At 42.3% G+C, this 109,404-nt stretch overlaps 2 protein-coding genes across 3 annotated transcripts; both read right to left on the bottom strand.

The window, feature by feature from the left end:
* Nucleotides 1-5,795: 5,795 nt before the first annotated feature.
* LOC121853686 (KAT8 regulatory NSL complex subunit 1-like) lies at nt 5,796-92,973 on the bottom strand. 2 transcript variants are annotated; one of them, XM_042348024.1, is made up of 12 exons: nt 92,706-92,973; nt 86,136-87,593; nt 21,411-21,533; nt 19,442-19,917; nt 19,040-19,246; nt 18,462-18,545; nt 17,782-17,933; nt 12,251-12,427; nt 11,571-11,721; nt 10,620-11,110; nt 8,619-8,762; nt 5,796-8,411 (listed from the first exon to the last, which is right to left on the bottom strand). In XM_042348024.1, the coding sequence occupies exons 2-12, from the start codon at nt 87,347-87,349 to the stop codon at nt 8,265-8,267; spliced, it is 3,366 nt and encodes a 1,121-aa protein (XP_042203958.1). In that variant the 5' UTR covers nt 87,350-87,593; nt 92,706-92,973; the 3' UTR covers nt 5,796-8,264. The 2 variants fall into 2 exon arrangements, with proteins under 2 accessions (XP_042203958.1, XP_042203960.1); XM_042348026.1 differs by lacking the exon at nt 92,706-92,973 and adding an exon at nt 92,197-92,511.
* A 7,304-nt stretch (nt 92,974-100,277) lies between these two features.
* LOC121853660 (long-chain specific acyl-CoA dehydrogenase, mitochondrial-like) lies at nt 100,278-109,395 on the bottom strand. Its single transcript, XM_042347985.1, has 9 exons — nt 109,134-109,395; nt 107,471-107,653; nt 104,841-104,978; nt 104,217-104,381; nt 103,714-103,945; nt 102,747-102,848; nt 102,375-102,488; nt 101,624-101,751; nt 100,278-100,914 (listed from the first exon to the last, which is right to left on the bottom strand). Exons 1-9 carry the CDS (start codon nt 109,232-109,234, stop codon nt 100,728-100,730), a joined length of 1,350 nt encoding a protein of 449 aa, XP_042203919.1. The 5' UTR covers nt 109,235-109,395; the 3' UTR covers nt 100,278-100,727.
* Between the last annotated feature and the right edge of the window lie 9 nt (nt 109,396-109,404).

Here is a 109,404-nt window from a genome sequence, read left to right as displayed (position 1 = left end):
AGGTCAAATATGAGGATAGGAAAGAAAAAAGAAAGTGAGTGGAATAGATGGGAAGACCTGCTACTTTGGCTCTTATTTTCAATGTTAAAAATGGGGAATCAGTACCAGTTTGGCCACCGTGCCATTTCCTTCTGTGCTGTTTTTTTTCATATATCATGTGTTCAATTAGTTCAGCTGGAGATAGCCATATCATCATACCCCTAACAGTGCTCCTGAATGGATTTTAAAGGGGTGATCAATTAAGCAGAAGAAGGTTGAGTGATTAGTTTTATGACAAGGTAAATGGAGGTTGTATCTGTAGTGTTTTTACCTTCATGTCTTCATCCATCATCACCAGTGTCATTGTACATATTGCACCTTGAAGTAAAGGTCAGTTAGCAAATCACATAAACAAAATCAAGATTTTTTTTTTTTCATGCCTGCATTCATTGTTCTACTTAGTACTGGGTGGCCAGACTCACCAGCAATATGATCCTCATGCATTCACTGTTATTCTTATTTTATACTTGTAAATTGCAATGATCATGATGGTAGAGTAGAAACAAAGAGGATTAGAGGAAATTCATAAAAAAGTGGAGCTCGTGGCTACACCGTTAGCACTAATTCCCTTCAGATTATGATAAAGACTTCAACACACTGTATGCATATTAGTATCACTAGGTGTTGTAGTGCTGCCTTCCATGGTCATGATCTGAGTGACATTTTCTGACTTATTGCTTGTAGGTTAGCCAACATATTGTTACTAATTATAAAATGGATTTTTCTTCTGTGTAATGGGTTTTATATACAGGTATGTGCCATAATGTTTGGTACTTGTTATAGTCCCCTTCCCAGAAGTTTTAAAACTCCAGAATTTTCAGAACTTCCCCGAGTTTCTGTTGGCTCACTAATCAACCTTAGAAAATTTTTGCTTTCTTCATTTGTTTGGCTCATACTAAACCCCTGCATTCTAGTATGTGTGTGGAAATACCCCATGTGTGTGTGTGTGTGTGTGTGTGTTGTGAATATTTTTAATGTAATGTGTATTAGTTTTTATTTGTTTTTGGTGTACCATGTCTAAAATCATAACCCCTTACACAGATGTGAATTCTTCACCTGGCAAATTTCATTGTTTGATGTAACTGCTGATGTTAAAGGGCACAGTAGGTATTCTGCAGAAGTACTATGTGCAGTGCAGTACAGTACTGTATATGCAATTTATTGCTCTGTACATATGTTAGGGAACATGTGGCCCACATAAGCCAAAGAGCCTTCTGTTACTGTTATTTTTCATGTACAGTATCCATAATGTTCTTAGTGACCCATATTGTTGCAGTAAACCCTCACTCTTACATGAGGTTTCTTCACTAAAGGGATCGTACTATCACAATTTGTTTCATTAGTTACAGAAATAAGGGTTAGAGTTCAAGAACCACTTAAACTATCCAGTCCCAAAATTATCCCCATGTATACAGTATTACGGCCTGTATATAACATTAGATATACACAGAAGTGTAAAATTTACCTCATAAAAACTTTACTAGTCATTGGATAAATATTATGTTAATGTCTGTCATGATGAGGGGTTGTAAAGGCCCACCACACACTTCTCCCAGTTTCATCTTGTGTACAGTGCTATTACCGTACAGCCAGAACTAGATTCATACTACAATCTACTCCAGATTGTGAATACTGTATATAGATACAGGTTGTTCATTGATATTAACTACTGGTATACTGTTTATTATTTCCCTGCTGAGTTTCACTTTTTATATACAGTACAGTAAATAAAAGTGTATTATTATTTTCAGACAAGACACAAGACCCATTGGCAGCTTTCAACACATTAAACGTTCTCCCCCCGATTAACAACCACTCATTCCCTCTGTTGAGTTTGGATCTTATTATAATAGGTCAACATCTACAAAATATTGCACTGAACATGACTTAGTGTAGATTAGGTTGTAAATAATGATGGGAGATATTGGCATTCCTCACCATGGGACAACTAGATTTTTTTTGGGGGGGGGGGGTGGAAGGGGCTGGGAAACTGTGATGAAGTGGAGAGACCCATGAAGAGAAAAGAACTTGTATTCATTCATTGTATTGATACAAATTATCTAATGGCAAATTACAAAATAATTAGGGTTTACTGCACCAGATTTTGAAATGTATTACTGTACTATGTCTGCTCTGTGAAATATTAATCTTAGCAGATATACAAATGGTCCTTGAAAATATTTACAAATTAATGAATAATGTATCCAATATTCTAGTCAAACATGCATAAGTTTTAAATTTATTTATAGAACAAACTTTACAAATTTTGCTGAGTTAATCATTAAAGAAGGAGGATAAGTCTGCTGCAGGGAGGATTCTTGACCCCAATGCCCAAGTCTCCTGATTCATGTCAACAAGTAAGTATTGTTGTATTGACGGTATGTACCATTTATTTGATCCTCCCAGTGCCTGTTCACATGTTCGTATCACCATTAGGTAGGAGAATATTGTGAAGGATGCTTACTAGATCGAGTGTGTCCCATGAAAACTAAATCCAGCACTACCTTCCAGAGGTCCTCAATCCTACACCAGACAGAAATGTTTGTATCCTCGGTGTTACTGTCATCTGTATTATGTTGTAGTGCTCACTCAGTTCAATATGTAAGAAAGGATATTTTATTAATGAAATTTAAAGTTATGCATTAGAATAATTTCCATTGTCTTTTCCTGCAGTAGATGATGAAATAAAGTTCATTCCCTGTGGCTTTTACAATTCTTATTAACCAGCCAATTCTATGTACTTCTCTTTATTTTTGTCAGTTTATTGGAAATTACAATTATTAGGATTCATTGGTCATCATTCTACCATGATGTGCTGAACTGACCACCAGTGTAAACCAAGCTCTTCCAACCAGAGTCCTGCCACCAAACAAATTGAGGAAAATGGTATGTGTAATTATTTATTTTAGAAATTTTAATAGCTACTATATAGGAACTCCTAAACCTATTAACCCATTGTGTACAGAGTTCCTTCTGTTCTGAATAAAATTGTCTGGTGTTAGCCAAATAAAATATTAAAACGGATATCCACTTAGTGATGGGGTTAAGGAACTGGTGTCTAAAAGTTGTAATTGTGTTAATGAGACCTGTAAAAAAAAATTGTATGTTCAGCAATTAAATATTGGCTTTCCATGTGTTTGGGGTAATGCTGCCTGTGTTACACTGGACCTAATTAGAACCTATCTCGACTAACTAAATACCCCCTACATGTATCAAATTAAAAAAAAAAAAACCAGCTTGGTTTTGTTCAAAATTTAACTTTCGGTTTTGTATTCCTGAACATATGAATTGAAGAAGCTCTGGAGTGGTCTATGAAAATTTGAAGTTCTGTAAATATTAATTTTTGTCCCATATTTTTAACTTGCAAACAAATACCCCAAAGTTAAATAGAAAAAAAAGAGATACTGTACAATAATTATCCTGTACTGTATTTGTAATTTTTTCCTACATAATAACGAAAATACATGCCTACTTATTTCACCAAATTATAGTCTCTACTCAACTTACAACAACCCGGACGTACAACTGTCATTGTCATTATATTATATTAAAATATTTTACATTATTTTCGAGTCTAGACGTTTGGTCGTAATATCTAACGACAACTACGGCTGGCATCGTATCCCTCACAAAAATGGGGGTATAAGCATAAATTAAATATCCAGTGTTGCTTATACAATTTATTTACAATCATATGCATCTTATATTGATTTTACAGTAAATATTCAAAGTTTCGGCCTTCTTCCTGAATGTAGGCTTCAGCCCATTGCAAAACTGACCGTTGTACACGTTCGAAGATTCCGGGGGTGTTGCTAATGCTGGTGGTACTGTCTTGCACTCTGCTCCACAATTCGGGACCTTACTTTTAATGTGACCTCACAAGTAGACGTAAATGGGATTAAAGTCAGGTGATCGAAGTGGCCATGGAATAGGGCCATCCTCCTGCCAGGATACCCAAGATTTAGCAATTCCATTGTTACTCGAGCAACATGCGCTGGGGCATCCTCATCATGCATGTACGTACCACAGTTGTTGACGTATCCTGATGTGTGTAGGTTTCATCTGTCAGTCACTGGGATAGCAGATATTGCACAAGCCAATAAGGTCGCAAATTGTATCCGATGAGCTGTACGTGTCACTGCAGGTGCATTGTCAACACTCATTGATGCTTATGTATGTCTCAGGCATGCACCTCCGAATTATGAAACATTTCCGAAACACTTTGTAGATGTTGTCTTAGCGTTCACTTTTTTCCAATCTCGACTGTTTTCCTGTAAGCACGAGTATAAAATCATCATTGTACTGTACTGTATTTCACTTATGTTCATTATTGGCTAATTCTCATTGTTTACAGCAAAAGTTCTCATTGAAAACGTTTTTTTTTGTAGCACATTAAGGCCTTTTTTTTATAATTGGAGTCTGGGGAATGTGCTTAGATTTACAAAAAATGGGGAATGCCTGTAATTAGTTCTGGTAATGAGCCTTGAATATATTTCATATTTTCAACAACTACCTAATTCAGCCTTGTGCTTCTGACAAAAAGATTGCTGGTTTGGTCCATGGATTTTGAAATTTTAATTTTGCTTAAAATTTTTGTATAGTAGATTTTGAAATTTCAATATTGCTCAAAATCTTTGTATAGGTTCAGTACTTGCCAAAATGATGATTAACAATCTAGGGTTAAAAAGTTGTAAATTTGGTAATTACTTGCCTTAATTAATCTTGGAAAAATTTAAATGGTTTTGCAATGCTAATTACTCACCACCTGTAAGTTTTCGAGGGCAATTTTTTGTGTTCTGGATATAATGTTTTGGGCACAATCTTGATCTCCCGATTTTTTTCAAAATCTCAGTACCTGTACAGTGTATGTACTCCAGTTTGACATCTATAATTACTTGTCCAAATGACGTCTAAAAAAATATTAATTAATTTTGCAACAATAATTACTTGCCAACTATGGTTTTAAAGGTCACCTTTTGCTGTTTGTGTGTTATTCTGGATGTACAGGGTACTTCCAGTAAATAGTTACACTTTAAATTTAACTGAGAAAAAAATTTGGAAGGCCTAAAATCCTGTAAGGGATAAGGCTCACTGTTTTGGCCATAATCTTTTCTCGGTGATTTTGTTAAAAATTTCAATACCCTGTATATGTACTCCTGAACATGCTGACTAGGGATCTGTTGTCCGCAGTTTGATGTTTTTAGTAGTTGTCCAGATGACATCTGAAATATTTTAATTACCTTTCTAATGCTAATTTCTCACCGCCTATGGTTTTTCACGCTAACTTTTTGGCTTTTGTGTGTTATTCTGGATATACATAAGTAATGTAATTAGACACATTAAACCAAGAGATCACTCTGCATGACCAGGTGACGAACTGAGCAGGCCTGGTGGTGTTTCCCTACTTGTAACCAATGGGAGCACGAGTAGTGGTACACATAGGCATCAGTGAAATGGGTGAGGACTTCATGCTTTCAACCACTTCTCAAGTGACACCTTCACATACCAGTACTCTCATCTTGGTAAACCATGAAATGGGTGAGGACTTCATGCTTTCAACCACTTCTCAAGTGACACCTTCACATACCAGTACTCTCATCTTGGTAATTATGGTTAGTCATGAAAAAATATCCTATTTCTTGGGTTGTAGTCTTGTTGACTGTACACGAGTCACTGCCAAGTTATAAAAACACATGCTGGTTGCACTCCACAGGTAATCCTTACGTACAGTATATGGAAATAAGAAAACTCAATAATCAGTTTGTATTTTTTTTTCTTTTCTTTTCATTTAAATGACTTAGGACAGTGCTTTTTCAATCAGGCAACAAGTATTAAATTCAATGGGACATTGAATGATATAAATACCTGTGTTCAATTGGATCCTATACATTATTTACAAAGATGCCATTGTACCCATCCTATCTTAAGGACTTGAATTATAAATAACTGAAAACTGAATATCTGCATTCATAAAATGAGAAAGTGTTCTAATTTAGAAAGCAAATACTGTACAGTTAAGTCCTGCTCAGATGGGTAACGGTGACAAGGTACAAATATGTCAATTGCTATTGATATTATTTTACAATAACTTTATTACAAGGCCCCACAGGAGCAACTTTTTTTTTTTTGAACAGAGCAAACAATATGAATAATACCTTTCATTAGTCCTCTAGACTAAAACAGAACAATTGGTACAGAGATCACCTACATCAAGGAAAATAGAGAGAAGGGAAACACTAATGAAGAAAGTTGAACACTTGTCATTTCCTTTGTGAAAAAGTGAAAATGAAAAAGTACAATGGGCTATTGGGAGAGTCCATGACACAATTACATAAGCGTATATTTAGCTGTGTAACCATTGGAGGTGTGAAGCACAGCATGTTAGAGAGGACCAAAGAAGTTTTACTGGAGGCCACAATTCTTCTCATATAAACAATTGGTCCTCTTTCTGGAGCTCTATTAACTGTTGCAGTACCTAATGAGCAATGGATACAGATCAAGGATACACACTCATTCCTTTTCCGTAAATACTAAATACCAAGATATACTTAAGAATAGGCAGCTAAGCAAATGCTTAGAAGTCCAGATTCTTGTATCTCAACTTTAGTACCAAGTTTTAGCAATGAATCAAGCATAGGGTCCAAGACATCTCAGGCCTATGATATGAATTGACCCAAGGTGCATTGATAAAGATTTCCTTTGGTTTACAAACAGTAGAATGTACTGTTAACATTGGTAGCTAACAAACAAATTCAAGCTAACCCATACAATTACTGTACAAGTAACAGGTTTATATGTCTACTCCTATCCTGCACTTATCATTCCCATAAAGATCTTACTGTTAAATGAACACCAACCAGCCCTGTGGCAAATAATAGGTAATCCTTTGACAATAAACTTGTATGATTAATTAATATATTTAAGTTGAGTTATCTGTATACTGTATATGGTTGAGAGTTATACATGAAATACAGAAAAAAATTATTTTAAGCCACTATGAACATTTTGGCATTATTAACAGAAGATCAAATATAGTGTCTGTATACTTATCTCGTTTCCACTTCTCAATCCCACAACACTCACTTTCTTAATCCATCCCACCACTGTTGCCTGTACACTCAACCTTAGTAAGACCAAGTGACTCAGTTACCACCGAGTGAGGATAAACTTAGCACTTATTCTTTAGCCAAAACTAATTTTAAGGCCTTCACTGCAACTCATATCCTGAAATTGCCCTCCTCATATTTTCTTACACAATCTTTGTAACTTTAAAATATTCTTTTTCAAACACTTACACAATCTTAAACTACCCAATCCCTATCTGCTGTCTTTTTAGACATTCCATTCATACCATCAATTCATCATTCATACATGTTACTCCTGGATAACCTACACTAGCTCATATACCCCACTAACTTAATGCAGTATGCTATTCTCTTCTACTTAGTAATGTAACACTCATCAATAAAATGATCACCTACATGTAACAACAACCTAAGTTTTCATTCCTGTAATCTGATTTATCTAAAAATCTGCAACTTTACCAAAGCATCATTCCTTTCCTTCTTCTGTTCTTCTTCGGTCTCCCTGCCCAGTCACTCGAGAGGGTTGATATGCCACCATAATTAAATAAATTCAAATAATCTGTACCACATACGTAATATAAACATGACTTAGTCATTGTTACCAAGTTAATTAAAAATTTTTTTTTGGTATAAATCCTTGTTACTAAGAAACTAAATAACAAAGGCTTTCATTGAAAACAGAATGATAACTGCCCCTCAACAGTGAGAGGAATTTGTCTTCTCGACTCCTTGAGAACCCTTTAACACCCGTTACATGATTAATCAAACTTTTGATGATGTTTCACATTGCGTGCCCAACTGCATATTCAACAGCCTAATAAAGGCGACAATTAAACCAGTATCACTTAATGAAACTATACCGAAGTAAAAGCTGTTACAAGCTTACCGTAATTTTTTTCTACAGCCATATTGAATATTAAGAGCCCAGTATCACTGTTAAGGTTTTTGGCAAAGGCCTGAAGTTAAAACACTTCTTCACTTTACATCTGGTTTAATAATAAGGATCCAATACAGCATCACTTTCTTGGATGTACAGTGAAGCCCAAGTCCACATCTAAAATTTTGCTCATTATTTTGGAATTTTGTACATCTTAGAAAAATTCAATTCCTTGAGTCAGACTTATCCGAGGTCTGCCACCGTCAGTTACGGTGTATCTGTAACACACACTGGCCTGTAGCATCCTTGAGTCCAGAGATGGTCCACTTGGGAGCTGCTGTATCATCATATCTTCCATCGTCCTCTGGTGCTGAATCTGTTACTTCACTCATAGGGGAACTCCGGCCACTCTGCAACATAAAGAGGCTTTTACTGCAATTCACTAATATGGAGGAAAGGAATTAGAAATATATAAATCAAGATAAGGGAGAAATGATAGATTGGTCCTGAAATCCCATATTATAATCAAGCCTCTTTACCCTAATATTTATGTATCAACAAACTAAAAACTGTGTCCAACGTCAGTTGACACGGTATAAAGGTAAATTATACAGTACCTCTTGAATGTTGTTTGTTTCATGTGCGGAGGAATCTAAGGGTGGGCTTGGGGGGCCAATATCACAGTCATCCATATTCCTCGTCATCATTATATACTCGGTTTCATTTAGGGGGAAGACACGTTGTTCATACGGCACCACACCCTGAAGGTAAACATCAACCTTAGACAAGAACATCCACCTACTGCAGTACTCTCAAAAGTGCACAGTGCACATATCTGTTCAACATGTACTTTTTCTGACATTTAAAACAGGGATGAACAACCAAAACCTACCTTATATATATACAGGGGGTCCCTGGGTTACGAATGAGTTCCGTTCCTGAGGACGTTAAGTCGGAAATGTATGCACTATATCATAGCGTATGTCCTTTTATACATCTCGAATCACATAATTTAAGAGAAAAGAAGAAATTGAATGATGAAATACAGTAAAGGATCATAAAAACTAAAGTTTAACACATTGAAACCTTGGGCTGGCTGATCTTCCACCCATATCACTAACAATCTTTCCATTTCAATTAACAATCAACTTCTTTGTTTTTTATCACAGTTGAGTGCATTGGTGTAGATCCTTTACATGTTCAAGAATTTTCTGTTATTTTTTTCAAAATTGTTCCGATCGTTGACCGACTGAAGCCCAACACTTTACCAATGAGTGAGGGTGTTTCACCTTTTTCAAAACGCTTAATTGCATCAACTTTCACTTCCATTGTAATTGTTTTCCTTTTCTTGGATGCCCTACTATCACTTGCATTAGGGAGCCATGATGAGGGCAGAAAAATTGAGTTAATAAGCAAAAAACAACAATTTGCACTTGATCACACACATTACTCGGGTGAAGGTAAGGTGTACTGACGCTCCCTCAAGGCATGAGGTTGGTTGATGCATTACTCCCCACCCACCACTCTGCCTTGCCGATACGCAATGCAAACTAGTTCATGTATGTTGATACTACAAACCAGTTGTAGCTATGTCAGATTCTTAAAATAATCGACCATATGGGACCTCGTTCGTATCGGCGGTGTTCATACTCCAGGACCCCATATATATACCTGTATGTATTGTAAATTCATTGTTTTGACAGATACCTGTACAGTACTGTAGTCCCTTCATCTCATATTTATAGCCAGTCATTAAGATTATAGGTATCTGTCAAAACAACGAATTTAGAATATAATTAAACAGAGGCAGTCTTAAAACTACAAAATATGTATATCCAATGTGTGTCTGCAGTTGAGTTAAACACATTAATAAAGATACTATAACACATACAGATGCCAAGCTCCACTCACTGTCACAATATGTTCTACTCATCAGATGGAGAATATGAGTAGTAACATGAAATATGAAGTAAAAAAAGAGACAGAGGCACTTCCTTCCTTTGGATGTGTTCTGCCAAGGTATTCCTTTCCAAAATAAGATCTGAAATACCTACCTCAATTGTCTGTCACTTCATGAATTGGTATCATCCTTCAGCAGAACAGCTATATCCTAACACTACTTGACACTGCTGCTGCTGCTTCCATTTCATTCTTTTCTAATGTAGCCATCCCATCCACTCATCTCATTTTCCTTTGCCCTTCAGTTATATTTTGCACAAAACAAGACATCCAAGTTCCTTTCACTCATCATAGAATCAATCGCTCATTTCTCATCACTGTGATAAAACTATTTGCACATTCATACACTTGTCTTATATTCTCCCTCTGTCTTCTATTTGGTAACAATACAGACAGTTGGAGCTACCTGTTCATGTTCCTGGATTGGTAAGTGACTGTACATTAAACACAAAGAAAATATAATACTGACATTATATCTAGAAGATCCCTTTTATGTTGGTCTATAAATCACCCAGAGAAGGCTATTAGCTGCCTTCTGTTTCCACAATTTAAGAAAAGAATACTGTACCTAATTCTGTCAATCATAACCATGGTGACAAAGAGAAGGTCAACATTACAAATGGTATTTTCTTTCAAGATATAATATACATCTAACTTACCTCCAACCTTTCTGCAAAGCCTTCCTCTATATTGAGGAAACCACGGGTTCTACTGCTGCTGCTGCTACTGAAGGTGCGGTTCCGTCGACTTCCAGGTAGAAGAGATGAAAGAGTTGAGACAGAAGCTGATGTAGAAAGAGAGGCGGAAGAGGATATAGAGGTTGACGTTGGTATTTGGGTACATACAGGACTTCCAAGTTGGGGGTTATGGATAAGGAGCTGGTTAGGCAATGTCTGGGATGTAGTAGGTAATATAGATAGTTGTGATGAACTATTTATCATCCCAGTTTGAGAGGACAGAGTGGTAAAGCTGGAACTAGGTATACTTGAGACAGGATAACTGCTGGAAGAATTGGGTATAGTAGCAATGGTTGGGAGAGATGAGGACTGATTGGAGTCTTCTGAAGGAGCTAAAGGTGTGGTGGGTGGTGTGGCCAAAGGTGAGATTGTGTCACTTGCTGGATCAGGAGGCCTGGGAGATAATGGGTGGTCTGAAATGCAAGAACATCACCAATTAACACTCATATAATTGTTAGGTCTTTGATATAACTAAGGTTCAATATAGTACCGGTTCACATCAGAATTCCCAGTGTGATTATTTCCTGTGATGTTTGAGGGAGTTAAGGCCATCCTATCTTCTCTTTATTCACTTTCTTGATTAAAGTTTTATCAAGATATGTATGAAAGTATGACAACCTCAAAAATGATTTCAGATAATACAATGCAAGTGTATATGTGTAAAATCTATTGTTTACTATGCCAAAAATCCCTCTAAAAAATTCATTGCCATGGAGACCTGATCAATGTGTTACAGATTTTCTAACACTTGCTGAAATTCTAATTAATTATCCATCAAGCAATAAACAAGATGACCATTAAAACCAAGGCCATGTTAAATTCTAAATTCTGCCATTAAATTCCTTGGAAGTGGGTAGTAAATTAGGCCCTCACCTGGTGTGTTGGTTCCTGAGGAATCTGTTCGTCGAGAGCGGGAAGACCTAGATGTTACATGCACGTGGAGGTACTGGAGGAACTTTTTACGTTCCAGCTCTTCACTACGATTATGACGCGCAGTTGTTGTTTCTTCACTGATGTCTTCATCCTGTGGAAAAAGAGAATAGGCTTTGTTAAAAAATATAATCCATACTACAGTACTGTACTTTCCTAAAATAAAGACTTAATAAAATATGCAACAACAAAATTAAATGAAGATATAAAATTTCCTCTGAATCATGAGTTTTAAATTATTTCTTTCCCTTTTCATCATAAACCAGACAAATTGACAAGGCATATCAGAAAAGACAATAACATCTCTACCAGACATGGATAATGGATACACTACATACCCATAATGGATGTTGATGTATCCGTATGAATCAGTCCCACAGACAACTTAGTTACTGTGATTATACCCGAAAGACTAATACTAGAAGATGTAAGTTGATAGTGTGGATACAAGAAAGAAAAAGGTACAGTAAAACCTCCACATAAAGGACTTCTCTCTCCATATAATCCATTAGATGGAGTTTTCACATCTAACAGCCTCTATAACATAATTTCATCTCTATATAGTTTGTTTAATGGAGGTTTCCCAGTACTGTATAAAAGTGAACTATAAAAATATAACTGACCTCATCTTCCTGACTAGTACCACATGTTGCACTGTGCACATTGTTGGGAATTAGGGGAACTATTCTCCACTTGGGAGTAGGAATCTCCTTGTACTCCAGCTTCTCTACACGGGTTGAGGCTGCCATGCTGTATGGAATCACTATGTTGTCAATGTCGTAGGAATTTGAACTCATACTCTGTAAAACAAATAAAGCACCATTAATATAAATATCCTCATGACTCTGCAAAACAAATAAATGACAATGTAAAAAAAATCCTGCAGTTTCAAAATTACCTACTGTTCACTTCAGACATCAGATTTCAGTAAAAGATGGCTTCATTATTAAATAGTCAATAGGTGAGACCATGCTAAAATTATTTTCTCAATTCTGGGTATCTAAATGTTCCCAACCACCTAAAACTTGCTCATAAGTCCATTTCTTCATACGAGACTGAATGCATTGGACACTTGCATCCTTGAATAACATGTACTTCTTACACTGCCCACACCTAAGGAATAACATGATCAGCTTCTCAACAATACCACCCAGGAACCAATGGCAGCAGCTCTCCTTAACTTTACTCCCCTTACATAGTTCTCCAGCATCTAAATTACTGTACATCTCTCCTATATATTCACCAATATCACTGGTTGTCTCCTTTTCTCTAGCAGAAGGCTGTGGTACTGGCTATTATGTAGTAACAAAGTGTAAAACAGATTTGGGGTTTTGTTCAGGAGAAGAAATACCATACCAGAACAAATCTTTTACAGATAATAATAAACCATGCTTGTGTGTGTTTATTCTTTCTCACCCAGTCATCCTATATTAATCATGAAAAAAAAAAACCCAGTAATAAACCTATTCATATTTGTATACTGTATGTGTACGTTCATGACTCAACATGCACAACAGCTGGTTTTATTTGTCTAGATTCACACGTCACCCGGTAATCTGCCACAACACACACTCTTAACGCCATCCACTTTGGTGTGCCTGTGTAACTTGAAAATTTTGTCTTCAGTGGTTTAGGGGATGGGTGCCCTGATGAGGAGTGGTGCTGGGCTGTACAAAGGAACAGGATAAACTGAATGGATATCTTGGGACTTTTTTATGGAAGGGGAATGACCGTGTGATTGACTTAGATGGAGTATAACTAACATCACCTTAAGTCATGTGATGTTATATTCATTTGAAAAGGATTTTCTATTAAAAAAATGAATTAACGTAAGACTATAGATAAAAACCTGAGAACACATCTCTTTCAGTAGTTTAAATGAACAAATGAATTGAGAATGGAGTGTGTGTGTGTGTGTTTTCTCTTTATTCCAGCCAATCTGTGCCATATTGACAAGGACGAGCATGTAAGTATATCATTACTGTGGATAAAGGAGGAGGAAGAGACATATCGATTGAAAAATTTTGTGGTTAAAGAGTAATACTGTATGCTGGGTAGACCAAATTCCAGAGAATAAGAGAAATAGGAGATGTAGAAGTAATAAGGGATGGACATAACTAATCAGGTTTTGCTAAAGTGGTCGGGACAAACTGAAAAGAAAGAGTGGCAGGATAATTCAGGGATGGATGTTGTGAGGAAGACCAAAGTGGTGGACATACTAAAAGTAGGGGAAACAGATATCCAAGAGGCAGTGTGTGAATGAGCAGAGAGCATGATGGGAGGTATTTAATAAGGTGCGAATATTAAGCTATGAGTAAGTTGCATAAAGTGATGAGAGGTAAACAAGGATTTAGGGTCTTCTTGTGGAATGGGAGTTCCACAGTAGAAAAAATCTGTTACATTAACAAAAATAAATGATTAATGAGAAGGGAAAACATGTGGTGCTTATTTGCCCAAGGAAATATTATTATACATATTTATATAAAATTACCATTCTCATTCAGCTTTCCTTTTCAGAGTTTTTACTTTCTAAGTGTTGTCATAATTTTGTCCTATATCGAATCATTCCAAAATTCTCCCAACTTCATTATTCTCAATACTGCAGATACAAACTTTTAAGTGCAGCTGCTACATATTACTGATGCTCAGCTAAGGGGTACTGGGCAAGATAAAAGACTTTCCTTATAAATACATATATTCAAGTTATATGTAAAAGATATTTCTCAAACAAAAAAGTGACATACAAAAATAGTCACATTTGCTCTGTCTAGAACATATTAAATTATGGGAAGTGCTGTAAAGATTAGTGATGAGGGAAGGTTCTTTGCCTCAGATGAGGTAAACCGAGAGAGACTGATGGGCAACCAAGATACTGATTCATGTGTCTAGCGTCTGAAACGTGGATAACTTATTGGGATGTGTATAAGTTAAGTGAGGAGCATGGTCGTCACTGTGTACCATATATGACTAATGCTCTTTTGAATATAGTACAGAAGATTATACTAGGGTAACTTGGTAATGATTTGGTTTACTGTGTTGAGCAGAACAAAAAATCCACTATTCTTTTCAGCATATAACATTTCCCATATTTTACTTCTCTGTATATATTACCTTTAATTCTCTTCCCCTTTTCCTGTGGCACATGAGGATGGTGTAAGACAAGTGTAGAAAGTAAGGGAAAGATAGAATGAATGTATATAAAGATTAACTACTATTCTGAAGACCAAAAATTACAAGGCTTTCATAAATAACAACAACTTACATGTAGAAAACAATACTTATGAGGTGTGACGAAAGAGATAGATGGTGCGGTGGTCCCTGAACAATCACAATTCTTATCTTGATGATTCAAACCATCCAAAGACATTGAGATATTGTGCCATAATTTCTTTTAGACTCGACTTCCAACTACTGAGCGGCTTTTTAACCTTTGTAACTCTGAGTCAAGAGCTCAGGGAGGATTTATATCAGTAAACACTCATGACACTTTCCCCCATACTGCCAGAGTATATTGCAAACAATTGTACTTTAGAGATCATTGTCTGTTTACATTTTCAAACTAGAGCTGCTGTCTTGTGTGTAGTGATAAGGTTTCCCTGGACCAGCATCCCTGCATTTTACTGCAAAGCGTTCAACTTGACATCTCCTTCCATTCAGTGAATAGTAGCTGATGCTTCAGCAAGCTCAAGCGAGATAAGTTGCCAATATTACTTATGTTGATTCAACATTATGTAATGAGAATTATGAAAATAAAGACTGCAAACAGGCAAGGGTATGTTACATCTGCTTATGTTATTTAAAAGTAATTTTTGGGATGGTCTGACAAAACTTTATTAGGCCAGTCAGCCTCCCAGTTTCCATTAGAGCTGACTTGACTCATCTACTGTATATCTGCCCCATTTTGGTACCAACCTTTGAAGTTGTTCAGGAGGGCCACTGTATATTAGTGAGTATGTTAATGACATACAGAGGAATTAAAGGTACTGTATTTGATGATGCTTTGAATATTTCATCTTAACAATTACCAACATAGTGAGGGTTGAATAAAGAAAGAAATGGAAAATAATTTTTAACAAAATTTTGGTAAGTTCTGAGATGACTCTTAGTGATGTTAAGTGTTGCTTTGTTCTAATGATGTAAAGTGTATAATAGTGCTACTAAAGATAAAGGGTGGCTCATAATGAGTCACCCTTGAAGCTACTGTACCACATTTCCTAGTTTTCAGCAGCTGCTAGTTCAGCTGAGTACAGGAAAGATGTTCAGACAATCTCTTCATATAGCTGTTATGAAGACTAACTCATGTATAAAAGGGTTTGTGTCATTTCTAGTCATTACAGTTATGTTACTGTCTGTATGTATGTACATACAGCATATATAGTGCAGGGGGTTTTAACTTATCCATTAATAATGAAAAAGTAGACAATGACAGACCATTCTACTGAGAAAGAGGAACTGGAGTGTGGAAAAATTGTTTAACTCAGAGGTTTGAGTGTTTGGCCTTGTTTAGGATACAGTTGCTTTGAGATCAAGATATGTATGAGGTAGAGGATATTACCGAAAATAATTTAAGGCAAATGCTTAGAAAATTTTGAAAATGTCATTCGAAAAATGGGTGATGGTGGAAAATGGTGTAATTGAAAGTTGAGAATATTTTAGGAATTCTAGACATTTACAATACACTTTAATTTTCTCCCTTCTATGTTATTCAATGTACACTGTGGTGCTGCTCTCTAAACTTCAACTTTTTCAAAGAATAATTATTTTCAACTTTAAATTTTCATGTACGAGTTATTTTTAGTTATGTTTAGACTTAGGTCACTGAAGGCCATACCTGACACACTTAATGACTAACTAACCCACATAGAGAACATCTTACTCCTACCCCCTCCAACCCTCTCTTTACCTGAGAATAAGTGTACAATACCACTAACACCTAAATACCTACCAGACCATAAAATTTTACCCTTTTTCACACTGATTCAAGTCAATTTGACATACCATAATTTAAAACATGAAAAAGTTATGATAATCAGCAATTTATAATAATTTTCCACAAATGTGTGGGTCAGCCATGAATACATGATGGCAGTTCTCCAAGCTGCACTCCCACTTGCAACCTCTCTCGTCAGGTTCTAAACTACGAGGTAATTTCTCTCGCTGAAAGATTAATGTTTTCCACATGCAGAAATCATAAAGAAAATCCCACTGTGACTAGCATGAGCCCTAATAACTAAAACTCCCAGCTAAGAGTAAAACTGGACTTCTTTTAATTTACTGTGAAATCTGCCCTTCAAAAGTTTTGTTCAAGCTGCCCAAGACAGAGGCAGAATCCAACTATCATCTAGATAAATACAGCGTATTATGCATAATTTCATTCTCTTTATCATGACTCTCACACACTTTGTCTTCCTTTATTCATCAATTTTATGTAATTTGGCAAGATCTCCCATTTACCATGAAAGAAAACTTCTAGCAAAATATATGCCTCAGATGTATGAGAATTAATCTATTTACATTATATTTCATTCACTTATGCCAGTCCTCAAGTCCTCTTCTCCTATGGTACAAGATGGCCATCATTCATCCTTTCCAAATCCCTTACAAAATGTGTTCTGGTATGGTGTTGTCCTTCTAGAGTAAACCCCAAATACAGTCATGTTTTTCACGCCCGACAGTGTTCATACTTTCCCCCCACACACGCACAAACAGCATGAGAGAGAAACAAACCCGGTACCTATACTCTGCTTCCCCTCCAGTATCAATCAACTAACACATACATTAACAATAAAAATAAATAAAATAAATCAACATAGCCACATCTAACTCCTAAAGTACACATCAATACAACATAAACTGAAAAACATTTACCGTGGGATCTACCTAATGACCTTCCTGAAGAAAGAGTTGGATTCTACAGCATACACTAGGACTACTATTCAGAATATTCTCATCCAGCTACTGTCTGGGTCTTAATATGTCTCACGAGTATTAATAAATAAGCGATCTAATGATTCAGTCATACACAATCATGACCGAAAGGTTATTTTGTGCTTCCATCCAGAGAGACAAGTGTGCAATTATGACTTAAGAAGATAGTGAGTGAAAATCTTATCACTTCCAATAAGGAAAATAACATCAAGAGACCAATCAACACCTGTTTATTTTTCTGGTTGGAGGTCGAGGATTGTCTTTTATGGGCAGAGCGGTCGATGGGCGCTGGACTGGCCGAGGGAGAGGAGTGGAGGCTACTTCCATACACCGAACTCGCATCGTCGTCGTCGTCAACCCGCACTCTTTTCATTGTTACTGCGGAGAAAAAAACATTGACCAATTACAACATGTTCTGAAATATATACAAGTGTCAAAGAAATATATATTGTCCCTCTTCATTCTATCTCAGGAGCTATAGAGGAAACATTCACGAGTGAATCACTAAAGCAGTTTCCCTCATTTGAAAGTTTTGTCTATTTATGTTTTAGTGCAGAGGTGAGACCAGGAAATTAATATGGGGTAGGATGGGAGGAAGCCGGGTCTGACTGATAGATCAACCACAGTGATGAGCAGTGTCTTATGGGGTGCAGGAGCCAGTTTCCACATATACAAAAAAATAGACAACTGAGAATTATATCAAAATATAATCACAGCCTATGACAAGAAATACAAGCCACTACAAACACATTCATTATAAACAAATTAACAATTGACAAATACAAATAATATAAATAGCATTAATAACAATATATGTCATGAATGTCAACAATAGAACTGCAGTTAGTCACTCTAGTAACTGGTAAAGTCATATACGTTCAATATTATACTTTCGGGTCAACTTACAAATAGCCTCCCGAGCCGACATCCTTTTTCTTTTGAATTCTCCGTCTCTTACTAACTCTCCCGTAATTAATGATTTTTTCAATTCTAGAAAACAAAACAAAAATATGAATGAATCTGAAACCAACAATTACTGATACTGGAATTATGGGTCAATTCATCAGAAATATATTGTTCACTAGTGATGTTCCAAGTTGAGTATTGTGTGACCACTGCTACAAAATATACAGTACTACATGTTTCACCCTCTAGCCTTTACCTGAGAACATTGAAAGGTTACAACCCTCTATAGACATACACTCTGGTGACTGAGGGCCTTTTACCCAAAGTTTGACCCCTTAACGGTAAGCCCGGGCCACCCATGGTAGTGTATTCTGTCCGAACTGTTTTGCCTTTATTATAAGAGCTTGAATGGGTGTAGGAAGTGTGACTCAGGATGATGAACAATTAACTAACAGAAACACACCATCACTGTTGAGTATTACTGAACTAGACAACAACTGCTGTGGTGGAAAAAGTCTTAATGATCACAACTGAGACAATACTAAAGTAATATAACTACACTAAAATAAATAACTCACTTAATGTTATTCTTCCTTTTGTTTCTTTCTTATGTTTTTTAAAATCTTTTTTGCGGTCCTTATCTTTTTTCTTTTTCTTATCCGTTTGCGAGGCTTCTCTATTAGTTCGTGTTACTGGGAGAGGCTGGATGGTTTTGGCCGTCAAAATTTGCCGCTGCCAGTCTGTTGTTTTCAACATGGCATCAAATCTCTCAGATAAAGATACATCTGAAAAACAATAAAAATTATGTTCTAGAAAACAGATCAATAAATAAATAAAGGAACAATAGATAAACAGTATAATTTATATTTTTCATACAAACAAGAAAACACTACATTAATTGTAAATGCTTACTAAAATGTAGCCAAAACATCAAGTTACCATTAGAATTGAAATTTGAGCATGAATCATATTGTACTTACCAGCAGGTTGTGAAAGTACTGGGTGAAAAGTGGGATCGACTCGTGCATAACGTTCACTCGCTGGTTGTGTGTGTGGGTCTGGAGGGGCTGCAGGGGGGACCAAGCCTTGTAGACGTGTGCATAGCACACATGTAATAGGCGGAACACACTTGCACTGCACAGCAGGAATACGTCCTCCCCCGCCCCCTCGTCTGACTCCGGCACAGAGACCAGCTCCTGCCCTCACTAGACGTCTTCTTTTGATTGCTCGCAGACCTTGGGTGCGAGCAGACACAAACGATGTATCGGAAACGCTGCCGCCCACGCCGTCCTCGACACGGCTATGATAACCATTTACGGCAGTACGGGCAGTGGGGGCAGCCAGGCACGTAAGGGCAGGGTCGTGGACATCTAAATGAGCGGGATCGCGTAAAGTCATCCCTCTCCAACGACTCCCCTCTTCCAACTGGACTGCGCCTTTTGTGTTGCGCACGTGCCTGGGAGACACACAATGTTAGTAAATCCTAAAACAAGTAAAGAACCACAATAACAACCAAATAACTTATATCAACAAGGTGGTCATGAAGAATCTCAATACGGGGAGAGGCAGATAGTGAGGAGACAAAGGAAAATATTGTACTTTTAACACCACCTTTGTAAACAAATACCAAACTTGATCAAATTTTTACCATAACTATAACATCTACAGAGTTTCACCTGTACACCATCCACCAAATTAACACTCCCCAGCATCTGACAGCCTTAGTCACATAAAAGTCTAAATCCTATTTCTCAAGTCCTCAGTCAACTATTTATACTTCTCCTTGGGCACCACACCCTCAGATACAATCTCTGGAGCCTTATCATCATTGTTGTCAGTCTGTGGGTGTCCTAACTGGTGGTTTAGTACAGTAATAGCCTCTTAAAGACACCACCTGGGACACCATTCATCACCACTTATAGCCTGGGAGTTTGGGCTCATGGGTGACAGACAGGAAAGGGAAAAGAAAGACCTGACCTAACATTTCATCTAATTCTGGTTAATGGTGACCCCCCCAAACCTCATGCTGAAGGTGAAGAACTAAAATGTCTCATGGACCTGTTGACGTTTTTCTCGGAATAAAATACCGTATTCGTCATCTTTTTCGGAGCTTGGAAAAAGACTGGTGAATGTCATAGATAACTTAAGACCAAGTAATTCATAAACAACTCTCAAGTCGTTTATCTAGCCTTGTAGGACACACACACACACACACACACACACACACACACACACGAGTAAAGGAGACATACCAGAGAAAGAAAAACCTCACTAAAAAAAAATATTAATTTCCAATACAAAATTCAAAGGTTAAATTACTACCACATATATCACAGGTAAAGTAATTAGCAGAGCCCACCAACTGATCAAGACTAATTACTTGTTAACTGGAAGGGATTCAACCAAATCCTCATCAAATGGTACTCTAGCACACTTACAGTCCACACAAGCAGGTACTGTACTCATACACACACACAGGTAGGTATTAGACACACACATAAGCAGAGGCACTTAACAAAACTCACACACTTGCAACAATTCAAAATGAGGTGTTAATTCTTCTACAGGCAAAACCATGTCCTTTGCTCCTTTACGAGATGCATCATTGTTTAAAATACATGACCATTCTAAGATACCTCCCTAATGACGAACCAAGAACCACGTCCCCTATACATGACTTACTGGGGGGATGAAAAAAGTGAACATCAAACAAGTGGAAAATGGAAGCCATCTTAAGTGAAATGCACTACTTAAGCACTCACACAATGGGCATAAGTACTGTGCACATTAAGTACTCTCACATTAAGCATATGTATACAGTACATAAAATACTCTCACACATTAGACAAGTATACACATTGCCTACTCACACACAAAAGGCATAAATACCCACTCACATATTAGGCGGAAATACACTAGAATGTTAGGTACAGTAAATTAAGTACTCACGTATATATTTTTTGTTGTTGTAAGATTCTGTACTCAAGGTCTGCCACCTGCGCCTGTAACCACGTCCACCGAGATGCTACCCACGCCCGGGCCCTGCAGTACCGATAAAACGCCCTCTCCCGCCTGCAACACAAACAACACGTTAGTAGGTGTACACTGTAACACACTACAATACAACACTCCTGCTACTTTCTCAGTTATCAATGGCAAGTAAAAATAACATCTCTTAGTAAAAATAACTTTCTCGGTTATCAATGGCAAGTTAAAATAACATCTTAGTAAAAAATAGCAAGTAATAATGATATACAAATTTATTTTAACAAAGAATAATAATTTCAAGGCTTTTATTAACGAGTATGGTACAGTATTACAGGTCTGAACAGGTATGGCCTACACCAAGCTGACGACGCCGAATTCAACTGCTGTTCGTGTCCTAACCTGTACTGTTGCATCATGTTACTACCCCCGGCTGAGCTGTCTGTCTGTGCACAAGGTCAGCCATGGTTCATCCCCTTTTCACTGTTCAAAATATCCTGAGGTATCTTCAACACGTAGGTTTATATTATACTGTAATGGTTTATGTAACAGGTGACTATAATATTACAAGCGAGTAACACTGTATGGAGGCGTCACATAAGATGCATACACAACAAACATTAAGCATGTAACACCACCAAGCACCTTCTTAAACTTGAATATATATTTGAGAATTAATACACTGGCCACGTTTGGTGTTTGTTTTGTACAGCTTAAGCAACTGCATATAAATTGACACCTTCCCTTAACAAAATACTCATATACACACACATTCAAAACAGTCAAAATAATTCTGTAACATAAATCCCAGACCCCGAAGCTAAGCAAACATGAAAACACCGACATTGTTATTCCATGACACACTACCAGTGCTGATGACTAAACACACAAGAGCACAAGCCATACACCATGTTAAAAAAAATCAAGTACTATTTTCATTTGCCTTCCAGTATTTGATCTTGTTCACTTCCCTGTCGACGGCCCGTGATGTATTGGTTGTTATAAATTATTACTGCTGGCTACTTCACCTCACGACCGCCTCCTACACGTGATTGATGGTTGAAGCGAAGTGTGAGTAGGTTGTCAGGGTGGTTGGGTGTATATTTTAAGTGTAAGAGTGTGTGTGTGTGTGTTTGTGTGTGTGTGTGTGTATAAGAGACTGAGACCCACACAACTCAGCATGTGCAATGTTAAATACGGTTATGTAAGGGTGATGGATGGGCACTCACAATGACCCTACCAAGTCCATAACATAACGTATATACCAGTTGGTGATCACTAATCCCTAAAAATAAATAAATAATAAAAAAACACATGGATAACTAAGACATTTTGACACACCCTGTATACTCCAGGTGCGGGGTGGATGTGGCGTTTATTAAGACACACCCTGCACACCACCCCAGGCCTAGGTAAAAGGTGGCTGGGAGAGTTAACTAGTTGTTCACCTGATATAAACCAAACCTAACCCAACTAGGGCTAGACCTTCTCCCTTTCACGACACAGTGACATTTCCACCCTTACTCAACACCTCTCCCCTTCTCTCTCTCCATCAAAGAAAAACGGGAAAGGCTCTATCACTCTCCCATAATAGGAAAGGATAGACTATCTCTCAAAATAGGAAAGTGTGCATCTCTCTCGCTCTCAAAATAGGAAAGACTCTCCCTCTCTCTCAAATAAGAATAGGCGAATCTCTCTCTCTCTCTCTCTCTCAAAAACAGAAAAGGGTGTCTGTCTGTCTCTCTCCTCTACCGTGTGCTCGCAGTATATTACCACGGTAAGTGATAAGCTTAAAAAAATAACCCAGTGAAATTTATACCCGCCCGAGTCTCCCTCCATCCTTCCTTCCCTGGGAGGAGGAAGGGGGAGAGGAGGTAACAGGAGGGATAGGGGAGGAGGATAAGGAAAGAGGAGGAGGGCGAGGAGAGGAAGAAAGGGGAGAAATGAGAGATGAAAGGAGGGAGAGGAGAAAGGAAAGCAGAGAGGTGAAAGAGGAACGGAAATAGAGGAAGGAGGGGGAGAGAAAAGAGGAGAGAGAAAGGTAAACAGGAAGACAAGTAGGTAGGTAGGTAGGTAGGTAGGTAGGTAGGTAGGTTTGGAGGGGTAAAAATAATACCAATATCAAAATTCACGTTGTCGGTTTCAGTGGTTCGTTTTCATCTCAGTTGAGTCACCTCGGCCCCACAACTTCTAGACCACAGTGTGACTCAGGTCTAGTTCCTACCAGGCATGACAAACAACCTTCCCCTCCCCAACACTACCGCCCCCTCCCCTCCTTGCGCCTCACTCACTCTTCCCTTGTCCACAGTGTAATAACTAGTGACTCACACACACACATCTGCCACATACCAGCCAACACACACACCTGCCCCCATACACCACAGTCAACACATACACACACTTGCCAATCAACACACACACACACACACACACACACACACACACACACACACACACAACCTTTCCAGTAGACACCCACATGACCTTCACATAAATGTCAGATAGATATGGATAAGTGACCAGGAAATTCTGTGTCACTGAACACACAGGAGAAGTAATAACAGCGAGAGCATGACTTACACACACGCACTACCTGCTACCTTCCATACATTCTTTCCTCCCCTGAATGCCTACCTTTCCTCCTCCTCTTACCACCCATACATTCTTTCCTCCCCTGAATGCCTACCTTTCCTCCCCCTCTTACCTTCTATACATTCTTTCCTCCACTGTATGCCTACCTTTCCTCCCCCTCTTACCACCCATACATTCTTTCCTCCACTGTATGCCTACTTTTCCTCCCCCTCTTACCTTCTATACATTCTTTCCTCCACTGTATGCCTACCTTTCCGGGTCTAGGACAACTTACCTCACTCTCCTTCTCTCACTTAGCAAGATTCACAAAGATTCTGTACTCTAATTTCGTCTCTTAGCTGATGCTACGTGAAGCCATCAAGTTAAGGTAGGGTCACCCAGTTAGTTGAGTTAGCTACTGTACAAAATCTACAATGCCTTTAACTACAAAACCTACAATACCCAATTCCTTCAAAATCAACAATAACCCATACTACAAACTTTACAATACTACACCTACAAAAAATGCCCTATACATACCAAATCTACATTACTACACCTACAAAACCCTATCTACAAAATCTACGATACCCTATGAAGTACCGTGCGTGAAACAGGTGGCCCACGATAGTACACACACCCCCCCTCGATATCGGCAACACATTTTGTTAACATTAGACTCGTCAATTTCCACTGATAAGATACGTCAACGTGAGAGAGAGATTAGCCAGCAGTGGATAATATTAGTCAGCCCTGGAGAACATTGACCATCACTCAGACTACAGCAGCGGGAAGGATAGGACACGGTCACCCCGAGAAAGTAGAAAGGTTATTAAATTCTAGTGAGGTGGTGAGGGACCGGGGGGGGGGCAGTCCGCATGCAGCAGGGGAGGGCTAACCGACTCCACGTCTCTCATTACAACCCCACACCACGTCTACTCAACGTACTATCACCGTTACCACCACCACCCTACCACCTTATCACTACAGTAACCACGATTCCTCATCCTACCACCTCTACCACCTTAACCTACCACCACCACCCCCTCACCACAGCCACCCTACCACCACTACTACTACCATACTACATAAGCTTACATGTTTCTGGTTCCTGTACACATAGACGTGACTCATAACCTAGATAAGAGAACTTTTTACTATAGACTCATTCTCTCTCTCTCTCCCTTATCTCTCTCGTGGTAAAACATGTTATACATTATACGGCTCCAACATCAGCCTCTACACACACACAGTTCCCTTTATATATGTATGTAAACAAACAAACATTAAGGGGGTCAAGACGAGACGATGGAGAATATTTACTATTTGGTGGTTAGGTTAGGTTTAGGTTGGTTTGGTTTAGGTTAGGTTAAGTTTCTTCCTCGCTTCCTTGGTCAACCTTAAACCCCACGGGAGGTAAAAGTAACTGTCTTCCCGTTCACTCGCCCAGTTATATACATAAGACAGTTAACTGGGTCGGTGGCGGCTAGGTGGACTGGTGAGGTGTAGACTGGTGAGCCCCTACCACAAACACACATGCGTAATTGCGTATACGCTATCATGACGCCATCAATACGCATCACCAGCCGCCCTACGCACAGTCATCACACATCCAGGGATAAATGTTAGTGTGGAAGTTCGTGATATCAGCCAGAGATTTCGGCGTGAGTGTATCAACAACTACCTCGTGTGTGTGTGTGTCTAAGGCAGTATGAACCATCACCCCCTTCCTCCTCACCTGTCCTAGGAATAACACAACAGCACATTTCCCAGCTCCCCCTCCCCAAGGGTTCACTAGCGCCATTAAACTCTATATAAACCCCATTAACAGGGTCAGCTAATGCCCCCCCTCCCCTATTAAGACATGGACCCCTAATTTCAATAGTTAGGTTGGCGTCTACGTATTTGGTTGAATCTCCCTCGCGTATCCGGCCTAGATACCCGGAAATAACACGGTGACATCCTCTCCAGTGAGCCAGCCGCATCCCAGTGCTTATCCCGGTCCGTTATCAAGTGTTCATCCCGGTACGCCCAAGCTGCTTCCCCCCCGGTACACTTCACTCACAGCAGGGGCGTGTGGCTTTGGCTGCAGGGGAGATCACAAACACAGTGGAGGCGAGATAAAAAAAAAAGCAAGGCCACTGACTTCAAGCAACCAACTGTCTACCTGTCTGCCACACCTGTCTGTTACACCTGTCCGCTACATGGATGAGGTCACGTGAGATGGAGATGATGATGATGATGATGATGATGATGATGATGATGATAATAATAATAATCCATAACAAACTTACTAAACTGTTTCATTAGATATTCTCGTTCAATAAATTAAGACTGGTTTATCAGGTACGCTAATTAATTCCACACGGAAGTACCTCCTAGAACGACCAAGAAACTCCAACCCCATCTCCAAGCTGAAAGGTATATTTTTTTCTTAAAGCTGACCGAATAACCTTTGACGGCGGCAAAGGCTTAAAGCCCCTAGCCAATGACCTGTGACCTCTTGACCCCGACCTTTCCCTCCACCCCCACCCTCTACCTTCACCTGGTCCGGGACACGTTAACTAATACAACCTCACCACGACACTTCATCCGTGTTTGATGGTGACGGTGATCAGCTGACGGCCCGACATACACTCACCCAGGGCATCATGTGTTAGTGGGTGATGGTGCCCTCAATCCCTTCCTCATACCCTCATTCAGTCACTCACTCCCTCACTGAACACTGTAACTCACACTCTCTCATACATTTCCTCCCTCACCCACTCACCCCATCCCTCCCTCCCTCCTTCCCTCAGTCTTCACACCATCACTACGCCCTGACTCTCACCATCCTCTTTTATACAACTATTGAAAGTATATTTTCCCTCCCTCTCGTGGCCTCCCCTCCTTCTCCCTCTCACCAAGACAAACATCCCTCTCCCTCCCTACCACTAATACCCAGATGTGTCCACTGACTCCTCCAACGGTAAACACAACTCACCCGAAGGGAAAGAGAAGACTGCCGCTATAATCCGCTCCAGAATTCCCCCCCGTCTCTTACATTTCGACGACAAGTCTTGCTAGTTTTCCTGACCGGGAGTGTAATGATTTGACCCAATTTATTGAACCAGAGCTAAAACACACACACTTAACATCACCCCTCAAAACCAGGATTCAGTATCACAAAGGTTCGTTATGACACATTCTCAGTCAGCCTCAGGCAAATAGAAATATGGGGAAAGCATCTGCCTCACCTAAGGTACGACACAAAGATGGATTCCCAAGGGTTCCTCCCAAGTTATAACTCCACCCCCCCCCCCAGGCGAGACACGAGAGCACATCTGATTAACTTTAGAAAAAAATAAAAAAATAAAAAATCTGAATTATCAAAGCGTCGAAAGCTCGTGATCTGTGAATCCGCATATAAGTGACTGGAAAAGTAGGACTACATCTGACGGACTGTTTTTATAGACTAGTGGGGCTTAAACTGGTGACTCTCACTACTGCCAGTCACGATGAAACTGTTAACTGTCGCTACTCAGGTCTGGCAACGAGACAGAGACCGCAGGATGATGCTGTTGCTGCTACCCGATAACACCCAGTTGAGCATCGCGTGCAGCTGTCGTGTTGTACTGTGCTGCCCCCCTCACCACGTTAATACACTATGACGACAACTGCACTATAACCCCTCAAGTATAAGGTGTAAGTCACTATAGCTGAATGGTGACAGTGAAGGACGTGTCGAGTCAGGGAGGAAGTAGAGGATAGCTCACCATGACGCGGGAGATAGGTACACGCGCTGTTGTCTCCGGGTGTGTAGTCCAGGACCTCGTGGTGATAGTGGTAGACCTCATGGTGGTTGGCGGTGGTGACGGTTACGCTAGTGGTGGTGGTGGTGGTAAAACTCCTCCCCTGGACGGTGTGTGTGTGTGTGGCAGTAGTAGTCAGTCGTCACGCACACTCACCACGCCAACAGAACAAGATGATACACCGTGTCTCAGTCTTCCACCCGGGCTGACAGTCTTGTAACTGCTTATTTGTAATCCTCTTTAATGCAACTCACGCCATCACTACCACCACTACTACCCTGACCACTAATCTTACTAACTCACTTTATACTTCCTCTTCCTCTGAAATTCGCCTACCTACCTGAGACACACACATCACACCAACTCTTAATTAGATCTGTCACAGGTATACAAGAATCGTCAATACAACACGCTAGGTGGAGAGTGAAGACCAGTGCAAACTCGTGGCTTTAGAGGGCAGAACACACACAACACCCCACCGTCATTTCTTCAGGCCTTCACGACAATAAATAAAAGATCCCAGATAGCTGTACATTTGTGACTCCTTGATAAATACATAATAAAAACAAAAGTGACGTAGTGAGATGAAAGTTACACAGGAACAACGTAACGTAATATCATCTACGCAAATTACGGTGTTACGGTATCTTATTCTCGTTCGAAAATATAGTCTCCGGAAGTCTTACACCCACAATTAGGTAGTTTAGTAGTTATGTAAACACCAACAATTTATAATCATATCTGTCTGTCTATCTTTATCTATTTATCAGTGTGTGTGTGTGTGTGTGTGTGTGTAACGAATTATCTATCTGTCTGTCTGTGTGTACAATGAATTTCACACTCTTCTTTACACACCCACGTTTATTTTCTTACTATTTAAACATTTCCATATATTTCAATTCACATTAATCTCTCTCTCTCTCTCTCTCTCACACACACCATTCACAGTCGACCCGCGTTAGTTACATTTTACGGTAATACAGTTCATTACGCGTGACGGCGACAACAACCGCTCAACCCTAGCCTAACCAAACCTTTACCAACTCTATATGATGCAATGGTGTGTCTAGTTGTTATGGTCTGTGTTCAAACTTACGCGACCATTTACACAACAGTTACGGCAATACCCGTCAATACTGACTACGGGTACGGTAAAAATTGGACAGTAACCGTAAAAAAAGAAGTATAGGCTGTATATATATATACACACACACACACACACACACACACACACACACACACACACACACACACACACACACACACACACACACACACACACACACTGCTACGACATCAAGCCCCTCATAACACCATCTGTGAGGGAGTTACTACACCACGTGATGCCCCTCGTAACATCATCTGTGAGGGAGTTACTACACCACGTGATGCCCCTCGTAACACCATCTGTGAGGGAGTTACTACACCACGTGATGCCCCTCATAACACCATCTGTGAGGGAGTTACTACACCACGTGATGCCCCTCATAACACCATCTGTGAGGGAATTACTACACCACGTAACACCATCTGTGAGTTACTACACCACGTGATGCCCCTCATAACACCATGAGGGAACACCACGTGATGCCCCTCATAACACCATCTGTGAGGGAATTACTACACCACGTGATGCCCTTCATAACACCATCTGTGAGGGAGTTACTACACCACGTGATGCCCCTCATAACACCATCTGTGAGGGAGTTACTACACCACGTGTCTGCTGTTCAACACCTCAGCGCACAAGATCTACATGACCTCCACTGTAAACATTAATCAGTATGTTACTTCACCTTTCTCTAATGAAGACTTTTGTTAAACCACCAATGTATGTAATAAGTCATTTACAGTATGTCCAATGTATATTTTCAGGCTGCAAAACTTTTTCAATAAACCGTTAATTATTGTTACACACACTAATCTGTCTCAAGTTATGGCATGGGCGTAAGATGTCCCCATACCAATTCCCTTGTCCCCATTGCAACAGTGCAGAAGGTAATACCACGAGCATTGATCATCTAAACAAAATAATTGAAAATAAGTCGACACGTGTGGCGGGGAGGTGGCACGCGTACTGCTGCTTGGTCACCTCCGGCTATTTTGAGACTGGGTGGAGTATGAGGGTGGAGTGTGAGGGTGGTGGGTGGAGAGTGAGGGTGGTGGGTGGAGTGTGGTGGTGGGTGAGGGGGTGGGTGGAGTGTGAGGGGTGGTGGGTGGAGTGTGAGGGTGGTGGGTGGAGTGTGAGGGCGGTGGAGAGTGTGGTAAGGTGGTGGGTGGAGTGCGAGGTGGGAGTGGAGTGTGAGGGGGTGGTGGGTGGAGTGTGAGGGGGTGGTGGGTGGAGTGTGGAGGGTGGTGGGTGGAGTGTGAGGGTGTACTGTGAGGATGGTGGGTGGAGTATGAGGCAGGTGGGTGGAGTGTGAGGGTGGTGGGTGGAGTGTGCGGGTGGTGGTGGTACATGCACTTGGGTGGAATGTGCACTTTTATTTACCTGACCCACCCGCATTCTTCTTAACTTCACCCAACCCAACCCAACCCAACAGCCATAAAAATGCCCCTGGTTGTATTAATGATAAGCACATAAAACGCGACACATTTTTCACGTGTCAAGATAATGATTTTTTTTCCGCGATTTTATTTCCGTCTGCCGACCTGTCAGACCGCAATCGGAGGGAAGGAGAGGACGGACGAAGGAGGCAGAATGGTGCGTGATGGAGGGAAGGAAGGAGGAAGGAGGAGGAGGGAGGGAGGAGGGAGGGAGGAGGGGGAGGGAGGAGGAGGAAGGGGAAGGAAGGAGAAAAGGAGGAAAAGGAAGGAGAGGAGGAGGATTTAGCACTCACACGCGCGCAGGTATGTAAGACGGGGGTAAGGCCAGAGGAGACAGTATGCACACCACGGCAGGCAGACAGCCACCCCCACTCGCCCTTCTTCACCAGCGATACTCAGACCCCCCCACAAGACCTACCCCCAGAGAGCAGCAACACGCGACTGTACCCCCTCAGAAGGCAGCAATACGCGGCAGTACCCCCTCAGAGGCAGCAATACGCAGCGAGTACCCCTCTCCAGAGGCAGCAGCCGCGACAGTACCCTCCCCAGAGATTAACAACACGTGACAGTACCCCACAGAAAGCAGCAACACGCGACAGTACCCCTCAGGGCAGTAAGAAGCGGCAGTACCTCCCTAAACTATTACCATTACCGCCAATTACGGTCCCAAACTCCCTGAACACGAAGACTCAACCCCTTGAACACCATGTCAACCCGAGGAAAGGGTTAAGGCGTCGTAATCACGTTATTGTACTCAAGGGAACTGACCTCGTACTCAAGGGGGTTAAAGACTATCGTACTCAAAGGGGGGGTGTTAACCTAATACTCTTAAGACAGTTCTAAACAGCCCACTTAAACCACCTACCACCACTTAGACCACATAAAGGGAAACAGCGCAAGCCATGTGACATCAACGGATCAATAACACCGTCCGCCAGGGTGTCTGCTCTGCTCTCTCTCTATCTCTCTCACTATCTCCCTCACTATCTCCCTCACTATCTCCCTATCTCTGTTATATTATTTTTAACCATATCTGTGACGCTGGTTAAAATAAAAATGAGGATAATGACTTGACCCTTTGAGTACGATGATTTAGCCCCTTGAGTACATTGACAGCCCTTGGAGTACTTTTTCTTGTACACGCACCGTCTCTCTCTCTCTCTAACTCTCCCACACACATCCTCTCTCTCTCTCTCTCTCCCTCACACACACAGTCACTGGCTGCCACACCAGTATCAGTTGACGATCAATAACAAGCACAAGGGCCTCAATATCCACCCAGACCGATCAATATCCAGTCGTGTTGCAAACTGCAGTAACAACACTATCCATCAATCCACCTTCTGTCGTGTGTGTGTGTGTGTGTGTGTGTGTGTGTGTGTATTCATGTCCACTTTACCCACTGCCATTACGTATCTACAATGAAATCTCATCACATAACGGACTAACTTTACCTAACCAAATCCAACCAAAACCAACCCAAATCCAACCTAACGAAAACCAAACCAAATCCAACCAAAACCAACCCAAATCCAACCTAACGAAAACCAACCCAAATCCAACCTAACCAAAACCAAACCAAATCCATCCTAACCAAAACCAAACCAAATCAACCTAACCAAACCAAATCAACAAAAACCAACCCAAATCCAACCTAACGAAAACAAACCCAAATCAACTACCAAAACCAACCCCAAATCAACCTAACGAAAACCAACCCCAAATCCAACACCAACCAACCAACCCCAATCAACCTAACGAAAACCAAACCAAATCCAGCAAAACCAACCCAAATCAACCTAACCACATCCAACCAAAACCAACCTAACGAAAACCAACCCAAATCCAACCAAGACCAACCTAACACAAAAGTAGACACACTGCGATGTTACCAACTTGGGATAAAACCTCCCATTCTTATCGACTCTGTAGTGGCATATGACCCCCTAACACCACCGCCGAGATGCAACAAGTTGGTGGGTCATTAAATCTACGAGGAGGAAAAATAAAATAGTACTCGTCGCTAATGGGCGGTTGCGTGTACCGATAGGGACGGAACTGTCGGGGTTAGGTGATAGATGGATGGATGGAGGTTAGGTGGGGTGGTGGGGGGAGGGAGGTAGGTTGGTTGGGAAAGTTAGGTTGGTTGGTAGTGAGTAGGTGAGGAGGTAGGTGGAGGGGTTGGTAGGTAGGTGGGGGTAGGTAGGTGGAGGGTTGGTAGGTGATGGGGGGTAGGTTGGGGGTTGGAGAAGGTGAGGGTTGGGAAGGACTGAAGGGGATTGGGTGAGAGAGAGAGAGAGAGAGAGAGAGAGAGAGAGAGAGAGAGAGAGAGAGAGAGAGAGAGAGAGAGAGAGAGAGCATCACCACCACGTGTTTCCTCCTCAACTCTGTGTGTGTATGTATGTGTGTGCGTGTGAACTGCCGTGTACAACCTCACCAAACAGAACAGCCAAGCCAGCGTGACACATCACCTTTATACTGCTGGTGGCCGTCTCTCACCACCACCACCACCACCACAGTCCAGTCAGTCAGTCTTAAGGCGAATTTTCAATAATGTGTGGGAGGGAGGGAAAGGGGAAGGAGGGGAAGAAAGGGGGAGGAAGGGAGGGAGAGGGTTAGGTTAAGTTAAGATAGGGTGGTTAATCTTCAGGTGATTCCCCAAAACTTTCATAATAAACAAAATGAATAAAGTTGTAATAAAAAAAAATATTTATATAAACTGAGACGAATTGTGTTTCCTAAACCACGATGCGACATGGGGGTATGCCATAGTACTCAAGGGGTTAATGCCATAGTACTCAAGGGTTAATGCCATCGTACTCCAAGGAGGTTAATGCCATCGTACTCAGGGGGTTAATGCCATAGTACTCAAGGGGTTAATGCCATCGTACTCCAAGGGGTTAATGCCATCGTACTCAAGGGGTTAATGCCATCGTACTCCAAGGAGGTTAATGCCATCGTACTCAAGGGGTTAATGCCATAGTACTCAATGGGGTTAATGCCATAGTACTCAAGGGGTTAATCCATCGTACTCCAAGAGGAGGTTAATGCCATCGTACTCCAAAGGGGTTAATGCCATAGTACTCAAGGGGTTAATGCCATCGTACTCAAGGGGTTAATGCCATCGTTCTCAAGGGGTTAATGCCATCGTACTCAAGGGGTTAGATCGTACTCAAGGAGGTTAGATCATCGTACTCAAGGGGTTAATCATCGTACTCAAGGGGTCAAGCCATCGTACTCAAAGGGGTTAATGCCATCGTACTCTCAAGGGGTTAAGCCATCGTACTCAAGGGGTTAGATGATCGTATTCAAGGGGTTAGATCATCGTACTCAAGGAGGTTAGATCATCGTACTCAGGGGTTAGATCATAGTACTCAAGGGGTCAAACCATCGTACTCAAGGGGTTAATGCCATCGTACTCAGGGGTTAATGCCATCACTCAAGGGGTTAATGCCATCGTACTCCAAGGGGTTAGATCATCGTACTCAAGGGGTTAGATCATCGTACTCAAGGGGTCAAAGCCATCGTACTCAGGGGTTAATGCCATCGTACTCGGGTTAAGCCCATCGTACTCAGGGGTTAGATCATCGTATTCAAGGGGTTAGATCATCGTATTCAAGGGGTTAGATCATCGTACTCAGGGGTTAGATCATCGTACTCAAGGGGTTAGATCATAGTACTCAAGGGGGTTAGATCATCGTACTGAGGGTTAGATCATCGTACTCAATGGAGTTAGATCATCGTACTCAAGAGGGTTAGATCGTAGTACTCGAGGGGGTTAGATCATAGTACTCAAGGGGGTTAGATCGTAGTACTCCAAGGGGGTTAGATTATCGTACTCAAGGGGTTAGATCATCGTACTCAAGGGGGTTAGATCATCGTACTCAAGGGGTTAGATCATAGTACTCAAGGGGTTAGAATCGTACTCAAGGAGGTTGAGAATCGTACTCAAGGAGGATGAGAATCGTACTCAAGGGACTGACAGCGTACTCTTACACAAGCCAGTAATAAAATCCTCTTTGTTTACGGGGTGGAACTTGTTCTCTCTCTCTCTCTCTCTCTCTCTCTCTCTCTCTCTCTCTCTCTCTCTCTCTCTCTCTCTCTCTCTCTATTAGGGTTGTTTAATCATCAGGTAATAATCAATAGAAGTAAACCTAACCTAACCAAACCTAACCTAACCAAACAACAACAACAATGGATGTGTCCTAGATGTGCCCCTCACACCTCAAGTCCCCTCCCTCCTCCTCAAGTCCCCCCTACCCTCCCCTTACTTCTTCCCTCACCTGCAGTAAATAATTTCACGTGGAAAGGTTAATAGGCAATTTACCCATTCCCCTGCAGGTGTGTGTGTGTGTGTGTGTGTGTGTGTGTGTGTGTGTGTGTGTGTTTTTCACAATCGATGGCTGGGTAATTCGTATGTAGGACGTTATTGTTTGGGCCACGGTGGTTAGGATCTGACCTAACCTGACCTAACGTAACTCAACCTAACCCTAATCTAACCTTGAACCAAACATCCGGTCACCTGGTAATCCACCTAACCACCTGTCTGTAATTAGAAGCTATAATGAACAGGTTACAGAAACATATATTGTGGGCTATTTTGTATACGAGTAATTAAGGGCACTGTGCCTTTACCCTAATCAAGAGCTTTATTTGGATCACCTGAGGATTAGTGTAGCTCCAATAAGGTTAGGTTAGGATAGGTTAGCTTTAGGTTAGGTTACTTTGGGTTTGATTAGGTTATGTTATCTTACATTATGTTAGCGTTAGGTTAGGTTAAGTTTGTTTTAAGCTAGGTTAGCGTTAGGATGGTTAATCTTATGAAATAAAAAAACGGGGGGGGTTAATCTTCAGGTATTTTTAACACACCAAACTAGGACAACAACAACGGCTCTCAGTAATCACCCACCCAGGACGGAGCCACATTTCTGGATCTAAACGAATGACCTAGCTTCCCTCTCCCGTGACCTAGTTCCTTCTCTCGTAACCTAGTTCCCTCTCCTGTGACCATCTCTCGTGACCTTACCTTGACCGCACCTGTTAATCAATACAACCCCACAACCAAGTAACCGCACTCCTGCTGGCTGCCTGGAACTGTGGAACAAGAGACGTCTAACACACATTCATGATCGTAAGAAGGGAGAAGGAAAAAGGTCAACTCACAACACAACTACACATCTGCACTCTTAAGACTTGTTTACTAAGCTACACACCTGTACCATAAGGCTGGTTTACTAAGCTACACACCTGTACCATAAGGTTTGTTTACTAAGCTACACACCTGTACCATAAGGTTTGTTTACTAAGCTACACACCTGTACCATAAGGTTTGTTTACTAAGCTACACACCTGTACCATAAGGCTTGTTTACTAAGCTACACACCTGTACCATAAGGTTTGTTTACTAAGCTACACACCTGTACCATAAGGCTGGTTTACTAAGCTACACACCTGTACCATAAGGTTTGTTTACTAAGCTACACACCTGTACCATAAGGTTTGTTTACTAAGCTACACACCTGTACCATAAGGCTGGTTTACTAAGCTACACACCTGCACCATAAGAAGCTATATATACCTTTCTTATCGGTACCAACACGGTAGACACAATACCACCTAGCAGGTAAAATCAATCCCACACACAATGACGTCTAACCTGGTGACTCAAGTTAGTAATGCACAGTGAAGGCAAGGCATGCGAGGTGTGTGTGTGTGTGTGTGTGTGTGTATGTGTGTGTGATCCTCTCTGCTTCAACCTGGCTTGCACCTCAAAGGGACCTTTGAACAAAGACCTACTTAACTCAAGTACCGCCTCATCGACCACCAATTTCCTTCCCCCCCCACCCCTCCCTTCTCCCCCACCCACTCTAGCAGGTATACAAGACTAAATAACACTAAACTACTTAATTGCCTCACGTTCGTCTTAACAACACGGTAGAGTAATTAAGTAACATCATCATCACCACCTACTTCACCTCCTGTAGTCACTCCCACAACTTACCTACGGGGAAGAAAAAAATAAAATATTAGTTTATTCCGAGACAAAAAGATAGGAATAAATTCATAAGAGTAACATTCACAAGTAAAAAAAAAAAAATTATATATATATATTAATTTTTTTATTTAAATTTTCGCTGAGCGGGATAAACTACAGTGAACGCCATTCTTAGTGCTAAAGCGAATTCCAAGTAAGTCAGCTACCCACAACACACACAACACCGCTTCAGGCACACCAGGGAGAGAGGGGAGGAGGAGGAGAGGGGAGGAGGAGAGGTCTTGGTCACTGTCATATACCCATAAAATCCCCTTCCCCCAATTCATAAAAATGGCCTTTGTTACCATGGATTAGATACAAGTCCCAATGGGGAGGAGAGGAAAGTTGAGCCCATACAGGAATGGGTGCCGGCATGGTTAGTTGGCACCTCCCCCCCCCACCCCCTCCATCACAAGTTGTCATTATTACATTTATAGAACCTAACCTAACCTACTACAAAAGCATAACTCATAAGCTTACCTGTCTCACCACACACCTTTACATTATTTTGCTTGATTTACACACACACACACACATCGTGCTGAAGTATTACCTAAGCTAATACAACTTCATTAACACCCAGGAGACATTAGACGTTACTGAATAAAATTTTCGAGAGAGGAGGCTGAGTGGTGACTGTTACCCCTGTTAATTTATATTATTATTTACACATGATAAAGACGACGTCATGTGAGAGAGAGAGAGAGAGAGAGAGAGAGAGAGAGATAAACTGGGGAGGGCCAATCTTCAGGTGATCCCTTTAACCTCTCACTAAAACCCCCCCACACCTTCCTCACCCCTAGCCGAGACCTTCACAACCCAACTATCCTCACTACTAATATCTCCATTGCGGCGTTGTTATTTGCAGCCCCTCCCCCCGCATGTGATCCAGTATACACCATTAAATGCCATCAGTACCTCAGAGGGAGTATGGGCTTAATTCTCTCTCAACATAAAAGCGAAAGAGGAACAAAGACAAAAGTGATTAAATATTCCTTACAAAAATTAATAAAAAAAAGACGTCAATACGGGTGATGGTGGTAGGGGGGAGGGGGTGAAGGTTGGGGGGAGGGGAGAGAGAGACGGGGGGGGGGTGTTACGCTACCCTGTACACCTACCCAGCACAACAACAGAAGGTACTGTCCTAGGCTGGTCTGGAGAGGAAAAGGAAGAGAAGGAAAAGGAGACACACACACACACAACTCATGACCTTTACATAATGGTGTGTGACCTTCCCGCGAGAGGCAGAAGCTTCTCCGCCCACCTCAACAACCATCTACCAGGTCCTCACCCACCTGTACCACCTGTCTACAACCATCTACCAGTCCTCACCCACCTGTACCACCTGTCTACAGCCATCTACCAGTCCTCACCCAATCGTCTAAACCATCTACCAGTCCCTCACCCAATTCCGCCCTACAACCATCTACCAGTCCCCACCCACCTGCCCATAACCACATCTACCAGTCCTCACCCACCTGTACCACCTGTCTACAGCCATCTACCAGTCCTCACCCACCTGTACCACCTGTCTACAACCATCTACCAGTCCTCACCCACCTGTACCACCCACACTGTCCTAACTCACATCTACCACCTACCACATACACCCACATCTACCACCTACCATATACACCCACATCTACCACCTACCATATACACCCACATCTACCACCTACACCCACATCTACCACCTACACCCACATGTACCACCTACCACATACACCCACACAAACGGGAAGTCACATCAGCCCCACACAGCACTTCAATTCTTATGTTCACGCCTCACTTCACCGTTCCCTGGCGTCGATTGATCGAGTGAGTGAGTAAACGAGTGAGTGAGCGAGTAAACGAGTGAGTAAGCGAGTGAGTGAGTAAGCGAGTAAACGAGTGAGTAAACGAGTGAGTAAATGAGTGAGTGATTCCAACCTGGTCTATTACAGCTTTGAGTCGACAGATGAACACAAACTAATTATTTTTTCCACATTATCGTCCCTTTTTTTTGGTAATGAATATATTTTTGGTCCACAATTTTACATTTAAAAAATAAATTCCTCTATTAACCATTTGAGGACGATGGTTTTAAACCGTCTCAGAACATAGATTTAACCCTTTGATAATAATTTAACCCTTTGAGTACTATGGTTTTTAACCCTTTGAGGACCATATTTTTTAACCCTTTGAGGACCATGTTTTTTAACCCTTTGAGGACGATGTTTTAACCGTTGAGGATTATGTTTTAACCCTTTGAGAACGACTCGACCCTCCAGGACTCAAAAGGGGGGTTTAAAGAACTCGTTGTATGACCCAAGCAAAACATAAAGACTCAAGAGGCCATAACTCCCCTTTAAACAATAACAAGAGAACACTTAATTACCCAACTCAGCACACTCTTGACGCGAGGCTACACACACCCAACCTCCACCACCACCTCGTGAAATATTTTGTAGTTTTTCGTAGTTCTCGTGTTTTTTTTTTTCGTGGTCATTCCGGTAGGTTTTCGTGGCCTTATTTTGTAGTTACTGAACCGAGACAACCTTTTAATAACAGACAGACGAACACGAGGGTAGTCTAAAAACATTACATATACCCCCTCCCCTTCACCCATACCCAACACAATGTACAGCGGGGCATAATAGAAACATTGTATACCAAGACGTAGATGGTATCGGGGGTATCGGAGTGTGAACAACTGCGCGAGAACAAAAAATAGTCAAGTCTCACTCCTCATGGTATCGACGTGGGCCAGATCGATAACCAGTTCCTCCTTTGTTTAATACCAATGTACGACGTGAGGTGGAGAAACATCTTAGGTGGCCGGAGAGGAGTGGAGGAGGTGAAGGAGAGGAGGAGGTGAAGGAGGTGAGGTGGTGAAGGAGGTGAGGTGGTGGAGGAGGAGGTGGTGGTGGAGGAGGAGGTGAGGTGGTGGTGGTGGAGGAGGTGAGGTGGAGGTGAAAAAGGTGGAGGAAGAAGAGGAGGTAATAGTGGTGGATCCCGCAGACGCCAACACTACCTAACGTCACCTTGACCCACACACACACACACCGAGGAAGACCCAAACACCCCCAGAAAACGAAGGAATAAGAATCAATAATGAAACAGTTTGGAAAAATCATAATTCGTATCATTCAGAACAAAAATTAAAATAGAAAAATAAATATTAAAAATAATTACATATAATCCAAGAAAACAAATACACAATAAGATAATTCAATGATAACAAAATAAAGATTAATCAGATAACAGCAATAATAACAACAACCTCAACTTCGAGTACATTTCTTTGTCATTCTGTCTACAAACTTAAGACGAAGCGAAGGTAGACTATTAATACCTGTGGCTCATTAACGTTAATTAGTTTACAGGTGATGAACGCTGCTTGGCCCTCACCATAAATCAACTCGGGAATAATATGAAGGAAAAAATCTTTTACAACACACACACACACACACACACACACACACACACACACACACACACACACACACACACACCTAAAAACAGCCAAATGTTGATCAATAACACGTCCAGGGGAATTTTCTCTGCAGGTGCACGCAAAAACAAAACATGAAGTACAATATATGTATGTATGTGTGTGTGTGTGTGTGTGTTACCGTTCAGCAACAATAGACACACTCGCCCCAGCATTCGAGTGTAATTACGTTTGATAAAGTGGCATTACGCGGTTGACATTAATTGGCAACGTGTCTAAAGTCAATATTTACACAGTGTATGGTGATTAGACCGATTACATACATACATACATACAGGGCTTTATATAAACAATAACATACATACATACAGACCATACAGAAACAACATTAACACACACCATCACACATACACACACCAGGTACATACACACACCAGGTACATACACACACACCAGGTACATACACACACACCAGGTACAGATACATACACACACCAGGTACACATACATACACACACCAGGTACATACACACACACCAGGTACAGATACATACACACACCAGGTACATACATACACACCAGGTCCACATACACACACACACCAGGTACATACACACACACCAGGTACACATACACACACACACCAGGTACATACACATACATACACACACCAGGTACATACACATACATACACACACCAGGTACATACACACACATACATACATACATACATACATACAACCCCTAGGTACACATACATACACACACCAGGTACACATACAGCAGGTACATACACACACATACACCACCTACCTCTACAGTACACTCTCTCCTACTACATCACTACACAGTTTGAGAGATAAGGTACAACACGAGGACCACTGTGTTGGGGGAGCCTGGCGTTGAGTGCTGGCGTTGGTGTGTCTGGCGTTAGTTAATTCGTCCGAGACACAGCCACCACTTGTGTGAATTGTTTACCCTGACGTCACCACCCGTCACTGTCTGTCTGGTGTATATTTAAGTCATTCCACGCCTGTCTATCTGTCTGTGTCTAATAGGTCAGTGTTTTAACTACTTATAAAATAACACCAAAACTAACATATTCAATTTAAACTAAAATTAATGCTCTAATACAGTACTTATGTTCCACTGTTATATGCACACGGTGATTTTAACTCATATTTACAAAACAAACAAACACTAGCGCGTTCAAAACAAAGTCTTTATGAACGCTACTGCCCCCCCCCTCCCTTACCTTGTTCTAACGGTGCACCCAACGTTATATAAATCACACTCCTCTGAGCTATTAGTGAACGTGCACAGGTTTCCCAAATGAACTGATCCAATTTTGCACACCTTTTTGTGAGAGAGAGAGAGAGAGAGAGAGAGAGAGAGAGAGAGAGAGAGAGAGAGAGAGAGAGAGAGAGTTGTGCTTAACATTACGACTCTCCATGGTGTTGACACTACTAAGGAACGATGACGTCACGAAACCTGACAAAGCTTGAGTTACACCAGCCAGCGTGACAGCAGCTTTCTACGGCTTTCCCTCTCTCCCTGTATGAGGAAGCTTTACTGTACCGTCCACAACAGGAGCAACTTACACCGGTACAGTACTTCACTACCACAGCTTATATTACCTGAAGATTACACACCCCAGCTTATATCACCTGAAGATTACACCCCAGCTTATATCACCTGAAGATTACACCCCAGCTTATATTACCTGAAGGATAGACACCCCAGTTTATATTACCTGAAGGATAGACACCCCAAACGTTACCTTGGGGGCTAAATTAAGTTAGGGTTGTTAATCATCAGGCGAAATACGCTGGGGTCTAAATCTCCCTCCCTCCCCCCCCACCAAAACATTCCTCCCGCCTCAGCTTCACGCAGTCAGCTCTTGGTCCGCCTCGTTTCCCTCTCACAAGACCAAATTTAATACATCCTCTATTCACTCCTACACAGCCACTTAAAACCGATAATCTGAAGAGGAAACGTAAACTCACGCACGATAAAACGCAAACTCACGCACGGTAATAAGAGGCCGGACAGCTGGACGTGTAATGAAACATACGACAAAATCTCTACTCACACTAACCACGACGCTTTAAAACTGTGATTAGTTATTATCTTTCCCATGCCATAAACTACCCGAGTGTGTGTGACCCCTTCCCATCAACCCCTACCCTTCCATACTCTCTTCCTTTCCTCATCTCTCTCACACACACACCAAAGTCTCCTCCCTCGCACTCCATTCCTTTCCCCACACACCCTCCCACTTCTCACCCGACTCTCATAATAATAACAAACATCTAAAACAAAACAAATACAAATTATTCGAATAAAAGTAACAATAGCACAAAAAAGTTGGAGTCAAGTGATACACGAGGTGGCATCAATATACAGGTTTATGATGGATATGCCAACACACACACACACAAAAATAAAACACACATGCAGACAATTACAAACACACACATTGTATCACTTATGTTACTTGTATATAATTTGTAAATCAAGAGACCCATTCCCCAATTATGTAACTGTATATTTTCAGCCTTCTTTCAATAAACCGTTAATTATTATTATTTCTCTCTCTCTCTCTCTCGACTGACTGACTGACACACACACACACACACACACACACACACACACACACCTGCATTTTTTTCCTAAGAGACCTGAAGGTGAATGGCCAAGGTCAGTGGGCTCAGCAATAGGCGGCACCTCGCTCAGGTAAACCAGTTAGTTAAGCTCTACCTGCCTGAGCGGTCATCGTCAAGAGAACACACACACACACACACACACACACACACACACACAGTTGAGTTTGTTGATGTGTGTTCTGTTGGTGCGTGGCTCAGCTGTAGTTACTTAGTGAATTATTGAGTAAATGACAGGTTTAAAGGCCGCTTGGATTAAATGTTAATCCTCTTTGTGTACAGTGGATTAAGTATATAACCACACTGAAGACATTTTTTCACCGCTTGAGTACGATGACTTGAGCCTTGTGTGTAAGTGCGTGTGTACGTACAATGACACATACAAATACATCTAAACACGCACACATATATCTAAACACACACACACATATCTAAACACACACAATCTAAACACACACACAATCTAAACACACACACATATCTAAACACACACAATCTAAACACACACACAATCTAAACACGCACACATATATCTAAACACACACACATATCTAAACACGCACACATATATCTAAACACACACACAATCTAAACACGCACACATATATCTAAATACACACACATATATCTAAACACACACAATCTAACACATATCTAAACACGCACACATATCTAAACACACACATATCTAAACACGCACACATATATCTAAACACACACACACATATCTAAACACACACAATCTAAACACACACACAATCTAAACACACACACATATCTAAACACACACACATATATCTAAACACACACACAATCTAAACACGCACACATATATCTAAACACGCACACAATATATCTAAACACACACACACATGGTATTGACCGCTGTACACTATGCACACAACACCGTCTACTGTACATGAATAACGAGTGTACTGTATGTCTGTCCCAAGGTCCCATCCCTGACCTTCACTAATCACAAGAGTCTTCAGTCACCGATGGTTTAACCCCTTTGAAGGACGATTTAACCCTTTGATGATGATAGTTTAACCCCTTTGATGATGATAGTTTAACCCCTTTGATGGACGATTTAACCCTTTGATGATGATAGTTTAACCCCTTTGATGATGATAGTTTAACCCCTTTGATGGACGATATAACCCTTTCATGATGATAGTTTAACCCCTTTGAAGATGATAGTTTAACCCCTTTGATGGACGATTTAACCCTTTGATGATGATAGTTTAACCCCTTTGATGATGATAGTTTAACCCCTTTGATGGACGATTTAACCCTTTGATGATGATAGTTTAACCCCTTTGAAGGAAGATTTAACCCTTTGATGATGATAGTTTAACCCCTTTGATGGACGATTTAGCCCTTTGATGATGATAGTTTAACCCCTTTGAAGGAAGATTTAACCCTTTGATGATGATAGTTTAACCCCTTTGAAGGAAGATTTAACCCTTTGATGACGATGAATCATTAACCCTTTAAAGACGACGATTTAACCCTTTAGGACTCAAAGGGTTAAAGGGCAACTGAACGAAGGACCTCGAGCCAGGATTCAGCTCGTCCTCAGAGGAAAACAAAAAAGAAACAACCATACAGGAACTTAACGAAAGACTTAACGAAATAACAACGGAGACTTAACGAAAAAAATTAACGAAAATTTTTACGAAAGACTCGACAAATTAACGAAAGACTAATCATATCTTACACAATTCGGCCAACAAGCTAAATAAGATATGCACTTCAAGAGGCTGCCTGGCTGTCACGTTCGGCGTTCAACAGAGTAACAACCCCCCCCCCTGCATCACAACAACAAAAACACTATCTTGAGCCGAGTTAAAGTTAAACCCTCCTCAGTACTTAACACGTGTCAGTTAAACCCTCCACAGTACTTAACACATGTCGGTTAAACCCTCCACAGTACTTAAAACCTGTCAGTTAAATCCTCCACAGTACTTAACACGTGTCAGTTAAATCCTCCACAGTACTTAAAACCTGTCAGTTAAACCCTCCACAGTACTTAAAACCTGTCAGTTAAATCCTCCACAGTACTTAACAGGTGTCAGTTAAATCCTCCACAGTACTTAAAACCTGTCAGTTAAACCCTCCACAGTACTTAAAACCTGTCAGTTAAACCCTCCACAGTACCTAACACGTGTCAGTTAAACCCTCCACAGTACAGCTGACTAATGACCCCCCCCCCAGGTACTGTACCGTATACCTTCAAGTTATCATCAGTAATTAACTCCTCTTGTTCGCCACCTTACCTGTGTATTATTAATTCATTCAACCAGTGATATAACATTGCCTTAGTATACCAATAGTTTAGGTTAGGTTTAGGTCAGTTAGGTTTAGTTGAGGTTAAAGCTAGGTTTAGTTAGGTTAGGTTTAGCTTAGGTTAAAGTTAGATTAGGTTTAGTTTAGGTTAAAGTTAGGTTTGGTTTAGTTAGGTTAAAGTTAGGTTTGGTTTAGCTTAGGTTAAAGTTAGGTTAGGTTTAGCTTAGGTTAAAGTTAGGTTAGGTTTAGCTTAGGTTAAAGTTAGATTAGGTTTAGCTTAGGTTAAAGTTAGATTAGGTTTAGCTTAGGTTCAGTTATCAAACCATCAGGTGGCATGTGGGGAAAAAATCTAATGGAAAAATAAATAAATTAAAGTTCATTCACCCAGACACTCCAATGATGACCTTATCTTTACACTCAGCACAAGTTCACGACAGTAATGTGAAGGCAGTCTCAACACCTAAGAAAGCTTTAACACTCCTCGCTAAAGCTTCAGAATGCAAGAGTCAAAGCTACAGTGCACGAGTCAAAGCTTCAGAGTACACGAGTCGAAGCTTCAGAGTACACGAATCAAAGTTTCAGAGTACAAGAGTCGAAGCTTCAGAGTACACGAGTCGAAGCTTCAGAGTACACGAGTCAAGGCTTCAGAGTACACGAGTCGAAGCTACAGTGCACGAGACAAAGCTTCAGAGTGCACGAGACAAAGCTTCAGAGTGCACGAGTCAAAGCTTCAGAGTGCACGAGCCAAAGCTTCAACACTCGCTAAAGCTTCACAGTGCACGATCCAAAGCTTCAAAATTAAGTATTGAAGCTAGACATGTTTTAACTTAATGTACTGTATATATAGGGTGATATGTTGGTAACTCTGAGGCAGCCAGGTTCACTGTTGGCACTGGGGAGGGTGGGCAGGGAGGGGGAGAGGTGGGCAGAGAGGGGGAAGAGGGTGGGGGGAGGGAGGGAGGTGCTGGTGGTAATACAGGATGAGGGTGCAATGTGGACGTGGTAGTGTGGTGCTGGTGGTAGGTGGTGGTGGTGGTAGGTGGTGTTGGGGTGGTGGTGGTGAGGTGCATGAGTGGTGCTGGTGGTAGGTTGGGGTGGTGGTGAGGGTGCAATGTACGGTAGGTGGTGCTGGTGGTAGGTGGTGGTGGTGGTGAGGGTGCGTGGACGTGGTAGGTGGTGCTGGTGTAGGTGGTGGTGAGGGTGCAATGTGGACGTGGTAGGTGGTGCTGGTGGTAGGTGGTGGTGAAGGTAATGTGGACGTGGTAGGTGGTGCTGGGTGGTGCTGGTAGGTGGTGGTGGTGGTGAGGGTGCAATGTGGACGTGGTAGGTGGTGCTGGTGGTAGGTGGTGGTGGTGGTGGGTGGTGGTGGTGGTGGTGGTGGTGGTGGTAGGTGGTGGTGGTGGTGGAGGTGGTGGAGAGGGTGCAATGGTGGTGGTAATGGTGTTATCTGCACCTCACGCTCAAGTAAACACTCACCAGGGCTCTCTCCTCATATCTCGCCCCCTCACACGTCACCTATCTACACCACCGTCACCGATAATAAATATAATCACCACAAGATAAGAATACAGTAGATTTAAACGCGGCTTAAAAAAATCGATTACCGGCTACCTAACCTAACCTTACCTATCCTAACATTAACCTAAACTAACCAAACCTTAACCTTACCTATCCTAACATTAACCTAAACTAACCAAACCTTAACCTTACCTATCCTAACATTAACCTAAACTAACCAAACCTTAACCTTACCTATCCTAACATTAACCAAACCTAACCTAAACTAACCAAACCTTAACCTTATCTATCCTAACCTTAACCTAAACTAACCAAACCTTAACCTTACCTATCCTAACATTAACCAAACCTTAACCCAAACTAACCAAACCTTAACCTTACCTATCCTAACATTAACCTAAACTAACCAAACCTTAACCTTATCTATCCTAACATTAACCTAACCCCGAAAAATTTGAGACTATCGAAGACCCAAACTTTACCGTTCTTCCCCCACACCAAACCACACCACCAACCAACCAACTACTCACACCAACCACCACTCACACCCTCCACACCAACCACCACTCACACACCCCCCACATTAACCACCATTACACCCCCAGTTCCCATGTACAGAACTAACCACACAAGGTAATGGAAATACCTTGTAGGATTCAATGCTCTATTGTGACTTCTACTCTGTCGATCCTTTTTTCTGCTATACCGCTCACAGGACGAGTATGGGGTGCACAATAAACTAGCATCCGTGTGACAAAATTCAAATTTGACCTCAGCTTTCAGAATCCTACACCTCACTGCCCCTCATCCCCCTCCCTCCTACACCTCACTGCCCCCCTCTCATCCCTCCCTCCTACACCTCACTGCCCCTCATCCCCTCCCTCCTACACCTCACTGCCCCTCATCCCTCCCTCCTACACCTCCAGTCCCCTCATCCCCTCCTACACCTCACTGCCCCTCATCCCTCCCTCCTACACCTCACTGCTCCTCATCCCCTCCCTCCTCCTACACCTCACTGCCTCATCCCTCCCTACCCTCTCACAGCCTCCTCAGTCTTTCTTGGTGAGATGGATATACTGTATATATATATATATATATATATATATATATATATATATATATATATATATATATATATATATATATATATATATATATATATATACATTTTCAGATTTTTTCAATAAAGAATAAAAGTGTAGATGAGAGAGAGAGAGACTTTCCAGAAATAGCCTGGGACACGCCCACACTACCACTGGGTCCGCCTTCACGGTGTACAATTTAATACGTAAAAAAAATTGATTGGATACAAACACACAACGAACTACACTGGTCTAACAGAGAAGACGAGACGAGAAGACAAGTTGAGGTAATAATAATCATAGGGATGAAACTCTCTCTTCTTTAAAAGTGGGTTTCTTAGCAACCGAGGGACACTTTCTCGCTGTAGCTCTCTCCCGTGTGTGTGTGTGTGTGTGTGTGTAGCAGCAGCATTTCACACACCGTCACCGCTCCCACACCTACCAAGATAAACCACACCACCCACACTGACTAAACCATCCTGGGAAGTGTGAAAGTATCTGACCAAACCACACATAATAATGGAAGCCCCTCGCAATCGAGGATGGCCGGCCCAAGGGCCTTCTAGGCGTGAATTTGTTAAGGTGTAGAAGCTGTCGCCAACACAACAACCACACCATAAGTTAACGAGCTGTCAAGAAATAGTCCGAGAAGACTGGACAGCTCGCCAACCGCACTGGCGAACCATTACCCCGGAATACGATTCGCAAATCGATTAACATCCAGGTTCACAATGACTGCTGGGTAGACAGAGGCAAATGGCGTACAGAAGAGTGCCCGTTTCACCCCGCCCGAGGATCGAACTCGGGTCCGCTCGCTTACGAGGCGAGGATGCTGACAATTACACCACAGGTCGCCATCTATCCCCCCACACACACCACTTGTAACACTCTCGTGATAACCTTCAGGCAACGATGTATGAGTGGGGACTGGCAGGAACAGAGGGTAGGGGGAGAGGAGTAGAGGGCGAGGCTTTCAGAAGTACCGATATCTCTCCCTATATAGAGACTGTACCAAGGTGTTGTCAGCTAGGTTCATAGTTTCTCCCGACGAAGGCGACGAAACACACACTAGCGCGCGCGCGACATACATGTACACGCCAAAACGGTATAACTCACTCTTAAGCACGCCAATGTAAATAAATAATATATGACAAACAACAAAGAAAAGCTTCACCAAACAAAAAAAAAAAAAATATATAAAACAGAATGTATACAATTAGTTTGTGTGTCCAGTCAGTAACTAATTATACACTTAATCCAATTTAAAAGTCTCCATTAGCATAAATTTCTGTACTTGATAAAAACATTGTGACGTAATCATAAAATCACCAAGACGACAACGTTATAATGGTGTGTTTGAGGGAGAGTCCATTCAGTACCCCGCGGCAGTCAATGGAGAGAGGCTGTAGGAGCGGGTCACCAGGCCACACACCTTCTGAGAGGACGCACTTCCTGTGATAACATAACTCTCACCCACCAGCGCCGGCGGGGGGGATTTCCTGTGTCTTGTGTACTCTACAACTTCAACCATCAACACCAAACCACCACCTCCAACGCCACCAAACTATCTCCAACACCGTACCATAACAAGCTGTCATTCTCGAGGTGTTCGCGTAAACCCACCGTGAAAGTACTACTAATTACCCTCAGGTAGATAGAACACAGGTGGAGTAAGAAACAAGTCACGTGTTGGGTAGAGAAAATACCTCAGTTACTCCCCCCTCCCCCAGCAGGTAAACAACACTTAAGGTTAATTGAGAAGTGAGAGAAAACAGAAGAGAAAAAAGAGAGAAAAGAGGAGAAAGAAATTACTGCACCCCCTTACTTTTGACTCTTCCCCTTTTGAAATTTGCATAACACAAGTCTAAATACTCTGAGATAATAAAGACCCATAAGACATCCTGGCTCCCCCTTCCCTCCCTAACCTAACCACACACTACTGTACGTCTGGTGATGGGGGAGACTTAACAAGGAATGGAGGAGGAGGAAGATGGAATGGTGAGGGGAGAGGAGGGGAACCAAGTGAGGGGAGGTGAGGGAGGAGGGAGAGGAGGGAACCAAGTGAGGAGGGAACCAAGTCAATGAAGGGTTGAATGAATGCCGTGGCAGCGGATGTGTGCTTACCACAGCCACTAAGAGCCAATACCCCAACACCAAGCAGGCACCGAAGTTGGGGAGGAGGTGGTGCCAGAGAGATGGTGCCACAGAAGAGAGGTGCCAGAGGGGTGCCACAACCTTACACACAGTCAATGGGACGTTCTGTTATAATACAATGACATCGAGTGGAGTAAATAAACAAGTGTTCCTACACCATACACGAGGACATCCATCAATACCCCAGTTGGCTGATCATCCACCCCACCTCACCTCACCTCACCCTAGCCCAGATCAACAGTGCTCCTGTGTTTACTTCCTGGAGGTTACCTGCGTCACGTTACACCTGTTCTCTGTCTGTCTGTCTCTGTTTTTCTACTATCTTTCATTTTTTATCTCCTAAAGGTGTTAGATGCATACCACTTTAATCATCCGAATGTGTGTGTGTGTGTGTGTGTGTGTGTGTGTGTGTGTGTGTGTGTGTGTGTGTGTGTGTCCTGAACCTCCTGGATACAGTATTTGTCCTCTCGTTTTTATACTTCTACCTGTTGGTTCAAGACATAGTTCACGTTGGTTACATAAGCAAACCATATTAGCAGACGGTTCACACTGGTGGGTAGAAAGCGCCCAGACAGACAGACAGACAGACAGACAGACAGACAGACAGACAGACAGACAGACAGACCTATTACGACTGTGTGGGGGAAGAGTGACGGATGTTTCTATAAATAAGCTGACAGGAGACGAATGCCAACCTAACCTAACTTAACCATCTTTAGGAGGTTTGGTTGAGGTGAGATAGGTGGTTGAGGTGAGGTTAGGGTGGTTGAGGTGAGGGTAGGTGTGGTTGAGGTGAGGGTAGGTGTGGTTGAGGTGAGGATAGGTTGGTGAGGAGGGAGGTGGTTGAGGTGAGGGTAGGTGTGGTTGAGGTGAGGTAGGTGTGGTTGAGGTGAGAGTAGGTGTGGTTGAGGTGAGGGTAGGTTTGGTTGAGGTGAGGGTAGGGTGGTGAGGTGAGGGTAGGGGTTGAGGTGAGGGTAGGTGTGGTTGAGGTGAGGGTAGGGGTGGTTGAGGTGAGGGTAGGTGTGGTTGAGGTGAGGGTAGGTGGTTGAGGTGAGGGTAGGTTTGGTTGAGGTGAGGGTAGGTTTGGTTGAGGTGAGGGTAGGTTTGGTTGAGGTGAGGGTAGGTGTGGTTGAGGTGAGGGTAGGTTTGGTTGAGGGAGGGTAGGTGTGGTTGAGGTGAGGGTAGGTGTGGTTGAGGGGTGAGGGTAGGTGTGGCTGGAGGTGGAGGGTAGGTGTGGTTGAGGTGAGGGTAGGTGGTTGAGGTGAGGTAGGTGGTTGAGGAGGGTAGGTGTGGTTGAGGTGAGGGTAGGTGTGGTTGAGGTGAGGGTAGGTGTGGTTGAGGTGAGGGTAGGTGGTTGAGGTGAGGGTGGTGAGGTGAGGGTAGGTGTGGCTGAGGTGAGGGTAGGTGGTTGAGGTGAGGGTAGGTGGTTGAGGTGAGGGTAGGTGTGGTTGAGGTGAGGGTAGGTGTGGTTGAGGTGAGGTAGGTTTGGTTGAGGTGAGGGTAGGTTTGGTTGAGGTGAGGGTAGGTGTGGTTGAGGTGAGGGTAGGTTTGGTTGAGGTGAGGGTAGGTTTGGTTGAGGTGAGGGTAGGTGTTGAGGTGAGGGTAGGTGGTTGAGGTGAGGTAGGTGTGGGAGGTGAGGGTAGGTGTGGTTGAGGTGAGAGAGGTGTGGTTGAGGTGAGGGTAGGTGTGGTTGAGGTGAGGTATAAGTAATGTTTGCTTGGTGAAGTTAAATTTAGTTAGGGTTATGTTCGTTCAGCTGGTCCGCACAAGTCTTTCTAAAACACACACACTCACACACACACACACACACACACACACACACACACACACACACACACACACACACACACACACACACACACACACACTATACAGTGGCTGACGGTCGCTCTCTGGTACCCCCACCGTGTTATTTCTCCTCCTTCACCCCCCTCCTCCTTCACCCTCCCTCCCTCTCCCCTTTCCTCCTCCTTCACCCCTCTCCCCTTCCTCCTCCTTCACCCTCTCCCCTTCCTCCTCCTTCACCCTCTCCCCTTCCTCCTCCTTCACCCTCTCCCCTTCCTCCTCCTTCACCCTCTCCCCTTCCTCCTCCTTCACCCTATCCTCTTCCTCCTCCTTCACTCTCACACAATTCCGCCTAAAAATGACGTCGGTGACACAGTCCGGCAAGATAATGTTGGTAACAGAGGCTTTCGAGGTTTTGCTGTGTGTGTGTGTGTGTGTGTGTGTGTGTGTGTGTGTATGAGAGAGTCAATACACAGCCTCATTAAAGTTCCATTCAGCTCCTAAAACAAGTGATAAAACGAGGAGCATCATTACGCTGCCATTTTATTTCCCTCGTAAAATAAACAACTACAACAACAACAACAACAACTGATTACATCCCACAACCCTCCAGTCTTTCCTTTTGTTTCAGTGATTAATATGTGGTGGTGAGGTGGTTATAGTAGTTGATGTAGTGGGATGGGGTGGTTGTTGTGGTTAAATGGTTGTTATTGTTGTGAGGTGGATGGTGTTGTGGTGAGGTTGTTAGCTTATGAGAGACGGAGGAGGGGGGGGGGGGGCAAACAATATGCAGACTGGGAATACACAAATAATACATTCTTTTAACCCCCCCCCTCCCTCACTAACTACTTAATTGCCCCCTCCCACGTTCATCTTAACAACCCATTAACACAACATCACATACTTCACCTGCTGTAGTCACTCCCACAACTTACCTACGGGAGAAAACGGAGCAAAAATTAGATTAGGTTAAAAAAAAAGTTATACCATATAATATTTTTTTTAATGTTAAGATAAAATGGAAAAAAATATTAACATGTGAAATAATTTAACTTAGCTAGATCAAAGCTTGTCTTCTCTTACGCCTTAAAATTGATGGTAAAATCTTGTAATAGTTAAATATAAAGGACAAGAGACGAATATTAATATCTAGAACGAGTGGGTATTTCTAACTATTTTTATTTTTGGCAACACCCTCCCTATTACCTCACTCCCCTCTATCTGGCAACACTTCTACCTCCTCTATCTGGCAACACTCTCCCTATTACCTCACTCCCCTCTATCTGGCAACACTCTCCCTATTACCTCACTCCCCTCTATCTGGCAACACTTCTACCTCCTCTATCTGGCAACACTCTCCCTATTACCTCACTCCCCTCTATCTGCTTACTTCTACCTCCTCTATCTGCTTAGCCGCACCTATTACCTCCTCCCCTCTATCATAACCTCTCTCATGCCTCCTCCCCTCTATCTGTAACCTCTCCCTATTACCTCACTCCCCTCTATCTGGCAACACTTCTACCTCCTCTATCTGGCAACACTTTCCCTATTACCTCACTCCCCTCTATCTGGCAACACTTTCCCTATTACCTCACTCCCCTCTATCTGGCAACACTTCTACCTCCTCTATCTGGCAACACTCTCCCTATTACCTCACTCCCCTCTATCTGGCAACACTTCTAGCTCTCTATCTGGCAACACTCTCCCTATTACCTCCTCCTCTATCTGCTTAACACTTCTAAGCTCCTATCATGCCTTTTCTCCCTATTACCTCACTCCCCTCTATCTGGCAACACTTCTACCTCCTCTATCTGGCAACACTCTCCCTATTACCTCACTCCCCTCTATCTGGCAACACTTCTACCTCCTCTATCTGGCAACACTCTCCCTATTACCTCACTCCCCTCTATCTGGCAACACTTCTACCTCCTCTATCTGGCAACACTCTCCCTATTACCACCCCTCCCCCCCTTCCCTCTATCTGGCAACACTCCCAACTACACCCATTCCTCCCCTTCTACAGTTCCCCTACCCTATGACCCCCCACACAAAAACACGAGGGAGGATCCAAACAAACACACAGGTAAAATTTACATACAGGTGTGTGTGTGTGTGTGTGTGTGTGTGTGACAACAAAGACAACAGTTCCTAAAAGACACGATCCACTGTTTCTACATTCTGTTTAATTTAGTTTATAATATACTTGGTTAGGATTGGTTAGGTTAGGTTTTATGTCATGGCATTCGTCTCCGACTCTTCCACTGACCAACCACCCTTCCATCATCCCTTCCCCACTACCCCTTCCTTCTTTCCACCTCTCTTCCTACACCCCTACCCCCCTTCCTCTCTCCCACTATGCCTCCCTTCTTTCCCACTATCCCTTCCCCATCTCCCACCACCCCTTCCCCCCTACTATCCCCCTCCCACAACACACAGTGGTCGCTTGTGCTTTTACCCTCATAAAATCAATTCGCCACGCCCGTCCTCCCTCACCTTACTCCAATTTCTAACTCCCTCCATTATCCTCCCTCAATTTCTAACTCCCTCCCTTATCCTCCCTCAATTTCTAACTCCCTCCCTTATCCTCCCTCAATTTCTAACTCCCTCCCTTATCCTCCCTCAATTTCTAACTCCCTCCCTTATCCTCCCTCAATTTCTAACTCCAACACCATATCCCTCTCCCTCATTACGGATCACCTGAGAATAGCCACCCAGTTTATTTCACCCTAAGATTAACCAACCTAACCTAACCTAGCAACCCTAACCCAGCCAACCTAACCTAACCAACCCTAACCTAACCAACCCTAACCTAACCAACCCTAACCTAACCAACCCTAACCTAACCTAACCCAACCCTAACCTAACCAACCCTAACCTAACCAACCCTAACCTAACCAAACCTCCTTCAAATAGTGTTAATCTTTAGGTGAATTAGCCCAAGGTGAGAGATTCTTCAGGTTATCCCTCAATTACACCTGTCCATTGTACTTTTTTTTTATAACGACTTAATTACCATAGTGGCAGGTTACGCGGGGGGGGAGGGGGTTAATAGTCTGACCAAGTCATTAAATACCATTAGCACCTATTATTACGATCTGGGGCCCATTAGAACTGAGGCGGGGGGGTGGGGGTAGTGGAGGTGGGGAGGTCTAGTGAATAGTGTTGCAGGTCCAGTATGGTAGATGAAAATTATATAGATATGTATATGAACTCTCTCTCTCTCTCTCTCTCTCTCTCTCTCTCTCTCTCTCTCTCTCTTCCTTTCTTTTACCTCTACTTTCTCCTGTTACCTCTCCTCACCACACACACCCCACCCAGCAGTTATGACCCTCGCCTCCCCTAGTAACAATAACAATCCATGACGTCACCACCGCCACACAGAAAACGGAACGAACACGTCATAGGTGAACACATAAGAAAGGGGAAAGTTACGTCACAGTATTACAGGGAGAGAGTAGTAGTAGAGTACGACCCAAGACACCGTATAGCTGCTACCTGTACTGTACATGATGGGGGAGATAATGGTGGTGAAGTATACGAGCTCTCGCCAACACACATATCTATATACTCTCCACCACGACACCCTATCCACAATCCGCCCCAACACCATCCTCACCAACAAACACCGTGACACCACCACAACCCTCCTCACTATCACCACAACCATCACAGCCTTACCAACTGACAGCCTACGATAGAGCATACCACGATAGAGCATACCACGATAGAGGCCCCTTCCCTACACACCGACGATACAACAGCCTACCAGCATCATCATCTCGTCTAGACAACACGAGAGAGAAATACCTGGTTTGGATCGAGTCTTGGCACCGTTTCAAAGCCATTCTGGAAGCTACCGTTGTGCACCAGCTTAAAATATATATATATATGTTACTGTAATGTGTGTGTGTGTGGGGTGTGGGGGGGTGTGGGGGGAATATTGTGTGTGTGTGGGGGGTGTGTGTGGGGGGTATTATTATTAGGAATGATGTGTGTGTGTGTGGGGTGTGTGTGTGTGTGTGGGGGTGTGTGTGTGTGTGGGGGGGTGTGTGTGTGTGTGGGGGGGTGTGTGTGGGGGGTGTGTGTGGGGGGTGTGTGTGTGTGTGGGGGTGTGTGTGTGGGGGTGTGTGTGTGGGGGGGGGTGTGTGTGTGGGGGGTGTGTGTGTGGGGGTGTGTGTGTGGGGGGGTGTGTGTGGGGAGGGGGTGTGTGTGTGGGGGTGTGTGTGTGTGGGGGGGGGGTGTGTGTGTGGGGGGTGTGTGTGTGGGGTGTGTGTGTGTGTGGGGGGGGGTGTGTGTGTGTGGGGGGTGTGTGTGTGGGGGGGTGTGTGTGTGGGGGGGGTGTGTGTGTGGGGGGAGGTGTGTGTGTGTGTGGGGGTGTGTGTGTGGGGTGTGTGTGTGTGGGGGTGTGTGTGTGTGGTGTGTGTGTGTGTAATTTCCGAGTCTGCCTAGTGTTTATCCAGTCGTTTCGTCACATATACATATAACAAACTGCACAGAGCAAAGTTTAAGCTGGAGGGTTGAATGGTGCAGTAACTTCCTTGTTTTGTTGTTTGTTTTTTGTTTTGTGTTTGTTTTTATACCACGGATTAACGCCATGGCAGTCCTCATTTGTCTCTCCCCTTCCTAGTTCACCACAGTAAAAAAAAATTACATAAATAAAAAGAAACTTACAACAAAAATCTGTCAAGGTATAAAAGACAGTTGCAATTCACAGCTTATTTTCATTTAATTTAGAACACACACACACACACACACTTGTACTATATATCCACTTAACCAAAATACCCGAGTGTACAGTTACATATGATTCATAACAAAACAATGACAGGTGCGAACAGAGTTATAATTAATACACCTTCAGTCATCCCTCGCCACCAGACACAAACACTTCCTCCGGCTTCCACCTATAGATAATTACTGGTGTATACTGTTGACAAAAACCGTAACCAAGACTGCATTAAATCACCTGGGCGAGAGTATCAAGGGTTCGTGTAAATGAGGTGAGGTTACGTTAGGTTATGCTAGATTAGGTACGGTTAGGTTAGGTTCTTTTAACAGGCTGAATGAGTGATGGAGAAAGGAGCGCGTGTAGTGGAGGACTGACTGGCGGTGCTGGTGTCACAATAAGCGGAGTTGGCCAACTGCTGTGGTACACGCTGGCTGGGGGAGACCTTGGCGAGCTGCCAGCAACACTGTACCATCATCATCACTACCTACACTTCAGTCTATAACCAGTTTATTATTGTTATCTCACACTCTAATGTAATTAACTAGTTATGGAAATTAAGTCAAGACATGGAGATATTACCAGACGGGGGGAGAAACTATGGATTCTAGGAGAGGTTGGTGTGTGTGTGATAGCAGGGGAGCACCGGCAGCAGGAGGGCAGTAGCTTAGTAACCAAGCCTTAGGCCAACTCTCTCTGCCCAAAGCCTCCCTTTCCACTCACTCACAGCTCTTCATAAGACAGTACTGTGTCCTTTTTAACTCATTAATATCACCTGTATCTCTATAAACAAACACCGTCCACCTGCACACGTTATTTTGATGATGATGATGATGATGATGATGATGATGATGATGATGATGACGACGACGACGACGATTATCTCCATTTTCCTTATTATCATCATTCATTACTCTCCTCCCCCACACAATACGGGAATTAAAGACTTGTACCAGCTGTGTGTGACCAAGAGTCATAATTCACGTCATAAACGGGGTGACCTGAAGGTAGGTGATACACGGGGCTAGTCACTCTGTAGTAGATGACGAACATAAGGTCAAAGGTCAATGTAACAAGCGAGGGACACACACACACACACACACACACACACACCATCAATAAATTCACCTGTATGTGACGTGTACCGGCCACCTGAAACTTGTTAAAAATACATCTTCATTTTAGTAGTAAAGTTTTTGTGGTCTTGGCGCATCCGGGTATTGGACATCACGGTATTCTGGACACGAGGGGCTCAGTCTCTCTCTTTAACGACACACACTGTACGTACGAATGACACTCTTAAGCGACACACAGTATATACAATTGACTCCTCTTAATCGACACACAGCATATACAATTGACTCCTCTTAAACGACACACACTGTATACATTCCATCCCTTATACGGTGAAACCTCTATATAACGAACTTCTCTCTCCATTATGATCCGTTAGTTAGTGGAGTTTCACATCTAACGGACCCTCGATATTACGGACTAACCTCACCCTGTAGTCCGTTAAATAAAGGTGTCAGTGTATAGTGACTTGAGTATCTTTAATTAACACTTTTGTATTAACATTTTACTTCCTATATAATGGAACTTGTAGAGAGAGAGAGAGAGAGAGAGAGAGAGAGAGAGAGAGACCATCCCCTCCCTCCATCACCATTATAATTTCAATCATCGGTCTTGTTACACTACCCGTACAGGCCCATAGGTTACATAATTCCTCCTAAACTTCCTCCCTGTGCTGGAGTAGGTACTGTACACTGTTTTACGTCTCCGATACATCAAGAGTATACTGTACTCTCTCGTAACTGCAACTCTTTTATAAGTGTCCAGCTAAAAACAACAACAATAATAACACCTCCCGATGTAAGTAATAATACAAATAAAGATAACCAAAAATAATAACAACCCTATCAGTATATAAATAAATAATAACAATAATAACTAATAATAACAATAACAATGCCAACCCTAACTACAGCACATACGCGTTGAGGTGAACGTGTCAACATATACCCACACCTGGTCTGCTCAACTGCCTACCAATTAACTACCCAGGTATACACGTCACACCTGATACCCCACATCCAACACTACTACACATGTGACCTATTACACGTGTAGACCCACCCAACACATCTGTAATCGGCTCTCTCTCCTCCCTCACATACACACACAAACGTACATCATACATACATACATACATACATACATACACACTTTCGACTTAGGTTCAGGAATCTGGGGTGTCTAAACTTCAGGTAAAATAAGCTAGGGTGTCTATTCTTCAGGTCATCCCTCAAGTCAATCCAATACACAACTAGCTAAACCGTACTTACATAGAGCCAGATGGAATATTTGATTCAGACTAAAGCATCATACACACCTCTTGCTATTATGTCCAGGTAACTCGTGTGACCAGGTAGGTACAAAGGGTTAATTAACTACTGCCCCGCCCAGAGTGTTATGACCAAACGTTTGTCACACCTCCCATCACTAATTAAAACACACACACCTGTCATTTGTATCCAGGTTTAAGTGAGCATAGATGAGGGTCATAGCTGTAGGAATGGGGAAGGGGAGAGGGGAAGGGAGAGGGAAAAAGAGAGTGAAAGGGGAAAAGAAAAGGGAGTGGGGGGGAAGGGAATGATCCATACTTCATCTGCAGTGTTTGTTGTTGACGAGGCACAATTCTACAGACCGTAAATTAGCGCGAGAGTTCAGGTGATCGACACAACAGCGGGTACTGCTGCCTGCCTCTACCTGCGATACACACACACACACACCAAGGAAAACTAATTGACGCCTTGAGAGAGAGAGAGAGAGAGAGAGAGAGAGAGAGAGAGAGAGAGAGAGAGAGAGAGAGAGAGAGAGAGAGAGAGAGAGAGAGAGAGAGAGAGAGAGAGAGAGAGAGAGAGAGTGTGTGTGTGTGTGTGTGTGTGTGTGTGTGTGTGTCCAAGGCCTCCCATTGGATGTGTTGACGCGGGATGACGTCAACTTGGAATGGGAGGGAGGGAGGGAGGGAGTTGACCTTAATATAAACAATCGCTCCATTGATCAAGAGAGGAGAGTGGACCCCGAAGAAGGAAGGTTTGGGGTGGGGGAGACATGAGACATCTACACTACAAGCTAAGTAACTATCTCCTTGTGTTCCTACCTCACCAGAGTACTCAAGTGTGTGTGTTTATAAAAAATATGGGTCAATGAAATGATAAAAATATAAGAGGGTTCCATTGTAGCGGTTCTTCCACGCTGACTGACACGATGTGAGGTGGATATAATGGTGGTGCTTTTGTTGGTTCTTACTTAACTTAACCTATCACAAGCCGCTGCGGTGTGTGTGTGTGTGTGTGTGTGTGTGTGTGTGTGTGTGTGTGCGTGTGTGCGCGCGTGTTTCTGGGTCAACACGCTTTTCAATCTTCAAAACAGAGTCGCTTCCATAAACTGCATACATCTCTTTAACCAGGTCAATGTAGGTCACTTCCAGCAACACTATAACCAGGTCACATCCAGCGAGACTCGTCACACTCCTCTCGTTCCTCCAGCACATAAAACTACAGAAACACGACCCCGATCTAGGATGTGTTGTGACGTAAACGATGTATATATAAATAATAAAGACGCAGGCACCGTGAACCTTCCCCCCCACCAGATCCCAAGGCCGACTGAAGACAAGGGGGGAGAGGACACACATATATCTATAATAATAAACATAAACAAAACAGCATCGTCTATGAGTTTATATATGAAGGTTAAATGGGGATAGGAGGGGGGGGGTAAAAATTTGGTTCAGTTATGATTTAAAGAGACAAGTTACCTGTACTGTAGATTAACACTGGGCCCCTAAGGCTTATTTTTACCAACTGATTAAACACCTTATCCCTACCTGTGGGGTTTAGGTTAGGTTATGAAGGTTAGTTAGATTAGGTAGTTGGTTAGGTTTAAGTTAATATTTTGTTAGAATAAGAAGTTAGGTTAGGTTAAAAAGTTAAGTTAAGAAGTTAGTTATATTACTGTAGGTTAAATGCAGTTACGAGTTAGTTAGGTTCGATCAGCGCGTTTAATCTGGTGAAATTATCTGTGGGGAGGGGGGGGGGCTGGCATTTCCATCCTTGTTAACTGACCACATATCACCTACAATTTCTACACACCTGAAGCCCCAAATCAAGACCTTCCCACTATGACTAACCACTACAGGGAATAGTTTACGTTACCTGATGAAGTAATCACAAAACCTCAACGACTCAAGTGTTTACCTATGCAGTTACCTGGCTGACACCGCCATCTTTAAGAGGTTCTGGCGCGAGTACACCTCATCGAATAATTCCTTGACGCGTCATAAAAACTGGGCTAGAAACTTCGGTGCGGCGAATTATCGAACTGGGCTAGAAACTTCGGTGCGGCGAATTATCGACCACTCATGGGTACAGCAGGGTCGTCTTTCAGAGTGCTTGCGTCTTTATAGTCTAACCGGGTTTGTTTATTATTTGACGAGATGGTGGTATTATGAAGGTCGGTCAATTCACTCGCTTCCCCATTGCTCACTCACTCTCACTTGCTCACGCACTCAGAGTACTCGTTCTCATGAGGGAGGGAGGAGGGGCTGTCATCGTTCTTTTGGGGGGTTGTCATCTTTCTCACGAGGACTGTCATCGTTCTCACGGGGGGCTGTCATCAAGGGGGCTCTCAAAGCAGCTAGTATGCAAGTGGCTGTGACTTCAACGCGCAACCAGTAGCACAGTTATTACGAGCAGGGCAGGTGTGTTGACATCAATCACACACCTGTGCAGGAAAAATACAAAAACAAAAACACACACATACCTGAACCAGAGAAAGGTACACATACATACATACACGAGCCAGAGAAAAGTACACACACCTTGGCCACATTACATAACTGCAAACACAAAGAGTAATCCAAGGCAACAACAACGATAGTCCCAACACAAACAACTTTGCTCCTTCAAACACGACCAAAACATTAAATTACAACCAAGTATAATTGTCATAATTTATCGTCGACCACTTTAATTAATTAACAAATATTTGGTACAATTCCCATCCTCCAACTCTCGTCTAATCAAGTGTGTTTAGTACACACACACACACACACACAGTCGGTCAAGGAGTCAACATGTGTCCACTGTCTGGTTGAGACAATAGGTATTATGTATCGTGGTTCAGAGCTGCCTCGTGCTGCCACTTACAACTGTTCAAATATAATGTTGACAGAATGTGCAGCATCATTTGAAAGTGCTCGTGTATTGTGACGTGGTGTGTGTGTCAGCCTGTAAATACATTTAAATACACACCCACATCAGTCATATGTATCCGGCTCTATCAGGCATATCTGACACCATATAATTATCATCGTGTTGGGAGTCACGGCGAGGATGTCAACACACATTATATAGGTTATGTCAGGGTCGATGTCAAGCTCCGAGTCACACTAAACAATTATCATGTCGGGCACACAATGGTGGGAACTGGGACAACATATGCTAGTGCAACGGCCATCACACTGAAGAATTAACCATAATAATAAATATAAAAATGGTTGCCCCTCGTGTAACGAGGATGGCAACACAAACATCACACCCAAGTTAACGAGCTACATGACCCAGTGTCAAGGAATAGTCCGAGAAGACCGGACAACTCACTAACTGCACTGGCTAACCATTACCCCGGAACACGATTAACACCAGGTTCCCAATTACTGCTGGATAGAAACTTGCCCATAGTTTCACCCTGCCCGGGGATCGAATCCGGGTCCACTCGCTTGCGAGGCGAGCATGCTGACCATTACACCACACATGAAGGGAGTCCTTGAAGTCGTGGCACAGGTAAGCCCCGAGGAGCAAGTTTAAATCTCCTTACAAGGTCTGTAATTACCGCCACCGGTGAGTTGCCCAATACAACTCCACAACACCCACCTGCCCTGCCTGGTGGAGCCAGGGGACACACACACCCCCCAACCCCTCCCCACAAAAACAAACAATATTTACGACATCTTTCCATCAATTCTTTTGTATCTACACATCCAGAGAGTGAGGGTGTATGGAGGGAAGGGAAATGGAGGTAGCCACGGTCGGTATTACCACACCTGGATTTCCGTCAAGGTAACTTTCATAATGATTGAGCTCGACCTTCAGTGAAAGTGTTCTACTATTAAGTGCTGGTCTCAGGTTCACCAGACACACACTGTTAACATTACGCAGGTGCCGGCGGCTCTTATAGGTCGTAAATTAACATGTTGATATATCACACCACGTACAGTAAGTTACTCCTATACCCAGTCCAAGACAAGTGTGCCTAAAGGTTACCATGGCGACTACACGACCAAGGTCGCAGCATTGTGTTGGGTTGGTTTGGTTTGAGTTGTGTTGGGGGTTGTTGTTGTTGTGGTGGGGTTGTGTTGGTTTGAGTTGGGTTGGTTTGAGTTGGGGCTGTGTTGGGGGTTGTTGTTGTGTTAATGTTGTGTTGGTGTTGTGTTGGGTTGGTTTGGTTTGAGTTGGGGTTGTGTTGGGGGTTGTTGTTGTGTTAATGTTGTGTTGGGTTGGTTTGGTTTGAGTTGGGGTTGTGTTGGGGGTTGTTGTTGTGTTAATGTTGTGTTGGGTTGGTTTGGTTTGAGTTGGGGTTGTGTTGGGGGTTGTTGTTGTTGTGTTAGTGTTGTGTTTTGTTGGTGTTGTGTTAGGTTGTGTTGTGTTGTGGTCAGGTTACGGTTATCACGAAAATCTCTATAACCTTGAATGTATCTACACTAAACTTTATGGCCTGTGCACGAAAAGACCAATATACCAGTGGTTACCAAGGCCCCGACAACTACCTGGGAGAGCCTAGAGTTGCAGGGGGTAGAGGAGCCCATTGACCAGGTAACATGTGCAGGAGAACACCCGGAGGCCACGCAGTAAATCAATGGCCAGAGATCCTTTCCAAGAATGCACTGGGAGGTCGGGAGGGAAAGAGGGGGGAGGAGGAGGAGGAGGCGGTGGAGGGAGGGGTGGAAAGAGGGGGGGGAGGCTGATCAATCTAAAACTAATAAACAAAGACTAAATGAATACTGTTCGTTTATAATGTGTGTGTGTGTGTGTTCGTGCAAAAATGTATCCCCCACAGTTGAGGGAGAGGTGAGGTGAGTGGCTGGGGAGGAGGGGGGGGGGTGCAGTGAATCAGCCTGACCACCACACGATATTTTTTTTTACTTGGGACCTCATCTATGTCTTCACCCTCCACTTCTTTCCTCTCCTTCACCCTCCTCTTCTTTCCTCTCCTTCACCCTCCTCTTCTTCCCTCTCCATCCTCCCTCATCCCTCCCTTTAACCTCCTCCATTCCACTATTACATTAACCATCAGTATCCTCCTCCTCCCTCGGCCTGCTCTTCTTCCTCCTCCTCCATCGGCCTGCTCTTCTTCTTCCTCCTCCTCCCTCGGCCTGCTCTTCTTCTTCCTCCTCCTCACTCGTCCTCATCCTCACTCGTCCTCCTCACTCGTCGTCTTCCACACTCTTCCTCCTCCTCCACACTCTTCCTCCTCCTCACTCTTCCTCCTCCTCACTCTTCCTCCTCCTCACTCGTCCTCTTCCACACTCTTCCTCCTCCTCCCTCCTAAGTGATAATGAACCACAGCCCTACTACCAACTTTAATTCAATTATACCGAGTGTTGTGAGAGGTGAGAGAAGCTCGCCTGCAGTGTACCGTCGTCACGTTACACCCAACACGCATGTAAAATAAATTGGGGGGGGTTACTAAAATGTGAGTGTGTGTGATTTGAGAGAGGGAGGGAGGGGCTGAGAGGAAGGAGAGAGGGAAGGAGAGAGAGAGAGAGAGAGAGAGAGAGAGAGAGAGAGAGAGAGATATCAATAAGACTACACACAATCGTCCAAGGACAAGGTTAACCCCCCCCTCCCCCCTCTACTTTCCATCGCTCTTCACCCTCATCACTCATACCTTATATACGCTTTCCAATTAAAACTTAAGCTGCTCTCGTCTTAACTTAGGAACCGTGGGGGGGGGAGGGGCCGGGGGGGGAGCAACCTTACACAGACTAACATACCCGTAACCTAAATTAACGTAGCATAACCACACACATAGACAAATAGATAGATAGATAGACAGACACAATACTCTAAACCCCAACCATATTACTGTCAACACTACTGTACAATATTAGCAATAAAATATGCAAATCCTGGCCAGCATGACATTCACGTTGGTGAGGGCCGGGCCGGGTATAGGCTCCTCTAAACTAACATCAATCTCAAGTGTCACCTTCACCCTTAGCTGGGCCAGGTCGAGTCAGCTGGGCCAGATCGAGTCAGCTGGGCCAGGTCGAGTCAACTGGGCCAGGTCGAGTCAAATGAGCCAGGTCGAGTAAATCTTTTAATAGAATGCTCCCACCGTGTTAGTTAGCTTGACCTTTGACACGTGAAATAAGGGACTTCCGGTAACTCTGACACACTGGTGATAATGTACGGCGGGTATTATGTGGTGGCGAGTGATGCTTCTACTGTTACATACTACTGCTATTACAACTAAGACTTTAAATATACAGTAACTTAGAATAATAATATAGTAACAATAATAATAACACTAACAGTAATAATAACAGTAACAGTAACAATAATAATAATAATAATAATAATAATAATAATAATAATAATAATAATAATAATCATTCAATCTTCAAGAAATAGTTACTAATAAGGCACAATACCATCACTTTGTCACCTGGGACGGAATAACGCGTTACCTGGGTGTTACCTGTTACACTACCTGGGTGTACTGTTATCTAGGACGTGCCAGGTGTTATAAATGAGGGGAACTTGAGGGAGGGGAAAGGGTGAAATCAACAAGAGAGGGAAAAGTTCTGGTGAGTTGGCTACTGGAAGTGGGGGTGGGGGGGGTCTGAAGCTACCGAGGTACAGTGTTTTGGGTGAGGGGAAGGAGGAGGGTGTTGGGGAAGGGGAAGGTATTAGGTGAGTGAGGGAAGGGTGTGTGAGGTGAACCTGGAGGATCATGTGATACTGACGTTAGCAGGGAGCAGGTGAGGGAGAGAGGGAAGGAGTAGGAGAGGGAGGGAGTTGGAGAGAGGAGGGGGGGTAGGTGAGGGAGAGGGGAGGGGGGACGATAATTTGTTCAGAGTAGAGGAACGTCTTGTGTGTGTGTGTGTGTGTGTGTGGTAGGGAGTGAATGAGAGTGGAACCATAGGCCGCAAGAGGGAAGGTCTTACCAACACAACGAAAACAAGCGACGTCAAGATCAAACACACACGCACACACACGCACACACACACACACACACACACACACACACACACAAAACAGCCAACTAATAACAAGAGAATCATTATAACCATTAATTATGAACGATGCATTAAGCGACAACAACAATACAGAGGGGGGAGAATTTAGTGAACAGATGTACAAAGTTATGACCAAAATTCCCTAGACACTCGGGGCAACATCCGGCATCTGTCTGAAGGTCACACCACGAATTGATCTATACAATATATGGCTGGCAAAGGTTGTTTTAACATTATACCAAAACAAATAATCCGAGAAATGAAGGTTATAATAAAATAGTAAATATATAAAAATCAGAGAAATGGAGGCTGCAAAAAATAATAATTAGACAATGAAAATGAGAGTAAATTAATGTTTCAATGACACAATCACCCCCCCCAACCATCCCCTTACCTATAAAATCTCCAGTAAATGATGACAGAGAGAGAGAGCGCGCGCATCAAGTATAAAACACCACTCCACACCGGGACAGAAATAAACCAGGTATCCACAGGTTAATTGCAGAGGCGTATAAGTTAACAACATAATCATCCCAGCTACAATGGCTGCTACATGAAAGAAAATTACCAGGCTATACAGGTAAGGCAAATCGTGTACAGGTAAAACTTCACTCACACGACTAAAGCAGGGAGATTACATTACGAGGAAGGGAGATAGATGTATACAGGTAGACTCACACACAGGTAAGACTCCTCTTTATTTTCACACATACAGGTAAAAGGGAGGGAGGGAGATGAGAGCAGGTGGACTAATATCACTTACACACAGACACGAGTTAAGCAGGGCGATAAAGGGGAGGGAGGGATTGAGGGAGGGAGAGAAGTGTGGGTGGTGTGGAAGGACACGACATAGAGGGCGACCCGGTATTACATCTACAACAAGACTTCAACACAAGGAGAAAATCGATGGTGGCAGCCTCCAACACAGAGCCTCTCCGCTAGCCAGCCAGCCAGGCGACCGCTGGAACAAGCACACGGGGGAGGAGGAGGACGGCTATCACCACACCCTGGGTTACACATACCCCAGGGGCTTAGTGAGGAGTGAACCCTTCCTTCCTACCTACCACGCCATGATACTTTGGGGACTGTGAGGGGACGACGACACCTACCACGTTACACCACAGCACTTATGTCAACACAGCAGGAACCGGCAAGTATGCAAATACCTGAACGAGACAAGCATGCATAACAACCTGTAACGTGTATAACCGACCCGTGGGAGGCCAGATGACCACTGTATTATACCAGTTTGTGTACACCGACTCTTCCACAGCTCGTTAATCAAAATATATCGACGATCTCAACTACACACCAGTATAATTCTTAACGGGAACTCACAACACACAATACCATATGTAAAATAACTACCGTGAGCCTTGACAGATTTCTACAACACACACGGTACCTGATCAACCAAGGCTCTGTTACAAATACAAGGTTGTGTGAGATGGCAGCAATAACAGCCTGGTAGATCACGTCGGCCAGGCTATAACACACCCAAGTTCAAGATACTCCTCCAAGTGCAGCACCAAGTCCTCCTCCGCACCAAGTAAACACCACCAATATACATAGTCCCAAACACAATACTCCTCCTCTTTGATGCTACACAAAATATAACCCAAGCAAAATTAAATAACAATAGAGTAGTTATTAATATTATATAATTACCTTTACAAACACTAACAAAACTCTCCTCCACATAATACTGAAACACACTAGCTATACAGACCCCCCCCCCCTCCTCTCCCCAGGTATAGACATCAAATATAATGACACACCTCTGCCAGAGATTTTAAGACCTAAATGAGGCTTCTGCATGGCCGGCCTGTTCCCACGCCCCTGCTATACTTACACCTGGTTAATCGTGTTATATATTTTGGAGGACAGACCAGACCCTCACAACACCACGTCTGACAACAATAACAGGAACGGTCGGCATCAATAGACAGACACAAATGACTGACACACACACACACACCTGCCGCTGACAACACTACATGAAGCCCCCCCCCCAGCACTACCCTAAGCTCTAAGCCTCGTACACTCAATAGCTGCTGCACGCTGACCTCACAAATCACCACGTCAACCAGTATGGATGATAAGAGAACCCTTGGATATTACCTCTGGATTATCACCTCTGTATATCACCTTCGGATAACACCTTTGGATGATCACCTCTGGATGTCACTGACCTCTACATGTTGCTTTAGATCTTACGGTACAGAAGAGGAGTCAATATATGGAAGTACTACTGGTGGACGGGAGACCTACAGGGGCAAATGTGAAGTGAATCTGATTGACGGGAGGGGGGTGAGTGACGGGAGGGGCGAGTCAGTGACGGGAGGGGGCGAGGAGTGGCGGAGGGGGCGAGTGAGTGACGGAGGGGGGCGAGGAGGACGGAGGGGGGCGAGTGAGTGACGGAGGGGGGGCGAGTGAGTGACGGAGAGGAGGACGGAGGGCGAGTGAGTGACGGGAGGGGGCGAGGAGGACGGGAGGGGGGAGTGAGTGACGGAGGGGGTTTTACCTTACCTCGACGATATAAGGACTGTAAACCACGACAAACGGTAACAACAGCGTAAAACAGTACCATTAGGTCAAAACGGTAAGAGAATGCGTAAAAAAAACCAGTAACAACGGAATGAGTAAAACAGAGAGAGAGAGAGAGAGAGAGAGAGAGAGAGAGAGAGCTACACATTGGCCACGTTACCCATATAACTCACCCATCCCCTGGTGGCTAGAAAGGGAAAACTAATTATTTAACTGTTCCACGTACTCTACAGGTACATTCCTGGGTTCGACCACCACCCCCCACACCACCCCCCCACCACCCACTCCTCCATCCACAACCCCCTTCCCACTCTCACCCCTCCCTCTTTCCCCCCACCTCAACCTCCTCCTCACTCCCCCCCCCTTACCACCACATGGGAGATAACGTACACAGAATGAACGTGTAGCGAGTACCGACACGATGAGAGATTGGAGACTTGTATAACTGATAGGGGGAGGGAGGGGGGAGTGAGTAACGGGAGGGGGGTATTAGAGGGGGGTGGGTGAGTAACGGGAAGGGGAGGGGGGGAGTGGTAGAGGAGGGGATGGAAAGTTACAGATGAGGAGTTAAAGAGGGTGAGTTACACTAGGGGGGGGGGGTGATGAGTAACGAGAAGCAAAGATTGGTGCTGGTGATGATGGTGTAGTGATGATAATGGTGGTGCTAGTGATGATGGTAGTGGTGGCAGCTGGGCTAACCTGCCAATGTAGAGTTTGGGGGTCAGTGAACCTCTTCCCCCAGCGAGGAGGCCATGTCCCGACTCCGGTAAACACACCCACCTCATTGTCCCACTTGTAGAGTCAGTACTAGTAGACCCTTCCTCACCCCCCTCCCCCTTTCCCCCAACCCCTCAATATAACCTCACCCTTCGGACTTGGTGGGGGAGGGGGGGGGGGTTCCTTTGGATGAGGTTGGGGGGGGTGGTCCCTCAGGATTGGTGGGGGTGGGACTAAATTATAATGGTTAGGTTAGGTGGGACGAGACACGGTTAGGTCAGGCTTCAAAGAAAGGCAAAACAACAGAGAAGAGAACAAAAGGGTAGGGGTGAGGGGGTAGGGGAGAGAAGGAGGGGGGAGGTAACATCAGCAGGTGGACACAGTGGTCACCTCCACCACCCAGCAACAACAATACCCCCCACCCTCCCCTCCCACCACAATGACCCACACAACTACAGGGTCATTGTATCATTGTATAGACTGAAAACATTAAATACATAAAAAAATACAAGGATTTAAAGAGAAAATACGCGCTGGGCCTGACACACACACACACACGACATTAATAAACTATGATGGTAACAAGGGTTATTTTCCTATCTCAACGTTAATAATAAATAAACAAGCATAACTAGAGAGACCCGTGCAAGCTCCTATCCACAGCAACCTTCACATAACACTACACTAATCGGGGGAAAATCACCATTATTATCTTTAAATAACTATAATATAACCATACACTATAAACCTCAATGCTAACATAACCTAACCAATATTTAATGAACTAATGTAAACAAATATGATAAAGTTAAATTATAAACAGTATTTGTAAGCATCGTCACACATTCCTACGCCATCATCACTCAGAGGAACACAACTACTGCGTCACACACTGCCTGGTGTTCTGTAGCTCTGGTGTTCAAAGGCTGAAGTTCGCCGCCCTTTGATCCCAGTCACGATATAGATAGTAACCCCTTCTACAGGTAGCACACGATAGACAGTGAACCCTTCTACAGGTATACCAAGGGAGACTGCTAAAGTACACACCACTGTTCTGTCTTCCGAATCACACACACACACACTCCATTGACTTACACCACCATCTTTTTTTTTTTACTGTTTGTTGCATAATTTACCGGATATATAACTCGCCTGTTGAACAATATCCTTCAGTGCCTCCACAGTTCTCCTGGAGTACGGTACTACGCCTACGTGCCCTGTACAATGAGCAGCCGTGGCATACTTTCAGATACTCCCCCGGCAGTCGCTAAGAAAAGGTCACCTCCCAGTAGAAGAAACGTAAAAGGCGTCACAGAAATATGTCCACGCCTCCCTGCCTCTCTGCTTGTTTCCTGAGGCACTGAATTGGAAGGAAGGAAGGAAGGAAGGACAGGACATATTCTACAAATTCCTACACCTACACCACACCTAATAATGTAAATGCACTTTGGTGGCCGAGTCTAATGTAAGTGCCTTAGGAAGTATCACTCGGGGCCATGAATCAATCGTTGGCACCAGTAAGGTTTGTCTCGGTCACTCCTTTATACCGCGACCCTATTTAATTAAATCTATTTCCGCTGCGTCAACAAGATCTATGAAGACGTTCTTACACACTCACAGAGTTAATTATTATTATTTCCTTTACATTTCCATAATAGAAGACAGTTCACACACACACACACACAACAAAGAACTTGAATCTGAGAGTGCCTGAGTCACACGTTAACCCCCCGGCGAGGAACAAGTAGCTACCCACCCGCCTACAGTCACAAAGGATCTGTGTTTGTTTACCTCTTAAGGCGAACACTGGCGCCACACCATGACATCCGACACATTTACGCTTCTCCCTGGTCCTACCTCATGATCACTACTGGGTTGGGTTTGGTTGGGTCGGGTTGGTTTGGTTGGGTTTGGTAGGGGTGGGTTGGGTATGGTTGGGTTGGGTTTGGCTGGGTTGGGTTGGGTTGGGTTTGGCTGGGTTAGGTAGGTTGGTTAGGTTTGGTTGGGTTGGGTTTGGTAGGGGTGGGTTGGGTATGGTTGGGTTGGGTTTGGCTGGGTTGGGTTGGGTTTGGCTGGGTTAGGTTGGGTTGGGTTTGGTTGGGTTTGGTTGGGTTAGGTTAGGTTAGGTTGGGTTTGGTTGGGTTAAGGTTAGGTTACGTCAACACTATTACTGATATCCTCACTCCTGTTAGTGGGTAAAGGAGTAAGTCAACCTCGTAGAAAAAAAAAAAGACAAAAACACTAAACTTAATTACCAGACGAGTGTGTGTGTGGGAAGGTCAACTTTAAGACAACGACTACTGAAATATGAACACTTGGGGTCAAACTGTTCCTATTTCTTCAACTTGCACCGAGGGAGAGTTTCAGTAGCCATCAACACTGAGTCGAGGCAACATCATCATCTTGATAGTTATAGTTTTTAATTTACTGAGCAGCAAACCGAGTATAGAACACGTTTGGTTTTGGTCAGAGTGGTTAGAACCGGGTACCTAATCTAACCTAACATAACCTAACCAAACATTAACCTAACCTAACCTTAACCTAACCTAACCAAACATTAACCTAACCTAACCTAACATTAACCTAACCAAACATTAACCTAACCTAACCAAACATTAACCTAACCTAACCAAACATTAACCTAACCAAACATTAACCTAACCTAACCAAACATTAACCTAACCTAACCATGGCCCAAACGTCAGCACACCTCAGCCAAAAGTTCTCCCACAATGACGAATGATAAAATTTACACAGTCGTAATATAAAGAATGGCCACAAGGCAGTCACCAGCTGCTGTGGTTTGTTTACTTTCACCACCTTATCAACTCCCCCACCACCACTCTCATGTCTAAAAACAAAACAAAAATAACGATAGAGGTTCATGTGATTAGTTGTTCGATTACTCCGTCACAAGTACTCAACTACCACGTCACAAGTACTCGACTAGCCCGTCACAAAAACCCGATTATCCCCCGTCTAGGTGTTCACGTTTCAATATAATCTTCAAGCAGCAAGACCAACCCCTTTGTCCTCACACTTCACAACTACAAAACAGGAAACGACACACACACACCGACACACACACACACACACACGAGACACCGGCCGAATAACCAACCCCCAGCAACCTATTATGGATTATCGCGGCCAAATCCCCCGGCAACATTAAGCATCTCCAGTCTTATCAAACTCACTGATAAAAACCCGGGTGACTCGGAATGAACACAACTCTAGCTCTGTATCCTAGGCCACCCAAAACCCCACGTGTATGTTTATTAATCTCCACTACAGGTAAAAAAAAATATCTTAGGGTCACCAGAGGAATAACCACCCGACCATCATGCCGCAGTTTAATTTACCTGATGATTAAACAAACACCTTAGCACTAACTTGGTGGAGGAGATGAGGTTAGTATACCAGTAGGTTAAAATAGAGGTTAAGGTGGTTAGATTTTAAGGTGAAATAAGATGAGCATTAGATTATGGCAAGGGAGGGAGGGAGGGAGGGAGGGAGGGAAAGAACTGTCTACCCCACTAATCCTCCTCACCTCCCCCTACCTTCCCATGAACTAGGACTAGGAAATGTGGGATGAGTGAAGCCAGATATCCAGAGCCAGTCAGCCAGTTAGTCAGCCAACCACAAGATTCTGCCAGCCGTTGGGACAGTCAGACAAGTGGAACAGTCAGACAAGTGGAACAGTCAGACAAGTGGAACAGTCAGACAAGTGGGAGTCAGACAAGTACCCCAGCACTCAACTGTTCCTATTATCTGCCGTGTCCTCGCCACCCTTGACGTAACCATCACTAACGTACTGTACACACTTACGATTGCCAACGTATCTTTCCTTTGTAAACTGACAAGAGGCACTTAACCCCTTGAGGACGATGACCCCCGGAGTATTATAATTTAACCCCTTAATTATGATTAACTAACCCCTAGAGCATATTGAGATAACCCCTTGAGTACGACGATTCCCCCGTCCCGAGTACGTACTTTACAAATTTACCCCTTGATTACGATAACTTAACCCCCTGAGGACGAGGACTTGATCATTTTAAAGGGGTTTAGCTGCATCATCCTACCAACTCAAGGGGGTTAACAAACCTCCGCCAGAATACCACAGGGAAATAAAACACCCAGAGGGAAAACAAACAAACTAACTCCATTGCTTAACATACACAATTAACTAGAGACCTAAGGTAAATAAAGGTCTTGACAAATAATCAGCTGACATCAAGCCCCGGGGTTAGTCGAGTGGCTGGCGGTCGGCTTCTTGGAAAAGGGGTGTTTTTGGTGTAGAGGAAAAGGAGTGGCTACAGGAAGGGGGAGGGGAGAAGGTAGGTGGACTAAGACAAACACACTGACATTCTACCAAGTACTTTAACTCAATTCTCTTAACTGGTGCTACGTTAATGTCTCTAAAAGTTAAAGTCGAGTCTTAATGTGACCCCCATGTCATTTTAGCTCTTATATCGGCAAGGTACTGTAGATATATGTACAGTAAACACATTCTTGAACGGCCAGAGAAGAATGATTTTTTTTTCTTAACGTAAGAAGTTTTGTGAATGACGGTGCAGGATGGTTCAGTGATGGTTAATGAAACATTCTTAACGTCAGCCAGTCGACACCCGGAGAGTGAAATCTAGGCTGCATAATCTCTCTCTCTCTCTCTCTCTCTCTCGAGAGAGAGAGAGAGAGAGAGAGAGAGAGAGCCGCGCTGCCACACATACTCTCTCAAGCGTTTCCGGAGACTCACCCAACACAGCTGTGAAGTTTGGCAACCCTGTTGTTACGTCATTTGTCTCTGGCAAGCTGAACACACGCACACGCACGCACGCACGCACACACACACACACACACGCTGGATGAGGGAAAATTTAAGAGCTTATACATCTTTTGCTTTTTTTTTCTCCACAAGAAAAACAAGATTATGTTCAGTCACAATTGGGATGATCTTAAATGGTGGCAACAGCTTCCTGGTTGGCGGTGGTAGTGAGTCATGGTGCAGTAGGAGGAGGAGGCGGCACTGTAACTAACCCCCCGAGTCATTACCCCTCCCATCTCCTGTGTCAGTAACTATCCCCAGTCAAGACAGTCCCTTCTCCCCAAACATCACGATTTCTCTCCTTCTCCAAACATCACATTCTCCTTTCTCTCCCCAAACATCCCATTCTCCCTTTCCTCTCCCCCAAACATCCCATTCTCCCTTTCCTCTCCCCCAAACATCACATTCTTCCTTCCCTCTCCCCCAAACATCATTTTGTCTCTCTCCCTTCTCCCCAAACATCACATTCTCCCTTTCCTCTCCCCCAAACAGCATCCCCCATCACTAGAATATCTCAACGTGTACAATACCTTCCTTGGTGAGATATAAAGCCCCAGTTTACACACACACACACACACACACACACACGGCGCTGCTTGTCACTTATCACAAACACCGTTCTGTATCTAATCACCTAGCGACAATTTTTTTCTCTCCCTCTCTCACCATGATACACTAGTTGTTCTTTGTTGATATTCAGTATACGGGAGGCCAAGAGTAATAGCTAATGTTGGATGCTTGGTCCAGGGGATTGTTTGGGGCCAGGGGATTGTTTGGGCCAGGGGATTGTTTGAGCCAGGGGATTGTTTGGGGATGTTTGGGCCAGGGATTGTTTGGTCAGGGATGTTTGGGCCAAGGGGATTGTTTGGGCCAGGGATAGGGGGATTGTTTTATTTGGGCCAGGGGATTGTTTGAGCCAGGGGACATTTGGGCCAGGGAATTGTTTGGTCCAGGGGATTGTTTGGGCTAGGGGACATTTGGGCCAGGGAATTGTTTGGGCCAGGGGATTGTTTGGGCTAGGGGGACATTTAGGTCAGGGGATTGTTTGGGCCAGGGGATTGTTTGGGTCAGGGGAATTGTTTGGGCGAGGAGGAAGGGAGGGAATGGAGGGGAGGGGGAGGAAGGGATTGAAGAAAAGGCGGAGACGGGAGGAAGGAGAGCTACAGAATAAATCAAGCTAGGACAGAGAATAACCAGCCAGCCAAACAAAACTAACTCAAACACTGACCGTCCTACACAATTCCAAAAAAAAAAACACTACAACAGAAACTTCAAGTCTTCACCGGCCGGAATATACATAACACTGTGACCACATGAACCTCTGGTGGATAGGAACGACTAATAAAGTTATAGGAGATAAAGATAACCACTCCACACTATACCACGTTGGGTTTACTTGTGATCTTAAAACAGCGTAGATACGGTAGTGAAGGAACGCCCAGGTGGTTTTATAAATGAGATAGATATACAATACGATTGGATGACCACCAGTAGCATGATAACTTCCCCAGCTCTTAGGTTTTTTTTCCTCTCTCATATTCACGGACACTGATGCAGCTTGATACCCAATGAGGACACACACACACACACACACACACAACTACCCCTACACAGACACCTTACTCAACACCATTAATAGCGCCCCGTCGTTAATATTGACAGTGTGTAGTCTCTCTCGTCCCTCCTGTAACGAATAACGAGCAGCAGAGACAAGGACGGCGATCATCTTGGCTAATGCGCAAATCACACAAACATTTCGGCTACAACCTCAGCATCCGGCGAGAGAGTGGGCTGTGTGTGTGTTGGGGGAGGGGTGGGGAGGGGGTTAACGTACTCATCCGGGACCACGGCAGCTGGGAGAGGAGAGGAGGGGGGGGGAGAGGGAAACTGGTATATCCCCACACAGGACAATAATAATATTTCCCGGAGATGTGTGCTGAGGGAAGGACTCGTGTTGAAGGGGAGATAGCAAGAAGAGCCAAGGGGTAAAACGTCCCCTTGGAGGAGCTGGGAGGAGGGACACAGGGGACATGGGGGGAGAGACTAGGGGTTACAGGATCAAGTAGCTGAGGGGAGGGGAGGGAAGCAACAACACTAAGGTGGACTCAAGGTTTATAAAACTAAACCACTTTAAACCAGATGTAAATAAAAAAATAAATAATAACGAAGTATAGAGCAAATTAACCAAATGAGGCAAGACGGCAACAGAGATACCAACGTAGAGGGCGAGGATCAGGGTTCAGTGTTACATAATGACCACAACCAATGTTTACACTTAGAACCGCCCTACAGCAACATACTATCCCGGTAAATGCTCTATAAAGTGTTACAATTCTTGGCAGGCGTTAACAATGCAATACTCTAATGTTAAGTAAACCATTAGCGCCACCAAATGACCTATCGTTTTACTGCTGGGTGTACAAAGGGGAAGGGGGAGGTGGAAGGGGGAGGTGGAAGGGAGAGAGGTGGAAGGGGAGGTGGAAGGGGGAAGGTGAGGGAGGGGGGAGGGTAGGAAATTGAACCAGTGTCCATTTGCTGGCACGGTGAGTTACTGCCCACTCTAATGGTGTATTTACAGACCCAGGTAACAAGCAGTCAAGCCATTACGGTATTATCGTTTTGGTCATCCAGCGAGGTTAGGTTAGATTGGGTTAAATTAGGTTAGGTTAGTTTAGGTTGGGTTAAATTAGGTTAGGTTGGATTAGGTTAGTTTAGGTTGAAATTACGTTTCTCCGATGGTTTTGTGGTGTTCTGAACGATTCTGAAATAGGCGGATGACCCAAACGATAAGATGTTAAATCGGGGGAAACAAACTAGGGGTGCCTAATCTTCACGTGATCCCGCCAATCCGCTCCCCCCAGCACTACACCGGAGACTTCTTGACTAATTACACCTTGTTACACGTGAACCTGAAGGTGCAGGAGGTAAACGACGGCCCTCACACCTCCCGAACCACAGCCAGATTTATACCTACGATAACGATTGGTAGAGAGTAACACAGTACCTTGCCTGGTGGATATCTGAGGGAGGGGCGGCTGGAGGGAGGGAGGGGCGGCTGGAGGGAGGGAGGGGCGGCTGGAGGGAGGGAGGAGCGGCAGGAGGGGGTTGGTACAAAAACTGACCAGGATGACAGTGACCCTCAGCGACCTGCCCCACCGTCCCTCTCCCAGTTGCTACGGTACTTTTAAATGACCAATAGAAATCCCATTTTGCTTTCTTACACCTAGCCCCCCCTCCCCCAAATGGTCCGGTCCACTCTGGGAAGGGGGAGGATGGGGGGGGGAGGGTTCCTGATGATATCGTGGCAGGAGAAACCACCCCCCCCCAACACAGCGCTACCTTCAACGTGAGTTATAAAGCAACATGCAGCAGGGCGGACGGACGGACGGACGCACACACACACCTCGGCTACATTAATCTTACCTACACACCTTCCCTCCCGTCAAGATATCATGACGTCACTGGCCCTACGTCATAAAGCTGTACCTGGTATATAATTAACAACAGGTAGGTTAAGTGATGACGTGCAAGGAGATGGAGTGTGTGTAGGGAGGAAACGACACAATGAAAAGGGGGGTGAGGATAACGAAGGAGTGAGAAGAAAGTGACAGGTTAATAAAATAAAGGGAGAAGAAAATGGAAAAATCATGAGGTGAGAGAAGGAAGGAAGGAAGAAAGAAAGAAAGAAAGAAAGAAACCCCACAATGAATCCCAGAAACATCACCAGCACCAAACATTAACCTTCATTGTGTCACCAGTACATGTGTTAAAGTTGGTGAAACATGGATCAATCGTAGGTCACCCTGGCCTCTTTGGTGGTGATAATCTGTCTAGAAGAAGAAAAACTTAAGTGATCATAACAAGAAGGGTGGGTGGGGTGGGTGGCAGCTTCAAGTCACACACCGCTGAAATGAAAGATTAAAGGTGATGCAGCGAGCGGCCGGTTATCACATAGCGACACCCCCCAACAAACACACTCACCTTTGGACTCTGACGACTCTCTCCTCCAGCAATACACCCGACACATGATCTTCCCCAACCATCTTCACTACAACTACCATAAAGATCAGCTAAAACAGTGGTTATAAATGGTCTGCCTAACGACACCTTCCCAATAAGTGTCATTGCGGAACTTTGGTGGATAATTTGGTTAATATAACTTAAGAAGAGTTATTTAAGGATTTGTTGATACACATTGGCCATTATTAGAGCACCAGCTGTGTGCATCTGGGTTAAAGCCAATAACTACTTGCTCCTCGGTGAAGAAGCCAAGTGAGGGCCAACAACCAACCAACCAGCTTACCAGCCACCAACTTCTCTAGCGAACAACATTCCTAAAATGAAGTACAGTACGTACAGCCAATACGGAAGTGAATGCGGGGAGTGAGAACAGTTAACACACTTGAGTTATGCGACGAGTTAATACAGCGACGTAGTAACTTGGTCTCTCTTGACGCAATGGTCATACTGGTGATAAGGGAAAGTATAGTACAGGCAGCAAGAGAGGAATATCACTCTGGCCTCAACCATATGTTAGAGAGGCAGGGAGGGCGGGCGGGGACCGGCGAGAGCTTACACATCTTCACTGTACCCCACACTAACCTCACCTCCCTCCCAACTCTGGCTCACCCGCCATTTTCGTCACGTTTATGTGTACAGTAACCCCGCTATCGGTAAGCTGCTGACCACGCCACCACCGTCTACTGCATCCCCTTCAAAATAGGTTAACACTGTACACTACTGCTGCTTGATGTACTCATTTACTTCACGAAAACATATGAAGATTGTGTGTCAACTCCCATGTCCAAGCCCCAGCCAAACTCTAGGAAAAATTTACCGAACATTAACTGGTCGTCTTTCATTATCATAAAGAACACCATAATACTGACGTCTGACATCACCCGAAAATATCCTCACCTTACACTCACATCTTAAAAGTATGAAGTAAAGCTCAAAGTCTTTAGGAAAGTGGAGGACAAATTTATAACGGACGAAGAAATATGAAACGAGACCAAGAGAGAGGAGTAGTTCATCGATTGGCGGGAAACGGCACAGTTGCCACATCTACAGACAGTAATGCGCTGGTGCCACATCACTGACACATTGGCTTTGTTTTATTGTCAATATGAAAAGTTACTCCACACATCCTCTTAGGCACAGCCATGAAAAAGAGGTGAAACTCGTTCCTCACTATAAGAATATCTTTAAACATCAACATGAGCCGTTAGGAGGAAAATAATCGATGAGAGAGAGCGAGAGACCAATACTGTATAATGTTTAACAGGTGTGACCTCTCCAAGCTTCACTTCTACGGGATGTGTTAAAGTTATCCAACACCTTTATAACGGTTACCAGCACATCCCTCAAACCCTGACTCTTGTTGAGAGCTTCCAGTGTTACTTGGCAACGATGCAGTTATTTAAGCAAGCAAACATTCCACAACATGTACAGTATAGGAGCAAACATCGACGGCTGGGTGGACAAAGATGTGTGAAGAGGAATCTGAAGGAAAGTGACACAGGACAGAATGATAATAAAGTACTGTATATACAATGGAAACGAGAGAGAGAGAGAGAGAGAGAGAACTAGAGAGAGAGAACTAGAGAGAGAGAGAGAGAACTAGAGAGAGAGAGAGAGAGAGAGAGAACTAGAGAGAGAGAGAGAGAGAGGTGTAAAAGTAGATAGATTCCAAGGGTATTGAGTCTTCGGCACCAATCCAGTCTAGCGTGGAGTCTTGAAACACGATGACAGGCCCCAACCCAATATTTTTTTTTCGTTTTCGTCACTAAGAAATATAATCCCAGGAGAAGCGAGTTTGCCAGAACCACGAAGCTCATGTCAATAACAGCAACGGGATCACCTGAAGATTAGCACCCCCCTCCCACACCTTATTTCACTTGATGATTAAAACACCTGTATGCTTCACGGGATGGGATAGGGTGGAATGGGATGGGGGGGTATGGTAGGTTAGCTTTAGAGTGATTAATATTCAGGTGAGATAAATTCTAGGTTAATAACAACTTTCAGGTGTACCCCTTCTACTTTCAGGCGCTCAATTTTCCTACATTATTTCAACTCAACTCTATAAGAAGAATCAAGAGAGAAGATACAAGCCGGCTGGTTGTCGCAACGTACAGCTTTCATCGATTTTTATCATTTTGAGGGAGGGAGGGAGAGGGAGAGGGAGAGAGAGAGAGAGAGAGAGAGAGAGAGAGAGAGAGAGAGAGAGAGAGAGAAACGTTTCTAAAGTATCTTAAAAAACTATAGGCACATTGTATGAGGAGCCATGACATAAAGTGATGATCGTGTTTACATGGTATCTACTACTACTACTACTACTACTAATAATAATAATGTAATAAAACAATAGTAGTAAAAATAATAACAATATTAATAGTATAATAAAAATAATAATAAAGCTAAAATCGTGTTCAAATAGTGAGATGATTCAAAATTATTTAGTTCGTGATATATGTTAAGTGATGCCAGGGTTTGGGTTCTTAATATTTATTGGTACAAAGTCAACATCCCCCCACCCCACCCCCTCTAGTGTATCATGGGCACGAGAGATAATACACCTCTAATATTCTTTCACCCCTAAAAAAAAAGAGATAAGAAATACGATAACAACACTGGATTTCCATAACGAGTAGAGCTGGGTACCGGGCGACTCGTCAAACACAGGTACCCCAGCTTATTTCATCAGCTAATTAATTAAACACCCTAATGCACAATGGAAAAGAGAGGCAACCACATGAGGTAAGGTTAAATTACATTAGGTTTGATTAGACTAGGTTAGATTAAGTGAGATTAGATGAGGTACGATTAGGGTAGGTTAGACTAGGTTAGATTATATTAGGAGATCATTAAGGTATATTATCGTCAGGTGAAATAAGCTTCGATGCCTAAACTTCACAAGGACTGAAGTAACCCCCCCCCCACCCCACCCCCCTCTCCGCCCAAGCCACATGCGTCTCCCATCAGTTATAGGGTACAGGCCAGAGGGGAGGCAGTGCGTCTTTCTTCAAGGGGACAGCAACAGTATACACCTCCTCGTAATCTCCGGCGCACAAGGGACAGAAGATGAGAGAGAAAAGCGCGGGAAAGATGGGGAGGCAAGAAACGCGGGAGCTTATCTCAGGGCAGTATATACTACAGCAGTCAAAATAAATGGTCACATATACACACACACACACACACACACACACACTTTCTCCCCACACTCACTCGTTCTTTCTCACACACATACACTAACCTAACCTCACCTTACCTGAGCCTTCATTGCCAACTAAACATCAACAATATATTTACATCCAAGTATCCATCTCAAGCTGGTACTGAACATTCATATTTCAACCATGATACCACAAGACCGGTAGGGTAGGGCGCGGCACCCCCCCACACAACAAAAGGCAGCACCAGCACCACCAACCCTGCCTCCACAAAAGGTCGAAGCGGGCGACACAATGTCTAGTCCTATCTCAAGCTTCACAAACGTTACTTATAGTACAAGAAAACCTTAATGTCTAGATGCATTAAAATTTATATCTAAATTTTTTCCTCGAAATAGTAACGAGTTAGCACCTGTGGGATAAGTACCGGACATTCAGATCACTTGTCTCACGTGAATAGAAAAAAAAAACTATAAAAAAAAGCTAGGGAGAATAACAATGGAGAGAAGAAGGATGGTCAACAAAGGCCTTCCTATATCCAACAGGTGAGAGAGGCGAGGCAGTTTTGTGTGTCGACCTTAACATACGAACACAACGGTTGGGATAAGGTGACGCCGCTAGGTTTCTCTTTATCTTATCACCACTACTGTAATACAAGCATCCAACTCTCGTCACTTGGCTTAATTTACGCGTTAATATCACACACACACACACACGGTCAAGAGGTTATGTCAAACAAACAATGTTAAGAGCCGAGAACTGACCACTTATACCGTCACTTCAAAAGGTTAAATAAACAGGAAAGGAAAGAGAACCTCGTAATAAATAACCCCCCAGAAATAATAAAAATACTTTGGTTAAACTCCCGCCCGTACAGTTTTTTTTTTTGGGGGAATTAATCAGTGTATAGTTTATTTGTTTACAGTTTAGTGAGTTAAATACAGTACTGATAATGTGAACAAGTTAAAAGATACTACCATTAATTTACTTTGTGTTACACTCATGTTTATTGTATTTGCTTTACTCTTATAATGACCAAAGGACATCAATGTTTAACACACACACACACGGGACGAGGACTCGCACTGAATATTTCTACACCTTAAAACTACACGTAACTGAGACCCTTAACTCGTACTTTCGCCTCAATTTCCCCTTAAGCACCAGCGGTTACGTCTCTCTCCACTCAGCGACATGGCACTTTTAATAACTGTTATTCCCGGCGTAACTTCTGGCAGGTCTGGAGGCAATAGTATTAACAATTGTAAGCTGACAGTTTTGAAACAACCTCTCCAAACAATGTCTACGCCTGGACTTGCATTAACTTTCCTCAGCGGGGGGGGGGGATAAATAAGCAATGTGTTTACTGTACAAGAATATACAAGTTAGACACTTCAATGTAAACTTTAAGAAAAAATAACAAACTAGAGCCACGTGATGTTCGGTTTAAGTCAACACAATGAATTCTATATACCACAACCAGATGAAGGGAGAAATAAAAAGGTAAGTTCGTGTCTTCATATAAACAAACACACACACACACGCGTCCTGACATCATCCTTTCTACATCACCTTCACCAAACATAATACAAAAAAAAATAAGATCGCCATTAATTTAACATGTTTACAGTAAGCTGGTATGATACTGTCCACCCAACAACCAACGACACCATAGCCGCACGAACATGAGGCTGTAATGACACTCGTCTTGTAAGGAGATATAATACCTCGACCACATGTTAAAAGTCGCCAACACAAAAACCCCATCACGGTAACCCAAATAATGCCACGTAATACAAGTCAACAGACACAATAATACCAACTGGCTATAATACAGAAATACATACAAACAGGGGAGTAATGTGTATATCCGGTCACCCGATTTCATAATACAGTATATTTGGGTTTTCCAACTTTAATGAAAGAACTAAATACGTCAAAAATATGATCATTACCCAGTAGTTTACAGTACAGGCGTATTCAGTGTGTTTTGATAATGCAGTCCCGTCGCTAGGTGATGTAATTACCACAATCAATCAATCAAATCAACCCCCTCGTTACGGTAACAAAATGACGTTAATAAGCATTCTGTGGTCATGTGACTGCTTGGGGTCTGACCAGTCCCTCAAGTACGTTATAACGAGACACCAAGCATCAGAGGTTGACAATATAAGGCCGCCATAAACGTCACTCTTGTGCCTCCAACATGAACACTTCCAACACCCGCCACACCCGGCGTTTGTGTGAGCTCACCCCTGATAGGTTGGCAGCCCTGCAGAGACGCCTTACCCTGGTGATGTAACGCGCGCGCTACGTGGAAAGTGTTAACAAACACTCGTTACTGTATGAGGCTGCAGTACTACTTAACCACTTGTTACCTTGATGTATCTGCTTCACATTTCAACGTCAACAGTATTAATGATTAGATAACATAACTCAAGTTGAAGAAAACTAAAATAGAGAAAGTCAGTTCAAAATGAACTCCAACAATGCCATGTTCTTTTAATATCTCACTCTGTCAAGTTTGCGGATATGAACTAACATGCATAGTGTAATGCCAAACCAAAGGTTTAAAATACCTCACTGAACAAATAGATGGCTGCTATTCCAATCGAGACCTTTCTCACTTATTGAAATTTACCAAATGCAGAGTCGAAAAACTACTAAAAAAATTGTGAACCTTGAACCAAATGAGAATCTCGTCTTTTCTAGGCTGTCGTTATAACCCACCCCAGTTAAGAAATCTCTTGGACAAAGTTCGAGATGGTGGAAAAGGTCACTAACGCGCCTCGTCTGCTGCTTCAGATCTCACACCTGTGATCACTCTTGAAATCTCATATCGGCATTCTAATTTTAGCAGCAGCGGTGAGTTTGGTTGCACACTTGTGATGGCGAGGAAATGAATATGAAGTGTTACCTGTCTGTACGAAATTTTCCGTTCAATATGAAAAAAAAAGCAACGCGGATCGATATGGAAGTGGAATAAATTTAATTCTTACGTAGCAGCAAATGATCCTGGAGCCTTGTGGTCACCTCGCCATATTGTATCACCCAACACCACCCACGATCTGAGGTTGAAAGTTTGATCCTAATTTGCTGACGTATATTGCACGTATTTACACCGACAACAAAATTTCCTGGATATCAAATAATACAAGATTGCAACCGAGATCTTCCTTCTTTGTTAAGACCCATGCTAACTTCCCTCTAATGTCTAACACCATAACTAACGCCACTCACCTCCAACACCCTAATTCACCCCCTTTGCATCACGATGCCATTGTGGAATCCGACTGCGAGAGAAATTTAGGAGTAATGATAAGTAGGAATCTTAAGCCAAGTAAACAATGTGTTTTTGCTCGTAACAAGGCCAATAAAGTACTTGGGTTCATACAAAGGAGTGTTAGTTACAAGACTAGCGAGGTCATCTTAAAATTATATCTAGCGCTTGTGAGACCTCACCTGGATTACGCAGTTCAGTTCTGGTCACCGTATTACAGAATGGATATAGAATCATTGGAAAGAATCCAGAGGAGAATGACAAGACTAATCCCGGGCATTAGGAACCTTGAGTACAGAGACAGGTTAAAGCATCTTAATTTGTACTCCTTCGAGAGACGTAGAGTGAGGGGCGACATGATAGAGGTGTATAAATGGAAGTCAGGGTTAAACAAAGGGGACATTACAAAGGTACTCAAACTATCCAACCAGGAGCGAACTCGTAACAATGGTTTTAAATTAGACAAATTTAGATTTCGGCGTGAAATTGGTAAACATTGGTTTGGAAACAGACTAGTGGATGAGTGGAACAAGTTACCAAATATCATCATTAACTCGAATACGCTGAATAGCTTCAAACATAGGTTAGGTGCTTATATGAGCAATAGGGGTTGGGTATAAACGGGACTGCCCAGTATGGGTCAATTAGTCAGCTGCAGTTTCCTCCATTCTTATGTTGTTATAACTAACGCCACTCATCTCCAACACCCTAATTCACCCCCTTTGCATCTAACACCTTAACTAGTTCTCTAACACCATGCAAAATAAGATTTATGAAACGCTCGATAATCAACTTTCACCACCACAATCTTGCCAACATTTCATAATTCCTCCATTGTTTACTTTCCCAGCTGAGCGATCTTTTAACCGATTAAAAACAATCTTATAACGCTCGTACAAACCTCTTTTAGCCGTAATTATCGGAGCGCATTATATCTCCTAAGCGCATTATATCTCCTATCTTATCTACGAGTGAACTGAATTACACTTGGGAATGAGATACATACTTGATTCATTAGATCGCCCTGGTGGTCATTCACCGCAGTATATATAACAAATTAATATAAAAAGCGGTAGCAATTATAAACACTGAATGCAACTAAAGATGTGGGTGAATATGTAATGGATAATCAGGATACAATTTATATATTAGCGCACAGAGTAAAGTTAATGTTGGTTGGCTTGGTTGGCGTGGGATGCAAACGTCTGTGACGCCTCGCTAAGGTTGGCAGCCCTGTACACCTGACCTTGAGGAAGGCGAAGGTTCACAGGTTTAAATGACTAGACCTTCCCTTCCCACCCAAACCCTCTTTTTTTTTTCCAACCACAATCTCTTCCTTGAGAGAGGATACTGGCATTTAAATCCTTCATTGATGGCAATACAGTTGTGCAGGAAAACATTTCCGGATCACCTGAACAGAATCTCCACACCAGCTTATTTAAGGTTGGTTATCTTCAGGTGAAAAAGGGTGGAAATTCTTCAGGTGATCCACATTTCCCTAAACTATTTGCGTACGATATATCTCGGGATCAACTTGGCCATTCTACACCCTATTTATATTCTCGTAGAGTAAATATAAATTAATGATTAAAGTGTCTACAAAGGCCTGGGTCTCCATTTTTGCTAGACAGGGCACATGTATTTCTTGTACACAATAGGCCTAATTGGTTCTAGTACACATGCGCATTGAGCCAGGAAAAACGAAAGTGAATTGACTGGTCAAATTCTAAATCTCCTTATGAACGATTGCGTTTTTGTTAACAGCTGCACTTATAGGCAGGCACAAACCCTGAAGACACTAACCAAACCTAACCGATGATCGTTAAATAATATTGGTAATGTTGGATTAGTGTTCGTACTTGCTGTCTTAAATAGCTTAGCACGGTAGCCTCCATAACTAACGATGCTGACAAGGCCAAAAACCTTCAAATGGGAATTTAAAACAGGATTTTCGTGAATTCACATTCCTCTTTCCCTGCTCCCCCTTCAGATTTGCATTATATGTCGCAAGCTGTGGCTCACTGTGTGCATACTATGACCAAATCAGCCGTTTATCAAGCATAAACTTAAGCAAAAATACAGCGCCGGACCCGACTCTGTAGCCATAGCCGTTCTAATATAAGCCACATACAGATGACTGTCCGGCAAGTGCCATGGTGTCGCGGCGTCTCTGTATACTCCAAAGCTAGTGGACAATGTCGCTACAGGTCAAGCTGATTATATGAAGAAAAAATGTGGTACTTACACGGGTGAGAAGTTGGTGTGGGAGTCGTTATATCCCTCGGCCTCATCACAGGACTCTCCGCCCGAGGACGTCTCAGTCGCGTCGGAGTCGTGATGTGTATGGGCGTGTGATGCGGCGTGCACCTCCGCCGCCACGGCCGCCACTTCTGCCCGTGTATGTTCGGGCAGGGTGGGCGCTGGAGTGGGAGGCTGACTGCGGGCGGGGCGGTGCGACGCTGCAGCTAGTCTGGCTAGACCCTGCGAAGCTTCCACTCGCCGCACCAGGTTCACTAGTGCCGAGGTAGACATGGTACGCATGGCATCCGCCCTTAGCGCCTCCACGCCCACTTCTGGAGGAGTGGGCGGTGTGGGTCCCTCCTCAGAGAGCGTTGTCTGCTCTCGTTGTTGGGCGAGGGTAACATGGGCGTAGTCCAGCAACTCCCTCAACTGACCCGACACCGAGGCACCTAGACCACGAGCAGTCACCCGACGGAGGCGTCGCTGGAGGCGTGCCTGACGCCGCTCTATCTGCCACTGGCGACGACTAAGTTCCTCCACAAGCAGGCGCACCCGTTCTTCTTTGGGCACTGGAGCGGGTGTCTCAAGTGCCTGGTGGGGGGCGTGGCTGGCCTCGCCTGGGAGTGTGAGGGCAGCCCTATCCACAGCCTCCAGCACCTCTGGGTTGCCTGCTAAGCGGGTCAGCGTATCAATAATCTCGTTCATGTTAACGAAGTCCCGGCCGATGAGGGCGAGGAGGTCGCCATCCTGGGGCTGAGGGCGCGGCGACTTGTGGGGCAACGTGTTGTCCTGGACATCGTGAACTGGCGCAGTGTCCTGTCCCATGGTCGTAGCCTCGCACGAATCAGGAGGGGTGTCGTTGGCTTCTTCTGTTAGGGGCGGTAGGCCCGACGGGGGGTCCATGGTAGTGTGGGCGGCGTGGGGGCGTGGGGGAGGGTCACAGCCCTCCCGCCCACATGCCAACCCACCCGCGCCTGGGGGCGAGGGCGGCAGGAGGCGAGGGACGCGGCGGGGGCCGTTAGCAAGGGCTGCAGCCAGGTGGGCGTCAGTACAGTCGTGAGGCTCCTTCAGTCCACCATACTGCAACGGGAGATGGGCGGTGGGCGGGGAACTGCTGCGGCCAGCAGGAGTCTCGCCGGGACGCCCTGACGAGTGGTGGTGGTGGGCAGCCACGTGGAACGTCTGCGGGTCGGACGCTTCAGTAAGGGCGGGGGCCATTACGGCCGCCCACTCCCGCGACACACCCGCGCCGCGGTGCTACCTGCCACCCATGGCACTGGCTGCGACACCTGCCGCCCACCAGTCACGCCGCCCACCACATGACTGACGAGAGCCAAGGTAAGATGGACAAGCACAACACACTGCACTACACTTGACACTGGGCGGTGCCTCCTACACACTGCTCAGGTATCACCAGGGCGGGTCAACACGCCCGCTCTCCTTATACACTCCTCCTCACACACTGAAAATTACAAAATAGAATTAGCATAAACAAAAACTGTCACAATCACTACAAAAAACATTTTAATAAAAAAATAAAATTTCTCTCCCACCCATGAACAATTCTAAATATAATACAGTATGCCAAACAATCTTCACTAATTAAAAACTTGCAATCACAATCGAAAGTAACTTCAATAATGGAAAGTATCAAGTCAAAGAAAATCAAGTCGTTCAGTTAAGGCCTAACTAACTTTAATAAACATTTTGGGTTAACAACACCAGTTTGGGCAGCCGATCAAGATATTTAACGAGGCTGGGGATCATTAGGGCCCAGGCTTTCAAACTAAATTAATTAGACAAACTAAAACATCAACAATGAAATCAATACTACATGAGCTGAGATTAATTAAGGTGAAGTTCATGCGATAATCTTTTTATAATCATAGTACCTCCTTCTTTCCTCACACAGCCAAACTGTGGAATGCTTTGCCTTCTTCTGTGTTTCCATGCTCTTACAATCTGTCTCACTTTAAAAAGCTGATTTTCCGGCATCTTCGTGGTGTAGATTGATACAGTATAACCTTTTTTTTCTATATTTTCAATTTCTTTCCGTTCTTTTTTTTCGCCCCCCAGGCTCCGTTGTGGGTCGTTTGACCTGTGCCCGGGTTGGCTAATTCCCGTAAAAAAAAAAAAAGTTACCAAGAAAATTATACATAAATAATTAATCTGACCCAGCTTAACCCCACCTAGAGGCCGTGAGCTTAAACTATCGTCCACAAAGGGTTAATAATACAAACAGGATATTACACTGACCCCCCCACCCCAAAGTCTAGTCTACTTCGAGTGCCAAAATCACCACCTTTAAAACAGCCAGGCCAATAGGGAACGCACACACATATTACTTCTCCATTATTGGGGGAACGGTTTTGTGACTAAGTAGATTAAGTTATTTATAACAAAATAATTAACTGGGATTGTCCTTCACTCCCGTACTGAAAACCTGTCAATTCTACCCTACATAATGGATACGTTCTTCACCCATGACTGAAAACCACTAGTTCATTTTTTCATATATTTAAATACTTCCCTTTCTTGTCCATTTATATATATTTAATGATCTTGTTCTACAGCTTAGACGAAAAACTAATACCCATAACCACACAAATAGGAGAACACTAGTAAAACAATAATATATCTTTCAAGTCAATCCAGTACATTTTAAAGTAGGGTTGCTATTACATTCACCCACACCTGACGCAGCAACCAATAATAGTGAGGAACACTAAACTATTGAAGGTGACAACAATAAACAGGGGACGAATAACAGCACCAGTGATAGTGAGGACTGACAACACCAGTGATAGTGAGGACTGACAACACCAGTGATAGTGAGGACTGACAACACCAGATATAGTGTGGACTGACAACACCAGAGATAGTGAGGACTGACAACACCAGAGATAGTGAGGACTGACAACACCAGAGATAGTGACAGCATCAATGATAGTGAAGACTGACAGCATCAGTTCCAGCATAGAGGTAAGGGATCTGACAGTAACTTCCATGCAATCACTACTATTCCTTTATATACCTGCAAGCTTCCTTTAAAAGACTCACTGAATCATTGCCAAAATATTTCACTACATCTTCCACTTCATACAACCATCTCCCATATATCCAAACTTCTTTCGGTGTCAATATATTTTCCTTGCAAATCCTCTTTAACGCATTTCTCTTTACAGCGGACATATCCAACCAATTAAAAGAGGAACAAATCCGCACAATGGAAGATTTAAATATCCTTCCATAACTTGACAACTGTTCATCATCACCTCACTACCTGTCACCATAAATATACAGTTAGCCATGAGCTTTACGTCTATACCCCAAGAGTTTATTTTTATGTCATTTCCAGCCAAAAATGTTCTTTAAATCCCAAACAGACTATGTGTATCGGTATTCGAAGTGATTTACATATAGCTAAGACGTTTAACTGAATAAGTGGTATAAATAATAAATGTATAGTTTAGTCTACAATAAACGTTCAGAGTAGCCGCCTCCAGCTTCAATACACATTTTAGATCGTGGAAACATTTAAATGAGTAACCCTGGACTGATGCTCACACGCCGCGTCTATCCACAACCTGCGCATGCGTAATTTCAAATAGTTACGGTGCTCATAGTTCTCAACCGTTAAGATTCAGAGCCATGCTTATATAAAATTTTTGATTGGAAATGTCATAAAAAATAATGTGAGATATTGAGTCATGACACCTTGTTGTTGCTATAATGTTTTTACTGCACTTCAACAACTATAGTCTTTAAGCGCGTCACAAAGTTAGTATACCATACGCAAGTCCTACACCAATTAAAAATTATGATAGCGCTCTCTATACACACCTTATATAGACGATAAATACCGTATACTAGAGCCACACGATAATAAAGATGCAACAAGGGTCATAATAAATACCGAAAAGTACCTAACCAAATCTACTTTTATTTACACCACAAAATTAATGATATCCTTTTCAGAACACTCCTATAAAATGCAGTAATCCAACCTGCAATGTTTTTTGGTAAGCAACTATTATTAGTTTATCGTTCATGCACTCTTTTATTAAAGCAGACAGGCTTTTACTGTATTTATTAGATATATCTATATTCTTATTAGCAAAGCAAGGGTACAAATATATGAACACAAGGATGCAATACCGTAAAAAATGAAGATAAACACGGAGAAGTAGAATACGTGAAAGAATAAATAAAATTAAGGAATAATAATCAAGAATCCTCACACCAAGCAGGACCATGATGTGAAAATTATCAATACAAAGGAACAAAATGTGTGGAGACGTATGTAGTAACAAAAGCGACAGGAAAATGATGGTGATACAATGACGGAATAGTAAAGGGTCACAAACAAAGTATAAGCTTGAAGGAACACTGTTGATTAGAATGCCAAGAGCAGGAACAGTCAACAGAAAAACGAAAACAATTTAACGGCATTCAATCAAGCACCTCCAACTCGCCCAGTCATATACCACTAAGCGGCCTTGCACTTCCAATATAGAATGGCGATGCAGTATAAGGCCTAGAACGGTATGGAGATCAAAACATTCACCAAGACTTAATATAGTGTCACTAACCATTGGTGCATCATGGCCCCGAGACTGGATACATATTGAAACACTTACTAACCCTTACATGAACGATGCTGTGGCGCAGGGAGCCAGAAGTGGGAAACAACGAAAGAATATGAACGAATCAACGAGGAGAAAGGAGATAAAATTGAGAGGATGGTGAGAAAAATAAATACGGTGCTGTAGTCTCAAGTTGGAGCGATCACTACGAAATACAAAGAAAAGTTGAGATACCAATGATGCCGAAGGGTGAGAGAGATCAGAACTTGGCAACACCACGTGACCAGGCTGCTCACTTGACGCAACACTTCCACCCACCCACCCCTCATTACTCCCCACGACACACCACACCACTCATACTGCCACCACAAAACTTATACCACTGAATTGACCTCACCCTTGACCTGATTTCCACCAGTGTCATACAAACACAGATAATCACGATAAAACTGGCACACGCAGGTAGCTTAAGATATCCGATCTGAACATCCTCTGGGTACAACTGAACGAAGCTTTGTGGAGCTTTGAAACGTTGTGAACGCTTGGTGGGGGTGAGGGGGTTGTGAAGAGTCAAGAATGTGCTCAGTTTGGTATGTTTACTTCAAATTAAAATACGTAAACCTAGTCATTTGTGAGCGACATAAATCACGTCACGAAAGTCTGTACACTCCATTACTTACGACCAAAAGTTTCCCCTTGAACATGAGGCCGACAGAACTTCGGAGCTACAGTACAGCTTTAAGGAAGATGATCTAGATTAGCAAGGTTAAATTAATTTTTAGTAGGCCTAATGAGTAAACCCCAATAGCTATGAACATTATTCTCATTACTTACATCATCACGGATGGGGGCATATTAAAGAGATTAAAATTTGTTAAGAATTACTCGGGGAAAAAAATCAGGGCCAAGAAGCCTACTTGTTTCACTCAAGACCAATGAACGTGTATAAACATTGACTTGAAATTATCATTCAGTACGATCAACCTCAGAAACGAATACCACCGTGTCATACTAAATACCAAAAAGAAACTGACCTAATCTATTTTTATTTACATGACAAAATATATATTTTTCTTCAGATCACTCACATAGTTCACTTTAACATGCACTTTTCCTAAGCAACTATTATTCATTGTTTAATATACAGGTCGACTGGAGAAGATTTTTTTTACGGATTCTAATAGATATATCTATAATCCCAAAAGCTCTTTTCAGTATTTACTAAGACCAAATAGCATCCACCTGTCCAGTCAATAACGCGGAAATTTGGTAAACTCATCACGGCTAAATTTTTTGTAGGCTCCGTCACATTTTCATTAGGATCTCTGGTTACATCTGCCACTGGAAAAGTTTATACTTTCAAAATTCTCCATTAAATGACTGATTCAAGTATAAACTCTGAAAATTAGACATTTCTTATCACTTGGTGTTCATTTTTTGTAAGCCTACACTACCAGACAAAATATATGTAATAATCACCTCCTTTGCTCCATCACAGCTGTATACACCAAATTCTGGGTTAAGAATTAACTGCTTGGGTTTCTTCAGCATATTTGTAGGTATTAAAGTAACACAACCCGATTGCAAGATGAATCCTGGCACCCATGACGCGACCAACATGGTGCATGATTGTGTATACTGGTAATTAGATTCGTCATATACGATGTTATCTTGGTTTTTCCACCTCCACACCAGCAAGTGCAGTTGGAGTAAATGGTGTTAAACACATATTAAACATTCATTCACAAAATTATTAAGTTAAGTGGCAGCATATCTGACCACTCATGACGGCGTCCTGGGCCACACTGACGGGCGGGCCAGGCCAGGCCGGGCCGGTCCACCACGTGACACCCGCCGCCATGGCCCGCCAACCTAGCTGCCGACCCTCTCAACCCACCACCTCCGCTCTTATTACCTTCACTACCATCCTACTACAACTTTCCGCTCTCCTTTATCACTATCTATTGAAGCAGCGAAATGTTACATACCTTTAAATGCCTGGTAGATCGAGCTTGTAATCCAAAACACACCGAAATTATGTATATTTCACTCAAAATTCCTGCAGTGTAGTTTCTCACACAACCTCACAGTACACACCAGAGGAGTTACTGAATCTTCTCTAGTACATCTTTTTTTATAATGGTTTAACTCGTGTTGTCATGTATATATGGCACCTTTTATCAGTTTATCACGTCAAAATAATGCGACTAGTAACCATATTATATTTTTCTGAACGACTGTAAAGAAATTTATACCGAGAGCACATATCGGCCGCACGATAGACTCTCAAGTGACCATGATGCGCAGAGAGTGACGTCACTGCGCACAAGTTGTTCGCCCGCATTGTGTGATTGGGCGGGATGGCTCTTCCTGTCACCTCACTCACCCCTCATCTCATGCGAAAAAATAAATAATATGTATAGCTATGTAAAGATATCTGAAATCATTTTAAAGTTTTTTACATATATCTATTATATTTTCAACTAATTACATAACTTATCAGTGCTATTTGAGATAAATAAGCGTAATAGTGCACATTGGAATACTCATAAGAATGGCGCGTCATGCAAGTAGAATAGCTATGAGTTGGCTCTGCCATACAAAATTTGGCGCGTTTTGAATAACGATTATGTCCAATAAACTAAACCGGTATTGAAATACGCCAGAAAACTTTGATAAAAAGTCGTATTTGGTCTGTGATTCCCCAATTAGGTAAAATGGAGTTATAAGATATTAAACCTACCCGAGACTTGCTTGTTATCCAATATCCACAGTCTAGGCCGCCATTAACATGCGAGGTACGATGCTTCCCAGACAACAGGTCTACCAATTTAGGTAGATGTTTCACATCTTAATGTTCATTATCGCAGTATCTACATGGTGCACATAATTCAAAATAACCCTAATGACTTTTATCACCTTGATATACAAGAATATACTATACAAAGATAATCACCTAAATAACAGAACATGCGCATAATATATTGATATTTAAAGTTCTACGTCATAGCAGATGTAAAGAACTGTCTTCTGTATAATAGACTTTGTTGAATTATAATTGCAATAGTTTCTAAGTAATATATTACACAATTTGTAACTATTAATACACTTCAAGTGACGACATTCTGCAGTGCGGTAATTTTCGGAAGTGTTAGTAGCCCTGCGCTATCACGTGAGGATAAAGCCGATTTCGTCATTCGTATAGTATATTACGTATTATATTCCTTATATTACAACTACAGTAAGCTGAATAACACTGTGTTATGATGGTCAATTCACAGTTGTTGGAAAGTAAATTCATAGAGACAGAAAAGGGCCTGAGTAAACTCGGTTCTTCTATTCTAAAAGGGCACAGTACAAACGTAATTATACATCGGATGTTCTATTGAGAATCTTATCGGTACCATGACATAACTTAGTGTATGTGGGTTCGTATTTATAACTTTGATTCCTCGTAACTTACTAATTTGGCGTTGTTTTCTATTACAGTGTTAATTTAGCTCAAACAGAATATGAATGTATAAATACTAATACATTTTGATTTTGTATTAAATTTAAATTTCTTGATCCGGCTATCCTGAGAACACCCTAGAAAATGTTATATACTGTGTATATATATATATATGAGAGAGAGAGAGCGTCGCCTGGATTCACTAACATATATATTATCATGTACTACACTGTACATACAACGTGCGTGCAAGAGCGTGCATGTGTAGACAAACATACGTGATAATGCGTTTATTAATTTTACGTTAGCATTTGTGTGTGGTGGACAGTGCCAGGCACGAGGCCACCTGCCCAACAGCAGAATGAGTCTGTAAGGCGAGGTGACACCCATAACAAGGGTTCCGCGGCCCGGGTCACACCTTGCCCCTCCCCTTCCATCATCCATTCCTGCTTATCTAGTCTAACGCACCACCTTATCTGATAGCTCTTTTCACACAGTACACACATGAAAGAAATATGTGCAACTGTTTTACCTGCTGGAGTAGTGCAAGTCTGATAACTTTCTGTACACATCTATATACGTAACTATTCTAATGTGTGATTAATTTAGTTTATCTATACTTTGAGGTTCTGAGGTTTTTTCTGTATTATCGTACGATTTCTTTTCAAATCCCGATAATCTTGAACCATTTTTAATGGAACAGCTACAAAATATAAATTGTCGGTCATAGCTTAAAGATCTATTGAAGGTGTGTGCGGGTCTTGCTTCACTGTCACTACCAGAACAAAATAATCCTAACCACCTTGCAAGACACCTGTTTCACGTGACTTAATTAGATACGTTCATTTAACACCCGTTAGTAGACATGACACTGAAACTACCTTAAACCGAGAGATATTGATTGATTGACAGATAGATATGTATTCATCAAGATCAGTGAAGGTATACAATCGACTCCACCGATGCGAGCTCAAGAGTGTCTAAACTCCCTCTAAAGCCTTATTGAGGTTGATTTAGGCGAGGTGTTCTTGATGCAGTCTGCGTCGTTTCACTCCAGCTAGAGTAAATAAAGCAGCACATAGGCGTAAAATGAATACTTTAACGAGGAATTTATGTATGATTAAGGTTTAACAATCATTTGGAACAGAGGCATCCTCGCCCCCCGCCACTATGAAATGAAATCTAATATGTCAATTAACAGAATTATTTATGGAATATACATACCTTATTCGATCTCTTCTCGTTATTTATATCTAACTATCTTCACCTTTTCCCGGTTTACAGTAAAGTGCCAACCCCCGGCACCATGCTGACACGCTCCCCAGCCTGGCGAGCCGACAGTACCCAATGACCTACCATAGTATCGACGTCACCCTCTTTCCGCCACCCGCACTCCTGCCACCCACAACTCTACAGTAGGCTTAACCGTCTTATACCTACCTTAATAAATTCCTAAGACATCACCAAGAGTTTGGGTGGGCGATGTCCACTCTCTCACTACACAAAGCAGCGTCCTTGTGGCTTGTTAACGATTCCCATATTATTCCAGATGTTCTAGTTTCCACTGCTTGGGGAAATCTGTCATTTTTTGCAGGATGACTGACCAGCTTGAATCTATGACTGTTACTGAAGTTACGTTTTATCACCTTAAAGTGGTTGGGGGTTTTAGTTCCTGTTCTTGATTTCCTGCATATCTGGTGCAAAAAGCGATTATTTAATGAGGTCAAAGGTGAGGGTCATGAGGTCAAAGGTAAGGGTCAGTTACAATAATAATAGTACCACTGGCTGACGTCGTGACAATGAGCAAATTGCTGTTCAGGCCACAAACCTCTTTCCGGTTCATGGCTGTCCTTAACCTTTAGCCAACATTCTCCTGTATGAAATCACTTTCTTGGGCAACATTCTATTCACGTCTGCCCAACCAACTTTCTCCATCTATCTAATCACCAACTCTTCAATAACAGCATCTAAACTATCATTATATTACTAATCTATATTATTATGTACTTTTTTGAACAGTGACGCTTTCTGTCTGAAGAGTTGTTAGTCTCAAGGCCCTCGGTCTATTTGGATAATCGAGATGACAAAGTTCAGGAATCATCTTAGCTGCTGTGTTGCATCTTTTCTAAGGGGGCAAATTCTTTCTGGGGGTAAGATTTACTTCATAATATATCATTAGATTCCACGAACAAAAAAAAAAAAAAAATAATCTGAATCTTCAAAACTTAAAATAAAATCTCCATTAATCTACATCTTTTTCACATTATCCAAGTCCCCAAAATCCCACTACACAAAAAAATCCCCAATGGTGTTATTTACTTAAGTTACAGAAAATACAATACTGTACTACCATCTAAATGTACTGTACTGTATGAACACCATGAAGAGTAGTGGCAAAGACCAGACATCCTCACAACTAAGCACAACTACTCCTTCATAATAAAAGAGGAAAGTGTACAATAAAACAACGGAACAAAATTTAGTGTCTACTTATTGTAAAACCTTATCAGCACTTTTTTCACTAACGAAGAACATCATTGAACTTTATTACAATACTAAGCTCTTCTTACAATTAATGCATTGTTGGTATGTCATCCAAACCCTCTTAATACTATATTAACTTACGGTAAATGTATCTTAAAACCTGCCAAATCCCACATACTCTATGACACAAATACATACATTGTTTCCTATATGTAACTTTAATTCCACCAAAATTATAAAAGATTAAAGCTGTAAAGTCGTCCACCTTAATATGAAAAATTTGGTTTCTATATTAAATTTTATATGGAAGAAACAGCCTGATTGTGTTTGGCGCCGAAGATGACGATTATTATATGGTCTTCCTTGGGACTGGAGCTTAATACATGACAAAGCACCTGCAAAGTTATGGCTTATAATTTTATGTACAGTATTTTGGTAGGTCAATAAAAAACCAGTTTCACTTCAAAAGACTCAAAGAATTCTTATAAATTTCAGTATAAAAGTGTAATATGTTGAGTATACTTTCTTGGGGATTTATGCATTCTGTACTATCAGTCTCAATAATTTCAGTTCCAGCCATTGTCTTTAATTTATGATTACAGTACTATGGTATTTTATTTAACTTTCCATACAATTAATGGATTAACATTTTACATTTATTTCCCACACAAGAGTTTTAGAGGGATACAGTCATGACGATGTTTTTCTTCCGTCTACTGTAAAAAAATTGTCTACATACAAGAAATCTGGAATTTACTCGACAGTTTGATTGCAGTTTTGGTACAAGTATATCATGACTGGCTGCTCCTTGCGTAATTAATCTAAAAACTAGTTGGGGAGGCAAAACTTCCAGGGACTCATTTACAAGGACACCAATCAAGAGGAAATGCAACAGGCAAGATGAAGCACTGAATAAGGGGGACATCTCATTAGTCTTGACAGAGTGGGAGCTTTACAAGGCTTACCCGGTAGTTTCTTTTGATACAGGTTCTTATTTTTTTTCCTTTCATTGGGATTTTAGGTTGTGCAGCACATCTACAAGTAATTTCTTTGGGTGGACTCTTGTTTCAATGAGTACAATGTTGTATTTTATCTTTCAAGTGATGTATACTCTGTATATTTAAGCCTTCATTATTTTATTTTCAAGGAGGGACAAACTTTACCCTTTAGTGGATGTACATTATATAACGAGGTAATTTTCAGCCAAATTATGCATCTTATACTTGTCAGACATGTAAGAAAACAAGTATTAGTATGAAAGAATTTGAATCAATCTCCTATGACTCTGTATATGCTATTAGCCAAGTGCAGTAAATAGTAATAATTACTCTAACTGTGTTGTTCTATGAAATGCACAACAATGTAAAGTACAAATATTCCTCCACACTTCTCAACAAACTTCAGCAAACTTGTACTTCACTAATCCAACCAAATGCCATATTGTCAACTTATTGTAGTGTACATTGTTCACGAGTGTTCCATTGGTGCAAAATCACAATCATTTACACTAAAAATATCTAATACTAAGACCACCTGTCCCTGAAATTATCCTATAGGCACTTAATTATTTGAGTACTGTATATACAATATTTAATATTTACAACTACATGTACAGTCTCGTTCAAGATTTTTCGAACACTGCTGGAGACAGCTGGCAACTCAAGGCCATTTGTTTACTATAGTACGTAGTATAATATAATACGAAACAACAGAGTCCAACCATTAATTAAGCAACGGGGAACTAAGTAACCAATCACTTGAACATCCATTCATAATGTTTAGTGTTCGAAGAATCTTGAACGAGGCTGTACATCTCTGATCTTTTTCCCTAACATTCTTTGTTATTAATAATCATACAGGAAACATTCAAAACTTAATGTAATACTTTTCATTAACACTGTTAAGATTAAAGATATTTCTTGTATTTGATTAACAGGGTAAATTGAGGACCAAAGTAATATTGTACCATATATGAAGCAATGATTCTAATACAGTGTTATTTTTAGATCACATAAAACTCTAAAAATAAAAAGATTACTTTAAAGATTGGCTTAGGATCCTGGACTATTAGTTAACCTGAGTTCTGGTTTATTTATACTTAATAACTCAACCTTTAACTCCACTTCATTGTAAATTACTATAAAATGACTTTAAAGGAAAACTAATTTGCTGTGTGTTACCATTCTTTAATATCTAATAATGTGTTATGGGATATATTATTTTTAAAACTAATTGCATTGTTATGTCATTACTTATTCCTTTAAGTCCACACTGACACACCAATCCCTGCACAAGGTGATGCTTTACATACACACATAAATCTTCTGAGAACATGACTGGCTGATGGGGCAATATTTTTCCTTGACATGTTTGGACAAGGATGGAAAAGTGAGGTGTCAAAACTGATAGTAATTGCTTTGGTAAATTTCAGAATCAGAAAAAATGTAGTACTGTATCTTTAAAAATTGAAACATGCTTGTAATAAAGAACTTAAAAATCAAATAAATTGCTGATATGGCTAATAAGTTAAAAAATAATTTGAATACTCTATGACTGTTTTCATTGTATAAATATCACATTTAACTTTCAACAACTGGATATTGGAAAAATTAAACAGATGTAAAGTAATTGGGTTATTAGGTGTGCTAGTTCCCGATGACTTGGATGTAAACGTGTGTGTGCGGTATATAACATTTGGTAAACGTGACGACGCAGCACATGGACAAGATGGACAATTGGCAAAACAAAATAATGACACCTGTTGAGTGATGGTCTCAGCCTGGTAAACAATGCAGAGGCTGAAATAGTTCATAGCCCTAATGCTTTCTCTCTGACAATCTTCTGTACAGTACTAATAAATAATAAAGTTATATTATTCAAAGAACTACATAAACTTTAACCCCACTTAAAATAAATGTATATGTATATATAATAATGTACTCTGCATTACTGTACTGGACTCTGGAAAATATTTAGGTACTATTTCAACATTTGGAAAAAGAGAAGAGATTCCTAATCCGAACAGGCTCTACTTCTGGTTACAAACAGCTTCATATATTCATAATCAGTCTTAAGATGTCAAGATTTTGTTTTTGCCAAATGTTGTTCATGATATTTTGTCTAGCAGATAATGCTCTACATCTTTCAAATGTAGGTCTCGATTTTAACTACAAAAATAACCTCCGATTCGACCATTACTCGATATGATTCTACAAAATATAGGTACAATTAAAGTGTCGTCCAATCTGCACAAGAAATGTTCCGACAAGGTGAGTCATACTGTACTGTACTGTCAAGATAAAACGAAAATACAAGACGTAGGATGACTTTTACATTTCCTGTTACTGGTAAACAATTACTGTACAGTATTTAGTTAACAAACAATTCTCTAGTATATACAATTCTATACAGTCTCTCCTCGACTTACGACATATTCGACTTGCGACAACCCGGACATACGACAGCCATGGTCGTATAAAATATTTTTCACATTACGTATTTTAGAGTCCCGATATTAGTGATCGCGCTGTGTACTGACAAAATTTTCGTTTGTAATTCCCTTTAAAATGGTTGGCAAGCGTAAAAGTGAGTTCTCGTGGTGCTGAGAAGAAAAAGAGACACCCATTTTAGAATTTCTTTGTAATATTTTTGCCTTTTCAACTTACGACCAATTTGACTTACAACCTGGTCGTCAGGACGGAACCCCGTCGTAAGTCGAGGAGAGACTATATATCTACACAGGACCAAGAGAAATTCCTGTTGTTACTACCAAGAAAGATGGAGAAACATACTTGCAATGACCAACTACATTACAAGAAGGAAATAATAGTTACTTCCTTACAAGTGGCAATGATACTCTAAACAGTAACAGTGAATAACTGTTAGAAGTGTTATGAGTGGAGGATTATCTTCAACTTTACTTTAAAAATTGTGCCTTAGTATTTCAAGAAAATAATTTGATTGCCAATACTCACATTTAAAATTCATCCAAAGTTACAGATATATTGTGCAACCTTATCACCCCACACCTATCTGCCAGCTCAGATTTCAGCATACTATACGCCTTGGTCAGCAGTTAAACCCTTTCGTCACCAACAATTTGACGAGCAATAAGTTCTTTCATGATCTCATTAGAGCCACCATAGATACTCTGAACCTTGGCATCAACATACGACTTGCATATGGGGTATTCCCACATGTATCCCCAACCTCCATGGAGCTGCACACACTGGGAACCAATACGGTTCTGCATGTCTGACATCCTGTAACAAAAAGTGATTTACTCTTAACTACATACCACTCTTTAGGTTAAGTGAGAAAACTCCATTATTGTGTTATTATACAGGTAATTGAATTACACAGAGAGAAGAGCATTCACCAGATGAGCTAAAGAGTTTTCCCCATATACAGTATTCTGTTATTTTACATGCTTGTCTATGATTTCATAAGAATATTTACTGCAAAAGTATATTTTAAAAAATTTTAAAACTTATTTATTGTGCATAGAAAGATCATCATCCCAATGTTTTCATAGCTGGGTTTAAGGATTAAAGAGCATGGATACAGTTAGCAAACACATCATCTGGTCAAGCCTGGGATCAAGGAGACTCCAGGTACCTGATTTAACTCCACCGACCTAGTAATCAGATTTCACATGACCCACCCGTTTTCCCATAACTTGACCTAAGAAAAGTGACCGCAATAATCCTTTTGCATAATTTATGGTCCTGACTTGATTAAGACATCAACTGCTACTCTTGTTCTCCCTTAACATCTGGCCCAAGGTGCTGTACTCGGTCATCTCTTGTGCTGGCACTGGACAATGAATGTTATATGCCACTCCCTTATTAACACAGCCTAGTCTTCTATGTAATGTCTTTGCACTGCCCCTAATCAATCATATGGAACCCTCATTAATCTGTCATATGGGACCTATTATCACAGTTTAAATTAAAATTAATTTATACTTACCAATATTTACACATTGATGCCATACTACCATCAAGCTTGCCCATGTTGTGTAAGTCAATACACTGATCGGTGAAGGCACGAGAGATACATATTTCTGTCTTCATCTCTGCCAGTTTGTGTTGAATTGTCTGAAAAGCACTAATATTAGTTAAGTTGCATCTGAATAGTGTAATTTTTTGTTATTAATTACATGAATGCCAAAAGTCTCAACTGTATTGATGCACAGTACAGTAACACAAATGCCTGAGATTTTAAAACTTTTTGTTACAGGTGCAGAAAGAATTTATTCCAGGTCCCTCATATATTATAAGTACCTACCTAAAATATTCTCACCAAATTCATGCAAATGTTGGAAATGGCCCTGTATCACCTAAAACCCAGTCCTGTACACACCTTTCATTGATATACATATATTCTCATTCTGTAGCCATTTCCACTTCACGCACATCTCTAGTCACTCCCATGTATACTTCTCTTGAATCACTCCCATGTATAGGTCTCTTAAGTCACTCCCATGCACTTTCCCAGAGTGCCCTTAACACTCCCAGAGCACAACACCAGATTCTAAAACTAAATGGTTGGCGGACATTCACTAAATTTGGATACCATAATTATATCTATTTTGGAAGTGATGAAGCCATGGGGTTAGGTTCATACTTAACTGGTAATGAATCATCTGGTGACAAATCATTCTAAACTCATCAGTACCCAAGCCTTTACTTCTGTATGATGAGAGAAGAGCACCACCCACCTGAAGGTTTGACAGTGTGTTGCCAAATGCTTTCCTCGATCGCAGGTACTGTCGGGTCTCCTCCAGTTGCCATTCACAGTTAGCACAGGACATGATGCCGATAAGGAGGCGTTCCTGGGTAATTACAACGTGGGTTATCTCACTTGTGCACACGGTTTACCAATAGTTAGACATTCAACAGGACACCGAATATTAAACAAGTAATCTATATGCAACAGCTTTGTGAACAGAGAAAATATAGCACAGTACTGAATATATTTTTCAAAGTAGAAGTAATATCCTCTCTGACAACCACGATTTATTCTCAAGTAGCCTCTTTAACGCTGTGAATATACCATGACAATAAAAACAACTCTGAACTTCGTCTCTAACCTGAGGCAACTCATTCATAAGGTAGTAGAATCCATGGTTTTCTTTTCCTAACAAGGCAGAGGCTGGCAAACGTACATCCTCAAAGAAGAGTTCAGCTGTGTCCTGGAAGAAGAAATGAGAATAAAAGAAGTGGGAAATAAGCTGCTGTTGAACCATATTTAATTTTTCCCATTTAATCATGAGAAATTTTCATCTTTAATTACTTGACTTACATTAATAAGAGCAATAAGGCATTTTCATGCAAGTTCAATGGTGGATCATTCTCACTGACACCAAAAGCTTCCTCTGAACTCTGTCAAAAATGTTGGTTGTTGTGGCAGATTAATTATGATAATAGGCAAGCAATCTATTAACCACCCTGGTTTCAAGTCCCTGTTAAGAAGCCAATTTTCAATTTACATCTTGTGTGCCTGAACTAGTGGTATATAACATCTTCACAAGCATCTTATAAAAACTTGATTGGTTTTCAAATATCCAAAACACAAGCAGACACACTTTTCTTATCTCAACCTGTCGATGATGTGTGATAGAGGGCCCAATTGACAGATACCCCGGGTCACCTCATAAATTCCAGTGTACAGTAGTAGGCAAGCTTAAATATACGTCACATTGACAGGGCATCTCCCAAAGTCCATCACGAAGGGGAAACTAAGTCTCTCAACGAAGAGGGTTTCAAGGTTTCAAATTTCTAAACGGGACAAATCGTTCTAGTGCTCAGGTTTGTTTTAATTCCTACTCAGTTTGGTAAACCTGAGAAGTCATACCTATTAATCCCCACCTCTCCATGGCATTTAACTTGGTAGGAGTCTGCTCAAATTTGGGGATAAATTTTCACCTTTGTATCGATTAACCCAAGTGTTTGGACAAATGGCTGTACTGTACATGCTAACTGGCTTATCAAACTTTCTCACATGGTTTGTGGTCATATTGAGTGGGGAGTCACTTTGGTTGAAAGAAAATAACTTACCTGAGCTTTCAGACCCATCTTTTCCAACTTGCGGCCTTTTCTAAACCCTGGCATTCCTTCATCAACCAGGAAGAGAGAAATGCCATGAGCCCTGGTCTTGGCTTTGGGATTTGTGACAGCAACAACAAGAACTACATCACTCATATATCCATTTGTGATGAAGGTTTTGGAACCATTGAGGATCCAGTCATCACCATCTTTTTGAGCAGATGTGCGCACACCTTGCAGGTCACTGGGAATAGATAAACCATCATTAAGTCACTTGAGTATTTGTGGGGTGTTGGATAAAGGTAGAATCAATTTCATATTTCGTTCTTTAATACTGGTGTTGACTTTTCAACTGAAACCACATACCCGGTAGAGAACAATAAGCTAGGTATGTGTCAATAACCATTTTTTTTGTTTCCTTATACCCTAATTTCCAGCATAAGTGATAAAATTCAAAACTTAAGTCAATGATCCACATTCTTCTACACCTCAAATAAGAAAATAGTATTTCTCACCTGCCAGCACCAGGCTCAGTCATGGCAATAGCTCCAATCTTTATTCCTGCAGTCATATCTGGGATGTACTTGTCAATCTGTTCCTGAGAACCATAATGTGTAATATATGGCATAACAATCTGAGAGTGCAGAGCAAAGCCCGGCCCAGAGCAGTTCACATATGATCTGGAATAAATTTTTTAACTATAAACAATACTCTGTACAGCAATTCTATAAACAAAGAAATAGAAGCAGACAGAGAAGAAAGATGAGATGAGGAGAGAAAGAAAAAAAAAAATTATATACCTGTATATATATACACTGTACAGTACGTATACATGTACATATTTTTTTTTACATAAGCTGTCATAAATAACTCACATTTGAAATCCATGTTTACAAGTTAATAAAAGTCCACCACATTTCAAGACTAGAAACACTTTTGTCAACACTTGAAATCCATGTGTGTTGCCTAAAAAAATAGTTCATCTCTAGAGTTGTGCTTTAATATATCATCCCAGTCAATATAACTTTAATCACTTGCAAAACTATTACATGTAGGTAACTCCTACATCAATAATTATCACATTAAAGGTCTTTTATTTCTTCTACAGGTATTTTTGGCACATTATCATAAACACTTACTGTTCTTCCATGATAATTGCAGCATCTTTGAAGTCACCGCCGATCCCACCAGCTTCAGCCGGTGTATCTGTTCCCAGAAGACCTTGTTCACCTGCCTTCAGCCAGCATTCACGGGATATGTTGCCATCTTTTTCCCATCTGTAAAAATTAAACTGGGGCTGAGGGATAAATTAACACAGATTTACAGAAGATACAAGGAAGACCTGGAATAGCCTACTGTAATGATTGATTGTCAGACCAAACCTTACAGCCCAGAATTATGCCGCATATAACAGCAGGTACACCACAGACCTCGTGGTACCACCACATTCCGGGTTGACACACCTCAGGTCGACCCAAGGGACTTGACCTCGCCCGCTAATGACGTGAGCCGGGTGACCTACAACCGCACCTAACCAAGACACCTGGGCAGGGCAGGACCACACCTGCACACAGCTATCCAGATCAAACCAGTTTAGTGTTAATTGTTAGAGGTCAGAAGCCGGCTGGGCCGACCCCATATAAAGGCCCTACAGTCCCGTCCACGGGCATTACGATTATCATTCTGATCCTGGTCATACTGATTCTCATTCTGGTTGCTGTCATCTCTCTCCCGTTCGGGTCGTCACTCGGTTCACTAAGCAGAGTCACGCACGTCCCCTCCCCAGGTCGGGAGGGAGACCTCCCGACCAGACCACGGCATCGCCAGCTAAGCAGACTCTCCCATAGGAGGCAGCCCAGCCAGCACTCACTGGGCCTACGTCAGGGTACACGTGAGTCTTGTCAGAACGTCCTAGGGTGAGTTACCTACTGTGGGAAGTGTATTCATTCCGGTGTGTCCGAGAGTCGGTGTCAAGTAACATAAAGCATAATGTGTCAGTACCCCGATATAGTAGTGATATTAATGTGTCCATGTCATTGAGTGAATTAATAAATAGTTGTATCGAAGAGGTGTTTAACAAGTTGTCCCTTTAAGAAATAATACATGTGTATTGACATACGAGATAAGATAAGCGTATTGACGCTGAGTAAATAACATCCAGGCCACGCTACCAAGTTTCCTATCTTTACATCCCTACTCTCTATTCTTACTTATTTATGTAATTCTCTTCTTGTGTTCTGTATCATTATACTACAGTCTGAAGACCTTCCATACACAGAAGGAACACACACACATTATGGGTCGTTTGATGGCTAGTTACCCTAGCTTACTTTATCCGAAGATTAAAACACCCTAATACTACCTGGGTGTGGGGGGGGTGGGGGTTAGATTAGATAAGGTCAGGGTAAGTTAAGTTACCTTGTAGGTAGTAGGCAACTACCAAACAGGGAGGTACTACCGCCTGGGAAGATATTGGAAGCATATTGTGTTGTCTAATGGTAAATCCTGCTGCCATATGGCATCAAAAAAATTGTGACCAAGTCCCAGGTTGCTGATCTGACTTTCTGCCTCATTTGCACATAATTGCAGGGTTTCAATTGTTTCTCTTACAATTGACAACTCAACATACATACTGTACAGTATATTGTTTTTCACTCTTGTTTTATTTCTTTTATTTATTTATGGTTATTATTATTTTTATTATAATTATTTAATTTTCACTGTAATTTGTATTTATTATTATTATTACAGTACTATTATTATTATTATTATAATACCCCCCCCCCCCCAGAACCTGATGTGGGCCAGTTACCTGTGCTCGGGTGAGCTAATCCCCATAAAAAAAAATAGTTTTTAACAATCAGATGAAATAACTGGGGGTGCTAATCGTCATGTCAAAATAGGAACCTAATATTCATCTCCATGGGGAACTTTTTCAGGGGCTCCCTCACATTTTGAAGATAATTTTATGTGGGTAATTGTAACCAGGTGATTATTGATTGACAGCCTGACAGCTCCTTACAATTTTCTCACCAAATACCTAAATAAATTTGATATTGAAGGCATAAACTTTATTACAACTTGAGACATGAAACAAAACATACCATAATTCATGAGAGAAATGAAAATTCTTCACTCGTAGTACAGTATACATGTACTTAGGCTTATCTATACTATTATGAGACCACATTTATCACACCTACCTACTCTTCTAATTCTGCATTATCATCCTAAATCTTTCTCGCTAAGGTAAATACAAAAACAAGATTCTTCTGGCGTTATGTAAATGCTTGAATAGTTCTGAAAGATAAACCTACAGACCTACAGGAAACCATAAGGGAAAGTGTTCAGCGTGATGATATTAAATAACCATTAAATCTACCAAGTTCAAGAAGCTTAACATTAATAATCAATTCAGCGAGAGGTTGGCTTGGTCACTTCCTCAATGCCAGATATTTGAACCGAGCTAAAAATAAAGAAATATCGTCTAACTCTAACTTACATAAAAGTGATCCTACACTGTCACAAGTACTGGACAGAACAGTTTTCACCTGTATCAACAGATTTTTCATTTTTCTCATCTTAACAAAAATGGCTGGTAACATTGCCATTTTTCAAAACACATTTAGTACCTGAAGATTAGTTACCTGACAAGAGAGACTGTGAAAGACCGTACAGAATGGGGAGCTACCATCAGATAATCATGGCTAACACAAACAATTATGGAAAATAGCCATAAATGTTGATGACGATGATTCACTTTACTCACTGTGCATGGTATGGCAACACCTCCTCGTTGAAGAACTTCCGAACAGAAGTTCTCATTATGTCATGGTCTTCATTAAAAATAGTTCTGGTCCCAATATCTGTCATCTTGGGTGCCTGGGTAGTTGTAGGTCGATATGGGATGGCCTCTTCTTCCTGATGCCCTGTTGACGGCCCTCCATCACGCCTAAGATCAAATTAAATTACAATATAGTAAGAGTATTTCATAATCTGGGTGTACATAAGTGAAAATATACTGTGTGTGTGTGTGTGCGATGTGTGTGCGTGTCTTCATTTTGTAATTTTACTAACCATTTCAAGCATAATCTACATATGAGTTAGTTATTTCTGCACTAACAGCCATATGCTAAAAAGTGAATGAATCCCAAGAATTTTGGTATAATAAAATTACACCAAATTCTGTACTCTCAGGTTACAGAAACACAGAGTTGGTACATGTGGTGAAGTTTGTTTACATTTTCAGGCGAGTACAGTAATAAAATATTAAAATACAAGTGAAAACATTGTAGTACCGGGGATATTTTTTTCTGTTTAGCCTATCCTTCAATCACAAATTACTTGTTAGCGGGCAGGGCATGAAAGAAGGGGGAAATAAAGGGGTAAAAACACTGTGAACAATGATCATAAGGTAGTAATTTCACGTCATGTTCTATCTAGGTGAAGCAATAAATTACTGCATTTACTGTAATTATAGCGCCATCAGATCTCCAGTGGCAATCCTATTTTAGTTCACACCGTCTGCTATATGGGAGTGTCCGCAGTCTTTGTTTACATGTAAAAGACAAAGACAATCTCGTCAGGCGTGTGTATTACATTTTTTTACATTGGATTGAATGGTGTTCATTTTTTTAGAGATGTTGTTTCGATGATAGCCAGTAAGAAAATTGAAACGACAATACAAAGGTTAGGTAGGTTAGGTAAAGTTAGGTTAAGTCAGGTTTTAGTAGGGTCTGTGTATCCTCACTTTCATTTTCGTATTCAGTATCATGCAAATAGTAACTCCTGAAATCTGGGTTCCATTCCTTAAGTTATTTCTGGTGTAACAGTCTCCTCCACCTTTACCGAATTCATTAATCTGGATCAGCTTTAGTAACAATGACCAATCAAAATGAACGGTGGACAAGTAGCAATAGTAAGTGGACAAGTAGCAAGAGTAAGTGGACAAGTAGCAATAGTAAGCGGACAAGTAGCAATAGTAAGTAAAGGTGGAAAGAAATCTACCCTACAGTGAACAATAATTGAGAAAATTACTAAAATATATCTATGAGGGATAATTTCCTTACTGTACGCACGTATGACCGTTCCCAGACTATCCTACATTAAATCGGATTAAAGATTTTTTTTATTATATTTTATACCTTATCTACGTACTAACTGAACCAATGTGTACTTGTATGGCAATCTTACCCAATAAATATCCATCTATAGTTGCCATCATCACTAACTACAAGGGAACACATCAGGCTGTTACATACTTTTTATTACAGGAAACTTGTCTCTTGGAGAGTTCACTTCCATGTCATCTTGGGTGATTAAAACATTTTACATGAGACCAATCCTTGCAAAACTAGGCCATCACGTCAACATACTGAATTACTTTCACTAATTATTCTCAGGCACTATACAGCTCGAGTCTAATTTCTTACTTGTCTGTCGTGCCCACAGTTCTGGCTCCAGTTGGTCTTGCTAGAGTAGAACGGGACAGCAATTGGCGACACAGGTGAGAGGTTCTGCACAGCTGAGCCATGTTAGTGCTTCCTGTAAGTACGACGTCCTTCAGCAGACTACCAACACCGGTCCACCACTACCGGTACCAAGGTCCACCAATAATCTCTGATGTACCCTACTGGACCTCTCGGATGCTCTTCAGGGTTGCCAACTCGAATTTTCAAATGTCGCTAGGCTGGTACCTAAAAG

This window comes from Homarus americanus, unplaced genomic scaffold (genome assembly GCF_018991925.1).
Source record: "Homarus americanus isolate GMGI-L3 unplaced genomic scaffold, GMGI_Hamer_2.0 scaffold4896, whole genome shotgun sequence".
NCBI lineage: Eukaryota > Metazoa > Arthropoda > Malacostraca > Decapoda > Nephropidae > Homarus > Homarus americanus.
Note: the sequence above shows the minus strand (reverse complement) of the source record. Positions and strands in the feature narration are given on the sequence as shown.

Coding starts and splice junctions, on each gene's coding strand:
- LOC121853686 (XM_042348024.1), bottom strand. CDS start 87,349: ATGGCCCCCGCCCTTACTGAAGCGTCCGACCCGCAGACGTTCCACGTG. Junction 19,247..19,441: donor AGTACTTTCACAACCTGCTG/GTAAGTACAATA, acceptor ATTGTTTTTCAG/ATGTATCTTTATCTGAGAGA. Junction 8,763..10,619: donor GCTTTGCAGAAAGGTTGGAG/GTAAGTTAGATG, acceptor GTTTACCTTCAG/GGTGTGGTGCCGTATGAACA.
- LOC121853660 (XM_042347985.1), bottom strand. CDS start 109,234: ATGGCTCAGCTGTGCAGAACCTCTCACCTGTGTCGCCAATTGCTGTCC. Junction 102,849..103,713: donor AGATGGGTCTGAAAGCTCAG/GTAAGTTATTTT, acceptor TTCTTCTTCCAG/GACACAGCTGAACTCTTCTT. Junction 101,752..102,374: donor ACACACTGTCAAACCTTCAG/GTGGGTGGTGCT, acceptor AGTGCTTTTCAG/ACAATTCAACACAAACTGGC.